Below are 121,896 nucleotides of genomic sequence, written 5' to 3' on the forward strand. Positions count from 1 at the left end.
TGAAATTCTAGGCGAGTCAACACTGACTTAGGCTTGGTTCTACCAGGTAAGGAAAAATAGAATCTGTGTTGCCCAGGAGTCATATTTAGTTTTCTTTTTTTTTTCATTACAATAGTCCATGACACTATCAGAACTTTTAAAAAACTAGTTCTTGCAGAGCACCTATTCAGTGTCCAGCACTGGAGGAGAAACCAAAAGTACTTCAAAAGAAAAAAAAAAATCACATTTTTCACTCTTGTCCTTAAACAAAGAATATTTAAATTTCTCTGTTTTCTAGTATCTTCTATGCTGGGGGGAGGAGATAAGCAGCAGATTCCACAGCTGATGACTGAGCCCTTTTCCAGGGCAGTTGCCAGAGGACCCTGATGTGCAAAGCAGCTGTTTCTCAGCCTCTGGGAAATTTACCCGACACTGATGGAGAGCAATTGACACCTGCTCTTCTCAGCCCGGGGAGAAGGGGACCCTCCAACTCCAGGGACCGGAATCACCCACATTTCTCCTTAGTAAGTTAATGAGTAAACTAGAACTGATTCCCATATTTTTTCCTCTTTTCGAGTCTTCACATGACCTGCAAGAGGAGAAATAACTCCACAGACCGAAAATACATAAACCACAGGAACATTGGGGTTTAGCTTTGAATAATATATTCTAAAACAGACTTTCTCTTTTACAAAACTCTTGTTTTTCAGAGACACCCAACTGAAATCAATTATAAAAGTTTGAAATTGTCCTGGGTAAGGTATTCCTGTACTCAGGATTTGATTGACTCCCTAGAGGACATTCTATGCTCAGGATGCCAGGAACTTGGCTTTCTAGACATTGAGCTAGGGTTGGGATTCCCAGAGTGAGCAAAGTAGAACTAGGTCTTTCCCCTTGTCCTACCTTCTCTCGAACAAAGGCACTAATCTAGGATATTTATTCAAAATACCTCTGAATAATATGATGCTTAGAGCTCCTGCTCCCAAATGGCTGGAATTGCCCATAACATCAGGAGATAGGCCATGTCAGGGGCATTATTTCACAGGTTCTTTTATGTGTCCTCTGGGCTCAGTAAAGGCAGACTGAGGTAGGCTTCTCAAAGCCAGTGGGGCTGCTGGTCAACCTCCCATAGCCAGATTAGTCCATTAGTGAAGTGGTTAAATAGATCATGCCTGTGTTCAGTGTTCACCATATCCCTGTCCTGTGATGCTTTATCCCATTTAGAGACATCTCAGGTGCTCGAGGGCTTCTGCTTTTCTGACCATTGAGACTCCACCTTGATAGCACGCTGCACTCCAAATTAACCTTTCCTCCTCACACCACATTAAGTCCTCTTCAGAACATGCCTGCCCTGATCAACAATTTTGAGCCAAATATTGACCAACTTAATGCATTATCTTTTTGTGGGAGAATTTCCATTTAATGAAGATAATGTTTTACAGGCTAGAATAAAAAGATTGAGGTTTAATCTGTGTTGTTCTAAAGATCAGAATTGGGGTCAAGAGGGTGGAAATGACCCATCCTCAATATGTAAAAAGTCTTTCTAGCAATCTGAGATGTTCAAAAAATGGGAAGCCACACTTCAAGAAGCAATGAGACACTTATCGCTCTACGGTGGGTATTTTTCTTTGGGTGGAACTTTTGACTGGCTGAATTCTACAGATTTGGATCAGAATATCAGAGCATATACCAAGCCAATTAACAGATGCCTTTCAGAAGTCATTGAAAATGATGTAGATATTCATCTGAACTGAGGAGAGAGAATGACATGGTAGTTTATTCTTTAACTGGAAAAGTTTTATTGAGTTCTTACTATGTGCTGGGTACCAGTTCATAGTACCCAGCACTATGCATGTTATGAGTTGACACAATGATGAATAACTGAAACACAATCCCTGCCGTCAAAGGGCTTACAGTCCAGTGAGGGAGAGACAGCAATAGGCAACTGCAATGTATTTTCAGTAGAAGGTTATTAGAATGCTGGTTGAACCTTGCTGGAAACCTAAAGCAGCCACAGCTGCAGGGGTGGAGAATTGAGTCAGGGAAGTTTTCCCACAGGAGGCAACGTCTAAGGTCAGTCTGAGAGATTAGTTTAATTCTGTGTTAACTACTAACCCTCTTTGGTGAGGCAGGAGTAACTGGGATAGTATCTTTTTCTTAACCTGTCAACCAGGGACTTTCCATCTTCTCTGATTCTTGTTGCCTTCTTTTTAATTCTACCCAACCCTATGCTGAATAGAGCCATTTTGGGGAACTAGACTGATAAGAGAAGTAATATGGAATCATGTGAAGAGCATTGTATCTTTAGATAGGAAGACCTGGATTTGTTTCCTGGGAAGACAGTTTTCTAGCTGTGTGACTTTGGGCAATCTACTAAACCCCTGTGCCTCTCTTTTTGAGAAATTGTGGAAATAATAGTACCTTCCTTAAAGGGTTGTGGTGCATAATAAATGAGATATAATGCAAGGAGAGCACCTGGAACTTAGTAAGCACTCAGTAAATATTCCTTTTACTAGCTGATACATCAGCTGATCGATGCTCTCAATGTGTTTTGAAATGTGTAAATTTCAGTATCTTACAGCAATGATCTCCAAATTTTTTAATCATGTACTTTGATCAGAAAAATGTTTTGTCCATGCACTCTTGATCTGTGAACATTTGTACATATGTATTTTTTATACAGGTGGTATAGTACTGTCCATATTACATAGTATACCCTCAAATAGAAATTAAATAGGATTAGACAAAATACATAGAAAATCTCTTGTGCCATGGTAGATGTCTGGCATTACCCCCTACTTTGATGAAAACAGTATTAAAAATAGATTTTCTAAAGTTGTAGAGGAGTATCTGTACCATATTCCTATGTGTGTAAGTAGCTGCATACATATATAGTGAGAGAGAAAGAGAGAGAAAGGAAGAGGAAAGAAAGAGAGAGGAAAGAAGAGCAGAAGGAGAGGGAAAAAGAGAGAAAGAGAAGAGGGAAACTTTTGGTTTTCCCTTTACATTTTTGTGTGTTGATTAAATATTTTAGAATAATAAGCACACATTGTTCTTAATATTAAAAAAAAATTCAATTGCAGGAGGTTAGTTTGGCCTTGGTTACCCAGACTTCAGTCACTGCATGTCTAACTGCTCTTCCTATTTCTTTACCATTGAAATTGTTCTACTGGCATTTGCAATGCAGGATACTTGGGAAGGGATTCACTTTGACTCAAAGAGCAACTGCTCTCTGTAATGTCTTATCCTTCCAGAAACTTTGGAGGTAAGAATTTATAGACCTTTGTGTTTTGAGGTAGGAAAAAGAATTTCTTCTGCATTGAGTTTTCCCTGGAAGTCTCTCCTGTGCACTGAAATGCTCTTTCCTCTACAACTGTGTCCGTCTCTCACTGGGAGAGTCTCCATGGTGAAGGACACACCTTTCTGTGAGTCCAAATCTAGACAAGCTGGTGGTTTTCGTTGGCTGGTTTGTAATTTTTTTCATGCGTGAGGTGTGTGAGTGACTGACATACATATTAGATTCTTCACTTTCCTGACTTTTTGGACATATAACCTGCACTGTAGTGCCTGGAAAATATGGCATGATGTGTCTGATGTAACCTTACTGGCAAGATGAAAAAGCATTATATAACCTACATGCACTGCCAGGCTAGCATTTTGTACTGAATGTGATGACCACCACAATACTTATAAAGTCCTGGTGAAATGATAGGAAAATTTTTGTTCCTTCATGGCTGCACCCTATGTGTCAGTCCTGTCACCACTGTGATGGAGTGAAATCCTTTCTGGTCCCTGATAGTGAAGGAGAGAATCTATGTGACTCTTCTCTCATTAAAAAGGAGGAAGTAACTTACATTTTATATTTCTGTGTATGTGTGGTACCACTTTATTTTTATTAGTTGTAGCTGAACAAATTCTCCAGTGTAATTTAGTAGATAGGAGTTGCTTTAGGCCTTGCAGCTCAAAAATGTTTTCCCATAAATTCCACTTGTAGATTAATTTCAGCTAAACTGGTTATTTTAAAATACAAATACCCTAGTAGCTGGTAGGTCCCATTCATCTTCTAGTAGAAATTACAGATAGTCTCTTATTTATATTGGTTAAGATTTTTTGATATGCATTCAGTTCACTCCACAACTTATGATGTTATGTTTAGATAAATCCATCATAAGTTGAAAATATCATAAATTGAAAACATCCTTTCGACTTACATTTTCCATTTGCAATGGTTTTATCTGGATGGAACCCCATCATAAGTTGAGGAGCCTCTGTACTATTTAAATGATATGTGGGTTATAGTCTGTCTGCTCCTGTAGATCAATTATTCAGCCTTCTTTCCCTGCTTTCTGCCCTAAGATGCTGACTTTTATTGGCTGTATCACCTCAGCTCCCTTGCTTTCTGGCTTGTGCAGGTTTGGCCAATGGGCAGCACTGGAATGAAATCAGAGAGTAGAAGGAGAGAGAGGTCAGGGTATCTATCCCCTGGTTACTTTCCTGCTGGGCCATGGTTTTGCAATGACTGTGTTCCCCTACCTAAGGCCAAAGCCCACATTGGGTCTGGTAACTCCTTCCCCCAATCCTTGCCTGTTTCTGCTGTTACAGCCTTTAGGGGGCTTGAGAACAAGCACCCTTGTCGATTTCCTTTGCCTCTGCTCACATCTTCATAATTATCTCCCTATTAAGTGTTTTCCAATTATCTCCTTTGACTGTGCCATTTATTTTCTGACAGGACCCAGACTAATAAAGCAATACCACTAGAAATGGCCTCAGGAAACAACCCCCTAAAATGGTATATTGGGATTGTATTATGTGGTAGGCAGAGAATGGCCTTCCAAAGATGTCCATGTTCTAATCCCTGGAACCTGTGAGTATGTTTTGTCACATGGCAAAGGGGAATTAAGTTTGCATATAGAAATAAGGTTGCTAATCAGCTGACCTTAAGATAGGTTATCCTGGATATCCACGTGGGCCCTATGTAACCAAAAGGAAGAGGGAGGCAGAAGAGTCAGGGTCAGAGCAATGTGATGCGAGAAAGACTGATGAGCCACTGCTGACTTTGAAGATGGACGGGGGCCACGAGCCACAGAGTGCAGGCAGCCTCTAGAGATGGAAAAGTCAAGGAAACAGATAGTCCCCTAGGTCTCCAGGAAGAATGCAGCCTTGATGACACCTTGATTTTAGCCCAGTGAGACCTATAGCAGACTTTTGATCTACATAACAGCAGGATTATAAATGTGAGTTTTAAGCCAGTACATTTATGGCAATTTGTTAGAGTGGCAATAGTAAACTGATAGAGGTTACTAACATATCTGACAAGACCATAGAGCCTTCTTGACAAAGGAAAATGGGATACAGATAATCCATGATATACTATTCCAATTATTACTAGTAACAGAGATTGGGATGCAGTGCAGGTGGAAGGCAAGGTGTTGAAAGATCAATTAGCTATGGTCTGTGGTTGCTACAGAGACAGTGGTAACTATCAAGATTGAGGCTGGCTGTTTCTGTCAGTCCTAAATAATGTACACAGATAAAAGTATAAATTAAAAGCTTTGAAGTTCCGGTCAGTGCACAAGGAGAAAATTAGTAAATCTCTATGGCAGCTGTAAAAGAGTCGCTTATCTTCTTGGGCACGTGTTAGATATGAGTGGGGATCAGCCACGGTCTCAGGATATTAACATCAATGTCTGTTTTGCCATGGACCAGAGGAAAGAGTAGAACCTCGACACATAGGATGGGAACATTTGGGCAAACACAGACAAGACAAAGAACTGAACTCCCAAATTGTCTTAACTTCCTTGCAAATAAGGAGCCCAATCCAGCAGAGGGGTGGGGGCCGTTGGATTTGTGGTAGGTGAAGGAAGCTATGCTTAACAACTGAGTTCTCATGATCAGCCTCAGAAATAGGACTGTGAAGCTATGTTTTATGTAAATCATTTCTTTTTCTACCTTGTCTCTTTGCTGCCTTATATAAAAGGCATCGGCAGTGGCTCACACTTTAGGTTTAGATGGGAGTATGTCTGAATTCATATCACCTACAATGAAATGACAGCTGGTAGAACTTTATGGGTCCTCTGTGTTGAGGACCCACGTTTCTCACCCAGATAAAAGGATGCTGAGGCAAAGCGTGTCTCCAGGTTGGATGTCAACCTTTCTCCACCTGGCTCTGTGTCCTTAGAAATTGACCTGTATGGACCGCCTCCCCAGTCTAAATTGTCTTCTGGCTGTGGGTTAGGTTTAGTCAATTCAAGGCAGGAGATTAGAGGGTGAGCTGAGAGGGAAACATCAGGGTATTTATTTGTTAGGCTCCCACCTCACTAAGTCTGTCCCAACCACTATTTTAGAAACATAGCTAGAGATTCCAGCTCGTGTCGGGCAGCCCTTGTCTGTAGCTGCTATTTCTAGCCCTGGGTTTCTTCTCTCATCCCTTGTTTTTCTCCACCCTGCTCTCACTTTTCTAAATAGTCCCTTCATTAAACTCTCCTCAAACACCCCTTTTTTCTTGCCAAAACCCTGACTGATATCATCATCATCACAACTAACATTTACTGAGCACCTGTTACGTGCCAGTCACTGTGCCCAAACGCCATACATAAATTAGCTTATTTTATTCCCACCACACCTCTATGAGATGCATGACTATTGTTACTCCATTTTACAGACTGGAAAATTGAAATTTTGAAATTGGCTCATAGCTTATCCAAACTTACCCAGCTAGTAAGTGCCTGAAAGAGGATTTGAGGCCAGTCTGTAGAATTTAAGGAAGCAGAGTTGAGTAAGTGTAGAGAAGATGGGTTTTGAAGTCAGAGACTCAGTACAAATATCAAATGGTGACATGAGGCAAGACACAATTCCTCTGAGGTTAGGTTTCTTATTTCTAAGATGGGAGCTACATTGCTTCTGCCAGTTAGAGTTCCTTGTTAGCTGGAAACAGAAACAATACTGCCTAATTAAGATTACAGGAATCCAGAGAGTTCTAAAGGACCCAGGTAGCAACAACTGATAAATTCATTCTTCAAGGCCTTCATGTTGTCAGCTCCAGCAATTTCCCATCCACAGTTGATAGTGCTCAAGATTAACATTCCCTGGAAAGAGTGCCCACTTGGTCTTGCTCATGTTACTTGTGTACAACTTTTACCAGGTAGGGTAGGGCATGGTGTGCATTCAGTGTTGGGGGTGGGGGTTAGTCTCCCTGGGAAAATCAGTTACCTGCAAATTACCTGCAAAAGGAGTAAAAGGTGCTATGAAGGCAACACAGACAAATACACACGATATAAAACCTACTTACATGCTTCCTGCAAAAAGTGGAGATACTCTAGGTAATGGCACAGGGCTCAGGGCTTTCTCTTCCCTCCTGCTTGACTGTTAAGAGAATAGGATTTTGATTGTAGTGGGAGGAATGGTGGTAGAAGGAATTTATGCTCCACCAGCTGTAACTATTGTCTGCCTTCTGACAGTCTCTCACAGGAGCTAGCTCATGTCTACTTCCTGTTCTGCCCAGTAGAGCTGCCAACCCCCACCCCATAATGCCTGTGCTTATGTAGAATTCTCTCCTATTGTCTACAGGCTTCTGCAAAGGGTGTATCTGTGTCCTACCTCTCCCTCATCTGGTCCATCTCTTTGTTGTTCTAGACCCTTCTTTTCGGGCCGGCCCATGGCTCACTCGGGAGAGTGCAGTGCTGATAACACCAAGGCCACAGGTTCGGATCCTATATAGGGATGGCCGGTTAGCTCACTGGCTGAGCATGGTGCTGACAACACCAAGCCAAGGGTTGAGATCCCCTTACCGGTCATCTTTAAAAAAAAAAAAAAAAAAGACCCTTCTTTTCTCCTCAACAATGTAATTTTGAAAAATTTCAAAAATATACAAAAATTGAAAGAATTAAACAGCAAACACCATACATATAACCTAGATTCTACCATTAATAGTTTATTTGCATTTCCATCCATCCATCCATTCATCCATATATGCATCCAAGCCTCTGTTTGACAACATTGTCTTACTGATTTTTTAAAGATTTTTTTTTTTTACAATGAATCCAAATCTTTCATATCAATGTTAGCAAAGAACCACCTGACAGGGACCTCAGTAACTTCCAGGGGTTGAACAAGTCTCTGTTGGTTAATGCTTTGACTAGGTGAAAAATTTAAAGCATTTGTTTCTCAATAAGTAACCATCTGCTCTTTCTGTTGGGCTTCCTGATTCCTGTCATTTCTAACTATGTCACTAAAATAGATTTTTCAGAAAACTGCTTTGGAATGGTGGGAAAAAGTCTATAGGAAAAATTCATTGACTGAAGTGACCCACAACCAGGAGAATACCTACACAGAGCATGTTCTAGATAATAATAATAATAGGTTTTGAAAAATGTCCAAAATCTATTCCACAATTTCCAAAGAGATTTTCACATCTGATTACAAAGCCTTGGAGGACTCTAAAATCTTAGGAGGGAAACTTGTGCTCTTGAGAATCAGATAAGCATCTCAACTCCTGAGGGCTAGTTGAATACCAAGATAATCTACATACCCCAAGTTGCCTTAGATTCTTATGTGACTAGGTTTCACTGTGAGATCTGTGGTTCTCGTTCAAGCCCCTGAATTCAGGATTCAGGTATCTGGGTCCTCACTGATTTGCTTAATTGTTGAAAGGAAGTTTTGAGCTAGTGTTAGTCAAACTTTATTTTATTTATTTACTTATTTAAAAAAATTTTTTTGCTGGTTATATTTTAGATGCAAAGGTGATAAATTGGAAGAGAAACATACCATAGCCATTTTTCAAGTGCAAACACAAGTCAGTTTGCATTCATCTTTAAAATATGGAGCATCTACTGTTGGTACCGTTTGTCTGTGCTCTAGCATGTGACTTCATTCTCTGCATTTCATCTTGATGGATGAGTAGGGTTGAAAGCATGTGTTTTGGGAGAACTGTAGGGAAGGTGGAATTAGCAGGTAGCTGGGGAAAGCTTGCTGAAAAAAAAAGAGATTGAGGAATAATCCTGCCTCAATTAGAGACGTTCTAATTTGTATTGCAAAGGACATAAACAGAATCCTAGGACATGTCAAAGAAAAGGAATTAAAGATGAAAAGTAGGTAACGATATCAAAGAGAAGCGTGAGCAATCCCTAAATAAATGAATACAGACCAAATGGAGAACAGACATCTGTGAATTGAGCTGGGAAATTCCCAAGTAACCCAGGCACGATCTGATAACGTCAAGCCTGGGGTGATAGGATATGACAAAGGGATGGATACTAGAGAAATTTGGTTTGTTAGCTGCCTATGTAGACTTTTTTTTTTTTTTAACCTTGGTTCCCTATTTCTTTCAAATTGTATCCCACATTATTGTTCAGGTACTCACCATTCCCATACATCTCATGCTATATACTTCAAGAGAAGCTGATGTCACTCGCAACTCCAGGGATGGGCTCTTGTTTACTTAAGCTGATCAGCACAGCCCACTGCCTAGCCACAGTGTGTGATTCAGAGACAACTATACGATCTTTACTGAGATGCTTGGGAAGAAAAGCATCTCTCCCGGATGGTGTGCTCTAAGCTTGGAGCTGCTGCAGCTATGCTGACAGCATGAGGGAAGATAGCCTTACGATGAAGCAAACCAGTGGAAGGCAGAAAAATCAGGTCAGCACGGATAACCATGAGCCACTGAATTGACCTCCTCTGAAGTTCAAACAATCCCTATTCTTAAATTTGACTTCATCATTAAGTAGCTACAAGTTGATAATGATGCTAGCGTAGCCCAGATGATATTACTGGAATGGTTAATAGTGCAGATTTTACTACCATATTAGAAAATAATCTTCTACCACAATACCTGGCACTTAGGAGATGCTCAATTAAAATATAAGATGGGGGGGAACCTCATTTCACCCAGCACATATTTTTATGTGTTTTATTTATTCTAAAACACCAAAACTAGAAGCAAAATTAGATACTCACATGGTTGTGTTAGCAGAGTGTTAGTGGTGGTCGTGGGGCAATTGTATGCATGAGAGGTAAGAAGTTGCTGAAGGAAAAAATTGTATGAGGTATATTTTCTCCCAATCACTCTCTGTGACCAGAGATAAAGCATCTGATGAGGTAGGAACAGAAATCAGTAAACGGGTTTTCTCAAATTTTCTTGGCTGCTCTTTCAAATCATTTCTATTCCTGAGAGCCAGCAGTTCACAAGAGGGGGAAGCTAATGTATTTCTCTTCTTATTTTTCAAGGCAGAGGGAACTACCTAAAAGGGAAAAGAAATTAGATAATGTTGTATCAGAACTCAGGTCTGATACTGACTCTTCTAATAAACCATTGTGACCCCACAGAGTCTCTTTCTGATACTGGTAACTGTATCTCCCTTTCCAAAATGGGGATAATGAACTAACACAGTCTTGTTGAGATGTTTAGAGAATCTGCAAATATAAACTACTTGAGAAATATTCATGTACTAGCTAGGTAAAGAGAGAAGAAATTATACCCTCGAAGAGATCAAAACTGCGTTTTCCTTGGTCATCATCCAGGACTTGTGTGCAAGGCTAGTGTGGGAGTTGTCCGTGTGTGACACCCCTGAGCCCGTTGCTGATGATCTTAAACAAATTTCAGAATTCAAACAAGGCATCATTCTGACTAATAAACAAGGTCATAAGGTGAATCCACCGATTCGCAAGCTACCCTTGTGTGAGGGGAGATTTTTCCTTTCTGGGCTAAGCACATTAACTCTTAATGGTGGCTCATATCCATCTGAGAGCTGTAGTGTATCCATTTATCAAGGCTATGTGTAGCCTCAAGGTGTGAGTGTTGTGTTACTGGAAGACAGAGAGTTGATAAGTATGGTGCAAACTAGAAAGAGTGGCTCACTGTGGGAAGGAATGAATGAGATGGACAGGGTGATTAAGGAAGGAAGCAGGTTCCTTAATGCCTTCTGTACATGATAAGGTCCTTTAAAGCTAGAGAGGCCTGTAGTAAACATCAGAAAGACCAGGGATTAGCCACAAAGTAAACATCTGGTGGCATATAAGGCTTAGCCCAGGAAAAAATGGGTCAAGGCTATCATGGGAGTAATTTATCAAGAGCCTGTGCCTATGCACAAAATACATAAAGAGGTAAATGAGAGGATCTCTGCCCTCCTGAGACTTTCACTCTATTAGAGAGACTGATTATGCATGTAGAAAGATGGTACATCATGCTCAATATTGACACCTCAGGGCTAAGGAGTTTACAGTCCCAATGTTGCAGGAGCTCAGAGGATTTCCATGGGCTTGGGAAGTTGGGGAGAAAGAGTTGATTTTGAGCTGAGCTTTGCAGAGAGAGTGCTGCTGAATGGCTGGGGTTTGAGAATGTGTGTGAGAAGAAGTAAGAGAAGTAGAAGGAAAAGTCAGAAGAGGTGGCCCCCTGATGATTCCAGGACATCCATGGACCCCCTGCATGCCCACAAATCATTCCCTCATCTCTTCCTTTTAAGCAGCAATGTTATATGTAAATGAAGATGATTTGAATAAACAAAAAGGAGATGAAGTGCCAAGGAGGGCTTCTGGAAACCCTTAAAAAGAATAATTCTATTGTCGTGCTGGCTTTCTATTACTCCTATGTGTATACTTCTATGTGTATTCAATACAACAGGTGTGGAAAAAGGAAACTATAGGCTGTGATCGTGATAGTGGCCCTTTGCTGACTAAAATGCAGTAGCATTATTTCCCAAGAACTTAAGAGTACCAGTAACATCATCACGTAAGCTCCTAAATTAACTTTAGGCACAACATAAAATATTTTTGAAAGGATTTTCTGGATATCTTCTTAGGAGGAGATTTCAGGTCAGAAGTTACATTAAGGAATTAGTCATTAGGCACCAGGACAAAGCCAGTCACATGTCAATCTTTGTTGTCATGTGCCTTGTTGCCAACATGGGCCTCAACATTATCATGTGGACAGAAGGGAAAGTATGATAATATGGGAAATGAGGATCACATTTTCTCTAAGTGTCAGAGATCCCAGAGATCTTTCCTGGAATTGCTGGACGATTTCCATCTTCTTAATGAGCAACACCTCATTTAGGAAGGCAGTTGTTGATGTCATCTGGACCGCAAAGTCCTGTTACAGATGAGATCAACATCAACTCAACTGCCTTGTAAGGAAGTAATGTTTTCATCACTTGAAATGTCCGAGCCAAGTGTTCAAAACTTAAGTCATGGTTTTCTTTTTATTTCTTCCCTCGCCCATAGGCCAAACTCTGCCAACCCCCCTTCTTGGAGAATGAATGGCACTTCCATCCATCCAGTGACCTAAGCCAAAAACCCAGACTCCTATCTTTTTTCTCACCCTGACTCCTGCTGCTCTCATTCCAGTTCCCTTAGCGATTCCCCAGTCTGTTCCCTCCACCTGTCTCCACTGCTGCTGCCATTAATCAATCAGAATCTCACCTTTGCTCAAGGGGAATATTACAACAGTCTGCTAATGGGCCTCTTTTGCTTTCCTATAACAGAGTCTCCATAATAAATCAGGAGTTATCCTTCAAAAACCCACAATTCTGTTCATGTTACTCCCCTGATTTAGATCCTTCACTGCTTCTAGGATGACGTTCCAACGGTTCAGCTGGCGTAGGAAAGTATTCATGAAGACTCTGGACCCTGCCAACCTCATGAACCTCACTTCTTCTCACACCCTCCATTTCTTAGGCCCCACAGTCCAGCCAGGCCAAATTATTTTCTAATCTCTGAACGTGCTCCACTCCTTCCTGCTTCTATGTCTTTGTCCAGGTTGCTCCCCCTTTCTGGAATGTTCCCTCAACAACCATGTCTACCTGACCAACAAAGCTCATCTTTAAAGGCTCAGTGCATGGGTTGTCTACGAAATCTTTCTGGTCTGCTCCCTTAAGAAGAATCACTTTTTAAGTCAGGGCTCCCCTCCAATCAGTACAGTCTTCTGGTATCACACATACCTGTGTGCTTTCTGGGGTACATGTTTATCTTCCTTTTGAGACTGAAGATGAGGGCTGATGCCATATCCATCTTTGTATTGTATTTATATTAGTATTGTCAGCTGGTTCCATGTTAGGTTCTGCCAAAGGGAATGCTAGAAAGAGGCTGTAAGACAGGAGGAGGAGGAAGGCACATGCTGTATTTGGCTTCTGGTCGACCTCCTGCTCCTGTGAGCATCACCCTAGCAATGCTTCTTCACCTTCCTGCATCAGCAGCTGAATCCAGTCTGCAGTTTCTGTAACCCTTGCAGAACCAGCCCCATTAGGCCCCACAGAGAGACACCAGCATGGGCTTCTCAGAGCTGCTTCCTGCAGATGCTGCCTCCATGATCCTGCAGGTTCTCCTTTTACTTTTAGTTACTGAGTTAACTGTATCTAGTTAACAATTCTTTATATTAAATTTACTCTCAAATAACCAATATGGTTTCCATCTCCTGACTGGACCCTGACTTACACACTTGCTGAACCAAAGGGGAAATCCTTTAGCATGAAGGTGTCAAATTAAAATTTTGCTCATAAAAACACCAATGGATTTTAAAAAATGAACAACATAGTGTCATCATTTAAAAGCTTCCCTCTAAAACATTCACTGAATCTGTAATGCCTTAGCAGGTAACTTTATTCAGGACACTACTCTCCAGGTGTTAAATCTGAAATCTTTGCTTTAGACAACTCCTGCCTAATTTATGTTGGTCACTTTCTGCAGAGCCTAGACCAAACTCTTTTTGACTAGTCCTACCCTGGACCACCAACTCTCACTTCTCATTCTAGTCCTGTTGTGATGGGGCCACTGCCCTGAGCATCTGTTCATATTCTCTACTGGTTTGTCATTTGTATGTTTTCTGCCCTTTCCTCCCCCACCCTAAGAGCAGGATCACATCATCTGTTTCTGTGAATCCCCACAGCTCAGTAAATGTTACACAAACAAATGAGAGAATGAAGTGAAGAATCGGGCAAAGGGAAAACCCACTTGCTTTGGGTTACCACTGCTCACTGAGTGGAAGATCTTGGGCACAGTGGCACCTGATAAACATTGCTGATCGACCTACTCCCCGGTATAATGTATGATCCCAGTTTCTCATGAGTGCTCCTGTTTTGCTAATGTTATTTTGATATAGATCTTTTATAGGTAACATTATTTTAATGTATATTAATGGTGACAGAGGCTGTCATAGCAGGAAGAGTATGAGTTTGGAGTCAGAGAAACGTAGGTTCAAATTCTAAATCTGCCACTGACTACCTGGATGATCTTGGGCAAGTCACTTAACCTCTCAGAGCCTCAATATCCTCATCTTTAAATTGGAGTTATAATAATAATAAAAAACACGTATTGAGTGTTATGTGTCAGACATGTTTTAAGTGTCATACATGTACTAACTAGTTTAATTCTCACAGAAAACCTGTGAGGTATCTATTATTATTATCCCCATTTTACAGACAGGGAGACTAATCTCAGAGAAGTTAAATAACTTTCCCAGGACCACCCAGCTAGGAATTCTGGGCATCAGGATGTAGACCTAGGTGGTCTGGCTCCAGATCCCAGCTTCCTAACTGTAGGTTCTATTGCCTCTTCCCTTGTATGGTGACCTGGTCTGCTTGAGATACCATATCAAATTACCATAGACTATGTGGCTTAAACAGAAATTTATTTTCTTACAGTTCTGGAGGCTGGAAGCCTCAGATCAAGGTGACAGCATGACTGAGGGCTCTCTTCCTGGTTTACAGACTGCTGCCTTCTTGCTATGTCCTCACACAGCTGAAAGAGAGTAAGCAAGGTCTCTGGTGTCTCTTCTTATAAGGGCACTAACCCCATCATGAGAACTTCACCATTATGACTTGATCTAAACCTAATTACCTCCCAAAGTCCCCGTCTCAAAATACTATCACATTGGGGGTTAGGGTTTCAACATATGAATTTGCTGCTCGTGGTATTTGGGGGGGATAGTGGACAACACAATTCAGTTCATAGCATGTGGTGACAGGACTATCATTCAATGAGCTAACAGATGTTAAGGGGCATGGCCTGTATAACATCTGCTGCGTAAATGGCAACTATTCTGGCATCCTGGAAGGGAATTCAGAAAGAGCTTGGACTCAGTAGCTTAGGTTTGAATTAGATTTACCATTGAAATGACCTGGCTGATGTGCATAATTATTTTTGTTTTGAACAATTTGGCAAAAGCCTCTGCCTCAAATAGCAGCAGGATATTTTCCTGTCATCCTTAGTGGTCAACTTGGTGGAAGGTATTTGGTTCTGTAATGTTTATTCTGTGTTCTGTTGCTAAGGAAAAGGTGATGTAGCCAGATAAAGAGGTGAGAGAGGAAAGCCAAGCCATGTAAAGGAGGCCTCCTGAGCAAGCCATTTGAAACAGGGCACTCTATCCCTTTACCCTGCTTTATTTTCTTCCCAGTACCTGTCACTACCTGACATAATATATTTGTTTATGTGTTGTCTGTTCACCTACAAAAATAATTTTATGAGGGCCAGAACTTTATCTGTTTGGTTCTGTGCTGTCTGATCTTTTCCTGAAACAGTGTCCTGCTCAGGTAGGGTCCTCAGTAACTACTTGTTGAATGAACAATGCCTTCACCACCAGTTTCTAGTAAGTGCAGAAAGATTTTTCATGTGCTATCGCTCATACCCATCTCTGGCAGAACTGAGCATATAATTTTAAAATGCAATGAAGAGAAAGCAATTCCAGGTAAGTGTGGAATTAGAGCTGACGTTTCCTTCAGCTCTTGAGGAGAAGCACTGTTTTAGACACGGCAGCCAGGCAGGGACTCTCGGAGGAGACATTTGAGGACATACTGAATGAAATGATGGAGATAGTGTGTTGATGTTATCACCTTGAATAATGTTCACTTTTTAAAATTCCTTTCAGAATTTAGTTCTAGGAAAAATGTTTTCTCTCTCAAAAAATACTGAGGACCAAATAACTCTGTGCTATACTTTTTTCTTCGGCTACTTGGAAGCTTCGAATCAAACTTAATGCTCAGGAATAATATACTGGCTTCAGCTACGATTTTAGAATATTGATATCTCTACATATATATTTTAAAAATCTATTTCTATTTTAATAAATATTATATGTTTCTTTTATTATAAACCATCTCAAATTTCAAATATCAGTTTAAATACCTGAATAACGAAATAAAGATCAGTCCTAAAGAAAAGCAGGCATGGCAGGCCAGGCTGGTGGCCCTGGAAGAATCCCTCCCCTTCCTGGTCCCCTGCATGGCATACACTTCTGCCAGCCCTCTGGTCCTGCCCTTTGTTCTGGATTGGCAAGGAGTGACCCCATTCAGCATATTCATCTTCTTCCACCTCTTTTGCTATGTCACACGTACCAGCAACACATACAGCAAATCTGATCCTGTGTTCTGTTGCATCTTCAGGACTCACCACTGTCCAGCAGAGAAAAAATCCATGGAGATGTGTAAATTTTCTAGCCGTCTTCCATGTCATGTCCCCCTCTAAATTCATGCCATAATGATACTAAGTTTCCTGAGTTCCTCAGCGTACCATTTTTGTTCATACTTTGGTGATTTTCCTATTTTGTCTGTTTGGAAGGTTTTCCTAATTCTTGTTCATCTTGAAAACTTGTCTTTACCCTTCTGGTATCTTTAGTTTAGCCAATGGGATTCTGTTTATAAAAACGTATTGAGTGATTACTGCATGCCTAGAATTGTGTCTCAGGTTACAGGGTGCTAAGCTTAGCTCTCCCTGAGCTCCCTTGACTCCTTGCGTGACTCATTTCTCCTATATCCTATCATGTGCACCTCATATATCCCTCCATTATTTTGCTCTAATCCACATTGCCAGATAGGCATTTACTTAGCTTTATGGTTTATTTCCTCTGCTTGACTCTGAGTTCATGAAAAGCAAAAGATGTTCATTCATCTCAGTATCTTCAAGGTACAGAGGTGGGCACACAGTGGGTGTTGATACATATACAATTTTTTTAAATTGACTAAGCTAAGGATGTGATAAGCAGAAAGAGCAACCAAGAACAGGGCCTTTTGTATAGTAGCTGCTCACTAAATATTTATTTACTGCAAGATAAAATAAAATCCAGATGTACCCAGTGTAGTGGACTGAATTATGTCACCCCCAAACTCACTGAAGCTTGAGTTGTGTCCCCCAAGTGTTATGTGTTAGAAACTTAGCCCCCACTGTGACTGTTAAGATAGTGGGAAATCCTATTATGGTAACTGAAAGGTGGAGCCTGGAGGAGGCAATTGGATTATAGGACCACGCAGCAGTGAATGGATTAATAATGGTGGTCAGGGGCGCGGAGTGAGTGAGGAGGTTATGCTCTGCTCTTTCTGCTTCCACCATTTCACAGTGTGATACCCTGTATCACTAAAGTCACCACCAAGATCCTCACCACCAAGTCCCCTGGACTTTGGATGTCTCAGCCTCTGAAACTGCAAGTAATAAATTTTGTTTTCTTATAAATGACCCAGTTTCAAGTATTTTGTTATAAACAACAGAAATGGACTAATACACCCAATAACTGGGTAAGGGAAAGAAAGTGTGGTGGGTGTGCTGCATAAGTGATAAGTGTACATGAACGAGAATCACACATTTTGGGTGAAGATGTAGTGACTGGACCTTTGAATGTGTATATTTAGTTTGATTAAATAAATATTTCTTGAACACCAACTATAAATAGGAAAGCTCACCAAGTGGCTGAGTTTGAGCAATGAGGCATGTGTGACGCTCACCTGTGAAACAAGATTGCATTAAAGGTGTGCACGCTGGAACCAGACGAACCCTGGGTTTAATCCCAGTCTCAGCTCCACCACTTTCCTGCTGTGTAACTTTGGGCAAGTTACTTAATTTTTTTGAGCCTCAGTTTCTCATAAATAAAGATAAAAATACCCAATTCATAAGTGTTTATGAGTTTGACATGAGACAATTCATCTAGAATGTAATGTACATTGTAAGGATCCTATAAATGTTAGTTATTAATACTAAAGGCCAAATAAGATATCAGTACTAAACTTTAGATTTATCTTCAAATCAAAATAAAGAGCCATGTTAACTTTTGAAATAAGTATAAAAATGTTTAGCAAAATCTCAAATATTGAAGTTGAACCATATTGAAATGATCAATATTGAACTGTTTTTGACTTATTAAAATGGCAATGTCCTTTTATGGCCCAGTTTTTCTTGTGTCGTACAGCTGGTCACATGCCATTCAGAGGCAAATTCCTTAGATTTCCTCTGTCCACTCTGATCTCTTTCCTCTCAGCCAGCTGTTCATTTGTGCTCGCTCAGTGCACTCTCTGCTTCCTTCCAGAAAGGACTGAAGAGGCTGAACTCCTATAGCAACTGTGCAGTTCATTTGGCAATTCATCAGGTACTGCCTTGTGAGAAATCCTCATTACCTTGAACTGTTATGTAAATCTTGTAATGGTTTGAGCTTTTTACAGGCCAAAAGCTTTTAATATGGAAAGAGAACTACCCAGCTGCCTTCAAAGGAGAATGGAGAAAGGACCCCACCCTGTGTTGCAGGGCACTGACTTAGGAGCTGGAGACAGGGGCCTGGTGACGGGGAGACAGAGCAATGGCTGTCATCAGCACCCAAGATGATGGGCCCAAGGAAGAAAAAGGACTTGTTCTGTTCACCTTAGTAAAGTAAAGAAATAGGATCCATGGAAAGAATCATGAGCGAGATCTGCCCCTTGACCAAAAAGGCATCTGAGGCGTGTGGCTGTGCCCCACCTCTGTTAGGAAGAAAAGGATGAGTGGTGCTCAGGACACAGAGCTGCAGATGAATAGAAAACGGGCTTTCCAGACACCGAGCTGGCCAGAGGGTAGGTGTTTCTGAAAGGTTGAAAATGACTGGACCAGAGGATGCTGTATTTCCTCCTCTTCTAGTTTCTAGACTGTTCCTTCTCTAGGAGCAGGGCTTGTGTTTAGTCTATTCTTGTACACTCCACAAGGTCTAGTGGTAAAAACACTATGGTCTAGTGGTAAAAACAAACAAACAAAAAAAAAGGTCTGCTGGGGTGATGGATTGGCTCATTCTGGTCCCTTTACCTGAAGGGGCATGATATAAAGACAGCAAATCATCTTAATTATAATAATTGTGGATAAACGTGGTACCTAGGTCCTTAATGGGTTCTGCGTCTCTTAACTTCAGCTTGAGATTTTAAGGGTTTACCTGACAGAGCCAACTATAAACATCATCATCATCATTTACATTTGTGGAGCCGGGTTTTCTATACAATATTTGTCTCTCTCTGGACCATGCCTCATAGGTAAGATGTGCATTGTCATTCTCATTTTAATGAGGGCCAGAGGTTCAGAGTGGTTAAGGAAACTACCTAACGCCACACAGAGAGTAAGGGGCAGGCAGCAGTGTGGTCTTCTGACTTCTGTCCCTGACCCTGGGTAAGTTTCCTCTCATGACCCCTCGCAGAATGCCAAGGAGGTATTCCTTGAGGAAAAGGTAAGGAGGCAGCAGAGGAAACGAAGGCAGGGAGGAAGCAGGGGCGGGGTGGGGGACGGGGATGTGATTTGTCTCATCACTCAGCAGCGTTTCCAGGTGTACGCGTCGACCCTGGGCTGCTCTGCATGGGCACCCTTGCTCCCTGTGTACTGGGCTGGGTGAGCAGCAGGTTTCCCTTAGCCTATCCCAGGTTCCAGGTTCCTGTTACTGAGAGGCCCAAGTTACCGCTTCTTCCCAGAAGAGGTATGATGACTTCAACCCTTGCCTTGGAACAGATCTTTGTGGAGTCCTGTCAACTGGCCATGGCTTTTCCAATGCTCCCCACCAGTCTCAAAGGCTACACATCATGGAGGATGAGAGCTTTAGCTAGGGCCCAGGAAGCTTCTGATCGGGCAGGCACCTGTGGGGAGGGAGGAGCGGCTGGGCCAGCGGCAGCAACCAGGCAGGCGAGATTATCTTGTTGACTCATTCTCAGAGTCTGAGCCGAGAACCTGCCTCCTGAACCTGTAGCAAATCTCCTTTCAGCTACCGTCTTCCCTCCCTCCTGTGTGGCTGCCGCAGCCCCAAAGGGCCCCAGCTTAGAAATGCTACATATGCTCCCCCTAATTAATATGTGACGTGGCATCTCACAGATACCTCAGCAGCACTTTCGAGGCTGAGAGGCAGATGACAGGTGAGCTTCTTGTCTTTCATATGCCTCTAGACTGTGACATGTCCCAATGGACAATCAGGCAGCTATGGATCTCTCCCTTCAGTGAGAGATGTGACATGTGTCGGGAAAAGGAGATGGCTCTCTCTTCACATCAAAATCTTGCTTCTTGCCGAGTGTTCAGGTGTAGCTAGCAGGTGGCTCAGTTTGGTGGGTGCACGAAGGTGAGGCACATGTTCCAAAGAGCAGCAGCCTTTCTCAGGGAGGTCACTAGTTATTAAAAATCTGTGTCTCCTGGTCTCAGCTTGACTCCAATTTACCCTGCAGCCTTAAGCATGTTGTCAAACCTCTCTATGCCTTTGCTTCCTCAATTGTAAAATAACAGTTCTAAAGTGTGTTAATAGTCCTGGGGAAGAGTTAATCAAATGAATTGTGATACGTAGAAATAAATATTCATTGAAGCTAACATGCAAATATAAAAGCACCCTAGGAAGAAAGGCTTGTCTGATTCTTCTGAATGATTTCCATAAAGCTGGGCTGGCTCCCAGGTGATGTTATGGAGCCATTACACAAAGAGACTGATGTTTTCAACTTATTCTCTTAACTCATACTGCTTTATATTTAGACGGCTGTCTATGGGGACACCATCAATATCCCATCAATTGTAATTGGGAAAAAGGTGTCTCAAAGTCAGGGTGTATCATTAATCTTCAGCATCAATTTATAGACATATCAGCATTGGCACACCAACTGGGATGTCAAAGCTCTATCCCACTGTGGAATGCAGCAGATCATAAATAAGCCAGGACCTTCCCAGTCCAAGATTCTAGTCAACCCCAGAGACTAAATGTCAGGATCTGACAAACTAAAGCAGAGTTTTGCTCCTTGGGGAGAAATACAGACAAGAAGTTTAAAAGCCTTCTGTCCCCAGTTTTCTTAAGGGTCAAGAAAGTCTATCCCTACTGAATTTAGATTGAGGCATTTTCCCCAAGGCATTCCATAATCCTTTACTGAGCATGTCCTATGCAGTGTGGGCATTTCTCTCCTCCACACTGGAGATGTTAGGATGACAAAGACATGCAACCTGCATTCAAGGAGCTTACAGTCCACTCAGGAAGAAAGACAAGAGACAGACAATCTTAGTACAGTGGCACATGCTCTGGAGAGGTAGCCCAGTGTGCTGTGGGAGCCAGAGGGGACAGCTAAGTGTGTGGGAGGAAGGACTCCTGGTTAAAGATGGCGAATCAGCTCCACATGGTCAACTTCTTTCTCTTTCTCTCTCCTGAGCCCTAGGAGAGAGAGAACTGATTACAATCAGTGATTGTAATGAAAGAAAAATTCTGGGAATAAACCTACAGTGATGTAGAAAAGGGGAGAAGTGCCTTCAGATAAGAGAAAGTGGATGGGGAATGGAACCGGCAAAGCAAGATGGAGGAAGAAGCTGCCCAGCCGGTCAAAAGGTGGGAGGTGAGAGAGGGAAGGGAGGGGAGGATACAACTGAGAAGCGAGGCCCAGCAAGGCTCAGAAGACGGAACTCAGGCTGGACAGAATTGAGAGCTAGAGTATGACAGACAGCAGAAAACAAGAGGGCTCACTGAAAGCCTTTATGGGAAAGGCCCGTGATGAGAGCACCCATCTCCCCTCCAGCATATTCAGCAGCTGTGTGTCAATCTCCAAAAGGAATTGGGATGACCGTCAAGGCACTGAATGGCCACCGACAGCAGACCTGTACTGTTAACATGCCTCCTACCCCATCGCCCCAATGCTATGATTCTCGACAGTGAGTGATTTTTGCCGCCCCACCCCTGCCAGGATATTTCACAGCGTCTGGAGAAGGCATGTCGGGAGGACAACAGACTTTGTGGATGTGCTACTGGCATCCAAAGGGTAGAGGCCAGGGATGCTACTTAACATTCTACAATGTGTAGAAGAGACCCACACAGCAAAGAATTGTCTGGTGCACAATGTCAATAATGCCGAGGTTGAAATGCTACTCTAACAAAAAGTCCTCCAGTTGATAAACCCCACACCCACAAACTCCATAACCATTTCAGCCATGCCTCATTTCAGTCATTATGGACCCACTTAACCAAGCAGCTGGCCAGTGTCGGATGCTGTAAGAGATGCTTCACAGCAGAGCTGTGAGATGGTCACTGGAGGCACGGGGAGGAAGGATGTTTCAGTGTTGCTTTGGAAAACTCTCAGACAGTACAACAAAGTTTTTAAAAAGAAGAAGAAGAAAGCATGAGAATTAGGAAGAACAAAGAAAGAGTTCCTGTTACACGCTGAGGGTGAAAAAGGACTTTTCAAGGTTGACCGCAGTACCAACTGATGGCCAGCAGAGGGCAATTGGGGCAACAGAGCAGAAGTGGAACTTCCACCTGCCAAGAACGCAATCACAGTGATGAGAACGCGTCATTGGGTCAGGAGCTCAGCTGGCTAACAGCATGAAATAGAGAAGGCAGTGGCTCGCTGACTCCAGGACAACTCAAGTTTCACACAGTTGAGAAATTTGATCATGGAAGAACTGGGACCCAGAGCACTGGGGGTGAGGGGCCAGAGTGGGTATAGGGCCTGGGGTGGCAGAGGCTGATCCCTTTCCAGGTACTGGGCGTACCATAGAGCAAGGGGAAATAGGCCTCTGAAATGCCTCCAGGTGGCAACTGGGTGCTGGCAGTGTTTGCCTCCTCCTCTCAGCTCTACTTTGCTTCTCATAGGTCCAGTGCCTGGTGCGGCAGTGAGAGGACGGCAGAGAGGACTGACCTGCAGGGCATGCTGTGACATGAGTGCATCTGAAGAAGGTAAATTCACAGCTGGCGGGAAAGACGAAGCCTGGCTTTGGTTGGAAGCAAGCTAGTGTACATGTGAGTTCCTGCCCACCAGTGCCATGATGGCCCTGCAAACCCAGCATCACACTCCGTGTGTTTTGATGGCATGAACCTCCTTTAAAAGTCACTCTGTAGGTACTTTTGTAAAAGTAAGCAACAAAGAAGAGTTCAGACCCTTCTAGGGGAGATTCAAGGAAGATCTGGAAGTATTCTGGGCCAACAGAGATGAAATTCTCATCAGACTCAACAAATAAGGCCACCTTCCAATATTCACTTTTATCGTCACTGACGATAGATACTCATTCTCCAAGTTTATTTCATGGATGTGTGTAATAGAATCAAGTCAGAACATCTCAGAAATCTCACTTATTTATGCTGTATAGCTAGCCAAGTGGGCAGTGAGAAGGTTTAACAGCCAGATATTTGGGCTGGAGATGGTATAACCTCTATAATGCTTATAGTATACACAATTTTGGCCCACTTCAGAAACCCAGTAAATCTACAAAAAAATTTGGATTGCAAGTCTGAAACAATCTGGTTTGTTTGCTGTTTTAAAAAACATTTTTTTACCTGTATCTATCAAAACCAGAAACAAATAACCCTCCCATACCAAAAAAAAAGTGGGGAAAGGAACTACACTTTATTTAAGTGCTGGGCACTGAGCTAAGTAAGTACATTATTTGCATGGCATTTAATCCTCAGAACAGCCCAGTGAGTTAGTATTGTTATGCCTTTTTACAGACGAAGAAAACAAAGTTCTAAGGTATAGCTGTAATACCCTGACAAGTATTTATTAAGTGCCTTCAGTATCAGGAACTGAGCTATACTCTGCAGAAAACAGATGAGATGGCAGTCTCTCCCCTGTTTGTAGAACATAGATATGTACACTGACAATTACATGGTAGAAATACTATAATGGAAGTGGGAACACCTGCGATCTGACTGACGGAGTCAGAGACAATTTCATAGTGAGGGGACATCAGTTGACTTTTTAAAGGAACAGGGATTTTACAATCTTCTTGCCTACCTGGTGCTGTAACCTTGTACCATTGCAAAGTGGTATCTCCAATTTCCATGGAAACTCCCTGAAGGCCAATTAGAATCCAGTTTATAAATTTAAAATAGGTAGAGCTTGATATTACTCTCTGATGCGTGCCAGGGTCTACTACCTGCTGGTAGAGTTCTGTGGCCCATCAAGAACCATATGGGGGGCATCCAGATTGGAAAAGATGAAGTCAAACTGTCCCTGTTTGCAGATGACATGATCCTATATATCGAACAGCCTAAAACCTCTACAAAAAAACTGTTGGAATTGATAAATGATTTCAGCACAGTAGCAGGATACAAAATCAACACACAAAAATCAGTAGCATTTCTTTTCTCCAATAGTGAACATGCAGAACGAGAAATCAAGAAAGCTTGCCCATTTACAATAGCCACCAAAAAAATAAAATACTTAGGAATTGAGTTAACCAAGGAGGTGAAAAATCTCTATAATGAGAACTACAAACCACTGCTGAGAGAAATTAGAGAGGATACAAGAAGATGGAAAGATATCCCATGCTCTTGGATTGGAAGAATCAACATAGTGAAAATGTCCATACTACCCAAAGTGATATACAAATTCAATGCAATCCCCATCAAAATTCCAAAGACATTTTTCTCAGAAATGGAAAAAACTATCCAGACATTTATATGGAACAATAAAAGACCACGCATAGCCAAAGCAATGCTGAGCAAAAAAAATAAAGCTGGAGGCATAACACTACCTGACTTTAAACTATACTACAAAGCTATAATAACCAAAACAGTATGGTACTGGCATAAAAACAGACACACTGATCAATGGAATAGAATAGAGAATCCAGAAATCAACCCACACACTTACTGCCATCTGATCTTTGACAAAGGCACCAAGCCTATTCACTGGGGAAGGGACTGCCTCTTCAGCAAATGGTGCTGGGATAAGTGGATATCCATATGCAGGAGAATGAAACTAGATCCATACCTCTCACCGTATACTAAAATCAACTCAAAATGGATTAAGGATTTAAATATACACCCTGAAACAATAAAACTTCTTAAAGAAAACATAAGAGAAACACTTCAGGAAATAGGACTGGGCACAGACTTCATGAATATGACCCCAAAGGCACGGGCAACCAAAGGAAAAATAAACAAATGGGATTATATCAAACTAAAGAGCTTCTGCACAGCAAAAGAAACAATTAACAGAGTTAAAAGACAACCGACAGAGTGGGAGAAAATATTTGCAAAATATACATCTGACAAAGGATTAATATCCAGAATATATAAGGAACTCAAACAACTTTACAAGAAAAAAACAAGCAACCCAATTAAAAAATGGGCAAAAGAGCTAAGTAGGCATTTCTCTAAGGAAGACATCCAAATGGACAAAAGACATATGAAAAAATGCTCAAAATCACTCAGCATCTGGGAAATGCAAATCAAAACCACACTGAGATACCATCTCACCCCAGTTAGGATGGCTAAAATCCAAAAGACTATGAACGATAAATGCTGGCGAGGCTGCGGAGAAAAAGGAACTCTCATCCATTGTTGGTGGGACTGCAAAATGGTGCAGCCTCTATGGAAAATGGTATGGAGGTTCCTCAAACAATTGCAGATAGATCTACCATACGACCCAGCCATCCCACTGTTGGGAATATACCCAGAGGAATGGAAATCATCAAGTCGAAGGTATACCTGTTTCCCAATGTTTATCGCAGCACTCTTTACAGTAGCCAAGAGTTGGAACCAGCCCAAATGCCCATCATCAGATGAGTGGATACGGAAAATGTGGTACATCTACACAATGGAATACTACTCAGCTATAAAAACGAATGAAATACTGCCATTTGCAACAACATGGCTGGGCCTTGAGAGAATTATATTAAGTGAAACAAGTCAGGCACAGAAAGAGAAATACCACATGTTCTCACTGATTGGTGGGAGCTAAAAATTAATATATAAATTCACACACACACGCACACACACACACACACACACAAAAAAAAAAAAACTGGGGGGGAAGAAGTTATAACAACCACAATTATTTGAAGTTGATACGACAAGCAAACAGAAAGGACATTGTTGGGGGGGAGGGGGGGAGGGAGAAGGGAGGGAGGTTTTGGTGATGGGGAGCAATAATCAGCCACAATGTATATCGACAAAATAAAAAAAAAAAGAAATTTAAAAAAAAAAAAAAAAAGGAAATAGGACTGGACACAGATTTCATGAATACGACCCCAAAAGCACGGGCAACCAAAGGAAAAATAAACAAATGGGATTATATCAAACTAAAGAGCTTCTGCACAGCAAAAGAAACAATTAACAGAGTTAAAAGACAACCGACAGAGTGGGAGAAAATATTTGCAAAATATACATCTGACAAAGGATTAATATCCAGAATATATAAGGAACTCAAACAACTTTACAAGAAAAAAACAAGCAACCCAATTAAAAAATGGGCAAAAGAGCTAAGTAGGCATTTCTCTAAGGAAGATATACAAATGGCCAACAGACATATGAAAAAATGCTCAACATCACTCAGCATCTGGGAAATGCAAATCAAAACCACACTGAGATACCATCTCACCCCAGTTAGGATGGCTAAAATCCAAAAGACTATGAACGATAAATGCTGGCGAGGTTGCGGAGAAAAAGGAACTCTCATACATTGTTGGTGGGACTGCAAAATGGTGCAGCCTCTATGGAAAATGGTATGGAGGTTCCTCAAACAATTGCAGATAGATCTACCATAGGACCCCCCTATCCCACTGTTGGGAATATACCCAGAGGAATGGAAATCATCAAGTCGAAGGTATACCTGTTCCCCAATGTTCACCGCAGCACTCTTTACAATAGCCAAGAGTTGGAACCAGCCCAAATGTCCATCATCAGATGAGTGGATACGGAAAATGTGGTACATCTATACAATGGAATACTACTCAGCTATAAAAACAAATGAAATACTGCCATTTGCAACAACATGGATGGACCTTGAGAGAATTATATTAAGTGAAACAAGTCAGGCACAGAAAGAGAAATACCACATGTTCTCACTTATTGGTGGGAGCTAAAAATTAATATATAAATTCACACACACACACACACACACACACACACACACACACACAAACTGGGGGGGGAGGAAGAAGATATAACAACCACAATTACTTGAAGTTGATACGACAAGCAAACAGAAAGGACATTGTTGTGGGGGAGCGGGGAGGGAGGAGGGAGGGAGGTTTTGGTGATGGGGAGCAATAATCAGCCACAATGTATATCGACAAAATAAAATTAAAAAAAAAAAAAGATGATTGGATAAGGAAAATGTGGTATATATACCAATGGAATACTACTCTGCCATAAAAAGGAATGAAATTCTGTCATTTGCAGCAACATGGATAGACTTGGAGAAAATTAAGTGAAATAAGCCAAATACAGAAGGAGAAATACTGCATGTCCTCACTCATAACTAGGAGCTGAAAAAATTAAAAATAAACAGAGAACAAAAAAAAGAAAAATACAACAATAACAACAATTCATAGAACCTTCAAAAGGAGAGAATAGAACTGAGGCCACCAGAAGTGGTAAAGGGTGAGGCGGAAGGTGGATTAAGAAGAAATTGGTAAATGGCCACAAAAAAATGATTATATTGTATAATGATAAATATAGGAATAAAAATAATAAATAAATGTTAAAAAAAATTAGGTAAAGGAAAACTAACCATAGTCTATAAATAGCTCAGCTTGGAATCAGGTCACATGATTATAGCAACAAGAACACTGACCACTGGTCTATCTTCAGTTACGTTGAGAGGACAAAGCATGAGAAGAGCGTGCTTGCCCGTGCAGGGCAGAGGGTGGAGAGAAGTCTCACTCCTTACCTTCTGCCGTGGAGCACCCACAGATACGCCCACAGTGAGAGTCAGGAAGGAGCAGGACAAGCATGTTATCTAGAACCACGAATGTGAATATTATACTATCGTTATCGCTTAAAGAGGTAAAATCGGTTGTCTTCTGGAAGAGAGAAATGGTGCGGGGGTAATGTGCAGAGAACTCATTTTTAAATAAACCTTGGGTAACGATTTGCCCTCTTTTAACTATATGCATGAATAATTGGATAAAAATTAATAAAATTAAAAACGAAATATGTTGATAACTAAATAAAATTTATGAAGGAATCTGGTACTCTCGGTAAAAGCTTCTTCTGGGGAAAACAATTTTCCCTTCAAAAAAGAAAGGCGAATTACACCACACTTTGAAGGACTTTGCTTTTCTTACAAAGACATTTGCTGGTACTCACATAGTGCCTTAACACTGCAGATTGATATGATTATCTCTATCCTTGGTGACAAAAAATCAGACTCAGAGGAGGTTGCGATTTGTCCGAGATCATGCAGTAAGTCATTAGTGCCAAATCTTTGTCCCTAATTGGCAATGCCACCCAGAATTTGGAAGCTGTCTTGGGACAATTAGTCAAGAGGGACTGCCATCCCTGCTCATGGCAGGCACTTTTGATCACTGCCAGTGGTGTCCATGAGGCAGGTCTGCCTACCCGTCACCCACAACCCTGCCTCTTTTGACTCACAGAAGACATGTGGAAGACGACTGGCTGGGGCCGGGGATGGTTCCTGTAGCCATGACACAGAGCCCAGATCACTGGCCACATGGGAGGTGAACTCTTGACCCTGGCCCCATTCCAGACACAGAGACTGGCCCATGCCCACGTGTTCTCTTCTTGGGCTGATGGGCAGCCAAGCCCAGCTCACCAGCACTCTTGAATTGCCCCTCAACCATCCCCCACATGTAGCAAGGGCTGGAGTCTGCGGTAGAAGATTTAGGACCAAGGATTGTGGTTAGATGGTCCTTCCTGGGACATGGAAACCCTTTATTTCCTTATGGACCTTTAAAAAATGATGCTCCAATGGATGATGCGCAGCTAGGGAGTGTCAGAAGAGTGAGAACAAAATAATACGAATCATCTTCCATCAGGACTCTTTCAAGGGAGAGAGGAAGAGCTTTGCTCTGGGCCTAAGAAAGGAAGAGCCTAGGGCTCTCCATAGGCTGCATATGACCCCCACATTCATTCATGTTTCTCCCCAAAATACTTCAATATAAATAAAATATGACCTTCGAACCACACAACTGTCAGGAAATATGTTTCATTTCCCCCAGATGACAGTGATTCTTTCCTGCCTTGACTCCCACCCCGTTCACCGTCTGTGCCACTGATCTGGCCCTCAGCTTTCACGGCTTCCTAACTGTTAGCTATGTTTTCACGTGTAAAGATCTTCACTCCCCAACCAACACACAGTCTAACACAATACTAGGCACAAAAGTGAAGAATTGTGGATGGATCCTCTCTCCTTCCTTTTCTACCTCTCCTCTCCTCAAATGAATCACCAAACAGCGTTGGGCCTCTGTACCTGCTTTCAATGTTCCAGAAAGGCCCTTGGGAAGTCTGACCGATAAAACATAAAGTCCTAGTGAACAGACCAAGTGAAGGGCAGAGCTGAAAAATCCCTACCCACCCTGTGTCAGTCTTCCAGCCCCAAATCCAGGTATTGGTTTTAAAAAACATAGCATAATAATTTAGTACACAGGGTCACAATAATGCCTTGGACAATGGCTATAAGAAAGGACTATGTTAGGCAATGACCATCATTGTAATTGTTAGTACCTCACTTTCTTGGAACATCTTACTCCAAGCTCTGAAGCAAAGGGACTGGCACAACTGGAAGGGATGAGAAGGCCCTGACTCTGCTTTCCGTCCTGGAGGAGTCAGAGCAAATCACACACCAAGCTGAGAGAGGCTGCTTCCATTGACATTGACACAAGAACCTCTGTGAAAACTTCCAGTCCACCTGAGGATTGCTTTTGCCCTGACACAAAGCCTAAAAATGCCTACACGTGGCAGAAGGGTCTGACTGCTCTTGCAGCCCGGGGGAAAAATAAGCTTCATGCATGTCTACCAAATATTCTCATTCCTACCAAATCTACAACTGACGGGTGGGACGCCTATGGCTTTAGGATGGCCTGATGTGTGAGTTGTAGCTTGAATTTGTACTAACATTCTCATCTGCCAGCAGGTCACCCAGCTGCCTGGGTGTCCGCACGATCTCTTTCACCCTGATTTATGGCCACAGTGAGCTTATTCACCATCTTCTCGGTTTCTAGACCCATTTTTGCAAGTGATCAAGTGGCACATATCTAGTGCACTGATAATGGGAACGACTTCTGTCAGGAAAGTCTGCACTACCCTACTAAACGTTTGCTTTGGTAATGCTGTGCATCTTCCTATTGAACTGCTTTTGTGAATTACGTCCTCCCTGACAGCAGGCGTAGGGTGAAAGGAGAGAAATTACTTTCCTTCCTTTTGACTTGTCTTTTTCAGAAAGCCTGCAAACCCACAGGAAATACTTTCTTAGTGGTTCACAAAAGACTTCAGTCTGGCTTTGCCTCTCCTTTCAAGGGGACTGAGGTAGAGACTGTTGGTCACCTTCCCATATCTGGTCTCTCCTCCTTGTAGAGTGAGGGAATTGGGCTCGTGACTGCAGGGAATAAAAACGACATTCTGAGCCTCCCTTAGAGCTGGGTGTTGTCCCTGAGTAAGTCCTGGCGGACAGGATGTGCATGGACGTGCTGTGCTCAACTTCTGGATTGTACCCTTGAAAGGATGAAGAGCGTCCCCCCTTTCTTTTTCTGCCCTGGTGGCTGGAATGCGTCCAGGGTGGTGAGATGTCCTGGGTCCTACAATTAAGGGCACCGCCTCAGAGAGAACGGAGAAGCAACCTAGAAGAAGCCTGGGACTCTGAAAACGCTGTGAAACAGAGCCAGCATAGCAGCTCAGGCTTCTGTGAGAAGAAATAAGCTTCCATTTTTAAAGTCTGGGGGCTTTGTGAGTGTTGTTCTGGGCCTCTGTCACAGTTCCCTACTTAATAAAGGGACTACTATAATAACAGCAATGCAGTAGCACCATAGGGAACCAATCACCTTCCCAGACTCCCAACATCATCCTCCTTCCAACTCTGCCCTAAAAGAAAGTGGATTTCTAGGTGAGGGCAGTCCTGGCTCTGGGTGACTGGTGCTCACAGGAACAGCCACATAGAGGATGCTGGCATGGCTACTGCAGACAATTAACTGCCTCTGACACTACCTGGAAAGAAAGTGTTTTTTTTGTTTGTTTGCTTGTTTCCTGAAATAGGAGTGTTTCTTAATAAAAGGCACAAAACAAAGGAGCTGGTCATTTGCAGTGTTTCCATGGTGGCAGTACACCCAAACACAAATGGTACCTGCTTGCCTGCTAGAGAAGGCAAAGACGATGATGTCATCAAAGGTCCAGGTGTAGTCCTGGTGTGGGGGGTGGAAGGTCAGCTTGTCAGAGGCCTCCTTCCTGAGGTCGCTTAGGAAGGTGGAGTGGACCATGGGCACAGGGAAGCAGCCCGTCCGCTTCCACTCTCTAATCTGAACGTAGTCTGGGGTCCGTTTATAGAAGCCCTGTAAAAGAGCAAATAGGTGGGCTGTGCTCTGATCTGAAGCCTTCCTCTTTCCCAGTCATCTGCTAGGCTGATTCCGTTTAAGTCATCACCAGTTAAACAGAAGCTCCCGGACAAAGTCACCTTCACTCCTCCTATCTTGGCCTAAGAATTTCTGAATCAGCTCAAGAAATACTATCTACGTATAAAACAATACTAAGGGGATCTTGATATCAGAAATAATTTGGATTTCAGCATATATCTTGATTTAGTAATTCCATAATAGTGTATTTTATGTTGACTTATGATTGAATGTGGAGTCTGAGTGTTAAGAGGTGGTGGGGCAGAGCAGTGAAGAACCCAGGTTCTAGTGTTAGACTGCCTGCGTTTGGATCCCAGCTCAGCTGCTCATTGTCTGGGGGACAGTGGCCAACCTTGCAGTGCTTTTTCCTCATCTCTAAACCAGGGATGATGGCACTGTCTACTCCACGGGGTTTTCTGCAAAAATTAAGTGAGGCAAAACCTGCAAAGTGCTTAGCATAGTGCCAGCATCAAGAAGGCATCAACGAATATTAGCTAGTATTAAAATTACATGATGGATAATATTTTTAATTAAACATGCATCACTTAGACATACAAATAAGTGCCTTCTTTCGATGCAGTTACTTATTCAATATTCTGGTGGAGATGTGACCGCTCCACATTTTGGAGGGATTTGTCTTTTGAAACTTCCTTCTGCACGAGCACACAGGACAACAAATTCCCTTACTTTGTAGTTTTAAATACACTGAGTTTGAACAACTTTGGCATTATCTAGCTCATTTTCTCTCCAAACTAAACTGTTCACTCAACAAACATCTTATGAGTACCTACCATAAGGGGTCTTCAAAAAGTTCATGGAAAGATTCGTATTGTCTTTTACTTCTATTTTTTCATGAACTTTTAGAAGCACCCTCATATAATTCAAGCTGATCAGCAAATAAGACAGCCCCAGACTTAGCCCTCATCAAGTATAGAGTCTAGTGGAGGAACTTACACCCCAGGGGCACCTACTATAACTTGACCATGTCCAACGCTAAAATCTGTTCCAGAAGAGACAAAGATGTATCTCAATAAATAAACTACAGCTTGTGAAAGTATGTGAAAGCTTTGAAAGGATTTCCAAAAATTTTCTAGGTGATGACAGGCTCCTTGTCTACTTCTCTGACATGTTCTTCAGTGTTTAAGGAGTGTTCTAGATGAGCTAACCCTAACACAGACCACGTGATAAGGTACATGATCAGAAGATGTGAGTCTTATTGTCATCTCAACCATCTGTTAGCTGTTTGATCTTAGCCCATGCTTAACCTCTTTGAGCACGAGTTTCTTCTCCTGAAAAATGGGATAACAGTTGCTAAGTCTGTCTCATAGAGCTGTAGAATGAAGTACGTGTGGTAAGGTGTGTGAAGATACTTTGGAAACTGTAATTCATTATATGAAGTATTATTTTTACTATAATTTTTGATTAGCTCTTAACTTAAGGATTGTTTAACATCCTCTGTGGATTCTCCTAACACTTCAGCTCATGAGCATTCACCCAGGGGAGAAAAGGAACACTGGTTCTTTAAAGGACTGCCTAAGGACTCATGTCAAATGTAAAGTTCTAGTCTACTTAAGAACAATATTCTCAGAATGAGAAGCTTGGAAAATTCATGATGATGATGGATCATTGAATATCCTGGAGGTGGGAGTGGGAGAGAAGGAAACAGAGAAAGAGAGAGAGAGAGAGAAAGAGAATTAATATGCCTCCTGCAGAGAGACAGAGGCAATGAATGGGTCTCTTTTTCCACATAAGTTAAATCTCATTGCTAATAATTCCTGTTCATTGGTCAGACAACATCAAGGTCATTTTGTTTTGGAGGTGTTTATGGGTTCTGGAAAACAGGGCCTGCCTTGAGCTTATGAAGTTATTGGCCATTTCTGTTCCTGCCCTAGTTGAAACCTGACTAGAATGGGGGAAAGCCAAAAAAAAAAAAAAAAGAGGGAGGAATATTAGAATTGCCCCTAAGTTGCTCAGAATTTAGTTTTATTGTGCAAAACAAGTGAGCACATTTCTCCTATTTGCTTTTAATGATTAAAGCAAGTAAGGAGATAACAGAAACTTGGAGACTATGGTCAGTCACTAGGATAACCCATCCTCGTTACTGGAGTCAAAGCATAATTCATTAAAAGAAACCCTTGAGTGATTCTGCCTCGTGGAACACTACAGACTATTCACTGAGAGTAAATGAATTTAAACTAACCTCATATAACGTTTTCTCCCAAGGAACTGAATGGCCTTTATAAATATGAACCTATTGCCTCCCTCAAAGTGATAACAAAAGAGGACTGCTTCATCCAGTGTTTACTGGAACTGCTGATTATTAAATTTACAGGAATTCTGCAAACCAGTTGAAATATTGGTAGCTTAAAATCTGTAAAAACAAAAATCATGTTTAATCCCTACTATAACAACATCTCAGATAACAGCTTTTCATATTTTTAATAACTATATCATCAAGTAGTTATACTGCATTTTACATAACCTTTCCCTTAGCTTAAACAACATGTAAGTTGTTTGCGTGGTGGGAGAATTTACACGATAACAATTGGTAAATGCTGTGAATCAGCCCCCAGAGAGAGCCAGTTATAAAACATTTATCAGAATACCACCGGCCTCATTCCTCAACCAAAACCAAACCAAATATAAAAGAGAGACTCAAAATTGAGCCCTCTGGCCATGAGAACAAATATATCACTTAATATATCATTTTTCTCTTAACCCATCTTTATCCTACATGAATGCATCTTATGTTGATTGGTTTAATTTACCTCTCTAATTCATTAAAAAATAAAAATATAACCAGCCATAAGCATTCACTGCAACAGGCCTCTAGATTTTGAAGATTTTATTATGCAATAGAGAAATGAGGAAAATTCAAAATTTGTTTTTAACTTGAATTTTGTAACTATAAGCATCCATGATAGTTTTAATTATTATAACTCTTTACAAATAAATTTGGCAACATATCAAAGAATCATCAAAACATTTATACTCTTTGACTCAGTCATTCCACTTCTAAGAAACTACCCTAAGGAAATAATCTTAAATACAGAAAAGGTTATATTAATCATAATGGTCATTATAATAGTAAAAAATTGCAAGCCACTCAAACATTGTTCAAACTAAAAGAAAGGCTGAGTAAACTGCAGTATAGCCACTTGATGATAATGTAATTATTAAAAACATGCAAGCTTCTACCTGTAGTGCTGTTATAGTGCTGGGGATAATTTTTTTCCTTTTTTTTTTTTTTCCTTTTTTCCATTTCTAAGTTTTTCTATAGTGTTCTTACGTTAATTTTCTAATGGTAAAGAAAACTCATGTAATTTCTTTTTAATTCCCTGAATCGGGGATTGGGGGAGAATACAAAACATTGATTAATTTGAAGCTCTAAGGCTAAGCTCTTTAGAATATATTCTTCATAATTAATACAGAAGAACCCATTGGGTTGTGGCATTGAACCTGGATTTATGGCCTTTTCTGAAAATGTTTGCTCTAGTAACACAACGACATGCATGTTTCAAGGGAGTAAATGAGAAAAAGATGAATGGGGCCACGATCTACACAGTGTTACCTTTTAAAAACGCATAGCCTTAATTCATTAGCCAAAAGACTTGCCTGAGGTGTGATTCCGCACCAGAAATTAGAATACAATCCCCGAGACTCCAGCATGGGGGCCACAATGGTTTTGTTTTCTGCAATCATTAGAATGAGGGTCTGTGGATTAGTCAGGAAATTGTCGACATCTATGAACTAGGAAAGGAAAAAGATAATATCAGGTGAAAACGTACTTTTCAGTAATGGGTTCAAGAAAAACCCAACACTTCTGAAGGATTTGCAGAAGCTTGCTCATGAGATATGGAACCAGCTATCTCTATCTTCTTTATTGAAACCCAATTCAGCTGGATAGTTTTAATTCAGTCAAAATATATCTAGTCTAATTTCCACATGTTCAACTTTGCACAAGGCACCAAGCAATGGATTGGTATTGCCGGACTGGACACAAACTCAGCCAGGGCCCAACCTATGCCTTGGCTGTAGTTTAAGTACAGGATGTTAATGGCTCTCAAGTCCTTAAAGATTCATTCAAAAATACTTATTGAGTGCCCACTCTAGGTACAGATGGGCAGACCTATTTAGGTTTTATACAGTAGTGCCAGAATGTCCCCAAACAGGTCCATCAATGCTATTTTAATGTTACAAGTAGAATTTTAATTTAAAGTGCATTAAATCAACCCACGGTAACCAGTGAAGCTATTTCCCATTTTAGCAGAAGTCCACATTAATAATGATTTATTTGTAGAGACAGTGCAACAACAAATTCTAGCATATAAAAGAATGGGGAATTGGTCAACAGACACAAAGAATGATTGTGTATTGTAATGATGAATAAGCTAACTATACTGATCTAACCACCACACGTTGAACACAATTATTGAAAATCAATGTTGTACCCCACATGTATGAATAATAAAAAAAGAAAAGAACAAAAAAAGCACAGTGAACTGTAGACTTAAAAATGGCTGAAATGATAGATTTTAGTTATGTTTTACTACAATGAAAATAAATAAATTATCAGAAGCATTCATTCTTATGAACCCCAAAATTTTGTGGTCCAGCATTAGTACACTTCAATGACGTTGAAACAGCTATGCAATGTTAAACACTGTCAGTACAATTTGAAAACTCCTATGAAATTATTTGTGTTGAAAGTGTGTCTGATACATTTTGCAGCAAGATAACATGGAAAATGGAAGGCAGCCTTGGTAAATGAGTCCATCTCCTGTATCTAAGAATAAATGGAACTACTTTGAGGAAAAGCATTGGTTGAAGTTATGTTTATAACAACATCATTAGCCATAGCATGAAAAGAATTTCTCAAACCATTTGAATTCCCAAAATAAATTTTTGAGAGCATCAGGGTAATCAATCTTTTCATCTTGATTCCTCTAGGAAATAAATTAAATTTGGACTATGTCAGTAGCCATAAATGCCAGCTATTCAGCAGTATATGTTACGACATAGTAGTTATGTTATTCTATGTCTCCCCAATTATCTCTTGCACTTTATTGTCTGTAGTATATGACTCAGTGAGTACTGTTGGATCGTTTTTTTTCTTGTTTCCCCTGAGAAGGAAGCAGCAGCTTCAAAGACAAAATTTTAACACATAAAAATGTATTTCCAAAAATATACAGCCTTGTACATAAGTCAAAAAAAAAAAAAAAAAGAAAGTGTGTGATAAATTATTGAGCTGATTTTTGCTGTGCTTGAGGGGCTGGGGCAGACACAGGTTAAATGTATTCCTTTATGAACCAGAGTCTATCGACAGGGAGCAGATGTCCAGAAATGTAGTGAAACAATATTAGCTATGTTTTATTGGTGTTATTTCTAATTTCATACTGGAAAACATTTGCCAAAAAAATTTGGGGGGCCACAGATGAAGAACTTAGTTCCCATGAACTTATGGAGAAGAAAGTCTGTCAATTTTCAAAAGGGAAAAGAAGACTGCAGAGCTCCTTGTTAGGAAGCTGTCTGCCTTTCCAACTGTGACTGCTTCATCTAGGACAAGAACAAAATATAACATCGATTCCTAATCATCAAGTCCAGCATTTACTGGACCACTCTGGAAGTTCTAAGGGAAGTGATGGAACCTCTTTATGGGAGAAATTCCCCATGAGACCCAGCATAATTGGGAGCAACCAGGAGGCCAAGCAAGAGATGTCACTCCTTAAATCACTCGGGAGCAAAAGGGAAGGGAGGTTCAGAGCTGTTCAACTGAATCTCTTTTTATATAATTATTTCTCGTATCCCCAAAATTCTTCCAAAAAGTGATTAAGACAATTTATATTGCTTTACCAACAAAAAAGTTTCAGAGTTTCTTATGCCTGTGATATGACAGAGACCAAATAATTCAGGATCATCTTGGCTCACTCTCTAGAAATGCATGTCAGAAGCAGGTCTGTGATGAAATCCAGGCATCCTCACATCAAATTACTAAAATTTCCCTTTTAGTCTGTATTAAAAACTGGAGGAGGTTGTGCCTAAGTACAAGGTTGTTTTGATTGTTCCCATGGCCCTGGTTTTTGGACAATGGATTTGGACACATTCTAGATAACAGCTGTCAAGAAATGAAACATTTGCTTTTACCAGGATGTAGTCTGACCATCTTTCCCTCGCAGTTCGAAGGGCTGCCTGTCGTAATTTCATCACATGGGCAAACCGGGAGCTTGGCCAATGCTTTGGTCCAATTTCATCAGGATAAGACCTAAAAGAATAATAACAATAATAATAGCTTTTAATTATTGAGTGCCTACAAGTACCAGGCTCTGTCCTAGATGTCTCTGTGTACTAACTCATTTAATCCTCGGTCAACCCAAGGAAGTAGATACTATTATGGTTATCAACATCCCATATTGCAGATAAGGAATCTGGAGCAGTGAGAGATTAGGTAACTTGCTGCTCACTATATACATAAGAATCTTTACAGGAAATATTTTAATGGGTTCTAACAAGATCCCTATGAGGTAAGTACAACTGTTCTCCCCCTTTTACAGATGAGGATATTGGTGTGGAGCAGTTAAGCCTTTCACCCTGTGTTATACAGTCAAGATTTGAATTCAGGAAGTTTACCCTGAAAGCTCATGTCCCTAGACACTTTTTTATACATCCCGCCATCAGATAAATTTGGAAAGGTCATATGTAAAAATACAACTCTCCCAGGAAGAACAAAGATTTGATTTACTCGGTAGAATCTCAGTAAGTAATTCCATACAGCTTAACCCATTGACCTATCTCAGTTAAAGCGAGGCCATGGGGCAGATACATAACGTCACTGGTATCTATAGCAACATCCACAACACAGCCAGGCCCGGACCCCTGCATGCCCACAAAGGCAAGTGGGTCGGTCCATCCTCTAGAACCCTTCTGAAAGCTCCCAGCTGGTATGGTCACTCACTGGTGCTCTCACAGTAGCCCCAAACTGGCCACCCCTTGAAGTTCTCGTAACTGCATTGGCAATGTACTTATTTTAGTGAATGAAAAATCACAAAAACAATGAGACTTTAACTATACAAATAAGGTTGATAAAACTATGTACAGTACAGGAATTCTCTGGAATGCCTTCTCCAATTATTGCTTCAACAAAAATCAGTGGAATTTCTGTTGAATATACTGCCAAAAAAGAGAGAAAGGCCTTCCTCATTATTTTTCACACCGACCTTGGCATATAATATATTTAGTCAAAACCTGGGTACAGAGAATGTTACCAGGATGCAAGGCATGAAATCTTTCTGTGCCATTTAAATTGGGCTGAATTCCATTATAAGGAACTCCCAAGGGGTGTTTAAAATCTTTTACAGTGTTCAAACTTCATTGTTAAATTTTTCTTGTATAAAGACCACATGCTTGCATGGTTACATTAAGAGAGAGAGACTAGAGGAATAGAAATGCGTTCTGGGATGTCATTTATGATTATTATAATACAAATTTGGCTTTCAATAAATTACTTATCTTGGGCAGAAATTCTGGCAACTCATTCATGGTAGTTCTGTAATTTCTTAATGTGGAGTTATAGGAGTCTTGGAAACATTTACAATAGTAAGCGTTAAATACATTACATTTATACTTGTTCTTATTCACTCATTTGTTCATCCAACAAGTATTAATTTAGTGCCTGCCAATAATACAGCACTGGGGGGAAATATAAAGTGTTTGTATACTCTAGCCCCTACCAGAGAACCTGCCATTTATTTAGAAATATGCATAAATTGCACAGTTGACTAATAATGTTACTTAAGCATATTGTTGTATCAAAAAGAATGATGTAGAAAATAAGCGCTACAATTGTTGAGAGGAAGGTAGACCTTTATACCTGGAACGAAGAGGAATAGCTTTCTGTAGTGGGTATGATTTGGGAAAAGAGCTGGTTACAAAGAAGAAAAGGGCCTTCCAGGAACTGCATGGGCAACAGTTCGAGGGTTGAAAATATAAGGACATTCTGGATGAAGCAGATTTTCTTTTGGGAAGAAGCAGAAAATATGGATGCTCAGTTAATGGAATCTTTTAAATAAAAGTGTCAGGTATTTGAACTTTGGTCTGTAGGTACTGGAGAGCCATTGGAGTCCTTTTAATAGAGGAATGAAACTATTTCATTTGTATTTTAGGTACACTGATTTCACAGTATGGTATGTAGGATGACTTGGAAATAGAGCCAACTAAGAAGTTGCTATGGTTGAGTTTCTGGTCAAGATGGTGGAATAGATGGTCCCCAGAATCACTCTGTCCAACAAATCAACAAATTTACAATGAAATAAAGGTAACATCAGCCAAACTAGTGCCACTGCAGCTCAGGGGAAGAGGAGGAGAGACCTATGGAGTTCATGAAGGTGGGAGAAACCATGAAGAGAGAAAGAAAAAGCTGCTCCGAGAGTTTGGGCCGCAGCTGTTTTAATGCTGGAGCTGCTGAGTGCATGGAGCAAGAGGCAGCAGAAGCTGCAGCTGTGTCCTTCAGATGGAGTTACTTGGAGGTGGAAGGGGAGAAGAGGGCCTTGGTGGCCCCCAGGACAGCAAGATCACTAATAGGGTTCCTGTGGACCCCTCTCTGAGTGAAGAGTCAGAACAGCTAAAAAAGGGGAGCCATTCAGAGGCTGGTGAGTCAACACAAGGGACCAGCACAGGGCCCATCCCATGCAAAGAGTTTGGAGTGTGGGCAGCAGGGAAGACGGGCCCACTGGAAGAACACTGGGACACAGCAAGGACAGCCAATCCGCCCCCTAATCAGCACAGGACCACTCAGAGGAGACTGGTCGGGAATGCAGAATTGCATGGGGTGCAGTTTGATGAGAAAACTCGGGCCCAGATCAGAGTTTCTATACATCCCAGGTGCACCAAGTCTCTGGAGAGCCTGAAGTACCTGTAAGGTCACCCATAAAACCCTGAGCTGCACAAAAAGCCTTCCCTAGGGAAACAGCAGCAAAGCAACAATTTAACTCAACCGCACAGCTCAAGTACTGGTTCCCACAGGAAGTTTCCCCATTTTAGAAGTAAGCAAAGGACTTAAAAATTAGTTACAGCCCAGGCACACCATTAGTGCTTTGAGGCCCACCAGGGAACATGAGGCATGGAGCCAAGGACAGAACCCCTGCCCACAGCCACTCACAACACCAGCACCTTGGGGCCTGCCCAGGGGCCCAAGGCATGCAGCTGGGGACCGGAACCCCTGCCCCAAACCAGGCACACCTTGCCAGTGCCTCAGGGCCTGCCCAGGGACCTGAGGCATGGAGAAGGGGACTGGACCCCCCACCCACTACCAGGCACACTGCACCAGCACCACAGGGCCCGCCCAGCGACCTAAGGCATGGAGAAGAGGGCTGGACCCCCCCACTCCCACAACCAAGCACACCACATCAGCACCTTGGGGCCCACCTGGGGACTGGAGCCAGGGACCAGGCTCTCCTCCCACAAACAGACACACCACGCCAGTGCCTGGGGACCCACCTGGGGACCTGGGGTGTGGAGCCAGGGACCAGACACTCCCCACAACCAGGCACACTGCCAGCACCAAGGAGCATGAAAAAAACATCACCTCCATGTGGGTGGCCCACCACAGCCACCACAATAACCATGGCTGCCATGAAAGCAGCTAGATGCCACACCCACCATGCAGATGGTCCGCCAGCCACTGGAGTGCATTGACACAAGGAGAGTCACCAGTGGAGATAAAGAAAAGAAGAGGATGTCTCTTTCCACAAAGCCCATTCCAGAGTGACAGAAGCAGCATCTGCTCTGTGATAATATTGGGGGACCTGATCACACCTCTCAGCATTGGACAGATCATCTAGGCAACAGATCAACACAGTAACCACTACTCTTTCAGAAGGAGAGAAGAAATCTAGGGTAATTAGAGGGGGGAGGGGGGAGTGAGAGGGGGAGGGGGAGATTTTGGACAAGGGGCATAAGGAATAACTACGATGTGTAACAATATATATGCTAGTAATATTTATTTGATCAACATATCTCAATGTTGAACCCCAAAAATATGTATAATCAATTTTGATTCAATAAAAAAATTATTTTAAAGAAAGAAGTTGCTATGGTTACAATTGGAAATAACCTACATATCCATCAGTAGAGGACTGATTAAATAATTATGATATAGCCATACAATGTATACTTTCCAGTTAAAAAAACAAAGCTCCTTAACTATTTTTATATAATAATGACCAAGACATGATAAATAAAAGAAGCAAGGTTTGCAAACTTTTCACTATGATCCCTCAAGTATAAAAGGTTTATACTCAAAATAAGAATAAATAATAACATTTACATATATACTGCTGTGGTAATTTATTTATGAACTAACAAAAAACTGAACTTGGCTGGCAGCCAGGGAGGAAGGAACTATGAAGATCTGTGAAAGGAAAACGTGGCAGGTGTTGGTAACGCACTTAAGTACAGAGATGAAAGACAATGAAACATCACGTGTCTGCAAGACTGCAAGCCTGAAGGGCTGCAGAAGTGGTTAAGAAGGAAGGGTAAATAAGGAGTTTACAAAATTCACTCTTGTTACTCACTCTGGTTCATCCATAGGCCTCCACTCCACATAGTGATAGAGTCTCTGTACATTTTTTAACCACTCCCTGAGTATTTCAGTCATATTATCCACATTGTGATCAGTGGCTGCCCTGCATGAGAGAAAACGCAGTATACTTTAGTTATGTCATCCAAAGAAAGGGGGGGAAATCCAAAGGACCCCATTCTAACTGAAAGGAGAATGATCAGTTCTGGCAAAAAATTGTATGCATGGCAATAATGTCTTCACGGTCCAAACTAGACAATGAATTTCTGAAGTGAGAGATGCTGCTTAAAATCATCTTTATATCATGAGTTGCATAAACAGGGTTTAGCCAATTGTAGAATTCATAACGATTGTATTAATAAACATATGAAAACACAAAAACAGTATAAGCAAGAAATGAATTAACCTAGAGTCAGTTAATGAGTCTTTTTGAAAATTTTCCCATTTGTTTTACTTTTTAGTTATCTAAGATGTAAATTCTGCTAACATTTACCTTCAATTTAAGCAGCAATTCAGTTTCATGTTCGTTTCAAGTCAATTTTTAGGTCACAACAAAATATCTAGTCAGTGCTGATTTAATCATATATATAAGAGGGTGAAACCACAATAATAATTCCCAATATAAAACTTGAAATCTAAGGTATCTTCACCTACCTATTTTGGGTTTATACAAAATACATTATCTTCAGAAGCCTTCAAATATCGTATGTAAAACTTGTTTCTATTCTACACTGAAAGCTTAAAAAATGATTCCACTTCTAACAGGGCTTAACTCACTTATTAAAATATTTTCAAATTTTATCACAAAGCAAAACCCAACTCCATGCTGTATATGAGATACATGTGCAAATCAAAGTTATCCAGAACACCTAAAACTGAAGAGATAAACCAATGAAGTTAAAAAAAAAAAAAAAAAAAAGGAAAGAAAACAGGGGTTATAATGCTGACATCAAATAAGGTAGAATTCAGGCCCCAAAATATTAAAAATTACAAAGAAGGAGACTTTATAGTACTAAAAGATGCAATTCACATCAAAGATAGAGTAGGTATAAATATCTATGCACCTTCATATAGTACAGGGGTTGGCAAACTTGTTCTTTAAGAGGTAGATAGTAAATATTTTAAGCTTGAGGCCATACACTCTCTGTGGCAACTACTTAATGCTGCCATTGTAGTAATAAAGCAGCCATAAACAATATGTAAATGGATGAGCATTGCTGTGTTTCAATAAAACTTTATTTACAGAAACAGGCAGCTGGTCTTCAGGCTGTAGTTTGCTGATCCCTGATACAGTAGAAAGTATAGAAACTTCAAAGAAAAACAGAAACATCATAAGAAATGATAACGTGCAACTTCCAGTTGAAGATAGCATGAGTGAGGAAAAAAGTAAATACACAGAATATCTGTACAACACAATAATAGAGACTATAAGTTCTTCTTACGTTTATGGGGAACATTTACTAACATTGACCAACAACTACATCACAAAGAAATCCTCCATAAAATTGAAATAATATAAACAACATTTTCTGATCACAGTGCTAAACTAGAATTAATAATAAAAAACAAAAAATTCCATTAAAAATTCTCTTAGAGGGCCGAGCCCGTGGCACACTCGGGAGAGTGCGGCGCTGGGAGCGCGGCGACGCTCCCGCTGCGGGTTCGGATCCTATATGGGAATGGCCGGTGCACTCACTGGTCACGAAAAAAAAAGAAAAAAAAAAGAAAAAAAAATTCTCTTAGAAATACAAACCAATTTTAGAACTTCTAAAAATTAATAGTAAAAACACTGCCTATCAGAATTTTGGAATATAATTAAAGCAGTGATCAGAAAAAACATTATAGTTTCAATGTTCAAATTGATAAAAATAAATGAGTTAAATTCCTACTCAAAAAGCTAGAAAAAGAGTAGCAAAGCAGGAAATTCATAGTACAGATAAAGGCAGAAAGTGATGAGGTATAAAACAGAAAAAGAGTGAACTATAAACAATCTGAAATGCTACTTCTTTGAGAAAAACCAACAAAAGACAAGCACTAGTTAAGACACCTACTCAAGACAACACAAACATAAGAAATGAGAAATGACAAGTGGGGAGGAATATGGTTGATTTGAAAGAAAAATTTTTTTAAACTTAAGCAACTGCTCAATGAAAAATATGAGGGTACTTCAAAAAAGTTCATGAAAAAATAGAATTGAAAGAAAATATGAGTATTTCCATGAACTTTTTGAAGTATCCTCATATATTTGAAAAGTGGATAAAAGGGAAGATTTCCTAGAAAAACTGTGGATGTTTTTCTGCACATTAGCAATTTTGCACATTAGCAAAATTGACTCCAGTAGAGATATAAAACTTAAATGAATAATGTTCACGGAAGAAATAAAAAAAACACTAGGCCCAGATGGTTTCACAGAGGAATTCTACCAACTCTTGCACTCGATATTTCCAAAGTTACATAGCTTGTTCTCTAGAGTGTAGAAAGAAAGTGAAAGTTCTAAGTTATTTTAATAATGAAAACATAATATTCATATTTAAACTTAAAGAGTAATGCACACAAGCATACACACACACAACTACAGACCAATATCTTTTAATGAATATGCTGCAAAAACTTTAAAGTATTTGCAAATGGAATCCAACATCCTATCAAGAAAATATTATAGCATAACCTAAGATTGTTCAATATAAAGGTAATTCATAAACATAACTCACTTATTAACAGACCTGAAGAAAAATCATATGATTATCTCTGCAAATTTGTAAAAGGACTTTAAAAAAAATCAACACCTATTCCTGATTTTTCAAAACCACACAGAATAAAACTAAAACAGATATTAAAACATACTATAAAGCCACTACAATTAAAACTACGGGGTAATGACACAGGGATAGATGGGAGACCAGTGGAACAGAATAGAAAGTACAGAAATTAGTATATGATAAAGGTGGCACCTCAACTCATTGGGGTGAAGAGACTTTCAGAAAAGATGTTGAGACAACTGGATAGCTAGTTGGAAAAAAGATAAAATTGGATGCATACCTCACACCACACACAGCAATAATTCCAAGAAGATAAGAAGTCTACATGAAAAACTAAAATAAAAACATACAAGCAGTTACAGAAAACAGGACTAAATTTCTTTATAATCTGGGTAGTTAAAAGGATTTCTAACTATGATTCAAAATCCAGATGCAAAAAAGAAAAGATTCATAAATATGACTACTTAAAAATTTAACTATCAGTTTGTAAGGCAGAAAAAAACACTGTAAACAAAGGCACAAAACAAACTGAGAGAAAATATTTGCAGACTATGCAAGGCTAATTTCCCTAATTAGTAAAGTATTCTTAGAAAAAGAGAAAAATAGCTAAAAATTTGATAGAAAAGTGAGCAAAAGACAAGAGCAAACAATTTACAAGAAAAAGATAAAAATAGCTCATATCAAAAGATGCTCAAATTCAGCTGTGATAAAAGAGAAGCAAATTAAAACTACATTGAGGTACCGTTTCTTACCTATCAGATTGACAAAAATTCTAAAGCTAGACTGTACCCTCTCTTGGAAAGGATTCCTGAAAATGGGCACTGTCATACATTGCTGGTGGAGTGCCAAATGGAATAATCCTACGAAAGGTAAACTGACATAAACCTAACATAATGACATTTGCATTTTTCTTTTGACCCAAAATTCCACTTCCAGAAATTTACCCTGAATGTCAGTCTCCACGTAACTTTTTAAAAATGCACGGCGTTATTCAGTGTGGTATTAATTGTAATAGCAAAATATTGGAAACAACCTAAATGCTCATCCATGAAAGACCAGTTAAATAAACGTCACTGATTGGGCTACACAGCTGTAAAAAACAATAAGAACAATCTCTGTGAGCTAATATGGAGTGATTTCCAGGATAAGTGAATAAATGAGTTGCAAGAAATATATCCGATGCTACCTTTAAAAAAAAGGGGGGGGACTACATTTTCCAAAAAAAAATACAGAAAGGTTAAACAAGAAACTAATGAAATTGGTAACCAACAGTAAGCATGTGAGAATGGGATGGAAGATACAGGGAAGAGGGTGAGACTATTCTGAGTATCTCATTTATATAGTTTTGACTTTTGAAAAACATACTATTATTTTACATGTGCAAAAACTAAAATTAAGCAAAAAATTATAGGGAAAAAATTCTAATGTCAAATACAAACAGAAACAAATGAAACTTATTACAATTGAAATTGATAACATAACCCCGTGGAAAAAAAAGAATGAACCCAAGTAACTTTTGAACGTAGGACACTGATTATACTTGTACATACTCAGTGGGATACTTTTTAAGGACAAAAATAACTCCAAAAAAATCTTAAATTTCATTCTGTGGATTTTTTTGTTAGTAGTTATATTGTAAAACTTCGTAAACTATATTGTGTGTACGAGGGGTCTTCAAAAAGCTCATGGTAATATTATTTTCATTAGTTTCAATAAATTTTTTGATTTCCTGCTTGATTTCTTCTTGGACCCATATGTCATTAAGTAGAATGCTGTTTAATTTCCATGTGTTTGTATAGTTTCCAAAATTTCATTTGTTATTGATTTCTAGTTTTAATCCATTATGGTCTGAGAAAATACATGGGATAATTCCAATTTTTTTTGAATTTTTTGAGACTTGATTGGAGACCTAATATGTGATCTATCCTGGAGAATGATCCATGTGCTGATGAGAAGAATGAATATTCTGAGGTTGTTGGATGGAATGTTCTGTAGATATCTGCCGATTCCAATTGGTCTAGAGTATTGTTTAGATCTCGTGTTTCTCTACTGATTCTTTGCCTAGATGATCTGTCTAATATTAACAGTGGGGTGTTCAGGTCCCCTGCTATCATAGTATTAGTGTCTATTTCCTTCTTTAGGTCTAATAGTTTGTTTTATAAATCTGGCTGCTCCACCATTGGGTGCATACATATTTATGATTGTTATGTCTTCTTGATGGATCAGTCCTTTTATCATTATGTAGTGTCCCTCATTGTCTCTTTTTATGGTTTTTGGTTTAAAGTCTACTTTGTCAGATATAAGAATAGCTACTCCAGCTCATTTTTCTTTTCTGTTTGCATGGTAAATCTTTTTCCATCCTTTCAACTCTTAGTCTATGTGAGTCTTTATGGGTGAGGTGGGTCTCTTGAAGGCACCATATACTTGGGTCCTCCTTTTTAATCCAGTCAGCCAGTCTGTGTCTTTTGACTGGGGAATTAAAGCATTTTACATTAAGAGTTGTTATTGAAAAGTGTTGATTTATTCCTAGCATTTTATTGATTGTTGTTTGGTTGTCTTAAGTGTCTTTGGTTCCTTGCTTTCTGATTTACTGTTTGTTTTCTGTGTTTGTCGGTTCCTTAGGTTGTAGATAGGCTTTTTGTTTGTTTGTTTTCTCTTCATGAATGCCATTTTTATTATACTAGTGGGTTGAGATTTTTCATGGGTTTTTATGGCAGTGGTAGTTATTTTTCAGGAACCAAACCCAGTACTCCCTTGAGAATTTCTTGTAAGGGTGTTCGTGTGGCAGTGAACTCCTGCAGTTTTTGTTTGAGTTAACCAAGGATGTGAAAAATCTCTATAATGAGAACTACAAACCACTGCTGAGAGAAATTAGAGAGGATACAAGAAGATGGAAAGATATCCCATGCTCTTGGATTGGAAGAATCAACATAGTGAAAATGTCCATACTACCCAAAGTGATATACAAATTTAATGCAATCCCCATCAAAATCCCAATGACATTTTTCTCAGAAATGGAAAGAACTATCCAGACATTTATACGGAATAACAAAAGACCACACATAGCCAAAGCAATGCTGAGCAAAAAAAATAAAGCTGGAGGCATAACACTACCTGACTTTAAGCTATACTACAAAGCTATAATAACCAAAACAGTATGGTACTGGCATAAAAACAGACACACTGACCAATGGAATAGAATAGAGAATCCAGAAATCAACCCACACACTTACTGCCATCTGATCTTTGACAAAGGCACCAAGCCTATTCACCGGGGAAGGGACTACCTCTTCAGCAAATGGTGCTGGGATAACTGGATATCCATATGCAGGAGAATGAAACTAGATCCATACCTCACACCATATACTAAAATCAACTCAAAATGGATTAAGGATTTAAATATACACCCTGAAACAATAAAACTTCTTAAAGAAAACATAGGAGAAACACTTCAGGAAATAGGACTGCACACAGACTTCATGAATACGACCCCAAAAGCACAGGCAACAAAAGGAAAAATAAACAAATGGGATTATATCAAACTAAAAAGCTTCTGCACAGCAAAAGAAACAATTAACAGAGTTAAAAGACAACCAACAGAGTGGGAGAAAATATTTGCGAAATATACATCTGACAAAGGATTAATATCCAGAATATATAAGGAACTCAAACAACTTTACAAGAAGAAAACAAGCAACCCAATTAAAAAATGGGCAAAAGAGCTAAGTAGGCATTTCTCTAAAGAAGATATACAAATGGCCAACAGACATATGAAAAAATGCTCAACTTCACTCAGCATCCGGGAAATGCAAATCAAAACCACACTGAGATACCATCTCACCCCAGTTAGGATGGCTAAAATCCAAAAGACTCTAAATGATAAATGCTGGCGAGGTTGCGGAGAAAAAGGAACTCGCATTAACTACTAGCAACTTCTCCTACCTCATTTCCTGCCCTTCTCCAACTCAGTCCCACCGTCTAGCTGCACCGGGCATCTTGTTATTCCTTGAATGTGCCAAGCTTCTCCCTCTGCAGGGACTGGGCATCTGCTCTTCCTTCAGCCTGGAGTGCCCCTCCTCTGGATGTCTGCGTGCTTCCCCCCACCCCCTTCATTCAGGTCTCTGCTCAAATGTCCCTACTTCAGAGAGGTCTTCCCTAAGCACTTTATCCTGTCAGTCTAATTACCCAACTTTTCTGTTTCCTCGTGGAGCTTCTGTATTTATTTGAGCAGTTGGGCATAATCTCCCCACCGGACTATAACCTACACGAAGGCTCGGACTTTGTCTCTTGTTCACTGCTGTAGCCCCAGTTTCTGGCACATGATAAGTGCCCAATAAACATTTGTTGACTATTTGAAGGAATTGCTTGGAGACTTTGTTCTCCACTACCTTGCCACCCCTCTGGCACACAAACACTGGTGCCCTACCACCCAGTGTCCTCCAAATCTAAGTTTCTCCTCTAGTCCAAGGTAACTAGTGTGGCAGATTGTATTTTTCAGATGGTCACCACAGTATATGTCCCATATCACATGCCCTTCTTACAAATTGATGTTGATAGCCCTGCCTTTGAGAAGTGTATCTCCTCTTGCATCTGTGCTGACCTGTGATTACAGTGGGACTAAGCTGTGGCTATATAGCATTTGCCTCACTCTCTTGGGTCTCTCCCTCTGGGAACACAGCCTCATGTTGTGGGGAAGACCAAGCCATATGGAGGTGTCCTGACAGATAGTCAGGCTGAGGTCCCAGATGACAGCCAGCACCAACTTCATATATGTGAGGAAACCTTTGAGATGACTCCAACCCCATCCATTGCATGACGGCCACTGCAGGAGACACCCCAGTGAGAACTGCCCGGCTGAGACCAGTTGGCCCCTCTAATCCTTGGGAGATAATAATAAATGATTGCTCTTGTTTTAAACCACCAAGCTTAAGGGTGGCTTGTTATATAGAAATAATAATCAAAACAGATGGGATATGGAGTTGGCCATAAAAGATCTGATTTCTAGTCTCTACTGTGTGCCTCTCACATTCTTCAGCCCCTGGACAGCCCAAGGACTCTGTCCAAACCTCTCCAACCATAGCAAGCATGTAACTATTTCTTCTAACTTTTATCCTAGGTTGATTTAATGAAAATTGGTCATCCTCAGGAATTGCACTTATAAAAATGTATGTAAATATATTGAGATTTTCCAATGATCACCATTCAGTATTTGCCTGGATTCAGCTACTCTTTGGTTAATAAGTCCCCAGGACAGCTGGGTTAATGAGCTTTATTCCATTGTCAGTCTTCTCCGCCCAGCCCCATGCTGGTTCCTGGGAGCAATTCCTTTTCCAGGGAGTCCTTGCCATCTATAAAGCCAGATTCCGTATTCTTCTAGGCACACTCAACTCTGTAGCTGTAGCAACCGCTCACAAGGCTGCTCAACTGCTCTCACCGACCAGTTCTTACTCAAGGGTGGGAGCAAACCCAGGAGCCCCACCACCTCACTGGGCTATTGCCAGGACCAATCTGACAGGGCTTTAATAAGGGAGTCAACATAGTTGTGATGGGGGCTATATGGCAAACCTATGCTCAGAGCTCCTGAAATGCAGTTAAACATCGAATCTGGAAAATTAGCTCGAGATGGAAATATATGCAAAAAAATGCAACCTACAGCTGGGGGGTGGAAAGAAGAAAACAAGAAGACTGGATAGGCAGGGCATTACAGAATTGGTCAGTGCAAAAGCAATGGTTAAGATCATGAGATCTGGCTTTTGGTGCGCCTGACTCTGCCACTTCCAAGCAGTGTGACCTTGGGCAAGTCCCTTACCCTCTGTAAGACTCAATTTCCTCATTTGTGAAGTGGAACTAATGATAGAACCTCCCTCATGGGGATACTTACTGTATGGAAGGAATGAACACATGTATGCAAAAGCAAGCACTGAAAACTGGCACAAGGGAGGCCCCCAGTAAGTGGGAGCTCTCATGTTTCACCAAGATGGGTCAAGAAGACCACACCAGGGGATGGTTAGAAGACTGCAGGAATCTGTGCAGTGATTTTGGAGCTGTAGTGGGGGAACTTTGAAATTGGCAAGGCCACCACTTTGCTTCAGGGATGCTGTCCAAGAGCCTTGGGCTTTTATATTCCTTTCCCCCTCACCCCCGTAAGAACCACCTCCGCCTCCTCGACAGCTGCCACTCTTGGATTGCTTTTGAGCTGCTACAAATGTGGGCCCCTGGGACTAAAACCCTGGGAAAACCCTGCCTCCATCCTCTCCCATATCTCACTTGAAGGTTGAGTGAAGGGCCAATTTGCAACACTTAACATAAAAGCCAGAAAATCCACTTAATGCCCTTGGTTTCCCACGCACTAGTGGTAGAGCAGTCACATTTGCACAAAGAGGCATGTACTAAAATAGGCAGTTTGAAATATTCCTGGCAGATGGTGCTAAATATAGACACAGTGACAGATTGGCCCCACAGAACAACTCTTCTCCCAAGCCTTAAGAACGTACTAGAGCCGAGAAGCTCCTATTCTAGCTTCTTTTTTTCAAAAGATTGTGGCAACAGCCCCAGGATCTCACTGTGCTAGAGAACTGCTAAGATTTACAGAAGGGAGGTACCTCTGGGGGTGAACGCCAGCACGAAGCTGAGAGGTTCCCAAATCCCACAAAGGCTGGAAGGAAAAAAAAAGGTGCAAATATGGAGATCCGATGAGCTGGATTCCATTGAACATTTTGAAAGATTACTCTGCCGAGATGTCTTTTATATGAGCAAAAATCTACAGAATGGAAGAGGAGGCAGTATAGTGCAATGGTAAAGGGTGGAGGTTTGGGGGGTCGGAGTGCTGAGGTTTGAACCTTTGTTTTTCCCCTTGCTAGCTATATGAACTTGGCCAAGTTATTTAACCTACTGGTGCCTCAGTTTTTCATCTGCGGAATAGGGATAATAACAGTACTTACTGCATGTGAAGATTAAATAAGGTAACGTATGTAAAGGCCAGGCACAGTACCTGGTAGAAAATAACTTGCATGGATGGTAGCTGTTTTATTTAATGGACTAGGAGGAGAGAAAGATACCTAAAATATGACTATAGTATTTTAAGGTAGGGAGGAATATTTTGGATAAAAACAAAGTTGAAATTAAAAATAAAGTCAAGTTGCAAATCCTTAAATAGTTTCTCTGTACACTGAGATTGTATTTGGAATAGGCAATACCATAAATACCCAGTGGAAAGCTGGAGTATAAGAGGCTGGCTTCCATGCAAGGGGGACATATTCTGGGGGCTTGATCACCATCTTAAATGGGAAGGAAACCCTATCTTGTCACAACTAGTAAGAGCAAAGGACTTTGAACATTGAGAAATTTGCTGTCTGACTTCCATACAGTAAACCACTTAAAAGACTGGGAGGTTTTCTCTTTAACTGTAATGACAGAGCTTGCCTGCTAGTCTGTGGCAAGTGCAGTGAGGGGCCTAGAAGGTGGCCCTGTGTCTGGCTCTTTCTCTGCCACATGGCATGCTCCTTTGAGATGGTGCCCCTGGTTTCCATCCCATTTTGTTCTCTCCAAATTTTGGAGTTAGAGTTTTTAAGGTTTATTTTATGCTGTATGCAGAGCTAGGACTATGACCCAAAGGCTAAGAGAAATGTTGGTTTTTTAGTTGTTCTTGGAGACTAAACTGCTCCTGACAGCCTGCCCCCTGGAGTTAGAGGAGTCTTTTCTAGACAATTTTCTCAGTGGGGGACGTGGTAAAGGCAACATCTGCGGGACAATTATGGAATTACTTTCAGGGCTCTGGCCCCAGAAATAACAGGCCAGTACATAGTCTCTTGGTACAGACCTGCCTATATCCTTACATCTTGAACAAGTTAAAGTAGACTAACTGCTGATACAAACAAACCTCAACATTTCAGAGGCTTAATTGAGTAAAAGTTTATTTCTCTGTCAAGCAAAGTCCATTGGCCCTGGGATGGGGAAGAGAGGGCATAGGCTGTCTCTGCTCCATACAGTAATTCAAGGACCCATGTTGACAGACGCCCTGCCATTTTCAATGTGTGGCTTCCAAAGTTGCCTGGATTTCACCACCCAGTAGCAGATGGAGAAGGTTCATTGAGAGCCCCATGGGAAGATTGTTTAGGTCAAGTCTAGAAGTGGCACACATCACTTCCACTCACATTCTGCTGGCTGGTACCTAGTCACATGATCACATATAATGCAAAGGAGGGAAATGTAGTTTCTCTGTTTGCCCAGGACAGAGAAGAAAAACAGGAATTTTGTTGATCAGCTGGCACTCTTTCACACACTTCTTGAAGTGCCAGTTCAACAGACCAAGAGACATTTTGAAGAAACATTTTGAAGAAATTCCAAAACTTTTTTCAAATTTCCTGTGCTGTTTTCACTCGATCTTTGAATCGAACTTGATAACTAGTTGCTTCTAATCTACATCTCTTCCTGTTAAGTCTTGTAATCAAAGGATATCACAGCTTCCCTACAATGGGAGTGGGATTGCTTTGTCTCTCATAGCCTAAGTTTCCTTGTGAATGGCATGGTGAATGAGTGCCTCCTTCTAAGAAGAAAATACTAATTACTTTTTAAAAGAAAGCTTATTTCCCTCAGTGCAAGAGTTGGAGTTTTGCATTTTGCATCATTGCTGGGGTTTTAGGAAAACTACTACGGATACTTCTCCAATGCTGTTTGAACTTGTTTTATCAACAGGCTGCAAAAGAGCCTAATAGACAAAGAAAGAAAAAAGAAAAAAAAGTAAAAGAATGCTTCATTCATGAAAGGAACAGTACTGTAATGACATAGAATAGCTCCCCAGTGTTTTAAGTAGGAACCACCAGATGCCTTCCTCATTTCTACTGAAGTCTGTTATATACATAGATATATACTTGTATGTTTATATCATTCTCTTAACTTTATGATCACTTTTCAACAATATTAATGGAAGTAAATTGTATTGATAGTAACCCTAACAAAAATTTCATTACAGTCAAAAATTGCAGTAATATCGCTGAGTTTACAGTCAACTGCTATAGTAAGACACAAATATAATAAAATTTAATATACACTCTATTTATATAAGCTTAGGACATCTTTTTCACTTTATTACATTAAGTTTTGTTTTCACTAAATGTTTTTACATTGACCAATAGTTCTAAAACTTTGTTGTGCATCAAAGTTACATGAACAGCTTGTTAAAAATATAGATTCCTAGAATCTAGCCTGGACCTATTGAATGTAAGGGGTGGGATTGGGGCATATGTATTTTTAACAAGTTTGCCAGGTGGTTTTGATGTACACTAAAACTTGAGAACTATGCCTCATGTATCTGGCATATAGTAGGCACTAGATTTATGTTTGATGGATGAATGAGTGAATGAATGAACCAAATAAAATAGTACTCTTACAAATAAATTTGTTACTGAGACTAGAGCACTAAAATAAAAATTCATTGGCAATTTACTGTCACGAATATTAAACACAAAACCAGGAAATGATTTAATCACCAGGAAAGCTGCAATAATAATTCAGTTTTATTTGTAAAATGCTTGTTGCCAGGTTTCACTGACATCAACTATTCAAATTACTACTAGAATGCCAGAAAGTCATAGATAGATCATGCAGTTATTAGGGGAGGGTAGGTCACACTTTCAGGGAGATGTATGGATTGGGGTAAAATAATTTTGATGAAAATGCAGTCTTATTAACATGAAAGTCTCCATGCTACCAGTGTTTTAGGTACCTCTGGCTGAGAATGATTTATCTAGTGTCAAGAACAATTTCAGGATCACTCAGTTAATGAGAGTTCATTACTAAATGGCAAGTGCTTTACCAAGAGTTGGACTCCCCTAAAACAAAAACAATTTAAAGTTTCCAGCAAGGTGCCACATACCTTCCTGGATATAATATCCTCCAGGTTTTCCTCCTACCTCTCAGTATGCTCCTTCTCTGCTTTTCAGGCTCATTATCCTCTACTTAGCTATTAAACATTACCATTCCTCAAAGGTTTGTCCTACACCCTTTCCTTTATCTTATGCTCTAGGGAGTGTGACCTATCTCCATGGCTTTAATGACTATATACTTATTCATGATACCCAAATTGCTGTCTCCAGCCCGCACCTCTCCAGTTGGCCATATAGACCAGCTGTGATTGGAACATCCCACCCAAATCACTGGAGTACCATCCCCATTGTAATAACATTAAGAGAGTGGGAAATCCAACTATGGTATTTGAAAGGGTAGACCTTTGAGAAGTGATTGGATCACGAGGACTCTCATTATGAATGGACTAATCCATTCATGGGTTAACGGACTGATGGTTTAATGGGTTATCAGGGAATAGACTGACGATGTTATAAGGAAAGCAAGTGAGCACGTGGAAATGCTCTTGTCATTCTTACCATGAGATTGCCTGCATAACCACAAGAATTTGTAGAGAGTTTCCACCAAGAACAAGGCCGTCACCAGATGTATCCCTGGATCTTGGACTTCCCAGCCTCCAAAACTGTAAGAAATAAACTTTGTTTCTTTATACATTACACAGTTTCAGGTATTCTGTTATAAGCAACAGAAAACTCACTAATACAAAACCCTATGAGAAAAGTTTACAAAACTTAGGTCCAACTTTCATGAGTAAAAGAAAAATATCAGTCAATCTTTTCTTTTATTTTTAACTAATTAAGCATATAGATTATGTAAAGTATCTGACAATAACAGATACATGTAAAAGATTTTGACATCATATGCCAAGTACTCAATATATATATAGTACATGCTGGGTTTTTTCCCTGAAGTTGTTATATATTACAACCCTCTAAAGTAGAATAAACATTAAATTTCAAAACTACATTAAGATGTGTATCTGAGTAGATAGTGTCAATCACACTGAGATGGAATGATATTTGTCTGGGATCCTGAACACCCGATCTTGGACCAGCCACCTGTGGCAACCTCTCTCAGGTTCAGAAGGGAAAAGTACACATGCAGGAAGCAACCTCTCTTGTTTAACACTCTGAAGTTTTAACCCCCTTTTAACCTCCCCACTGAGAATTAACCCCTGCTGAGCTGCACAGGGTCACCTGACACCGGCAGGACTCCTTCACCTGGAGGAGTCAGCCAAATAGCCTGGATCAGAATCAAGCACAGTGGCCTGTTTCCTTGAGACCTGCATCCAGTTCTGGTCCTCAAGAGCCTACCACTTTGATAACTAGAAAGTGCAAGGAGAGATAAATCCAAAGGAAAAACACAAGGGGAAAAGGAGAGTTGCCTCCCATGGCCAAAAGCAATCGGTACCCCTCACATCTCCCACCCTTTGCCTGGAATCTCTCTCAGTATTCCACTGGTATTGACCCACTGAAGACATCCTCCTTACAGTGGGGATGAGGAGCCTTGTACTCTCCTGGGAGACTACAGGGTGCTACTTGTTTGGTGATGTATTTATTTATCCAACTAATATTTCTGGGTAACTAATATGTGTCAGGCACTGTTCTAGGTACTAGGCATACATCAGTGATGAAAAATCCCTACCATCATGGGACATTTATATTCTAGTATATAAATAAAATATACACTGAGTTATATGATGATAAGTCCTGTGAAGAAAAATAAAGTAGGGACAGTGGATAGGGAATGTCACGCTATTACAATAACCTGAGCAAGAGAGGACAGTGCTCAAAAGTGACAGCTGGAGATGTGAATACTCCACTCTCAATAACTGATAGAACAACTAGACAGAAAGTCAGCAAGGACACAGGAGACTTAAACAACACTTGACCTCACTGATGCTTATAAAACAGTCCACCCAAGGACAGCAGAATAGACATTCTTTTCAAGCACACATGGAACATTCTCCAGAATAGACCATAGGGTGGGCCATAAAACAAGTTTTAATAAATTTAAAAGGTTTGAAATCATGAAAAGTATGTTCTTCAGAAACAATACAATTAAATTGGAAATCAACAACAGAAGGAAGTTTGAGGAATCAACGAATACTTGTAAATTAAATAAAATACTTCTAAATAACCCATTTGTCAAAAAAAAACATCAGAAGGAAAATTTTTAAATATTTAGAGCTGAACAAAAATAAAAACTCAACATATCAAAAATTATGGGATGCATCCAGAGCAGAGATTAGATGGAAAGATATAGCAATAAATGCTTACAGTGGAACAGAAAAAAAGATATCAAATGAATACCTTGAATGCCTACCATAAGAAACTTAGAAATGAAGGAAATAATAGAGGTTAGAGTAGAAGACAATGAAATAGAAAGAAAAACAAGAGAAAATCAATGACATCAAAAATTATTTTTTTGAAAAGATCAACAAAATTGAATCAATCTTTAGCCAGCCTGACCAGAAAATAAAACAAGAAGACATAAATTACCAAAATCAGGGAAAAAACTGGGATAATCACTACCGATCTTAAAATTAAAGGATTATAAGTGAATATTACGAACAACTTTGTACCAACATATTAGACAATTTACATATAATGGACAAAGAAGATTTGAATAGACCCTTGACAAGTAAAGACATTGAATTAGTAATTTAAAATCTTCCCACAAAGAAAAATTCAGTCCCAAATGACTTCAATGGTGAATTCTAACAAATATTTTAAAGAGAAGTAATTCCAATTCTTCACAAACACTTTCAGAAAAGAGTAGAAGGAAAGACTTCCAAACACATTCTATGAGCCCAGTATTAACTTCACTGATCCAAAAGTCAAAGATCTTTCTTTTTTTTTTTTGGCTTTCCAAATGAAAGTTTATTCAGATAATCCAGCAGATCCAGTACTCCTACTTGGGAAATATGTGATCAGTTTTGGATGGATTTTGCAATCTGCTCCTACACATATGTAAGACATTTTCCCCACTCTTTTTAATAAAATATAATCAGATTCCTGAATTTTTGTGTATGGAGCAAAAATTGTTCCACTGACAATTGGAACTATTGACTATCACACATAATGTATCACACATGATATCCAAAGTGTAGGGACATTGTTAGTCCATAACACAACATTAGATGAAGACATCTTAAGAAAAATACAAAATCCTTAAAATTTTAACAAGCTGAATCCAGAAACATGTAAAAAGAATTACATGCCATCACTAAGTGAAACTTGTCCAAGGAATATAAGGCTGGTTTAGCATTCAAAAACCAATTAATATAATATACCTTATTAATAGAATAAAGAACAAAACCCACATAATCATCTCAGTAGATGCAGAAGAAGTATTTAACAAAATCTGACACCATTTATGATAAAAACTATCAACAAACTAGGAATACAAGTGAACTTTTTTAACCTGATAAAGGGAATCTACAACTTATAGTTAACATATTTGATTCTGATAGACTGTTTTCCTGCTAAGATTAAGAATTAGGCAAGGATATCCATTCTTACTCCTTTTATTACACATTGCTCCAAAGTTATAGCCTGTTTAATAGTGCAAGAAAAAAAAAAGAAAGAAAGAAAGGCATACTAACTGGAACAAAAGAAGTAAAACTGCCTTTATTCTCAGATAACATGATCTTGTATGTAGAAAATCCTAAGAAATACACACGTAAAAAAATCAATTAGCACTAATAAACAAATTTAGCAATTGCAGGATATGGGATCAATGTACAAAAATCAATTGTATTTCTACACACTAGCAAGGAACAATCCAAAACTAAAATTAAGAATTTCATTCACAATAGTATCAAAAAGAATAAAATGCTTAAGAATCAATTTAACAAAAGAAGTACAAGGCAGGATTTTACAATAAAAACAATAAAACATTGTTAAATAAATGGAGATACATTCCATGTTCATGAATTGGAGACTCAATGTTATTAAGATAGCAATTCTCCCTAAAATGATTTGTAGATTTCATAGCGTGACCCCTATGAAATTCCTGGCAAGGAAATTTTTTTTGAAAAAATTGGCCATCTTCTTCTAAAATGAATATAAAAATGCAAAGAACCTAGAATAGCTGAAACAATCTTGACAAAGAACGAAGTGAGACTTAACACTACTCAATTTTAAACTTACCACAAAGCTATAGTAATCAAGACAATGTGGTGCTGATGTAGGACAGGCACATAGACCAATGGAACAGAACTGAGAATCCAAAAAGAAACCCTCACATTTACCGTCAATTGATTTTTGACAAATGTGCTAAGGTAATTCAATGAGGGAAAGCATAGTCTTTCCAATAAATGGTGCTGAGACAATTGGATATTCACATGCAAAAATAAATAAATAAATAAAAGAAAAAGAATGCAGACACTAACGTCACAGTATACACAAAAATTAGCTCGAAATGGATCATAGCCAATGTCTAAGTGAGATCATAAAATTTTTAGAAGAAAACATACAGAAAAAATAACATTGGATTAGGCAAAGAATTCTTAGATATGACACCAAAAACATAATCCAGAAAAGAGAAAACTTTATCAAAATTAAAAATTTTGCTCTTCTAAAAGGCACCATTTGGGAAATGAAAGGCAAGAAATAAACTGGAAGGAAAGTTTTGTAAATCATACATCAGATAAAGGACTTGTATTCAGAATATACAAATAACTCGTATAACTCAATAACAAGACAAACAACACAATTTAAAAATGGGTAAAAGATTTGAATGGACATTTCACCAAAGAAAAATAGGAATAGCTAACAGACACATACTACTACACCCCCCACTAGAATGGCTATAATTAAAAAGACAGACGGCAACCTGTGCTTGTGAGGATGTGGGGAAGTTAGAACCTTCATGCATGTGAGAATGAAAAATGGTAGAACCACTTTGGAAAAGAGGATGGCAGCTTCCTATAAAATGAAACACATGCTTACCATACATCCCAGCAATTTCTCATCTATATATCCACACAAAGACTTACACATTAATGTTCATAGCAGAATTATTCATTATAGCCCCAAACTGGAAACAACCCAAATGTCCATCAACTGATGAAGGATAAACACAATGTGGTATATCCATGCAACGGAACACTATTCAAGATTGAAAAGGAGCAAACGACTGATGCATGGTATGACATAGATAAACCTTAAAAACATTATTCTAAGTGAAAGAAGCCACGCACAAAACATTACATATTGTGTGATTCCATTTATATGATATGCCCAGAGATGACAAATTTATAGATACAGAAAACAGATCAATGGTTGCCTGGGGTTGAAAGTGGGAGCAGGATTGACTGCAAATAGGCACAAAAAAACATTTTGTGGTGATGGAGATTTTCAAAAACTGGATTGTGATGATTATACAATTATATACACTTACTAAAAATCATTGACTTGTACACTTACAATAGGTGGATTTTCTACTATAGAAATTATATTGGAAGCTTCTTATAAACAAGTAAAGCTTCTTATATACCTCAATAAAGCTTTTTTTTTAAAGAGGTGACATGGCTTGGACCATAAATCTCAGAGGAGAGGGGGTAAGAAGTGACAGATGGTAGAAGCCATCACACTAATGGGCAGGTCAAATAGGGAGCTGAGAGTCTTGATCTAGGGTCACTACCTGGGTCAATATACCCATAAAAACAATACTTGGGCTTCAATTTCCCACCATGGACCATTACTGCAGATCTTTGTTTCTTAGGAAATCCTACAAAGATATAAGAAAATATTTGCATTTATATATCATGAAGACCCTTGGCACAGAGGCTCCCCCATTTCTATTGCTGAGGTCCCCAGGCCTGTACCTGAGTAAGCTATCACTTGAAGTGCAGTCAGTTCTCCTTGGACTGTAATGCCTTTCACCTGGAAGTCCAGAAGATGGCTCTAGGTGGGGGATGTGAGGCAGTGTTGAAGGTGGAAGACTTCAGAGTCCTCTCAGAAGGCGAGTGAGGAAAGATATATTATTTTCTATAAGTCACTGCCAGGTAACTCAGTCTGTCCAAGGGCATCTCACTCATACCAAAGTCCTTACAGGGGCGCTACATGATTCATCCCCCATTACCTCTCTGACCTCGTCTCAATACTATGCCCTCTCTCACTCTGCTCCAGCCACTTCCTTCTCCTTGGTGTTCCCCAAACTCACCAGGCATGTCCTGTCTCAGGGCATTTGCACTGGCTGTTTCCTCTTCTTGGAATGCTTTTCTCCAAATACCCATATACTAACTCTCTCACTTCCTTCAAGCTTTTCCTCAAAAATCACTATTTCAGTGAGACCTTCTCTGGTCATCCTATTTAAAATCGTACCCTCAACTCTCCCATCCCCCCTTCCCTGCTTTATTTCTTCCATACTATTTATAGCCATCTGACACACTACATATTTTTCTTTTATATCTTTTTTATTGCTTATCTTGTGACAATGCTTGTCATTTAGTAGGCTGTGAATACATACTGAATGAATGAACAGCTGACAAGCAGGGGACAGAAAAGCACCTGTGGGTGGAGCTCCAGCTAGGCATCTGTTCCAGGGTACTCAGGGTGTAGCCCGAGAGGTGGTTTAACCCAAATCACTTCCTAGGCTCAGGAAGCTCTGCTTCCTCACCACCGCACGCATCCCATTTTTTCATCCCTTTGGCAAAGCTTCACCACATCTCATGCCAATGTGTTTCAATGGGAGGCCAGGAAACATTTTCAGCCCATCCTTCCCCATCTTAACTTCTTATTAAAGCTCGCTCTTAAAACAAGTTGGTCGGGGATGCCTCCTGGGACTGACACCATTCACTTGGCTCCTGCTATTTTTTTTTTTTTTTTGTCTTTTTTGTGACCAGTAAGGGGATCGCAACCCATGGCTTGGTGTCGCCGACACGGCGCTCAGCCAGTGAGCGCACCGGCCATTCCCATATAGGATCTGAACCCGCGGCGGGAGCGCCGCTGTGCTCCCAAGCACTGCACTCTCCCGAGTGCGCCATGGGGCCAGCCGGGCTCCTGCTATTCTGATTGCCATATTTTTCACTTTGTCTTTTGAACGGTGTTCCATTCGCTTGCATTTCTGACTGATAGATTGGAATGTCTCTGACTTGCCACCTATTTCTAACACCTCAGCAACCAAAAGCATGACAAAAACATTTTAAAGCACTTGAGCATTAGTAGGAGAATGGTTTTCTCCTGTCTCCCATTGCCTTTGTAGTCCATCCAGTTGCTCCATCAAGCCCCCCGTGTTTGCAGCTGCACTTGGCCTGATAGTCCACCACGGCCTGCTGGGGACCATCTATAATGCTGAGATCTTTGTCTCACCCACAGTCTCTCACCCTGTACAAAAATCTTTGGAGACTGGTTTCCCATTAAATTTTTAAGAGGCAAAGAAAGAAAGAAAAAGAACAACACTAATATAAAATTCCCACATTTCTGTTCCATCAGCAGTATCTAGCTTTTTAAATTTTTGTTTATTGCATATGCTCTCCCAACAATTACACACACATACATTTGTTTTCACTTTCCTTGCTTTCTTGTATATATTTAATTTCCAATCCTAAATTTGGAGCTGAATTTGGTATCCCATTTATTAGTGTCATCACAGAAGACATCATGTCTTCCTGAGCTCATTCATTACTCCTCCTCCTCTCTCAGCATCGTTTTAAATATGCAAAGTCTCATCACCAGTTTCGCCATCCCAGCAACAGGCAGAGCTGCCCTTCTCTGCAAAAGGAAATAAAGGAAATGTTGCAGGAATATGATGTTAAGACACAGTCTGCCTTGGAATCATGCATTCATTCATTTCTCATGTATCTAGAAAATTTTTACTAAATAATAGGCAAAGATCACTGCGGAGGTGCTTCAAGGAATGCTAAGATATAAAATACACTCTTTACCTTTAAGGAATTTGTTGGCAAGCAGTGGAGATAAGAGTTATGAAAGAAAAGAGCAGCCGATGATAAAGCTGAAGCCCTCAGTGGAGGCTTCAAGGAGAGCAAGCTCACTTTCAGCTGGTCTCGTCAGAGGAGGTGTCATGGAGGCAATGGTTCGGTGGTGGCATTTGAAGTGGGTGTCAGAGGATGAGTAAGACTTTGGAAAATAGAGGAGAAAGGGAGGCAGAGGAGTTCTAGGGGGAGTGGCAGCATGAACAAAACCACGGAAACAGAAGAGCTTAACCCAATTGAAAAATGAGCACAGGAACTAAATCGGCATTTCTCAAAGGAAGATATGCTGATGGACAATGGACATATGAAAAAATGCTCAACATCACTCAGCATCAGGGAAATGCAAATCAAAACCACACTGAGACATCATCTCGCCCCAGTTAGACTGGTGTTGTAAAAAAGACAGAGAATAACAAATGCTGGTGAGGATGGAGGGAAAGGGAAACCCTCCTCCAGTGTTGGTGGGACTGTAACTTGGTGCAGCCATTATGGAAAATGGTATGGAGGTTCTTCAGACAACTACAGATAGATCTACCATGTGATCCAGAAATCCTGCTGCTGGCTGTATACCTCAAAGGATTGGAAATCATCATGTTGAAGGGATCCCCACACTCCCATGTTTATCACAGCCCTATTTACAATAGCTAAGAGTTGGAACCAACCTAAACGTCCATTGTCAGATGACCGGATAAGGAAAATGTGGTATATTTACACAAAGGAATGCTACCCTGCCATAAAAAAGAATGAAATCCTGCCATTTGCAGCAACGTGGATGAACTTAGAGAACATTATGTTAAGGGAAATAAGTCAAGACACAGAAAGAGAAATACCACATGTCGTGTCTCATAAGTGGGAGCTGCGAAAATAAACAAATAATTAAAAAAAGAAAGAAAAATACAGCAATCACAATAATACACTGAACTTTGAAAAGGAGGGAGCAGAACTGAGGTTACCAGAGGAGGAAAAGAGGGGGTGGGGGGGAGGGAGGAATCGATAGAAGGCCACGAGAAATGCTAACATGGTATAACATTGAACACACTGATTACCCTGATCTGAGCATCACACATCGCACACAGGTACTGATATGCAACTCTGCAGCCCACAGACACGTACAATCAATTATGTTTCAATTTTTTACAAAATTGTGTTTTGAAGACAAGAAGACAAGATCACCATCAGGATCAGGATCGTCTTCATTAGAGCACCAGAAAGCAGAGCAGCAACCCAGAGGCCCCAGTCCTACCCAGAGATTCTGCTGGAATGCTCTTCCCACTTCACTTTGTAGGGCCAGCTCCTTCTCATACCTTCAACTCTGAGGTTACGTGTCACCTTCTCACAATGGTCCTTCTCTGACCACCACATCGACAGCAGGACCCCTTTCCGCCAGTGCTCTCTCTCAGCCTCCCTCTTTTAAATCATAACATGTATCATAATTTATAATCACTATGTTGATATGTTTGTTTACTTGTCTGACTCCAACAATAGCATCTAAAGTCTCTGATAACAGAGATCACGTCTATTTGCTAGCACCTGAAAAATGGTAGGAGTGCCATGAATATTTGTTGACCGAATAAACTAATAGTTGCATTATGAATGAACATTATGAATGAAAGTCACTTTTTTTGAGAGACGGCTTGATGCTTTTATTTTATTATTTACTTATTTTAAATTTAGTAAGTGCATGCTTTATTACTTGTCTTTAAATCTTTCACCAAAGTTCACTTACTAAATTTATATTCTATGAGGGAACCTCAAAAAGTTCATGGAAACATTTATATTATCTTTTAATTCTATTTTTCCACGAACTTTCTGAAATACTGTCATGTATGATAGGGGAAAGTCACATTATGGGCCCTAGGCACTTTTGCTTTCATGGGCTTTTTCATCCAAAGAAAAATATTAAAAATTATGTTTTATAACTGTGTTGGCATAAATACAAATATCATCTAATTTGGCTTATATTCTTTTTTTTCTTTTGGTTTTAAAAGAAATTAAAACATCATGGTCCTCTCGGCATTGTGGGACCTAGGTACTGTGCTTCCTGTACCTAATGAATAAGTCAGCCCTGTGAAAAGCAAAAAGTTGTTTTGAAGAATTATTAGAAAGCGAGGCTAGACAGATAATACGGAATGAGATTTTGGAAGGTCTTATACATCAGATTTTGAGTTTAGGACATTTGAACTTTATTTAGTAGGCAACAAAAATCATGGAGAGAGTTTGAGCTAAAGAACGACATGGTTTCAATATGCCAGAGCCATTGCAGGAAGAAGAGGCCGAAGGCGAAGCAGGAAGGTTCCAGAATGTGGTCCAGACACCGTGAGATGAAAGGGGATCTGAACTGCAGTGGTGACAGTGAGCGGGTATCAGAAGAGCAAAGGCAGATCTGAGAGAACTTGTGAATGTCTTTCACAGCTGACTATTTAGAGAGGGCACTTTTGAAGATGGCTGTGGTTCTGAGCTTAGATTTGGAGAATGGCGTGCTCATAACAGGAATAGTGTCATCAGGAGAAGACAGGCTTGGTGGGGAACATGGGTTAGGTCTGCGATATGTTTGGGGGAAGGTGTATGTCTGTTTTGTGTTGCTACAACAGGATATCTAAACTGGGTAATTTATAAAAAACAGAGGTTTATTTGGCTTACGATTCTGGGACAGCTGTATCTGGTGCAGGCCTCAGGCTGCTTCTACTCATGGCCACTGGGTACAAGCAGATCACATGGCGAGAGGAAGCAAGAGAGAGAGGGGAGGTGCCAGGGTCTTTTAAACAACTAGCTCGTGAGAGAACTAATAGAGCAAAAACTCACTCATTACTCCCACCCCCAGGGAGAGCATTAATCCATTCGTAAGGGATCCTCCCCCATGACTCAGTTTCCAACACTGCCACATTGGGGATCAGATTTCCACAAGTTCTGGGAGGACAATACATCCAAACTCCATCAGAAGGGGTGCTAGCAGAACAACAAAATGGTATATTTTAGCACTCGGGCACTTAGAAATTAAGTCTGGAATTCTGGAGCTCCAAAATTTTAAACAATGTTCAGCCCACTTCAAGATTCTTTAAATTATGGTACATGAATAATGAAATTAGTAAAGAACATTTTTAAGCAACTGTTCCAGGATTACCTCTTCTTCAGGTTGGCTGATTTGTTCCAGTAACAATCCCCAGTTAAGGGGTCGCCCAGGTCTCTGCCTCTTCATTTTTCTCAGCCGAGGAAAAGAGAGTTTCAAATGAATTCTTCATCCTTGTTCTCAATGGGCTCTAATTAAATGAGCTAACTGGTTACAGATGGTTACCAGGATATTTTTAATGAGTACAGACTTAAGACCTCTTTCTTCTGTAAACGTGACAAGCAAGGTTGAGGCCTGCAGCATTTCAACAGGTCCCAGCCAAAGAGAAAGTTGGTTGAGGGGAAAAGGGCCACTTCAGTATTAGAGGCCAGGGAATTTTTGGAGCTTCCTGGCTCCCAGTCTCAATGTGTGTAGCCTGTGGAACAGTTTCTACAGTGGACAGTTTCCTCCAAGCTCCATCCCTACCCTAAGTTACCAGGCTGCTGTGAATTTTTAATATTAGAATCAGACTATATTACCAGAGTAATGGGAGTAATAGCTCTCCTATGGGTGGAATTTGGGCAATCTATCCCTTTCCTACAAAGTTTCCCTGACATATTCAAACTTTTATATTCCACTATGAAACCAGGACATCACAAGTGCCAGCATTGTCACTGGTCACCTTCTTCTCTTTCTTCTTTGGCAGCTGGCCAGCATAGCGACAGAGCCCCGGACCTCGGTCTTAATCAGCACCATGTTCTAACCAGCCGAGCTAACGGCCAGCTGCCAGTGTCTTCTTAATCACTATGTGCCTTTGTCACCCTATTTTTAAAGTGGGGGAAATATTACTTTATGTCTGATAGGGAGATTAAATGAGATAATTTAAGATAGTGAAGATTAATTGAGTTAATTTATGTACAGCACTTATGAGAGTGCTTGGTTCATACTAAGTGCTCGATAAATGTTAGCTCTTTAATTTTTATCATGGTAGCACCCAACCAGGGTGCTTCCCTTATCAACTTATATTTTCCCTCCCTGGAAATAGGAACTGTACATTATCTGCATCAAAATCACTCTGTTGGGCCGACCCAGTGGCGCACTCGGGAGAGTGCAGCGCTGGGAGCGCAGCAGTGCTCCCACCACGGGTTTGGATCCTATATAAGGACGGCCGGTGCACTCACTGGCTGGGTGCGGTACAGCCGGTCACAAAAAGACAAAAAAAAAAAGAAAGAAAAAGAAATTTAAAAAAAAATATATATCACTCTGTCGCTCGCTCTCTCTTGCTGTCTCTGCTTCCACCATCTTGCAATGTGAGACCCCTGGGTCACTGTCACCACCACCAGACAGACTTTGGATGTCCCAGCCTAAGAAACTACTAAGAAATAAAAGACCAGCACCCCAGAAGTCTCCCTTGTGCTTCCTTCTAATCATTCCCCACAACCAAAGTGCAGCTATGAAGGTTCTTATAAATGTCTTTTGGTACACATATATCTTACTTCTGGGGATATACCTGAGAGTGAAACTGCTGAATTAAGAGTATGAATATGTTCAGAGTTCTGGTCAAGACAGTGGAATAAATGGTCCTCAGCCTCACTCTCTCCCACAAATCAACCAATTTACAACTACAAAAATGTAACATCAGCGAAGATGGGGCCACTAAAGCTCAGGGGAAGAGGAGGAGAGACCTATGGGGTTCACGAAGGTGGGAGAAACCACAATGAGAGAAAGAAAAAACTGCTCTGAGTGTTTCAGGCTGTGGTCGCTTTAAGGCTGGAGCTGATGAGCACATGGAGCAGGAGCCGGCAGAAACCACAGCTGTGCCCTTCAGATGGAGTTACTTGGAGGCGGCAGGAGAGAATAGGGCCTTGGCGGCCCCCAGGACAGCAAGACCATTAATAGGGTTCCCATGGATGCATGCAGGAGCAAGGAGCCAGAACAACTGAAAAAAAGGAGCCATTCAGAGGCCAGTGAGTCATCACAAGGGACTGGCACATGGTCCATCCCATGGGAACTGTTTGGAGCATGGGCAGTGGGGGAGATGGGCCCACTGGGAGAACACTGGGACACAGCAAGGACAGCCGATCTGTCCCCCAATCAGCACAGGACCACTCAGAGAAGACTGGTCAGGAATATAGAATTGCATGGAGTGCAGTTTGATGAAGAAACTCAGGCCCAGATCAGAGACTCTACACAACACAGATCCACTGGGTCTCTGGAAAGCTGGAAGTACATATAAAGTCAACCATTAAACCCTGAGCTGCACAAAAAGTCTTCCCTAGGAAAACAGTAGGAAAGCAGCAATTTAACTCAACCACACAACTCTAGTACTTGTTCCCACAGGAAGTTCCCCTGTTTTAGAAGCAAGCAAAAGACAAAAAATTAGTTCTGGCCCAGGCACACCACCAGCACCTGGGGCCTGCCTGGGGACCAGAGGCTTGGAGTAGGGACCAGATCCCACTCCCACAATCAGGCATACCACACCAGCACCTCAGGGCACACTGAACCAGCACCTCGGGGCACACCACACCAGTACCTCGGGGCCCACCTGGGGACCTGAGGTATGGAGCCAGGGACCAAATACTCCCCACAACCAGGCACACCGACAGCACCAAGGAGCATACCAAAAACATCAGCTCCATGTGGGTGGCCCACCACAGCTACCACAATAACCATGGCTGCCATGAAAGTGGCTAGATGCCACAACCACCACGCAGATGATCTGCCAACCACTGGATTGCATTGACACAAGGAAATTCACCAGCAGAGAGCAAAGAAAAGAAGGGGTCTCTCTCCACAAAGCCCATTTTAGAGTGACAGAGAAGCATCTGCTCTATGATAATATTGGGGGACCTGATCACACTTCTCAGCCTTGGACAGATCATCTAGGCACCAAATCAACAGAATAACCATTACTCTTTCAGAGGGAGAGAAGACATCTAGGGTAATTAGAGCGGGGAGAGGGTAGGGAGGGGGGATGGGAGAGATTGGACAAGGTGCATAAAGAATAATTACGATTTGTAACAATATGTATGCTAGTAATATTGATTTGATCAACATGTCTCAATGTTGAACCCCTAAAATATGTATAATCAATTCTGATTCAATAAATAAAATACATTAAAGTATAAGATAATAACTAAAAAAAAAATCCCCAAATCACTCTGTTGAATATAGATGCTTGGGTCCCTCCCTAGACCAATGGAATAGTCACCTCTCAGAATAGAGCCCAGAAATCTGCCTTTGAACAATTTTTCTAAGAGAGTTTAGTGTCCCCGGAGTTTGAGACACCAGTCTACCGGGTTTACCTGAAGTGCAGATGCAACTTCTGCCGTGGCCTCCACATCCTGCTTGCTGGACCAACTGTGAAATATGTTCCAACATCTAGAGCCCCAAGACCTGAAATGTGCTGATTGCTCAAGGTACGTGGTGCCTGGGTCAGGCTCAGGTCCACAAGATCACTCTGAAGAACACTCCTGCTTCACCCCTCAGTCTTATTCTAGGAACCAACCTAATGATCTATTATGGTCAATTCCCAGCCTGCAGTCACTGGACAGAGGCCTCCACAGCTAGCAGTTTTCCTAGAAGGAAGTCTGTTTAGAGAGCCTGGTGATGCTTTTAGTATATGTCAGCAGATCGATCGAATCCCATACACAACATACAGGATTCCTGCTGCCTCCTGACTGTGAAATTTCCAATTCCCTGGCACATCACCATTTCAGATGATTCATTTTGAAACATAGTTCCACTGGAGGAGACAGTTTGAATTTAACCGCTCCGAGTAACCTCACCCCAGGCCAGTTATTGCATGTCTCATATTGTAAGTCTGAGAAGAATCTTGCCCATCATGACAGTAATCACAGTACAAAACTATAAGTTCTGCATTTCTATGGGACTTTATAGTTGGCTGTCAAAGAACTTTCACACCTATTATCTGGCATGTGCTCACATGCTAGACAGAGTTAGAAAAAACAGACATCTCTTCTGCTTAACAGAAAGCTGAACCTCAAGAAGTTTATTTGACTTACCTAAATTTATCTAAAATATTCCAGGTTAACATGGCAGGTGAATCTCGGTGCTCTGACCCCTGGGCGTGGGCTCGTCCAGCTGCCCCAGGCTGCCTCCAGCCATCATATCACCAGGGTGGAGAAGAGATGAGCAGCACAGGGTTTGGGACCACAGGTTGAATCTCGAGTCCGTCGCTCACCAGCTCTGTGACCTTGAGAGAACCCACTTCCCGAGGGTGAAGTAAAGATGTCACATAAGCACTGTGCCTGGCACACGGTGAACACTCTGTGCTGGTCACAGGTTAGTAGCATTGCCGTGATTATCAACCACAGTCAGTGATGGTGGTTCTGACCAAAATTGCTGAGATTGTAGCAGGAGCCTGACTCCTCTCCTACATACCATTTTTGGGTAAGAGGACAAAATAGTTACTATGTTCCATGTTTGTCTTTTTTCACTCTTATAAAATAGAGAAACTTTTTAGAACTGACTCTCCAATTGTCAAGAACATTAGACTAACTTATTACTGTATGATATTATGTTTGACTTGGGAAACAGAATTTTCTTTTCCAAAGAACTGAATTTAAACTACCCTTGTCCCAAATCAAACAAGTTCAGTCACTCTGTTTTGTTCCATTAACTTTTTGACCAATACTAACCATAAATGTGTAAGATTTACACTGGCTCAGAGGAGTGAGTGAGCTACGATCAGTCCAGGAAGAGAGGCTGGATGAGTTTCCCTGACACCTGCTGGCTTGGGGAGCTGATTCCTCACTAATTTCTCAACAACATCTAGAGATTCAGAATGAATACACTCAATAAAGGAATAAATAAAAATGTTGGCACCCAGGGAACTATTTGCCTTAGATGATGTAATTATGACTTTCAGTTAACTAGTCATGGAGACTTTATGAACAACAACTTGCTTCTCTGCCGTGTCCAACGTACAGCACTTACTAGGAACTTAATAGACCCTAGGGGGAGACTGCAAAGTGAGGGACAAGAGAAAACTACCGTCAGGCTCAGGGCCATGGAGGTTCTGAGTGCAGAACACACCCCAGCAAAGGCAGCATCCTCGAGGGTGAAGCGTAGTAACACAATAACCTGTGTTCTCTGTGCTTCTACACGGGATGATGCCCTTCCTGCCTCCCCATCCAAGTCCTCTGAGCAGCTGCTACCATGGGAATTTCTCCATGCAGGCAGGATCAGCAAAGCACGACCAACACACGTGAGCATCCATGTGGCTGTGACGTGCAGAGAAGTGACCCATGAGGGGAATGTAACTTCAGAAAAGAACTCATAAGAAAAAACTATTCCAAATAGTACTCTCAGCAGCTCTGTTTAATAATAAACAAACAAACGAAAAAAGCATAAAGAATTAAAAACCACACAAGTGTGTAGAAGGGCCAGAAATACCATGATGGAAATCATGGGGGAATACTACCCAGCTATTAAAAATAACAAGGTTATGGAATACACACTGCTAGAAATGTTCATATAAAACAATATGAAATAGAAAATCACAACAATGTTAAAATTAACTTATATTTCTGCATTAAAATGTTGAACAAAATACTGTAAAAAATCTTAACACCCAAGAGATTAGAATCTTCATGAATTTGTCCTCTCAACTTAAATGGACCACACAACCATATTACTACATTGCTTTAGAAAGGTCATTTTCTCAGTCCAGCAACTTATATTTTGCACTCTCTCTACTAGCCTCAAACTTCCCAGCCTTGTCATCATAGAAACTAGGAGTTGTCTGTGACTCTCACTCAGCCAGCTCGCATTTGGCAACATAATCCCTCTTCTTTCCCATGTTCCAGCCACACTGGCCTTTTGGATCTTTGAATTTGCCAAGTGCTCTTCTATCTTGAAGTCTTCCCCTATGCACGTCTGCTGCCTGAAAGGCACTTGCCCAAAGTCCATCAACTCGACTTACATTTCATATTCATCTGCCTCACTCCTGGCAGCCTGCACTTTTTCCTTCACGGCACTTAGCATGCTTTGTAATTACTAATGTATTTGCATGACAATTGTTTTACTGTGTCTTCTTCTCCCAAATAGATGGTAAGCTCCATGAGGAAAGTGATGGCTAGTTTTATGTTTCAACTTGATTAGGCCACAGGATGCCCAGATGTTTGATCAAACATTATTCTGGGTGTTTCGGTGAGGGTGTTTTCGGATGATCTTAACATTTAAGTTGATAGACTGAGTAAAGCAGATTGTCCTTCCTAATGTGGCACGCTGCATCCAATCAGTTGAAGGTCTGAATAGAACAAATAGACTGATCGCCCCAGGTAGGAGAGAATTCTTTCTGCCAGACTGCCTCTGAAGTGGGACACTGGCTTTTTTCCTGCCTTTGGACTCAAACTGCAATATTGGCTCTTCCTGAGTCTTGAGCCTTCTGATCTTTGGACAGGTACTACACCATCAGCTCTCCTGGGAGGATACTATAATGTCTCTTAATTTCTAACAAGATTATAGTTTGAAGTCTTAATTTAGAAATCACAGAACAAAGTTTCCTTATATGTATAATTTTTAATAGCTCAGTTCTTCAGAAAAATATCATGGATATGTTTCATCACACAAATCTAAAACAAGGTACATAATAAAATTCTTTATAGTTCATATTTGGTAGAAATCTACATATGAAAAAAATGACCCATGTATTCATAATAAGAATTTCAAGTGTTCAAGTGAATTATACCTTGAGGGAAAGAAATCCCACCTAAAGAAAAGGATTTGTCAGGAATAATCATAGCTATTGATCAACAGTAACAAAATTTGATGTTCATAACAGCTTTTTCTCTCATAACTGTTCATGGAGGAGTTGTGCATACTGAAAAAAAGGGCAATTCTAAAGCTTAATATAGCTAACATAAAAACAAGAAAGAAAAACACACAGTTAACACTATTTGTTAATGCTTTTAGTCCAAGCTCTTTAAATCTTTTCCATAAATGTGAGCATTTATTTTTCTACAATGATCCTGAAAGAGAAACTACGAAAGCTCTGAAGATTTACACAGAGGACAAGTTGAAGACAACATTACTTTTAACTTCAAATGTTGATGAAATAGAATGTGTTATGGGTTAAAATTAGTATTAATTTCAATCCAAAGAAAATATCTCCTTCTCTCCTCTTCAATATGGACAATACAAAAGCATTAACTCCTTGATCTGCCACATTATAATATAATGGAGTGACATACCATAATGCAACTCTAGAACAAAATGCAAAATTAACTTGGTGCCAGAGGCACCAAAGAAGCCTTATTCATGCACATATTAAGTCCCAAAGAAAAGTTTCAAAGATAACAGAACGCCTCCTTGGGAATCAAGCCAATGCCTTCCTAGTAAAAAGTCAAGGCAGCTAAAATCCCAGGGGCTTTACTGAACAATCAAGTGCCTGTGTGGCTATTCACCACAGTGGGAAGTCATTCTGCTAAAATAAACCACAAACTTTTTTTCTTTTCTTTTCTTTTCTTTTTTTTTTTTTTTTGAGGGTAAGAGGAAAAAAGAGCTGTGTCAATTAAAACAAGCTGCAAGAATTGGGGGTTTCACCAGCAACAGATTTCCAATAGAGGTAGAGTGAGGACACACACACTCTTGATATGCAGCAAAACCAAATGACAGAAGACATTTTACCAGTTCTTAGACTTCAGGCCTCAAATAAAATAATGGTCATTAAATGTATCTGTAGAGGCAGTCTCTTCCCCAGTGAAACAATGCTCAACATCACTCAGCATTTGGGAAATGCAAATCAAAACCACACTGAGATACCATCTCACTCCAGTTAAGATGGCTAATATCCAAAAGACTGAGGATGATAAATGCTGGCGAGGCTGCAGAGAAAAAGGAACTCTCATACATTGTTGGTGGGACTGCAAAATGGTGCAGCCTCTATGGAAAATGGTATGGAGGTTCCTCAAACAATTGCAGATAGATCTACCATATGACCCAGCTATCCCACTGCTGGGAATATACCCAGAGGAATGGAAATCAGCAAGTTGAAGGTATACCTGTTCTCCAATGTTCATCGCAGCACTCTTTACACTAGCTAAGAGTTGCAACCAGCCCAAATGTCCATCATCAGATGAGTGGATACAGAAAATGTGGTATATCTACACAATGGAATACTACTCTGCAATAAAAAAGAATGAAATACGGCCATTTGCAATGACATGGATGGACCTAGAGAGAATTATATTAGGTGAAATGAGTCAGGCACAGAAAGAAAAATATCACATGCTCTCACTTATTTATGGGAGCTAAAAATGAATAAATACACAAATAAACTGGGGGGGGGAGAAGAAGACACAACAGTTACAATTCCTTGAAGTTGATATGACAAGCAAATAGATATAAAGTTGTATGGAGGGAGGGGGTAGAGGAAGGAGGGGAGAAGGTTTCGGTAATGGGCCACAATAATCAACCACATTGTATATTGACAAAATAAAATAAAATAACTAAACTAAAATAAAATAAATGCATCTGTAATAAAAACTACACTTTTGGAGAGTGGAAATATTTTTTAATTACAGAGAAATAATAATGGAATGTCCTTTAAGGAAATTAAGGATTAAATCTCATAACTAAAAATGTGTTTAGAAATGTTCTAAAGAAGGAACTCAGCTCTAGTAACCATTTACTCCATTGTTTGTATACCAAGACTTGATAAACTATGGTTGCCTGGTTTTTTTTATGGTCCATGAGTCAAGAATGGTCTTTACATCTTCAAATGTACATTTTTAATGGTTATATAAGTACCTACCTAATAGCCCCAATTTTTCCATTCAGTCCACAAAACCTGAAATATTTACTATCTGGTTTGATGACTCCTATTCTATACCATGAAAAAGGGTAAGAATAAGAATTATAAGTATGAACCCAGGGCAATGTACTCTTTAAAAAGACACTAGGGAAAAAGAAGGGGTGAAAGGGCAGGAAACACGGATGAAAAATAATTTAACTAAAAGGTAAGGAAGCTATTCATAGCATTGGCAGATCACCTCTTCAGACTTGTGATTTGTACTTTGTCCTCATGACACACATTATAGTTAAAGTGTAAAGTGTGGAAAATGGTGATAAACCTTGGAAGCAGATGAATTTTGTAGACATTCTAATTTTTTGGAAACTCTTGGAAAGTTGCTTGCTCGTATGTTCTTTAAGGTAACATTTAGCAAGTTTCTGCTGCAGGAACTTAGTAGCCTAAAAGAGTTCATTCAACAAATACTTATTTAGTACTATGTACCAGGTACCAGGTTACATACTGGGGAAATAGCAATGAACAATCAAACAATACCAAATACACAATATTTTGAGTAGCAATGTGGCAAGTGTTATAAAGGAGGACCACTCTTAGTTGGTCTAGGAGGCTTAAGAGTGGTAACAGAGTGGTAACGCTTGCCGTGGAAGTGGTGAGAAATGGAAAGATTCCATAGGATTTGTTGATAAATAAATTGTGGCATATAAGAAATGGGAAGAATATAAACTAAGAAATTATAGCAAGGTTACAGGATTCAAGGTTAATATACACAAGTCCACTGTATTCCTACATACCAGCACTGCTGAATTCTGCCAAACGTTTAGAGAAGAATTAATACAATTCTTCTCAAACTATTCCAGAAAATCAAAGCAGAGGGCATTTTCCTAAACTCATTCTATGAGGCCAGCATTGCCTTAATACCAAAAGTAGACAAGGACACAACAAAAAAAGAAAATACAGGCCAGCATCCCTAATGAACAAAGATGCAGAAATTCTCAACAAAATACCAGCAAACCAAATTCAACAACACATCAAAAAGATTACATACCATGATCAAGTGGGATATATATCCTAGGGACATAAGGATAGTTCAACATATGCAAATCAATAAATATGATAAACACATCAACAAAATGAAGAAAAAAAACCATATGATCATCTCAATAGATGTAGAAAAAGCATGTGACAAAATTCAACATCCCTCTGTGATAAAAACTTTCAACAAATTAGGTAAAGAAGGAAAGTATGTCAACACAATAAAGGCCATATATGATAAACTCACAACAAACATCATACTGAATGGGGAAAAGTTCAAAGCTTTTCCTCTAGGAATTAGAACAAGACAAGGATGCCCACTCTCATTGCTATGATTTAACATACTATTGGAAATTCAAGTCAAAGCAATTAGGCAAGAGAAAGAAATAAGGGGCATCCAAAATGGAAAAGAGAATGTAAAATGGTCTCTGTGTGCAGAAAAAATAATTTAACATACAGAAAAATCTAAAGAATCTATCAAAACAAACTCTTAGATCTGATAAATGAATTCAGTAAAGTCGCAGGATACAATATTTACGAAAATCATTGGTGTTTCTATATATACTAACAATGAACTAGCTGAAAGTGAAATCAAGAAAGCAATCCCATTTACAATAACTACCAAAAAAACTCCAAAAAAACAAATAAATTTAACTGACGAGGTGAAAGATCTCTACAATGAAAACTACACAACACTGATGAAAGAAATTAAAGAGGACACAAAAAAATTGAAAAATATTACATGTTTATGGACTAGAAGAATTAATATTATCAAAATGAACACACCACCCAAAGCATCCTACAGATTCAATGTAACCTCTATCAAAATACCAATGACATTCTTCACAGAAACAGAAAAAACAATCCTAACGTACAAATGGAAACACAAAAGACCCCAAATAGCTAAAGCAATTTTGAGCAAAAAGAATAAAGTGGGAGGCATTATACTACCTGACTTCAAATTATACTACAAAGCTATAGTAATCCAAACAGCATGGTACTGGCATAAATACAGACACATGGATCAATGGATCAGAAAAGAGAACCCATAAATAAATCCACATAACTATGGCCAAATTATCTTTGATAAAGATGCCAAGAACTTACATTGTTAAAAAGACAGCCTCTTCAATAAACAGTGCTGGGAAAACTGGATATCCATATTCAGATGAAAGAAACTATAAACCAATCTCTCACCAGATTCCAAAATCAGCTCAAAATGGATTAAAGACTTAAATGGAAGACCTGGTATCACAAAACTACTAGAAGAAAACACAGGGGAATCACTCTAAGACATCAGTCTGGGCAAAAATTTCATGGAGAAAGCTTCTAAAGCAGAGGCAACAAAAGCAAAAATAAACAAATGGGATTATATCAAAGTAAAAAGATTCTGCACAGCAAAAGAAACAGCAACAGAGCAAAGAGGCAACTGGCAGAATGGGAGAAAATATTTGCAAACTATTCACCTTATAGGTATTAATATCCAGAATATACAAGGAACTTAAACAACTCAACAGCAAAAAACAATCTGATTACAAAATGGGCAAATGACTTGAATAGACATTTTTCAATAGAAGACATACAAATGGACAACAGGTATATAAAAAAATGCTCAACATCACCAATCATCAGGGAAATACAAATCTAAACCACAATGAGATATCATCTCACCCCAGTTAGGCTATTTTCAAAAAGTCATAAAATAACAAATGTTGGTGAGGGTGGGGAAAAAGGGAACTGTTGTGGGAATGTAAGTTAGTACAGCCATTATGGAAAACTGTATGGAGATTCTCAAAAAACTATAAATAGAACTACCATATGATCCATCAATCCCACTGCTGGATATTTATCCAAAGGAAAGGAAATCAGCATACCAAAGAGAGATGTGCACTCCTACGTTTATTGCAGAACTATCCACAATGGCCAAGATATGAAATAAACCGAGGTGTCCATCGATAGTTGAAAGGATAAAGAAAAATGTGGTATATATACACAATAGAATACTACTCAGCCATGAAAAAGAATAAAATCCTGTAATTTGTAGCAACATGGATGAACCTAGAAGACATTATAAGGTGAAATAAATCGGATACAGAAAGATAAATATCACATGTTCGCACTCACATGGGGGAGCAAAAAGAAAATTTTAATGCATTTTTAGAAGCGGAGAGCAGAACTGTGGTTACTAGAGGCTGGGGAGGGGAGATAGGGAAAGGTTGGTTAAAGGATGCTAAATTACAGCTAGATCAGAAAAATAAGTTCTAGTGGTAGTGCTAGGCATCTATAATTAACAATAATTTATTGTATGCTCTCAAATGGCTAGAAGAAAGGAACTCAAATGTTCTCATCACAAAGAATGGATAAATTTTTGTAATGATGAATATGAAAACTACCCTGTTTTCACCATCACACACACATTGTACACATGTATTGAAATAAAATCTGTACCTCATATATATGTATAATCAGTACATTTCAATTAAAAATAAATTCCTTTTAAAAAATTAGCAACAACAACAAAAATAACTTTACTTCAATAAAGAAAACTAAAACAAAAATCAGAAAATCATTAACCATTTTCCCCCTCATAATTTAGATCCTTCTGAAAGTCATTTAAAGTATTTTCCCATTTACAACTACCTGTAATACTAATACTATTACAGAAACCTGTAATAGTTGTGGCAGAATATAGTCTGGTGTAATATACTTCTTTTCTTTTAAGGCAGTCAGCAAACATCAATGGCAAGGTGGTCCAAACAGAAGGTAATCAAGCTATCCAAACACAAATTTGACTTCATTTGCAACCTCAGCACTGAAAAAGATAGGTCCCTAGCTTTTAGTTAGGATTCCGGTGGTCATCTCATCTTTAAATCCATCAGATCTCTTTGACCTTTGTAAATCTATGAATACAATTTTATACTATTGTTGTGTCTGGGGAAACTGTAGTCATTTACCAAAGTTGCTACATGGATTCCTTAAATTCACCTTAGCAAGAAACGTCTAGAGTATTCTCCATATGGATACACCATTCATACACATAAATTAATATGGTATTTTATAATGCAAACTAAAAATTATTTTACATTAGTTTTAGGAAGTATTTTTAGATGGGAGAAAAAGGAGAGGTGTCCTTCCCTTCAAGAAACACTAGCAATTAATCACCTACACTCCATCAGCATAATTTCCCCACCAGATCAGAAATGGGAACTGTACCAATTTTATTCTCCCACTGGAGATCAGCAATTAGCATTAAATCGACATTTTCAAAAGGACTAGTAAACAGAAGACTTTCTATTACCTGAAAATATGACAAAGTGTTTTAACTATGTTCATATATTACGTATAACTGCTTTACAGAAAACACTAGTCACAAACTGTACTTGTGCTCAAAGTAATGCATTCACTTAAAGGCCATTTAAATGCACATTTACCCTGTAATGAGAACTGTTTCCACTCTTGCCAGAAACTATATAAACAAAATCACCAGGCCCAAAGCCTGGGAAAATAAGTGGGAAATGGATAGAAAAACCGTTTAGGCATTCTCAGAAATGCACACAGATACAACATTAAATGTTGCCTAGAATTGTTATCTTTTATGGGGTCAGCAAATACATATATAATATAAAATAAATAATGGAAAGAATAAATCATGTAAATGTATATGCCACTCTGCCACTCAACAGCCAAGTGGCAAGACAGCTAATAAAATGGTTGTAACTGATATAGTGGGATTGTTTGTCATCACTAAGGAAATGTCTTATAACTAAGTTGTATTTAATAATATAAATGAGAGTTTGGTCCAGTTTACAAACAACAGATTCCAAAACTTGAAAACTTCAACTATCTCAACAGGAGATAGTTATCAGGCCTGGTATGCTATATGCTCTTTGTATTATTTACACTCTTAGTAAACATTTTTTTAGACCTTTAAATAGGAAATATTTCTCAAGCCAGACACAAAGGTATTTATTATAAAAGAAAAGATGGATTTATATGATTATATTCAAAGTTATATTCAAATTAATAACTATTAAAAAAAACAAATTAACAAGTGTTATTCATTAAAGCATACCATAAAGATAGTGAAAGATGGATTTAAAAATTGCAAAACCTAACCATCTAAGGATTATTATCAAGATATATAAAGAACTCATACAAGTCAATGAGAAACTACAGGCAACCCAATAGGTAAAGGATATGAACAGGCATTTCTTAAGAGAGGAAATAATAAATATGCAAAGAAATGTCCAATATTTTTAGTGATCAGAGAAACGCAAATTAAGACCACAATGAGATAACTCATTCAACGGACAAAAATTTGAAAGTCTGACACTACCAAATTTTGGAGACGATACAGTTCCAATGGATCCTGTTTACACTGCTGGTGCAACCACTTTGGAAATAGTTTGAAATTATCTCCTACAGTTGAATATTTTTAGTAACACTCCATCATCAGGAGAGTGGGTGTGAAAACTGAGGTACAATGACACTATGGAATATGCAGCAGCCTAAATAATGCACAATAGCGAATTAATTTTAGCAATATAATTTCCAGTACATAAGGTGAGCCTCAAAAAGACTGCATATCTTTTAAAAAGATAAAAACCTCTAAAATAAAACAATTCCCAGTGAATATGGGATTCAGGATGACAGTTACCATAGGTCAGTGGAAGCAGGGAAAGGAGGGGTCCCATAAGATTAGATCCCAGTAATTGTTAAGTATCTAGCTTGTTTTGGGTGGTGGGTTCAGAGATACTTGCCACATTATTAAAAATAACCAACTAACTAAATAAATAAAAGCCAGGCATGGACTAAGAATGAGAGTAAGTCATGAAACAAAGATATGTTTAATCCAATTTTGTGCACCTAAGATTTATAAAAAAGCCACCTCCCCCCACCAAAAAAAAGAAATGCATTAGTTAAAAATCTTAAAAGTTTTTTTCCCTCTAAGATGGCTGCCTAGAGAGGTATGGCGCTAGCCCCCTCCCCATAAAAAGAGATCAAAACAACAGACAAGTATATTTTGACTGGAACCGGAGGAAACACAGTGCAGAGCACCAGGAGAGTAAGGAGATTCTTGTGAAACACAGAAGAAGGGAATGGCGCGTAGAGGACAGCGAAGAGCAGGGCATCCAGCCTTAGCCCTGCTATGGGGACCCACCCAGAACCAGGCGGAGAGAAAGGAGGGTGGAAAAGACCCCGGCTATTCCTCCCACCGCCACAAACGCCAGTGATTCCTGCCTTGGGGGGATCCCCAGTCTTTTTGGAACCCACACCTGAACTCACTCAGTACCTACTCCCCCCCAAGCTGGCAAGCAGACCTACTGAGCGGGAAATCAACTAAAAAGTAGCGAGTCCCCACATTCATCACCTGCCTTGCATGACCTGTGGAAGCTAAACCTACAACAAACTACTTGGTCCACAACTAACTCGGCGGCAGCCCTGACTCCCACTGGGACCCTCCACAGGCACCCACAGGCACCGATAGGGCCACAATCTCAAGTACCTGAAGACTAGACCTGTGTGCTGAACCCAGCCAGCCTGGGTCCCTTTGTCTAGAGGCACTGCCTGCATTTTGTGGTGCTCACTTGGGCACTGGCAGGGTCAGAGCACAGGCTGCCTGGAGCCTCTGACAGAGTGACTTAGACCCCAGTGACTTAGACCCCTGGATTAACACAACACCCTCCTCCTCCTCCCCAAGGTAGGATGCTTCTGGGCTCAGCTGCACCCTTGCAGGCTCACATGGGGCTCAACAGCGATTGGGTAGCAGCTTTCTCTTCCTACAGCACACCTTCAGAGAGCCACTGGGTCCCGCATCATTCTCACAGGCTTGCTCCAGGCTCAACAGCTGAGCCAGTGGCCCTGTACAGACCTCCCAGGAACTGCTGTAACAGTATACATCTACCCACTGGCTGACAGCGGACCACCCACCCTGACAACAAACCCACCCCAACAAGAAACTGCCAAAGGCCCTTCCACCTAGGCCATGGCACTTACAGACAACTCTAAGATTGAAAACAGTAGAAGAAGTTGCAATGAAGGCTGCACTACCACACTGACCCAGATCCAAACTTCAAGTGCCCAACTAACTGTCAATATAGAATACTTCTATAAGAAACAGTCTCCCCTTCAAAAGCCACTCCCAGAATTGAAAGAAGTGACTACACAACCAGATGCCCAGATGAGAAACATGAAAAAACAAGGAAGCTTGACTCTCACAAAAGAAGACTAAAATTCTCCAATACCAGACTCCAAACAACAGGAAATTGACAAATTGCCTAAGGAGGAATCCCAAAGGACAATACTAAGGAAACTCAAAATGATGGATGAAAAAATAAATAGAAATCACAGTGAAGTCAAAAAGAAATCTGAGGACATTTACGGAAAATTCAACAAAGAGATACAAGCCATAAAATAAAAATCAGTGGAAATCCTGGAACTGAAGAATTTATTCAAAGAAATAAAAAATAATCTGAGAGCCTAAACAGCAGGCTAGAACAAGAAGAAGAAAGAATCTTCAAACTAGAAGACAGGCTTTTTGAACTAACACAGTTGGACCAAAAAAATAAAAAATAAAAAAAGAATTATAAAAAATGAAGAAAAACTGCAAAATCTTTCTGATAACCTGAAGTATAAAACATCTGTATTATAGGTATGCAGGAAGGGGAAGAGAAAGGAAGAGATATTAAAAACCTATTTAATGAAATAACAGCTGAAAACTTCCCAAATATTGGGAGAAAGATGGTCTTTCAGATTCAAGAAGCTCAAAGATCCTCAAACAGATTCAATCCAAAAAGCACCTCCCCAAGACACACTGTAGTCAAATTATCAAAAGTCAAAGACAAAGAAAGGATTCTAAAACAGCAAGAGAAAAGAGTCAAATTACCTATGAGGGAATCCCCATCAGGCTAACGGCAGACTTCTCAACAAAACACTGACTCTCTCTCCAGGAGAGACTGGGATGACATATTCAAAGCACTGAAGGAAAAGAAACTGGCAACCAAGAATACCATATCCAGCAAAGCTTTCCTTCAGAAATAAAGGAGAAATAGCATCTTTCCCAGATACACAAAAACTGTGGGAATTCATCATGACAAGACTGGCCCTTCAACAATCCTCAAAGGGGCCCTACATCTGGAATCAAAAGAGAGATATATGTCACCATAAACACACGAGAAAGAATAAAAACCACTAGCAGAACAGATACACAAATGAGAAAGAGGAAGAAAATGTATTTTATCACTACAAAAAAACACCCAACAGCAAAGATAAACAATGAAAGGGAAAGAAAGGAACATAAGAAATATAAAATTATACAGAAATTAATAAAATGGCAGGAATAAAGTAATACCTTTCAGTAACAACTCTGAATATAGATGGACTAAAATCCTCACTTAAAACATATAGACTGGCTGAATGGATTAAAAAACTAAAATATATAGACTGGCTGAATGGATAAAAAACTAGACCTGACTATATGCTGCCTACAAAAACACACTTCACCAATGAAGACACACAGACTAATAGTGAAGGAATGGAAAAAGACATTCCATGCAAGCAGAAACCAAAAACAAAAAGGGGTTGTCATACCTGTAACAGATAAAATAGAGTTCAAACCAAGAACTATAAAAAGAGAAGAAGAAGGACATTACATAATGATAAAAGGATCAATGAAGCAAGAAGATATATCAATCATAAATATATATGCACCCAACATCAGAGCACCTAGATATATTACTGGATCTAAGGGGAAAGGTAGACCCCAACATAGTATCAGTTGGAGATTTGAGCATGCCACTCTCAGCACTGGACAGATCATTTAGACAAAGAATCAGCAGAGAAATATTGGATTTAAACAGCACCTTAGATCAAATGGACTTGACAGACATATAGACAACATTTCATCCAATAACGACAGAACATACAATCTTCTCATCAGCAAATGGATTATTCTCCAGGACAGACCACATGTTAGGTCACAAATTAAGTCTCAACAAATTTTAAAATATTGAAATCATATCAAGCATATTTTCAGACTACAATGGAATAAAATTAGAAATTAACAACAAATGAAACTGTAGAAATGATACAAATTCACCGAAATCAAACAACATGCTCTTGAACAACCAGTGGGTTAAAGAAGAAATAAAGCAGGAAATCAAAAAATTCCTTGAAGTGAATGAAAATACAAGCACAACTTTCCAAAACCTATGAGATACTGCAAAAGCAGTACTGTATTAGTCTGTTTTCTGTTGCTATAACAGAAATACCTGAGACTGGGTAATTTATAAAGAACAGAGGTTTATTTCGCTTACAATTCTGGGACAGCTGCATCTGGCACGGGCCTCAGGCTGCTTCTACTCATGGTGGAAAGCGGCAGGCAGCTGGCAGGTACAAGCAGATCACATGGCAAGAGGAAGCAAGTGGGGGGAGGTCCCAGAGTCTTTTAAACAACCAGCTCCGGTGGGAACTAATGGAGTGAGAACTCACTCATTAATCCCCCCTCCCCCAGGGAGAGCACTAATCCATGCATGAGGGATCTGCCCCCATGACTCAATCAGTTTCCAACATTGCCACATTGGGAATCAAATTTCCACATGAGTTTTGGTGTGGACAACACATCCAAACTCCATCAAGTACCAAGAGGGAAGTTGATCGCAATAAGTGCTTACATCAAAAGAACAGAAAGACTTCAAATAAATAACCTAATGTTAAATCTCAAAGAACTTCAAATAAACAACCCAACATTAAATCTCAAGCTAACCTAATGTTAAATCTCAAACTGACCTAATTTTAAATTTCAAAGAAAAACAAGAGCAATCTAATCCCAAAACTAGCAGACAGAAAAAAATACTTAAGATCAGAGCAAACTAAATGAATAGAAACCAAAAGAATGATACAAAAAAATCAATGAAACGAAAAGTTGTTTTTTTGAGAGGACAAAGAAAATAGACAAGCCGTTGACCAAACCAACTTAAAAAAGAGAGAAGACCCAAATAACAAAAATCAGAAATGAAAAAGACATCACAACCAATACCCAGAAATACAAAGAATCATTAGAGACTATTATGAACAACCCTATGCCAATAAATTTGAAAACGTGGAGGAAATGGATAAATTCCTGGCACATACAGACTACCAAGACTGAACCAAGAAGTAACAGAAAACCTGAACAGACCAACAACAAGCAATAAGATTGATGCAGTAATCAGCAGTCTCCCAACAAAGAAAAGCCCAGGATCAGATGGCTTCACTGCTGTATTCTACCAAACGTTTAAAGAAGAATTAACACCTATCCTTTTCAAGGTATTCAAAAAAAATCGAAACACAGGCCATTCTTCCAAATTCATTCTATGAGGCCAACATCACCCTGATACCAAAATCAGACAAAGACAAAACAAAAAAAGAAAGCTACAGGCCAATATCCTTGATGAACATACACACAACAGTCCTCAATAAGATATTAGCAAACAGAATACAACAGCACATCAAAAAGATTATACACCATGATCAAGTGGGATTCATCCCAGAGTTGCAAGCATGGTGCAACATATGCAAATCAATAAATGTGATATACCACATTAAAAAAACAAGGACAAAAACCATATGATTATCTCAATTGATGTTTGACAAAATTCAGCATCCCTTGATGATAAAGACCCTCAACAAATTAGGTATGGAAGGAAAGTATCTTAACACAATAAAAGCAATATATGACAAACCCAGTGCCAAAATCATCCTGAATGGGGAAAAACTGAAAGCTTTTCCTTTGAAAACAGGAATAAGACAAGGATGCCCACTCTCACCACTTTTGTTCAACACAGTGTTGGAAGTTTAGCCAGAACAATCAGGCAGGAGAAAGAAATAATGGGCACCCAAATTGGAACACATGAAGTTAAATTGTCACTGTTTGCAGAAGACACAATTCCACATATGGAAAAACCCATAACCTCTACAAAAAACTTCTAGAGCTCATAAATAAATTCAGTAAAATTGCAGATACAAAAAAAAATCAGTAGTGTTCTCATACACCAAAAACAAACAAGCAGAAAAAGAAATCAAAAAAGCAAGCCCATTTACAATTGCTACCAAAAGAATAAAAGACCTAGGAATAAATTTAACCAAAGAGGAGAAAGATCTCTACAATGAGAACTACACAACCCTGTTGAAAGAAATTAAACAGGACACCAAAAGATGGAAAGACATGCCAAGAGCATGGATTGGAAGAAATAATGTTGTGAAAATATCCATACTACCCAAAGCAATCTACAGATTCAATGCAATCTCCTTCAAAATACCAATGACATTCTTCACAGAAATAGAAAAACAATCCTAAAATTAATATGGAAAAACAAAAGAGCCTCAATAGCCAAAGCAATCCTGAGCAAAAAAGAATTAAACCAGAGGCATTAAACTACCTGACTTCAAACTATACTACAAAGCTATAGTAACCAAAACAGCATGGTACTGGCATAAAAACAGACACTCCAACCAACGGAATAGAATAGAGAACCCAGAAATCAACCAAGGTACTTACAGCCAACTGATCTTAGAGAAGGCACCAAGAACATACATTGGGGAAAGGATAGCCTCTTCAGTAAATGGTTCTGGGAAAAGTGGATATCCATGTGCAGTAGAATGAAACTAGACCCTTGCCTCTTACCATCTATCAAAATCAACTCAAAATGGATTAAAGACTTAAGTATAAGACCTGAAACTATAAAACTCCTAGAAGAAAACATTTCAGGATGTAGGACTGGGCAAAGACTTTATGAATATGACCCCCAAAGCACAAGCAATGAAAGAAAAAACAAACATATGGGATTATATCAAACTAAAAAGCTTCTTCACAGCAAAGGACGCAATCAACAGAGTAAAAACATAACCTACAGAATGGGAGAAAATATCTGCAAACTATACATCCAATAGGGAATTAATATACAGAATATACAAGGAACTCCAACAACTTCACAGTCAAAAAACCCCCAAATAATCCAATTAAAAAATAGGCAAAGCAGTTGAATAGATATTTTTCAAAGGCAGAATAGAAATTTTTCAAAGGAAGATACATGAAAAAATGCTCAACATCACTAAGCATTAGGGAAATGCAAATTAAAAACACACTGAGATAATAACTGCATTTAGATAACCACATTGAGTCACCCCAGGTAGACTGACTATTATCAAAAAGACTGACAATAATGAATACTGGCAAAGATGTGGAGAAAAGGGAACTGTTCTACATTGTTGGTGAGACTGTAAATTAGAACAGTCATTATGGAAAACAGTACAGAGGGTTCTCAAACAACAACAGATAGATCTACCACACAATCCATCAATCCCACTTCTGAATATATACACAAAGGAATGGAAATCATCACATTGAAGGGATATCTGCACTCCCATGTTCATCCCAGCTCTATATACAACAGCCAAGATATAGAATCAGCCTAAATGTGCATCGATGGACAATTGGATAAGGAAAATGTAGTATACATACACAATGGAATACTACTCAGCCATAAAAAAGAATGAAAATCTGCTATTCTCAGCAACACTGATGAGCCTGGAGAAAATTGTTAAGTGAGATAAGCCAGGCAAAGAAAGAGAAATACCACATGTCCTCACTCATAAGTAGGTAGGTAGGTAGGTAGGTAGGTAGGTAGGTAGGTAGGTAGGTAGGTAGGTAGGTAGGTAGGTAGGTGGGTAGGTGGGTGGGTGGGTAGGTGGGTGGGTGGGAGGGAGGGAGGGAGGGAGGGAGGGAGGAAGAAGGAAGAAGGACAGAAAACAACAATAAAATGTCAAATTTTTAGTAGAGAACAGACCTATAGTTACTAGAGGTGAAAAAGGGGGAGAGGGATGGGTGTTAGCAAGTAATTGGGTAAGGGACACAAAGAATTATTACTACTTGTAATGATGAACATACTAATAATATTGATTTGATCATCATATACTGTCTACAAATACTGATAAGTCAACTTTGTACCCCATAAATATGTATAATCAGTTATGTTTCAATTCAAAAAATAATTCATTTAAATCTTAAAAATATATTAAAGAACAAAAAATTTTTAAAAGTCCCACAGCTGCATGAAGCTTTCTTTGACTTCAATTTGCATGTTAATCATGCTCTTCACCAATTCCTATAGCAGGTATGATTGGTATCACATTGTATACCTTACAATATATGTTGTTTCAAATGTAATGGCTTGCCTCCTTACCAAGAATATAAATATTTTCTGTTTCCTTAAGGATAGAATTTCTACCATTTATTCTTTCTCTAAGTGTTAAATAAATACTTGTTGAACTCTCATACTTAATTCCTCAAATGACCAAGAGTAAAGCTATGATCCCTGTACCCCAAATTCCTTTAAAAATGTTATATTACTACCTTTAATTTAATGATTCCTAGTGCTTTACTCAGAAAAGGAACTAATCTGTTAAACAAAGACCAAAATCACCAGTTCACCTGTTATGGCTGAGGGAAGCAGTGATGGGTACAGGCACCACAGTCTGGAACCCTTCCCCTTCTAGCTCTGTACCAACAAGGCAGATGAGCTGGAGTTCTGGTAATCCCACACAGCTTACTTCATGCCAACTTTTACCTGAAAGAGCATCATTGAATGGACAATAATGTTCATCAAAAGCAAAAGATAAAAATACCAAACTTCTACCTAATACTCAGTTGAGCAAACACCACTTATAATGCCACCGCCTCTCTTTACTTTTCTAGTATTTTCTGTTACAAAGTAATTCCCAATATAAATGAAGAAATTACAAAATTGACAAAATTAATAGCAAATGCATAAATAATTGCTTAATATAATGCCAACGATGCTATACCCCAACTCAATCCCCCAAACTCATACCACAGCCCCAATAACAAAACAATATAAACAAATGACTTACTCTCCATGAGGTCCAGGTAAGCCAAGAATGCTATGCAGACTTCGGTGTCATCTCCTATATCTAATTCCATCATTTCTAAGTACTGAAAATCAAAATGCAATTGTCAAATAGAGAAGGAAGAATCTTTTAATCATTTCTTTCAATCAACAAGTATACATTAAATATCTCTTCTAGGTAATAGCGGTAGTTAAAAAGCAATATAAGATCTGACCTCTACCTCTAAAGAATTTGCAATTGTTAGGATAAACACATGCATACTTACAATTATTAGGCAAATAACAATAGATGACATTAAGTGATTAAAAACCATGTGAGTGGAATAAAAACACAGAACCCAACAGGTCAGAGGAGCTTTACTCAGGGAGATTGGTTGCTGAATGCTTCATGGCAGAAGTGGGATGCAAATTGAGCCCTGAAGGACATGATTTGAGTAAATGGAGAAGTAGAATAATAGTGTGGGTAATCACACAAAGGTGGGAATAAACCACACATATTTAAGGGCCTATAAAGAAACCTATCTGCCAGGAATAGAGACATTTTTTAATAGGATTTTCATTGGGACATGTTGGTGGGGAGCTTCTATTTCCCTGGTCTCTTATTTGCATGGAAGAGAAAGTCTGCTAGAATACCATCCCTAGCCTCTCTCCTCACCCCTTTTCACTCAAGAGTAGGGAGTTATTTAATTGCTGGATTTTAAAGAAGGAACTAAGCAAGGTGCTCCTTCTTTCAGACTTGCTGGTCAGCATAAGGGAACATTTTTCAGCAGCTTACTCCTGCAGGGAAAGCCTGAGACTGTCTAGCTACATCAGTGACTAGGTGGATAAGCAAGGCTAATGCAGAGATGAGGTTTTGGCAGACTTGCGTGGGGGCAGATCTGAAGTCACATTCCCCCATGCGTTTCACCGTAAGTGTACAGGTGCAGGAGAATAGGGGTATTATTAGTTGTCTACCTGAAGCCTCAAATGTGTTTGAAAATGACACAAAACGTAATTTCAGGCCAGATTATAAGGTCTTGGTGGCCAAACTAAAAGTCTGAGTTTTGTCCATAAGGAAACACTGAGGATTTCTAAGCAGTAGAATAACATAAGTGCTGTGTGAGAATGACAAATCTGATACCATTTTACTGGATGAAACTAAGTAATTTCCAAATTGAGTAACAAAAAAATTGGACTGGAAAAACACTCACTCACTATTATTTCTTTTCTGGTTTTTAAAAATCAATTCAGGAAGAATAATCAAAAGGGAAGATTTGGTGGTCATGATCTACACAGCCATTAACTTCAAAGAGAAAAAAAAATCTACAAGCATGAAAACTGAATAGCAACACCAAATCTCGATGAGGCTTTAAAAATGTGTTATTGGTGTTTCATTTATTAAATACTTACATAGTGCTTTCTATATGTCAAAAATATTAACTGATTTAATCCTGTAATAACCCTACAAGGCAAATACTATTATTATCCCTGTTATTCAGGTGAGGAAACTAGGTGTAATGAGATGGAGCCACTTGGCCCAAATCACAAAGCTGGTAAGTGACAGAACCAGGATTCAAACTCAGTGAGTCTGACTTTGAGTTCATGCTCCTAACCACTATGCTACCCTGCCATGTTGTTTTCTTTTTATGGTACTAAATAATACTTCCATGCTATTGTTTCTTTTTCTCACTTGTTGGGGGAAGATGAAGGGGACAGAGCAGGAGGATAAAATCAAGTGAGAAGACGAAGAAGGCTTAATTCTTTTCAGACTTATATCTATAAAATTTTACCTTTCTTGACTGTTTTCAGATCATTATGAATTGTTGTTCTCAAATAGAAGAGTGCAATTCTATTAAAGTACCAGACCAGTCCCAGAGATTCTTACAAAATCCACATCTCTGCTCACTGTCCATTCACTGTTTGGGACATTACTGGTACAAGGCAGCAATTTCCCAAGCAGAAGCAAGCAAGGGACTAATCATCTTTACCTCCCTTGATGTGAATACAGAAAAATATACTCACAATGTGAGTAGCTCTGCTTTAGGCAAGAACCTATTCAAACTTTCCAAGAAATCAGATAAATTAGGAATCTGCACCTGTGCAAAATCATGATGCACACTCTGGGTCCAAGGCTAAGGTAAACGTGACTGTACCTAAACCTCTAACATGACGGACTCCTAGTTCATTATGGCCCACAAACTGTCTTGTATGGTTAATGTGAGAATTAAAGAAATTCACCCCCCCCAAACGACCTCTATCTAAACAACAAAACTCAGGTATTGGTGGAGTGCTCATTGGCGGTCTCCAGCTTGAGGAGACTTTAATGTTTTGCCTTCAGTTTAAGGATGGCTTTGGTGAGGGGCTGGGGAAGGTGTCAGAGCGATCGTTCAACACGTCTAAACAAACAGAAACGATACTGCCTGAGGCTGGCAGTAGTGCACAGCGGCCCCCGCCACCCACCGCACCCTCGGCTGTCCGGCCGGTCGGAAGGGGAGCGCGGCCTGGGAGCTCCGCCTGCGGCCGGGGGCTGGACCGCCGCCCGGCTCCTCTTGCGCCTCCTCACCTTAGGGTGGGTGCCCATCCAGGCGTCCTCAGGGACCCACGAGGGAGCTCCGCCGCCGCTGCGAACGCCGACCGGGCCCAGACTGCTGCAGCCGGCGGTCGGCTCGGCATCGCCGCGCTCCTCCATGCCGGCCCGCAGGGCGCACGCGTGGTGCACCACGACTTGCGCCCGGCCGGAAGCAGGGGCGCCCATGTCTGGGTTCCGCTTCCCTGCCCTCTGCAGCATCTGCGCTGGAGGGCTCAGGTACTGGGAGGAAAGTGAAATCAGCCCCTCCCTCTGACAGTGGTAGCTAGAACCTGTGCAAAAGCAGGTTCTAGTTTTACTCTGCGTTTATTATTAAAAGCTGGGCGGATTCGAGCGCGAGGAAGGTTCAAGCGAGCCCCGAGCCCAAAGCCCTTAACCCTCCTTAAGTCAGTGCTGCCTGCAGCTTTCTTGAAAAGTAGGGGTTAAGTCCTCTTTGCCTTTAGCATTGGGTCCCGGTCTCCTATTCCTGGGAATTTAAACCCTATCCAATGCCCTGTTGTAGAAGTTTAACATCGAACCATATTTTTAGGGTGGACCTACCTTTGCGGATTAGAGGAAACATGAGTCGTTGAATGAGTGGTCAGAAAGGGAGGATAGAAACCAGCATAAGTGTGTGACCTGGAAGCCAAGGAAAGGCAGAGTAGGACATAGCATTTCTGGTTTTACTCTATGTAAAACAGGGAAACATTAGAGGCTCCTGTTATGTTTTCATAGGGTCACTCTGACTGACTGAGGTGTTGACAGTAGGTGGTAGGGGACAGGGACTGATTAGGAGCCTAGTGTATTAACCAGGGCAAGAAATGACTCTCAAAATTCAAAGTCCCAGATACATAGGGCAGAACTTCCACTTTCAGACATGATAGACTAAAACTCTAGTGGCTGATCCTCCAGCGGAAAACAACTATAGAACTTGGACATGACACAAAAAGCGACTGCCTGAATATACTGGAATGCAACACAATCAGAAATTACAGAGGAAAAAGTGAACTTGATGGTAGAAATCATCCAAAGTGAACAGCAAAGAGAAAAATAATTTTAAAAAATGAGCAGAGCCTCAGAGACTTGCTATATGATTTTTTAAAAAATCCCACATACATGTAAATGGGATAACAGGGAGAGAAAAGAAAAAGAATGGAGCAGGAAAAAATTTAGAGAAACAGTGGCCAAGATTTCTCCAAATTTGATGAAAGGTAGATATTTGCTGATACAAAATGATAAACTAACACCAACTAAAATAAATACAAAAATGTCCGCACTATAGTCAAACTTGAAAGTCAAAGATAAAGAGAAAAGTCTGAATGCATCAAAGGAAACACAATACATTACACTCAGAGAGAAGTGTAGTTATTCTTGAATATGATATACAGCCACATACAAAGATTCATAAATTGCCCTAGAATACATTTCATTTGAAAGAAGTCATTAACCTTTACTTCCCCAAAGCATCTGCTAAGCCCCAAAGAAGCAAACAGCACTGAAATCAGTAGGCTCACTGAAGCACTGAACACTGACACTAATTCAAGTAATTGGAAGTTAATAAATCTTTCTCTCTGACCCCTAGTGATACTAATCGGTTCACATCTGGTATTTATAGAAGCATTTTGTTGCTAATATGAGTAAAGGGGAAATTTTATAAATTGGTAAGAAGATCCAGTGGGATTAAATACCGTGTGAACAAGGCTCGAATATCTCCAGGCAAAGATTTTCAGTTTCTGCTTAAGATTTAAAAAGGGGGGGGGCGGGGAGGGAAACCTAGAATGATGAAGAAAGAACTGTAAACTGAAAAAGCAACAGACAAATGCTATTCTTTGGCAAATAGATTAAGTACTGTTGCTCAGAGAAAGCATAATACATTTAAGCATGAATATTGAATGCTTCCGACTTTTAACGTCCATGTCTATTTAAGCCAGTTGAAGAAAGAAAATAAAGCGTCTCTTGGATTCCACATTAAGCAATGAAAACTTTTAAATAGGACTTGGTGATTGGGAATGCCTAAGAATGAACACAGAAGGATTTGGGAACACTTAGACAAGTATAGAATCAAAATGGCTTTTTGGCAATCTAGAGAACAGGGTAGAGTTTCAGCTTCTGATAGACTGGAAGATTTCTCCTTTTGTCAGTGCTTCAGTAGTTCCCCTCTCACCGGTTCCCCAATTAGGCACAGAGCCAGGGGCAGCCCCAATGGGGAGAGCTGGGCTCCAACACAGCGTTTTCCACTCCAGTGCAAAGCCAGGCGTGCAGGCGCCGAAGGGAGCTGAGGCCCGCAGCTGGAGGTGTGCCCCTGGTATTCAGACATTCCCGGCAGACGAAGTCATCTGAGATACACAGGATCTGGCAGTCTGCTTGTAACGATGCAACTGTGATCATTCACATGACACAATAACAGTCAATAAGAACGTCAGCCTAACAATGAGTCAAACCACCTAATGACCCCTCAGCGTTTCCTAACTTAAAAGAACACCCAGAGAGAAACACAAAATTATAGACAGAAACCAATGACACTAATACACCATTTACTCCTTCACTGCTCATAATTATTCATTTTAAAATGATAAAACTCATTATTTATTGCAAAAAACGGAAATCTTACAAATGAACATAAACTAAAAAAGCAAAATATCTACTCCTCCTTCATTCTAATCCCATCCCGTGACCTTTTCTCAACAGATTGGAGTATGTTCTTCTAGACCTTTCTGTGTATGTGTGTACATATTAAAACACACCTACCATGTACATACGAGTCAGCATGGGTTTGTCACTGAACAGTGTGTTACAGACACCTCTCTGTGCACAAAACAGGGAAGGAGGCTTGCAGGAGGAAAACCTGACTTCTCACCCTAGCTGTGCCACCTGTGAACTGCGGGAACCGGGACAGGTCCGCTAACGCCACTGACCCCTATCTGGAGAACAGATATAAAAACACCTGCCTTCATCCACCTGCTGATTAGCTGTGATTTCAAATGACACAAAGACAATAAGGACATTTTGAGGCACCTGGAGAGAGAGACAATTGTTAAGTCTGCAACTACCTGCCAAAAGTCACAAAAGGAAGAGACTGAAAGAGGTAAAATGGTTTGGTGAAAATCAATCAGCACTCATGGAAATCAACTCAAACAATTTGCTACCTATCATAGGAAAAATGACATAGAAACAAAGTGTGCTGCAACGCATACGGCTGCAGTCCTGCTGGAAGATGATAATCCCAGTGAACAAATGCTGAGTGGATATCTATGGCACGCACGCACGCACATATGCACACATGTGGGCACACACATGCATACGCATGCACAGATCATGCACACATGTGGGCACATATGCACACACACCCTGAGGCATCCTTCCTGGGACAGATCAATGCAAAGACATCAAATTATACTATTAACTCCAAGAGGCTCTTCCAGTGTCCGGCCACAGGCCGGCCTTAGTGACTGGGGCCGAAGGGACGCGCTCTCGGGGCCATGCGCCGCCCATCCCCCGGCCCCACGAGCCAGGACCCAGCGTGGGTTCTAGAACCCCAGCTGGTGCAGGCTCCTTGGAAACAGTCGCCAGTGCCTCGTCAGTGCCGTGGTGGCCGCAGCTTCTGCAGCACCTGATTCGGGCACAGAGAGCGGGACGCGGCTGGGCCGAGGGTCAGCCTCACCGTGAGGGGCGCCGGGGGTCCGCCGTGCCCGGACTGCGGCCCGGACCCTCGGGAGCGGCCCCCTTGCCCTCGCCCCGTCTGTGTGTTGGCGACCCTTCATCACCTCTCATTGACTCACCTATCACTTTTCCTTCCCTCCTAGACATCCCCGGCTGTCCGGACCAGCTGGCTCTATTTCCATCGTGGAATTTGACTTTGGGCTGGAAACTGAGGTACGTTAGGTTGACTGACCAACCACTGCAGAAACCTCTCCCAACCCTTCACGAGTCCCGTTCCTTTAGTGCTCACCAAATCCAGCCCAAGAATTCAGGGAGCCGTCAGTCCTTCCCAGGAGCTGACTGCACACATTCCTATAAGATGCCTGATGGGTTCTGTACGTGTCAGTGCTGCGGGCTCTGTGCTCCTTCTATGCTTTTCCTGAAAAGCGACTGGATGGCGTGTGTATTTGACTTCCTCTGCCCCCACTGGGAAGTTGGAAAAATAGGTACCTGAAGCACACTTGTTCTCAACAACTAAAAAGTACAGCTTTGTTAACAAAATACTGCTGGGTTTGCTCTTTATGTGAGGGGCAGTCTGAAAGGACGAGTCGACACCAGTTGCCGATCCACTGGAGAGAGCCCGTTTATGAGGCAGCACACACACATATATAGGGCTTTAAGGGGAAAGCTGATTGGCTTAAAATACAATCCCTACTTAGCATACCGCATGGGGTTTGGGGGGAGCTGATTGGTGTGTAATTCGCGCCGGCGGGAAGGAGAATACGGAAGACAAGGGCCACCAGCGCCATGATGGGGTGTGGCCGAGAAGGGCTTATGTGATGGGGTGTGATCCCTTGGGGCATTTGGGTCCCTACATTCCTCCCTTTTTCTTGTTTTAGGAAAGGGGACGTTGAAGTCATCGAACTACTTCCTGCTGAACTGGGGCGTTGTGGGGGGGCAAAGGGAGGAAGGTACATAAATACCGATTATGAAACCCCAAAGGAGGGTGGAGAAACAAGTCATTTCAAAAGGGGAAAAGTCCATAAACGTTCCTTGAAGCCACAAGTCGCACATGCACCGGTTCCATTGTTCGTAGTTGGAGACTGGAGGGAGCAGCCAGGCGTCGGTGGCGAGGGCGTGTAGGACGCGTTCCCTCTGGAAGGTGGTGTCTCTTCAGCATCGGCTGAGGCGCTCACGAGATGAGGCCGGGGCTTCATCGGTATCTAGAAGCTGGTAGTTTCTAAGCAAAAGCTGGTTAAAGGCCTGATTAGAGATTTTTCCCACTTGGGCTTGAAGAAACCTAATGATACAGGGCAAGAAAAGGCAGGTTATGAGGATAATGATTAGAGGTCCCAAAATGGGCCAAATCCAAGTTAGGACAGGGCTTAAGATAAAGGAGGAAAAGGGGTTAGAACTGGATGTGGTTCGTAGGCTGGAAGCCGAGTTGGTGAGTCTGATGATGTTTGTTTCTACTAGACCGGATTCATTGATATAGTAACAGCATTCTTCCCCAAGGAAGATGCAAGTACCTCCTTTTTCTGCAGTGAGGAGGTCTAGTGCTCTGCGGTCTTGGAGGGTGACCTGAGCTAAAGAGGTGATCTGTCTCTGTAGAGAGGAAAGAGATTCGGCAGTGGAGGTCAGAGCCCCTTCAAGTTTAGCATTGATGTCTTCGACCGCCCATAAACTGTGTCCTAAGGCTCCTCCCGACAGTCCGGCTCCGACCGCTGATGTTGTTAAGGAAACACCGACCATGATTGGGGGAAAGGCGGCCCTTTTTTGTCTTGAGGGTGGGTGAAGAAGATGGAACAGTTCTGAATTGGAGTACAGAGTGAGTTGAGGGACGATGGTGACAAGAAGGCATGGGACAGTAAGATTAGGCAGGATGGAGGTAGAGAGGGTTCCATTGCACCAGAAGAAAGAGCCTGGTGGGGCGACGGTGTGGGTATGAATGGTCGTTGTTAAGATCACAATAAGACGGGGGAGAAGTTAGGGAGGAAGAGCTTCCGATGAGACAGTGATGGGGCAACAGAGTATTGTTGTCTTTGTCGTCGGGCTCCCAGAGAGGGACGCCCGGAAGGTTAAGGTGTTCTGGTGGTGGGGAGGAGGTAGCATTGAGAGGAAGGGATGCATTTAAGGGGACAGCCGGCAGGAGCGGTCGCATGAGAGAGGCGCAAAGAAAACAATTTTCGGGAGAGAGAGCCGGCGAGGTGTGGGTGAGAAAGATGAGTGTTTCAGAAATGATTCGTTGCCAGGTGGAAATGGATTACCTGGCAGGGCAAGTTTAGCAGCGGTCGGAGTGCAAAGGATGACAGAACGTGGGCCTTCCCACTTAGGGGTTAGGGGGGTTTTGGGTTCTGGGGAAGTGTAGAATACTAATTGGCCTGGGCTGAGTGAAAGGTTATTTGTGGAAAGTGACGGATCTGGAAGTAGCCAGTCCTGGTGCTTCCATAATTCGGTGCGAAGGTGGGAGAGCGAGGGAAAGGCCATGGCGGGTGGTATGGGTCCTTCAGTTGCTGTGATCCCCGGGGGTAGGAGGGGCCTACCATACATGACTTCAAAAGGGGAAAGGTTGGAGGGCCTCTTTGGAAGAGCTCTGGCCTTGAGTAGAGCGAGAGGTAGAAGACGGACCCAATCAAGGTGTAATTCCAGAGATAATTTAGTTAGTATGTCTTTTAAGGTTCTATTGGTTCTTTCTACCTTTCCAGATGCCTGAGGTCGGTAAGGGCAATGTAGGTGCCAGGGGAGAGAGAGTGACTGGGAGAGTTTTTGTACTATCTGGGCGGTAAATTCAGGTCCATTGTCAGATTGAATGGAAGTGGGCATCCCAAATCGTGGGATGATTTGGGAAAGGAGAGTCTGGGCTACGGTGGAGGCCTTTTTATTGGATGTTGGGAATGCCTCTACCCATCCTGAAAAGGTATCAACAAACACCAAGAGGTATTTGAGGCGCCGGACGGAAGGCATGTGTGTAAAATTGACTTGCCAGTCGGCTGCGGGTGTGAGACCTCTGGCCTGGTGGGAGGGGTATGGCCCAGGTTTGAGAGGGGTGTTAGGATTGGTACACTGGCAGATTGTGCATGAGGAGGAGATTTTTTGCAAGAGGACTTTGTCAGATGGGGTGATTGAGAAGAAGGCTTGTAAAAACTGGGATAAACCTTGGGGGCTAGAGTGAAACAGGTCATGGAGCAAGCGAGAGAGGACTTATCATCATTAGGCGGTTGGGGCTGAGAGGGTGTCTGTGAAACCTGGGGGCCGTAAGGAAGAATGGGAAGTTAGTTTTGTGTCTGTGGGTGCCGTGCCGCAGTGCGTGCTGCGAAGTCAGCCTTACAATTCCCGCGAGTGATTGGGGAATCGTCCCTCTGGTGGGATCTGCAATGAATGACTCCTAATTTACAAGGTAAGTGGGATGCCTTGATTAATGTGGAGATTAAAGCTGAGTTGGTGATTGTGTTACCCTTGGTGTTAAGCAGACCCCCTTCTTTCCATATGGCGGCATGAGAGAGAAGTATATGAAAGACATATTTGGAGTCCGTGTATAAGTTAAGAGTTTTTCCTTCAGCTAGAACACAGGCTCGCGTGGCAGTGATAAGTTCAGCCTGCTAGTTGGTAGTACCCCTGGGTAAAGGTTGGGCTTCTATAACCAAATCAAGGGAGACTATGGCATAACCTGCATAATGAGTGTTTCCGTCCTTGAATGAGGATCCATCTGTGAACCATGCGAGATCAGCGTGAGACAGGGGCCCCTCAGTGATGGAAGAACGGTAAGGTATGAAATTCTGACGGCTTTCTACACAGCTGTGCAAAGGTGTGTTGGGGGAATCTGGTATAGGCAGTAGAGTAGCCGGGTTTCGGGGTGGGCAGGTATTGATGGATAGGGCAGGATTTTCCAGAAACGAGGATAGGAGGGTTAGAATTCTGGAAGGTGGGAGGGAGTGGAGAGACTTATAGGTAAGGAGGTCTTTAAGGTGATGTGGTGAGAGAATGGTAAGAGGTGCCCCAAATGTTAATTTGGATGCCTCTTTATGCAGCAACTGCCCCGCTGCTAGGGCTCTCAGACAGGGTGCCCAGCCTTGTACAGTGGGGTCTAACTGTTTTGATAGGCATGCTACAGGGGCAAAGGAGGGGCCATAATTCTGTCCTAGGATGCCTAGAGCTTGTCCCACATTTTCATGAAAATAGAGGAAAAAGGGTTTAGTTAGATCAGGGAGATGAAGTGCAGGGGCTGTTAGAAGGGCCTGTAGTGACGGGAGTGGGGGTCAGTCCATGTGAAGGCAAAAATGTCTTGAGTATCAGTTTCCAGGGGTATGGAAAAGAAGGTATCCTTTAAGTCCAGAACCGAGAAATGAGTACAGCGAGTATGGGAGTATTGAAAGGGGAGCGAGTGGGACAGAGATACCCCTTTTTTAACAGGTCCTGAATGATGGGGCTTAACCCGAAGAGGGCTGCTGTGGTTAATGGATACTGAGCCTGGCAAATATATTTGGAGGGGTCTTTTAGTTTTATGTGTACGGGGAAACACTGGGCCAGAGCGGGGTTCGCAGTGTCCCAAACTGTGGGGTTAACAGGGTGCGTCAGGATGGGTAAGGACTTTTTTGGAGGGGTGGAATTAGTAGGATCTTGGGCTTGAACTAGCACTAGGAGAAAGGAAATGGGGGAAGAGGAAGAGGACAGGGGCAAGGTAATGGAGACTTGAAGCCGTGATAGAATGTCCCGACCCAACAAGGGGTCGGGGCATTGTGGCATGACTAGGAAGGAATGGGAGAAAACGGATTGAGTGCCTTGAAGGCAGCAGGTTAAAATAGGGGTTTTGGGGGGAAAGATTTGTTTACCTCCTACCCTGACTATAGGAGAGCTGCTGGAGGTGGTGGGGCCTTTATATTCCCTTAAGACCGAAAAGCTGGCTCCAGTGTCCAGGAGGAAAGATATTGGGTGGCTGTCCACAACCATGGATACCCTGGGCTCTTGCTTTGTTATAGAGATGGTCAGGAAGGGCCCACGGCTCCATCAGTCCTCAGCGAGGCCCACCATAGGTGGTGTCCACGGTTCGGGGGACTGTGGGGCAGTTGGTCCCTCACCCCTTCAGGAAAGGGGGCAATCAGATCCCCAATGTCCCTTCTTTTTGCATTTTGGACAAGGAGTTTTAGGTGGCCTGGGGGTGGGGCAAGCTTTGGCCCAATGCCCTTCCTTTCCACATTTAAAGCAGGCTCCAGGTGGAGGCTTAGAGGTGGAGGCTGTGGGAGGGCGCCCAGGGGTTTTGATAAGCCGGGCCAACATCTGGAAGTTGGCGTGGTCGGCCTTTTGTTTTCGACGTTCTGTTTCCTCCTCCCGATTATGAAAAACCTTGAAGGCCACTGAGAGGATTTCGGTCTGAGGGGTTGCAGGACCCTGCTCTAATTTTTTAAGTTTAGTTTTAATGTCGGGGTAGGAGTGGGCCAGAAAATAGGTCATAAGGACATGCTGGCCGTCTTCTGAGTTGGGCTCTAAATTAGTGTATTGTTGAAAGGCCTGAGTTAATCTATTGAGGAACTCGGAGGGAGTTTCCTCCTATTTTTGGACAATTTCTTGAATTTTTTGGAAATTGACGCCCTTGTGAGCCGATTTTTTGAGGCCAGTTATTAAGCAAGAGGCAAAATGGTCTCGAGCGTGGATTCCCTGGGCTATGTTATAATCCCAATTAGGTTCCTGTTCTGGGACTGCTTGGGGGCCTGGTGGGTGATCCAGATTGGTACGATGGATGTCAGTGGCATGGGTTTGGGCTGTATCCCAGACCGTGCGGCGTTCCTCAGGGAGGAGGGTATTGGCTAGGAGCATGAAGATGTCATGATGTGTGAGGCTGTAGGCCTGCAGGATCCATTGGAATTCTTTAATGTAGGTGGTAGGGTCAGTAGAGAAAGAGCCTAGTCTTTTTTCTCATTCTGTAAGGTCAGCTAGGGAAAAGGGAACATGGACCCTAACTACTCCTTCAGCCCCAGCTACCTCACATAGCGGGGCGATTGTTAGAGGGGCGGGAGGAGGACCTCAGGAACGGGTGAAAGGGGGGCTTAGTGGGTCAGGGGTAGGTGAGGGTAAAGACGGCGGAGTGGATGGCGCTGGAGGTGCAGAAGGTGACGTGGATAATGGTGGAGGAGGAGCGGACGCCGGAGGCACTGGGGGAGGAGGAGATCGGTAAGGTGGGGGTTCATCAGCAGGGTCAAAGGTGCAAGGATCGAGGGGTGACTGTGAAGAGTGTTTACAGGCTAAAAGGACTTGAGAGGGAGCACAGGAGGAGCAGAGGGCGGGGTTCTGAGCCAAGAGGCAAAAAGCCTCGATGTAGGGGATCTCCTTCCATTTTTTTAGGCGCTGGCAGTAGTTAAAGAGGTCTCGTAGAATGTTAGGATCTAGTGTGCCCTCAGGGGGCCATGTGTTTTGATTATCTAAAGGATAATAAGGCCAATCTTGTGTACAGAATTTGGTGAGGAGTTTGGGCTCAATATCCGGCCTGAGGGAAAGGTTCGTGAGGTTGTTCAGAAGGCACTGAAGTGGAGAGTCCCCTAGGGAGGAGGAGGAAGCGCCCATTCTGGTCTCTTAATGGGAATTTAGACAGAAATCGGACAGAGATTAGTGATAAGACAGATCCTTCGGCCGGTTCTGAAAGACGGGATCCTAGAGGGCATCCCCAGTAGGTCTCGTCAGTCCCGGCAGGTTCAGGTACGAACCAGGAGGAAAGAAGGGAGGTGTGGGTCATCACTCAGACCTCCACTTCTCTAGGGCAAAAGCCCGGTGCCTGAAGGAACCTAGTGCCAGGATTTTCTGGTTGGGTCCCAGACCTGGGAAGTGGAGAGAGACGGAAATCGGACAGAGATTAGAAGAGAGTGGTGGACAAGAGGGTGAAAGAGGGAAGGAGAGAACAGAATGGGGCTTTTAACCTCCAAAAATGAAAGTAAAAGTTTACCGGGGCTTTGGAACCTGTTATAGTGGTCGTGAAGACCATGGTGGGGTGGGTATGGGTGTTAGGAGCTACCGGACAATCTAGACTCCCTGTGGTAGCCTGAAAATGGCCGGTGCTCTTTAGAAAAGGGGGCTTACCTAATGATGAGCCAGTGGTGAGTGGAAGAAGCCAGAGCCAAAAACAATGGACGAGGGTGGACCGTCAATGGTGAGCGGTGAAAGGGAGGCCAGTCCTGGCAGGATGGAGTGTTACAGCTCGAGGGAGACCTGAGGGGCGACTCGGAAGGTGCTGTCGTTGCGATCTGAAAAGTGTCGCCGCTCGAGAGAAACTCCGTCCCAGGTTTCCGCACCAAATGAAAGGACGAGTCAACACCAGTTGACGATCCACCGGAGAGAGCCCGTTTATTAGGCAGCACACACACACACATATATAGGGCTTTAAGTGGAAAGCTGATTGGCTTAAAATACAATCCCTACTTATCATACCGCATGGGGTTTGGGGGGAGCTGATTGGTGTGTAATTCGTGCTGGCGGGAAGGAGAATACGGAAGAGAAGGGCAACCAGCGCCATGATCGGGTGTGGCCGAGAAGGGCTTATGTGATCGGGGTGTGATCCCTTGGGGCATTTGGGTCCCTACACAGTCCCCTGGTCTTGACCCCTTCACAGGGTTATTGTCCCTGTGAGTGTCTTCATGGTGTGTGTTCCTGCACTTAATATTTGCCGGTGTATGCTTTCCCAACTTATTTGCATACAAAGTGTAACAGATCTGAGAATAAAGAGGCTGTGAACCTTTCATTTATTAGCTGCAGATACTTATGTAATTGCAGATTTACGGGAACCTGTATTCTGCTCTTAATGATTCTAGTCTGGGTCTTTCATTTGCAGATGATGCGTGAGGTGATGCCAACCATCAGTGAAGCCGAAGGCTCCCCGGGAGGAAGTGGGAGACATGCGTCCGGCTCCCCTTCACAGGCAGACGCAGATTCACATATAGAACAGTTGATCGTCTCCATGCTAGAAGAAAGGGACCGACTTCTTGACACTCTTAGAGAGACTCAAGAAATGCTGGCATTAACCCAGGGGAAATTACACGATGTTGGTCTTGAAAGAGATTCCTTGCAGAGACAGCTCAAAACTGCACTTCCACAGGCGTTTGCTGCACTTATGAAGGAACTGAATGTATGCAGGGAGGAGCTCCTTGAAAGGGAAGGAGAAATTGCTGAACTGAAAGCAGAAAGGAACAACACCAGGCTGCTTTTAGAACATCTGGAATGCCTTGTCTCTAGGCACGAGAGGTCTCTCAGGATGACCGTGGTGAAGAGACAGGCACAGTCCCCAGCACGTGTGTCCAGCGAAGTCGAAGTGCTCAAAGCACTGAAGTCATTGTTTGAGCACCACAAAACTCTGGATGAAAAGCTGAGAGAGAGATTACGAGTAGCACTTGAAAGGTGTGGTTTGTTAGAAGAAGAATTAGGTGCCACACATGAAGAGCTAAAGATTCTTAAAGAACAGAATAAGCAGAAAAAAACACTAACAGATGGAGCACTTGACATGAACCATGAACAAGAAAATACCCCGAGCATGAATGGAAAGAGATCTTCTGATGGTTCGTTAAGCCACGAGGAGGACCTTGCTAAAATAATAGAGCTCCAGGAAGTCATAGACAAGCAATTGAGGGAGCAGAGCCAAATGAAAGAGCAACTGGCCGCCCTCTCCAGTCACGTGGCAGAGCTGGAGGAAGATCTCTACACGGCCAGGGAAGACTTGATCAAATCTGAGGAGATGAATATGAAATTGCAAAGGGACATTCGTGAAGCCATGGCCCAAAACGAAGACATGGAAGAGAGAATCAGTCATGTGGCAGAGCTGGAGGAAGATCTCTACACAGCCAGGGAAGACTTGATCAAATCTGAGGAGATGAACACGAAATTGCAACGGGACATGCGTGAAGCCATGGCCCTAATGGAAGACATGGCAGAGAGAATCAGTCACCTGGCAGAGCTGGAGGAAGATCTCTACACGGCCAGGGAAGACTTGATCAAATCTGAGGAGATGAACACGAAATTGCAACGGGACATTCGAGAAGCCATGGTCCAAAAGGAAGACATGGAAGAGAGAATCACTACTCTTGAAAAATGCTCCCTCGCTGCACAGCGTGAAGCCATGTCTGTGCATGACCTCAATGATAAACTTGAAAATGAAATTGCAAACAAAGATTCTATGCATCGCCAGACTGAGGATAAAAACCGTCAGTTACAGGAACGGCTGGAATTAATGGAGCAAAAGCTGCAGCAGACCATGAGGAAAGCCGAGACACTCCCAGAGGTGGAGGCGGAGCTGGCCCAGAGGGTGGCAGCACTCTCGAAGGCTGAAGAGAGACAGAGCAACACTGAAGAAAGGTTAAGAGAGATGGAGGCGCAGCTGGAGGAAAAGAACCAAGAACTGCAGCGGGCAAGGCAGAGAGAAAAAATGAATGAAGAGCATAATAAATGTTTATCAGACACTGTTGACAAGCTTCTTTCAGAATCTAATGAGAGGCTCCAGCTTCATCTGAAAGAGAGAATGGCTGCTCTAGAAGAAAAGAATTCTCTGTTAGGAGAAGTTGAAAATGCAAAAAAGCAATTGGAAGATACACAACATGATAAGGATCAGCTCGTTTTAATCATTGAAGCATTGAGGGCTGAACTAGACCAAATGAGACTAAGAGGTGCTTCACTTCATCATGGCCGACCCCACTTGGGCAGTGTCCCAGATTTCAGGTGCCCTGTGGCAGACAGTCACACAGATTCCTACAGCACCAGTGCAGTGTTGCGGCGCCCCCAGAAAGGCCGCCTAGCTGCTCTACGGGATGAGCCTTCCAAGGTACAAACTCTTAATGAAGAGGATTGGGAACGTGCCCAACAGGCTAGTGTCTTAGCAAATGCAGCACAAGCTTTTGAGAGCGATGTCGATGTGTCTGATGGTGAAGATGAGGACGCCATGGACGTGAGAAACTCGACAGGCTCCCAGGACGGTCCCGTGAGCAATCCCAGCAGTAGTAACAGCAGCCAGGACTCGCGCCACAAAGCCCCAAAGAAGAAGGGCATCAAGTCCTCTATCAGCCGCTTGTTTGTCAAGAAAGAAAAGGGCCGACCTGGACAAGCTGGCAAAGAATCATTAGGACACCCTGGTATTTCAGAGACAGATAATGCATCTCAAGATGCCTTGTCACTGAGCAAATTGGGAGGACAGGCTGAAAAAAGTCGTAAACTTCCAAAAAAGCATGAATTGCTCGATGAAGCCCGAAGACAAGGTTTGCCTTTTGCCCAGTGGGATGGGCAGACCATAGTTGTGTGGTTGGAGCTCTGGGTGGGGATGCCCGCCTGGTATGTGGCTGCCTGCCGAGCCAACGTGAAGAGCGGGGCCATCATGTCAACCCTGTCGGACACCGAGATGAAGCGTGAGATCGGCATCAGCAACCCCCTGCATAGGCTGAAGCTGAGGCTGGCCATCCAAGAGATCATGTCTCTTACCAGCCCGTCCGCCCCTCCCACGTCGCGAACGACACTCACATATGGGGACATGAACCACGAGTGGATTGGGAACGAGTGGCTGCCCAGCCTGGGCCTCCCTCAGTACTGCAGCTACTTCATGCAGTGCCTGGTGGACGCCAGGATGCTGGACCACCTGACCAAGAAGGACCTCCGCGGGCAGCTGAAAATGGTCGACGGTTTCCACAGAAACAGTTTCCAGTGTGGAATGATGTGCCTGAGAAGATTAAACTATGACCGAAAAGAACTGGAAAGAAAAAGAGAAGAAAGTCAGAATGAAGTAAAAGATGTGCTTGTTTGGAGCAATGATCGAGTGATTCGCTGGATCCTGTCAATTGGCCTTAAAGCATATGCAAACAATCTTTTAGGGAGTGGCGTTCACGGTGCCCTTCTGGCCTTAGATGAAACCTTTGACTTCAACGCACTGGCGCTATTGTTACGGATCCCAACGCGGAATACACAGGCTCGTGCTGTCTTACAAAGAGAATTTAACAACCTTTTGGTCATGGGGACTGACAGAAGTTTTGATGAAGACGATGATAAAAGCTTTAGGAGAGCACCTTCATGGAGAAAAAAATTTAGACCAAAGGACATTCGTGGCTTAGCTGCTGCATCAGCAGGGACTCTCTCTGCAAACTTGCAAGTTACTTCTTCTATGTCTTCACCCTCCACGCAGCCAAAGAAGATGCAGATGGACGGCAGTGTGTCAGGAACACAGAGGTTGGATTCTCCCACAGTCAGGATTTACTCCTGCTAAAGCCTCCTGCTGTTTACCCACACTACTTCTACAGATGATTACGCAGCATTTTGAATCCAGCGAAGACTACATTTTAGAATGCAACGGAATCTTTAATCTCTTAATACTTATAATATGGACCATAAGATATTTTATTACAGAGTTTTTAACTAGTGAAAAATTCATGAATACCATAGAGAAAATATTTTAGAATTTAATGTTTCTTATATTTATGTAAACTTATGACTCTTCATTTATATAGTTACTTACTTTTCCGTGTATATCCAGGCTATAAATATCCTTTCAAATCAATTCATGTTCTTATACCTAATTTTAGTTTTTCAAATGAATGTACTGTAATGCTTATATGTATAAATCCTAGGGACAAATATAGGGCTTTTGTAAATTATACATTTGTTGTAATTATTATTTTTTAATTTTTTAATGATAAACCATTACAGAGAAGAAAAATAATAAAAAAAATAAAAATAATTTTTAAAAAAGTATTAACTCCAAGAGGTGATTCTTGAATGTGAAGACTAAAAAAGTAATTTCAGAAACCAAATGGAAAGATTAAGATTGTGACATAATCTAAACTCAGGAAGGAGAAAAGCCAGGAGAGGACCTCCTCTTACAGTCAACTTTGGTGGGTTACAGAGCAAAACTTCTGTCTCAAGGGGAGGTGTAAATCTTGTAAGCACAGGGAGTAGGTGGCCAGGGGCAGGAGCCCAAACCAGACAGCCGAGGGGACAACTAGAACTGTGTTGTCCACCTCAGGCACCCTTGGCAATATGCAGAACCACAGTGCATGAGCCTTTTCCAACCCACTGCAGTGGCCCATAGAGGAAGGAAGACATGCTCAGATGGCAACGTGTGCAACCTACTAACGCAGCTTCTAAGGTTTTTCCTTCTAAGAAAACAGACTCCTGGGCAGAATTAATTCACTAATTAAACTGATATTTATTGAGTACCCTTTATTTATATTTACAAAAAACTAATTATTTATGTGATGACTGTCATAATGGGGAAGTTGAGCCCCACGGAAGCATTTAACTTCAGAAGGAGCGAACCTGGCCAAGGCTTCAGGGAGAGCTTCCCAGAGGAAATAAAGCTAAAGCTGGGATCATAAGGGTTAGGAGGAGTCAGCAGGGGGAAGACTCAGGGGCAACAGCGGAGGCAAAGTTCATGAGGTGGCAGAGGGCCAAGCACGAATTTTTAAGAGACTTGAAGAACTGTGTAACTGAAGAATAGAAAGAGAGGGTAGGAACGGAGCACAATGGGATCTGCTGTACTTGTTGATTTCCCAGCCAATGAGAATCACACTTAATGACACTGGTAGAAGATTTTGTGGGATTTTAGTAATGGAAAAATATAGCTCTAACTGGCACAATTTGCTAGTATAGCTTTAACCTGCGCAATTCGCTTCTGCAAATGCTTTAACCTGTGCAATTCGCTTCTGCAAATGCTTGCTAATATGGGGAAACATATCTAAAGGCATTTTATGTATAGCAGCTTCTAAGGGGCTGTTGAAATGTAAAGCAGCTTCTAAGGGGCTATTAAACAGCAGGGGGCCCAAGTACACTAAACATTCCAAGAGGGGCATACCCCCCCACGGTCCCCCGGACAGTCTGGTTCCTTATCTAAAAGTCTCCTTGCCAGGTGCCAAGGAAGATATACCATTTAAAGAAGCGCTCTTATCAGGGTTACCAGCCTATTAAAGGCCACCTGTAAATCTAAAGGCACCACAGATCTACCGGGGTACCAGCCTGCTAGAGTCTGCCCATAAATCCAAGGGTGCCACTCATAACCGACAACTCATCCTGTCATAAAGATCTCTTCAAGAAAAACTGTATAAAAAGTGCTTGCGTTGTAAACTGGGCGGGCTTTTCCGAAAGGCAAAGCATCCCAGCATGATGGAAAAATAAAATCCCTCTTGCTGATTGCAGTGGTCCTGTTCTTGTGGTCTTTGTGAGGAGAGCCACTCCGGCATGTAGGATTTGTGCTTGGTGCATGGGTCTTACATTTTTGGGGGCTCGTCTGGGATCAGCTCGCTCTCCCTGGGACCAAAGACTAGAGAACGGAGGATCGCTCGAGCTGGTACCACGGTTGTCTGTCTGACTGTGTCTGTTTCTTTTGTTGTTGGCTGTAAGCTGTCTATTATAATCTGGTTTCGGTGGCTCCAGGACGGAATCACCTGCCTGATTTTAGATTTTCTGAGGCTCCAAAGCGGAGCCATCTGTAGTGGTCAAGCGGTGGGGCAGACGTGCCGGCACGCCACAGCCACAGGAGTCCTGGAGGACGCTCCAGATTCCTCTGCAGGATACGAACACGTTCGGCTCCAAGGGAGATCTCTAGGAAAGAGACCCCTCCCGAGTTCTCTGATAATCTGGTTGTGGCGCTCATTGCAGGGGCTCATCGGTGTTTTGTTTTTTGTCTGTCTGGTTGTGTGTGTGTGGGGACTGACGATTTTTCTGGGGCGACATGGGGCAGACTGTCTCAACCCCTTTGGGCCTGACTCTGAAATACTGGAATGACGTGAAGGACAGAGCTAATGATTTGTCTGTGCCGGTTAGAAAGAATAAATGGGTAACACTTTGTTCTCTGGAGTGGCCAGCTTTCCAGCTCGGATGGCCTGCTGAAGGTCCCTTCTCTCTGCCGTTGATCAAAGCGGTAAAAAGAAAAATTTTCAATTCTGAAAATCTCCTAGGCCATGCATGTTATAACATTGTCTGGGAAGATTTAGTCAGGGATCCTCCTCCGTGGGTCCGTCCCTTTGTTCCCTTAACAGGTCCAACGGCTGTGTTTGCTCTCCAAGAAGTAAAAAAGAAACCGGAGGTCCTGCCGTCCACCGGCCCGGACTGGCTTCTTTCTGACCCCCCTCTCCCTCCCAATCCTTCTTTCCGATCACAGGCAGCCGGCCATCCACTCCACCAGAGGAGGACCCACCAGAAAAGAATCTGAGGGAGGGCCGGCTCAGGGGACACGCAGTAAACAAGTGGCCCCTCCAGATGCTCTTCCTATCTCCCCCCTGCGGGCTTACGGCCCCCTGATGAAGAGGGCAACCAGCCCTTACAGTACTGGCCTTTCTCTTCCTCTGATCTTTACAACTGGAAATCTCAGAATCCCCCTTTCAATGAAAACCCCCACGGTCTCACTAACCTGGTAGAATCTCTCCTATTTACTCATCAGCCCACCTGGGGTGACTGCCAGCAGCTTCTACAGGTCTTGTTCACTACCGAGGAGAGACAACGAATCTTCCTGGAAGCTCGAAAGAATGTGCCAGGAGACGATGGGGGACCTACCCTCCTCCCTGATGTTATAGATGCAGGGTTCCCATTAATCAGAACAAACTGGGACTTCAACTCGGCAGAAGGTAGGGAGCACCTGAAGGTCTACCGCCAGGCTCTCATGGCAGGTTTCCGAGGGGCAGCAAAACGCCCCACCAATTTGATTAAGGTAAGAGAGATAACTCAGGGGCCCGATGAGTCTCCATCAACATTCCTGGAGAGACTCATGGAGGCATTCCGTCGGTTCATCCCATATGATCCTGATAGTGAAGAGCATAAGGCTACAGTGACAGTCGCTTTTATTGACCAGTCTAGTAGGGACATCAGGAAGAAACTGCAGAGACTGGAAGGGTTGCAAGATAAGTCATTAAGAGAATTAGCGCAGGTGGCTGAAAAGGTTTATCATAACAGAGAGTCAGAAGAAGCAAAGGAAATAAAAAGAGAAAAGCGCCAAGAAAAAAATTTTCACAAACTTCTGGCCACTGCAGTTAGGGAGACTAGGGAGCCCAATAAAATGGTGCCAGGCAATAAAAAGGAACCCCTGGCGAAGGATCAATGTGTGTACTGTAAGGAGAGAGGACACTGGGTTCGAAACTGCCCCAGGAAAAAGAAAGAGCCTCAAGCCCCCAAAGTCTTGGCCTTGCAGGAAGACAGTGATTAGGGGGGATGGGGTTCGGGTCCCCTCCCCGAACCCAGGGTAACTCTCAAAGTGGAGACCCAAAGTGGCTAGGGAAAAAGCTAGGAAAGTAACAGCAAATAAAATCCCCCCTAAGTATACTGTATTTAATCAGATTCATTGTAGTCTGGCACTTGCTGTACTGATTACCCAACTTGATATCCTGAGTGAGACCATTTTATTCCTACAAAACAATCTGTACTGTCTAGGCAGAGACATACTAATTCAGTTAGAGCCTCAAAAGGAGAATCAAACATTGAATTGTGATGTGAATCTTCAGTGTGTTTCAAAAAAAAAGAAAGAAAGAAAAAGAAAAAAGCTGTTACACAGTATTGTATAAGACAGTGATCCCAAGCTGAAAAATGTAGGCTACCATTCTGGATCAGCTTTTCATTCACTGATTGTAGGAATGTTCATGTATATCTTGTGTTTGTACACAAAGCATACAAATATCTGTTCTCTGTGTTTCAAGAATAGATGTTAATACTTTTAGTTAGATGCTAATACTTTTAGTAAAGTATTTAGAAAACTATATTTTATTATTCATATGCACGAACATATATGAGGGATCTCCATCATATAAAAAAGAATTTAGAATGAACCAGATGATGTTCCCTCAGCTTTTTCCATAAATTTAAGAGTGTGATATAAATTATCCCTTTACAAAATCAGGATATAGTATATTCAACTTTAAAGCTTACATGTAGAACAAAACAACAAAAATAAGATACCTAAGACAAATACAAGCAAGACCTTTATGGAGAACATTATGAATGTCACTGAAGGTCATAAGAGAAGACCTAAATACGTAGAGAGACAATGTTTCCGGAGAGAAAGATTCAATGTTGTAAGTGTGGCAATTTCATCCATCTATAAATTGATCTATAGATTCAAGCAATCCCAAACAAAATCCCACTAATACCTGATAAGCTGATTCTGAAATATGGGCATAAAGGACCCCAAATAACCAATACCCATCTGATGGACAAATGTAGGGAACTTCTTATAAAGGTCTGTGATTAAGCGTATGTGACATTGGTATAGGTATAGGTAAATAAACCAGTGGAACAAAATAGCCAGCCAAGGAATAGACCTATACAAGTATGGACAGAGGTGACATTGCAGACGTGGGAAGGGAAGAAAAGAAAGGACGATTCAATACATGGTGTGGAGGCAAATACTCTTAACCTTTTAGCAGAAAATGTAAAAGAATATTTTACAACACCAAGATAGAGGTGGATTTCTTAAACAAAACTAACCAACCACATGAAAAAGGTTGATAAACTTGACTATATGTCATTTAAAAATTTCTGATCCAAAGAGAGTGGGGGGGGGAAGCTATAGTCTTGGAGAAGTCATCTGCAAAACATAATTGAAAGAAAAGACTCCCAGACTAAGTACAGAACTCCTGAAAGTCAATTAGAAAACAAAACAAAACAAAATACCCCCTAGGAAAAAAATGGGAATAAACAGAAAAAAAGACAAATAGCCAGCAAACATGAATTGGAGCTCAATCACATTGGTTGAGTGAGAAAATGCAAACTGAGGGAAAAAGATACTGTAACATACCCATCAGATTAGCAACAAAATCTAGGAGTCTGCTGAAAAGTAGAGCAAAGAAAGGATGCACAAATCCTATGATCCTGTGGTCTACTCCCTGATACATACCGTAGAGCAGTATTTTTAAAATGGAGTGTGAGGTACTGTTTAGTGGTTGTGGAATAAAATGAGTGGTTTTGGTGCAGTTTTATAAAAGGAATTATTTTCAAAAATAGTTTCAATCAGCAACTTGAATGAATCCCAAAAAACCTTAATGTATGGTCAAAAATGTTAGTCACAGAAGAATATTCTAAGTATGATTTATATTATATAAATTTCAAATATAGCAGAATTATTCATAATAGCCCCAAAGTGGAAATAACCCAAATGTCCATCAACTGGTGAATGTATAAATCAAATGTGCTATGTCCACACAGTGGAATATTATTTAGCAATAAAAGGGAATAAAGCACTGACATGCTACAACATGGATGGACTTGAAAACATTATTCTAAGTGAAAGAAGCAGGTCACAAAGAATCACATAATGTATAATTCCATTTATATGAAATGTCTAAAACAGAGAAATCTACAGAGACAGAAAGTAGATCAGTGTTTTGCTAGGGCTGGGAGAGTTGGAGGAAATGGGATTGACTGCAAATGAGGACAGGTTTCTTTCGGGGGTGACAAAAATGCACTAAAATTGATTGTGGTGATTTTGCATAACTACCAAAAACCATTGAATTGTATACTTTAAATGGGGGAATTGTATGTATGCAAAAAAGTCAAATGCAGGCAAAACTAGTACAAATTTAGGAGGTTTATTAGTCAGGGCTTTTCAGAGAAACAGAAGCAATAGGATATATATAGAGAGAGAGAGAAAGATTTTAAGGAATTGGCTCATGCAATTGTGGGGGCTGGAAAGTCCAAAATCTGCTGGGCAGGCTGGCAGGCTGGAGACAAAGGAAACAGTTGCTGTTGCAGTCTTGCATCCAACAGCAGTCTGAAGGCAGAATTCCTTCCTTCTCAGGGATCGCATTCTTTTCTCCTAAGGCTTTCAACAGATCAGATGAGGTCCACCCACATTATGAAAGGTAACCTTCTTTATTCAAAATTACTGATTTAAATATTAATCGCATCTGAAATATACCTCACAGCAACATCTAGACTGGTTTGACCAAACAACTGGGCATCCTAGCCTAGCCAAGTTGATGCATAAAATTAATCATCACAGGAGGTAAAGTTCTAAGCAAAATTAAGAGACCGATTAACACAAAATTCAGTCTAGTGCTTATCTCTGGGGAGTAGAGCAAAGCATTGAGAAGAGAAGGGACACACAGAGGGCCTTAAGCCTCAAAGTTAATGGTCATGTTCTGTTTCTCAAGGTGGGTGCTGGGTATATGAGCATTCATTTTATTAGTAATATTTAAACTAATATATTAGTTTGTGGATTATATACCATATACATTAGCTTATAAGATATATTCCAGTTTATTAAATATTTTATATTAAATTTTTTCTAAAATCTAGAGTATAAAGGGATAGTAAGTTAGCAATTTATGTAAATAAACAGTTGCAGATATGCAGCCTTAAATAATACCTGGCTTTGTACATGAAATCTATGAAAAGGCATCAAAAGCAATTCATGGTCCAAAAATTATCCCATCTCTGTCTCTAGATATTTATTCAACATCTGCTGTCAACATGGATATTGAGTCTCACGGAGGAGGACTGAGTGCAAACCCATACGGAAGTTACGCACATTGGAAATGCCCATAATGTTAATAGTGGTGTGGTGGGGTAGTGGACTATGAGTGGTTTTTCTTTTTCTTTTTCCCCCAATTTTCAACATTTTTTTTTATCCTGTAGTAAAATAAACTTCAGTAAATCATTGAATTTTAGAGCCTTGGCCTAGAAGGACCAATCCAACTCGCCACATCCGTGTTAAAATATCTCTTACAGCATACTTAACTTGTTTTAAGTGTTCCTCCTTGCTCTTCTATTTTTCCCTTCCTACTTCCCTCCCTCCCTCTCTCTCTCCCTCCTTCCCTTCTTTCCTTCTTGCCCTATCTAAAACCTCCAGTATAACACTGAGCAGAAGTGATGCGATCTGACATTCTTGTCTTGTTTCTGATCTTAGGGGCAACACTTTTAGTCTTTCTCCATTAAGTATGATGTTAGCTGCAGGCTTTCTGTAGATGCCCTTTAGCAGGTTAAGGAAGTTTCCTTCTATTCCTACATAGCTGAGATTTTTTGTGAAGAATGCATGTTGGACTTGTAAAATTTTTTTTTTTCTGCATCTTTTGAGATGATCATACGGTTTTTCTTTTTAAGTTTGTTAACATGATAAATTGCATTAATTGATTTTTCCAATTTTTTTATTGTGGTAAAATACATAAAATATAAAGTTTACCACTTAACCATTTTTAAGTGTACAGTTCAGTGGAATGAAATATGCTCACTAAAATCCAAAAGACTCTGAACCATAAATGCTGGCGAGGCTGTGGAGAAAAAGGAACTCTCATACATTGTTGGTGGGACTGCAAAATGGTGCAGCCTCTATGGAAAATGGTATGGAGGTTCCTCAAACAATTGCAGATAGATCTACCATACGACCCAGCTATCCCACTGTTGGGAATATACCCAGAGGAATGGAAATCATCAAGTCGAAGGTATACCTGTTCCCCAGTGTTTATCGCAGCACTCTTTACAATAGCCAAGAGTTGGAACCAGCCCAAATGCCCATCATCAGATGAGTGGATACGGAAAATGTGGTACATCTACACAATGGAATACTACTCAGCTATAAAAACGAATGAAATACTGCCATTTGCAACAACATGGATGGACCTTGAGAGAATTATATTAAGTGAAACAAGTCAGGCACAGAAAGAGAAATACCACATGTTCTCACTTATTGGTGGGAGCTAAAAATTAATATATAAATTCACACACACACACACACACACACACACACACACACACACACAAACCAGGGGGGGGGGAGAAGATATAACAACCACAATTATTTGAAGTTGATACGACAAGCAAACAGAAAGGACATTGTTGGGGGGAGGGGGGGAGGGAGAAGGGAGGGAGGTTTTGGTGATGGGGAGCAATAATCAGCCACAATGTATATCGACAAAATAAAATTTAAAAAAAAAAAAAAAGACACAGATCACTGATATCAAGAATGAAATAGGGCATATAACTAATGATCCTGAGGCCATTAGAAAGATAATAAGGGAGTACTGTAAACAATTTTACACTCACAATCTGAACAGCAGGACTCACAAATCTGAACTCTTTGACGATCAATTCCTTGGATTCCACAAACTACCAAAACTCAACCAAGGTGAAACAGACAACCCTCCTTTGGCTGCATTGCACATATTTTGATATGCTGTACTTCATTTTCATTTAGTTCTATGTATTTTAATTTTCTTTGAGACTTACTCTTTGACCCATGCATTACTTAAAATTTAATTTCCATGTGTTTGGATGTTTTCCTATTGTCTTTCTGCTGTTGATTTCTAATTTAATTCCATTAGGGTCAGAGAACACACTTTGCATTATTTCAGTTCTTTTAAATTTGTTGAGGTTTATTTGATGGCCCAGGATACGGTCTATCTTGGTGAATGTTCAACAAGTGCTTAAAAAATATGTGTATTTTGTTGTGACATTTGCTTTTTAGTCATACATTTTATGTACCCCTCATCAGAGGAAACTGAAAGTTGTGTCACCTTTTTAGAAATTTCTAACTGAACCACCAATTTTTGATAGTCGGGAAGCCTGTTTATCCTATTTAGGATACAATGTTGCTATAAATGTGGAATATCTCATTGAAAGGTTAAAGACAGGGTTGAAGTCAGCTGTGGGGTGCAGTCTTTAAAAGAAAAGTTTGGACTCTCGGGTGCTGGAGAAATGGCCTATGTTGCTCTCCAGGGAAGAATGCCCTGGGAGGCATTACGGGGGATTATGGAAGGAGGTGAAGGGATAGGAATCTTAATCTGGGTGAAGAGCAAGTTCAGCAGGACTAGACTCTCCACCTCTCATTCCTGAAGCTCCTTCCTTCAGCCATGGCTTTCTTCCACAGCCCATGGATCACTTTCCACTAAGCATTGTTAGTACCTTTCAATAACTTCTCTCCCTGTGGCAAGCAGATTGTAAACACGCTGAGAATATGGCAGCTCCTCATGATCCATCTCTGCCCTAGCGCAGCTCTGGAAGTAACAGTGGTGCATTCCTCTTTGACAGGTGACTTATGGCTGTTGATGAGACACATGCACAGGAATACTCACTGTCTTCGTGAGTCCACACAAGCTGAGGAGTGCTTGGAGGCCCATCCCCAGGAGTGGCGAAACACAGCACTGATGTGAAGTAAGCAGTAAACTTCTTCAAGTTGGTTATATACCCATGGTGGACTCCATGGAAATCTGGAGCAATGGTGACCACAGTGATAGCCTCAGAGACATCTGCTGGCCATGCTAGAAGCTGGATAAACAGGTTGAAAAAGAAATCCTTTTTAATTGCATGTCTTTACTCTCAAATCTGTATCAGAATTTTGTTTTGCAATTAATGTGTCTTTAAGGAAAGCAAAGTCATAATTAAGAAAGTCCATAAATCCTACATCTTATAATCTTACTTCAAAAAAGTTGAATTTAAAAGATATCATAGATTATTGCATATGAATATGTAGATTCATATATATATATTTATACGTGTATATATAAGTGAATATCTACTTTAACTCTTATTGGAATAATGGACACTCCCTCACACTTTCACCTTTTCTTCACTTACACATGTCACAGAACATATATTTTTTAACAGTAAGGAATAATGACGACAGTATTTGTTAATTTAATTGAATCAGTATAATGAAACAAACACAAACATCTTTCCCGATAGGCACCTACTCTGACTCAGAAAGAAGCCCATGATTCAACAGGAGCAATCTTAATTATTTATGATTTATAACACACTAGGTTTCCTGAAAAGGATTTTAGGAGATTGGTTACAAATGTAAAGAAATAAACTATATATACCTATTCCCAGAATAGTTGTTTTAATGTCTTGGCAACATTTTCTTTGTGTGTGAGTTTCAATTACACTGACACCCAACATTTCTAGGATTAATTAGCTCTGAAAGTTGACATGCTGCAGGACACAACGCGTATTTATGTACATCAAACTGACAGCTCAGCCATCAAATAAGCACCACAGTCTCGCCAATAAGACTTGACAGGAGAGTCAAGAAGGCAAAATCATCTTGGCTGATCAGTATGATTTTCTTTCAAAAAAACCTCTGACTTTAGATACCTCTGAGGAAAAAGAAAAGGCAGGGAAAATTTCTGGCTACATCTGCCTTTCTAGCAGACAAACAAGTGTTTTAGTAGGTAAAGCCAAGTGGAGGGGAAAAAATGAACCATGTGCCTGAGGAAATCATACTCTCTGAATCTGAGATTACCACATATTCAAGCAAACTAGATGGAATCCCTTCTCTATAAAGATCTTCCCTGAGTGTACCTGCCATTAAAGAAGGTTAGTGAACATGCCGTAAGTAAAATTAAGGTAGGCTCCCAAATCTAACTGGAGAAGTTGATCTAAAAGGTAAGATAAGCTTTTTTACTTTTGGAAATTGCATCCAAGCACATCTACAAAAGCAACATATTCTGGCAAGTAAGGACAATAGAAGTTAGATGGTGGGAATTTGTCTGTGTCTCTAATTCAGATCGAGTAGGTACCCTGAATCAACCAGTCTCAGTTCTTTAAACAGAACTCTCCCTAAAGTAGAAAGGTAGGAGGAATAAGTATCCTAACTTGATAGAAATGTCCCTCAAGTGCGTCTGGTGCTCTTTGCTCTAAGTCTGTGTTCTTCTGAGAGAACTCCCTTCCAGGTAGAAGTGATTTGTGCAAATGTTGATTCCAGTCAACAGAGATAGGTCTCCCACTGGTCATTTGTAAATGAATGGCTTTTCTCATAAGAAACTGCTCTCTTATGTGTGAACTATCTTCTTGATAACTAATAGTTTGAGTTTCTAAGCCAGTATAGCTGATAATAAGACTTTGGATAAATGGTGATCCTACCAAGGTCAAGACACGCTGCACCTTGAGGCAATGGGGTCTTCATGAAATAGGAGGGGGCCATCTCCTCATTGCATCACAAGTTCATTACAGACCAAGACAGCCTCCCAGAGACCCTAAACGAAGGCCACGTACCTTGTATCCCTGGTTGATGCCATTGATGAACTGCTGAGGTGGAGGGTTCCACAGGAACTGAATGGTCATGGAATTCACAGCTTCTGTCTGCATGTTCTGTGGGGGTGCAGTAGGCACTGTTCCAAGGCAGTCATTGAAGACAGCAAAACAAAATGGTAGGCAGTGGAGAGGAGAGACAAAAAAGAAACCCTTAGCCGCCACTCACGATTCACAGGCAATTACGGCATGGAGAGCAGGGAAGTAGGATGAATGTTCCTGGAAGCTAACGGTGGCATTACAAAGAAAGAGAATTGGGCTATTTCTCATTTTCTGTTGGAGAATTCTTTAAGGCATAGGCATAAAAGTGGGCTAGACCATCTACTCATTCTACAGATGAGCCTTTCCTATGCATCCAAGACAGATAACAAGCAAAAACTTTCTATAATTTGTTTTCCAATTACCAAATATTTGAGACCAAGACAAGGTTCCATCTAGAAACCTGCCCCCCCCCACCATTCTATACCACAATGTTTCAAGCCAAATTATTCTTTATATGAAAAAACAAAACAAAACAAAACTATCACCCCCCTCCCATGCATATTGTTGTTTATTCATTTGGAGGTTAAATTTCTTTTTGTCAACAGAGGGAACCATTTTTGGATTTTCCACTGTTTCTTTCTTTGACTGAACAGCTATTGAATCCAATCGTATACCTGCCAAATGGCCTGCCTTCAAGGAATGTACATTCTAGGGGAGATGCTCATGTAATTGTAAACTGGCAAGTTACTCCACAGAGCAGTAAATGTCCAGGGCAGAGCGAGTGATCCTGCCCCGGGAAGGAACAGATGTCTTCACTTGGACTGTGTCTGAAAGAAAGGGTGGATCTTTGAAGGAGGAAGGGCCTTGACAACTGCATTCTCAGCTGGGAAAACAGAGTGAGCAAAAGCATGGTGCCAGGAATGAGCCTGGCAAGGGGTGGAACCCGGTGAGCATGGCTACACATGGGGCATGGGGGGGGAGAGGGGACGAGGAGGTGGATGGGCCACTCTGGGGATTGCCTAATATGTCAAGAAAGTGGTTGATAATTTATATGGTACGCAATGGGAAACTGAATGCTTTTGAAAGATAGTGGCATGACAGGGCTAGCTTTTTAAGGATGGTAACCCCAATGGACTGCAAAGAGGGGACTAGCCCACCGGCTGTACCATCAAACTTTCTGCAGATGAAAACGAAGGTCCTGGCTCTTTAGAAGCTTGTTTCCAAAGTGAAACACGGAAGCCCAAAGGATCCTTTGGCTCAGGGTAAAGACACAAAGACAAAGGTCTCCTGGCACAGAACACACGGGGTCAGAACACATCCGGTTAAAAATTACTACATTGTTCATGGCTCTCTTCCTGAAAAGAAAATATCATCAGGCAGAGATTAAAAAAACTTAAAATTCACCAAGCCCTTCGAGTCTACTCCTTTAAGTCATGCTCTCTTTTCCCATCTGCTGTTGACTATGGCTGTGATATCCCTGAGTCCCTCCCTCTGTAAGTCACCAAGGAAGCTGACCTACTTCCTCACTTGGCACCCATGCAAAATCTGTGGATTAAAAATGGCCACAGGGATTGCTATACTGAGGATGTAGAAAGTTGGAAAGAACATCACATCCACCTAAGAACAAGAAAAAGCTGAAAAATACTACAAAATCATAACTTTTCTTGAGCCTATAAGAAAGCTGAGGTTCCACATCAGCCAAAGAGTAAGAAATAGAAGGGAAAAATGGGCCTGTCCAAGGAGTCGGGGTGTGAGTGCTGGCTCACCTGTGACAGAGCATGAAAGAGAGAAAGAAAGATGCCATGCAAATGGGTAAGGAAAATTCAGCTGAAATCCTCAATGAATTGTTAAAGCCTGAGTGTGGGCTAGCATGGGAGTATAGAATCTTTCAGAGCTGCAGACACAGAAAAAGAATACATTTCGTACAGAAGAAAATCAAATCCCAATATATAAAAATCATTGTCTATTCTGATCAAGTGGGACTTAAAATCTGAGTATCAATCAAGGTAACTCACCGTATCAACAGAATAAATAAAAAAACATATGATTATCTTAATAGAATTAGAAAAAGCATTTGATGAAATTTAACATCCAATCATGATTTTAAAAAAAACAAAACAAAACACCTCTCAGCAAAGTAGGAATTTAAAGGAACTTTCTGCACTTGATAAAGGGCATCTATAAAACACCTACAACTAATATTTTATTTAAGATGAAAGACAGTGCTTTCCCCCTATGATCAGGAAAAGGCAAAGATGACTTTCTCACCATTCCTATTCTGGAAGTCTAAGCCATACAAGGAAAAAGAAAAAAGAAAAAAGCCATGCAGACTGAAAAGGCTGTCTCTATTCACAAACAGTAAGTTTGTCTATGTAGAAAATTCCTAAGAGTCAACAAAATGAAAGCTCTTAGAACTGAGTGAGGTTAGCAAGATCAAGGATACCAGATCAAAATACAAAAATCAATTATATTTCTGAACATGAGCAATAAACAATCGGAAATTGAAATTAGAGTCAGTACCTTTAAAATAGCAATGAAAACATAAAAGAGACATAAGCAAATTATGTGCAAGTTCTGTAGGCCGAAAACTGCCAAACATTAAAACATGAAAGAAATAAAAGACCTGAATAAATAGAGAGTTATATCTTATTAATGGATTGGAAGATAGCACAGTAAAGAGGTCAATTTTCTCCAAACTAATCTATATAGTAAATGCAATACCAACCAGAATTGCAGCTACATATTTTTTCTGAAATTGAAAAGGTGATTTTAAATTTTATATGGAAAAGCAATTAGAATAGCCAAGACAATTTTGAAAAAAATTGGACAACCTTCACTACATGATTTCAAGACTAACTATAAATCTACAGTAATTAAAACAGAATGTTACTGGAGAAAGAATGAACACATTGATCAATGACAGAATAAAGAGTTCAGAAATTACTCCCAATTATATCAATTGATTTTTGATAAAAGCACAAAGAAAAGACAGTCTTTCCAATAAATGGGGCTGAAAAAATTAGACACCCATACTCAAAAAATAAAATAAAGTGTGGATCCATACCTCATGCCATGTACGAAAACTAACTCAAAATAGATCAGAGGCTTAAACATAAACCTATAAATTATAAAACTTCTAGGAAAAATAGTTGTGACATTAGGTTAGGCAAAAATTTCTCAGATACAACCTCAAGGACATAATTCATAAAAGAAAAAATATTGATAAATCTTACTTCATTGAAACAGGAAACTTCTGCTCTATGATAGACTCCTGTTAAGAAAATTAAATAACAGGCTACAGACTGGGAGACAACATTTGTAAGACATATATCTGATAAAGAACTCTTATTGACAATATATATAAAAAACTTAAAAATCCAATAATAAGAAAGCCAAAAACTCAAAATATGGGCAAAAAGAATCAGATAGTTACTTCACAAAGAAAATAGAATGATGGAAAATAAGCCTATGAAAAGATCCTCAACGTCGATGGTCATCAGGTAAATTAAAATCATGAAGTGATACTACTACGTATCTATTAGAAGGGCTAAAATAAATAATAAACAGTAACAACTAAATATTAGTGAAGATGTGAAGCAACCGAAGCTCTCATACTTTTAGATGGGAATGCAAACTGGTGCAACCACTTGGTAAAAGTTGCGAAGTCCAAAGTTAAACATGCACTAGCCATACAACCCAGCAATCCTGCTCCTAGATATTTGTGCAGAAGAAATTCACATAAAAATCTGTATGCAATGTTTATAGCAGCTTTAATAATCACCCCAAACTGCAAACATCCCAAATGCTCCTCAATTGGTGGATGGGGAAACAAACTGTGGTACATCCATGGAACAGAATGCTACTCTGCAATGAAAAGAAACAAACTACTTATACACACCAACAACATAATCTCAAATGCATTTTATAAGGAAAAGGAGCCAGATTCAAAAGACTACATACTGGATTATTCCATTTATACTGTGTTCTGTAAAAGGCATAATTATAGGAAGAGAAAACTTCAGTGGTTGCCAAGGGCAGCAGGCAGAGATAGAGGTTCGAGTACAAAGGGCCAGCACAAGGGAATTTTGGAGGTGATAGAAATATTCTACATCTCAATCAGAGTGAATGTGGGTTGTTAATGTTTGTCAAAACTTATGGAACCATATACTAAAAGAAGTGAATTTTACTATGTGTAAATTATATCACAATAAATCACACCTTTAAAACATGCTGCAAATTCTTTGATACTTTTCCCATTGAGTGGACCACGCCAGCTCCCCCTTTTTTACTTTGGAATTTCAAGGCGAGGAGTTCTCATTGTGTTGTCTTTATTGCGGATCCGAGGTATCTGATGAGGACTGGAAAAACAAACAACAACAATAATAATTCTGATTATGAACACGCCAG

The 121,896-nt window shown here is 40.9% G+C and overlaps 2 protein-coding genes across 2 annotated transcripts; one reads left to right on the top strand and one right to left on the bottom strand.

Annotated features, from left to right (window-relative positions):
• Positions 1-7,121: 7,121 nt before the first annotated feature.
• Positions 7,122-91,038, bottom strand: LOC134384790 (procollagen galactosyltransferase 2-like). Its single transcript, XM_063106550.1, has 8 exons — positions 90,913-91,038; positions 88,375-88,456; positions 87,935-88,070; positions 42,042-42,152; positions 37,618-37,735; positions 35,089-35,223; positions 31,209-31,413; positions 7,122-7,199 (listed from the first exon to the last, which is right to left on the bottom strand). The coding sequence occupies exons 1-8, from the start codon at positions 91,036-91,038 to the stop codon at positions 7,144-7,146; spliced, it is 969 nt and encodes a 322-aa protein (XP_062962620.1). The 3' UTR covers positions 7,122-7,143.
• An 11,329-nt stretch (positions 91,039-102,367) lies between these two features.
• LOC134383598 (liprin-alpha-1-like) lies at positions 102,368-105,769 on the top strand. The gene is made up of 2 exons (XM_063104806.1): positions 102,368-103,300; positions 103,559-105,769. Exons 1-2 carry the CDS (start codon positions 102,368-102,370, stop codon positions 105,767-105,769), a joined length of 3,144 nt encoding a protein of 1,047 aa, XP_062960876.1.
• The last annotated feature ends 16,127 nt before the right edge of the window (positions 105,770-121,896 follow it).

This window comes from Cynocephalus volans, chromosome 8 (assembly GCF_027409185.1).
Source record: "Cynocephalus volans isolate mCynVol1 chromosome 8, mCynVol1.pri, whole genome shotgun sequence".
Lineage (NCBI taxonomy): Eukaryota > Metazoa > Chordata > Mammalia > Dermoptera > Cynocephalidae > Cynocephalus > Cynocephalus volans.

Coding starts and splice junctions, on each gene's coding strand:
- LOC134384790 (XM_063106550.1), bottom strand. CDS start 91,038: ATGGAGGAGCGCGGCGATGCCGAGCCGACCGCCGGCTGCAGCAGTCTG. Junction 88,071..88,374: donor TTACCTGGACCTCATGGAGA/GTAAGTCATTTG, acceptor ATGCTCTTTCAG/GTAAAAGTTGGCATGAAGTA. Junction 7,200..31,208: donor CTTCTCTAGCAGGCAAGCAG/GTACCATTTGTG, acceptor CTCCTTTTGCAG/GTAATTTGCAGGTAACTGAT.
- LOC134383598 (XM_063104806.1), top strand. CDS start 102,368: ATGATGCGTGAGGTGATGCCAACCATCAGTGAAGCCGAAGGCTCCCCG. Junction 103,301..103,558: donor AAAGGGACATTCGTGAAGCC/ATGGCCCAAAAC, acceptor TTGCAACGGGAC/ATTCGAGAAGCCATGGTCCA.